Source organism: Tympanuchus pallidicinctus, unplaced genomic scaffold (assembly GCF_026119805.1).
Source record: "Tympanuchus pallidicinctus isolate F22 unplaced genomic scaffold, pur_lepc_1.0 scaffold40, whole genome shotgun sequence".
Lineage (NCBI taxonomy): Eukaryota > Metazoa > Chordata > Aves > Galliformes > Phasianidae > Tympanuchus > Tympanuchus pallidicinctus.
In genome coordinates this window covers 1614755-1751807 of record NW_026294759.1, presented here as the reverse complement: position 1 = coordinate 1751807, position 137053 = coordinate 1614755, and the positions used below count along the sequence as shown (strand labels likewise).

At 48.0% G+C, this 137053-nt stretch overlaps 9 protein-coding genes and 2 non-coding genes across 19 annotated transcripts; 6 read left to right on the top strand and 5 right to left on the bottom strand.

Moving 5' to 3' along the window:
• Positions 1-16648: 16648 nt before the first annotated feature.
• Positions 16649-39247, top strand: CHD4 (chromodomain helicase DNA binding protein 4). Of its 8 annotated transcripts, none has more exons than XM_052701657.1 (40): positions 16649-16726; positions 17575-17717; positions 19656-19783; positions 19971-20162; positions 20536-20654; positions 21117-21358; positions 21441-21568; positions 21688-21823; positions 22222-22403; positions 22533-22772; positions 23639-23842; positions 23932-24137; positions 24414-24545; positions 24799-24895; positions 25277-25468; positions 25564-25764; positions 26614-26751; positions 29323-29444; positions 29560-29733; positions 30059-30200; positions 30877-31008; positions 31103-31220; positions 31429-31553; positions 32806-33043; positions 33203-33375; positions 33523-33703; positions 33803-33889; positions 34060-34145; positions 34226-34359; positions 34612-34756; positions 34948-35113; positions 35478-35587; positions 35751-35883; positions 36128-36205; positions 36329-36466; positions 36562-36670; positions 36988-37120; positions 38091-38286; positions 38394-38569; positions 38651-39247. In XM_052701657.1, the coding sequence occupies exons 2-40, from the start codon at positions 17621-17623 to the stop codon at positions 38729-38731; spliced, it is 5811 nt and encodes a 1936-aa protein (XP_052557617.1). In that variant the 5' UTR covers positions 16649-16726; positions 17575-17620; the 3' UTR covers positions 38732-39247. The 8 variants fall into 8 exon arrangements, with proteins under 8 accessions (XP_052557617.1, XP_052557620.1, XP_052557616.1 ...); XM_052701660.1 differs by having other exon boundaries at positions 34057-34145; positions 35754-35883; positions 38670-39247; XM_052701656.1 differs by having other exon boundaries at positions 34057-34145; positions 35754-35883.
• Positions 35141-35281, top strand: LOC128089943 (small Cajal body-specific RNA 11). Its single transcript, XR_008210731.1, has one exon. It is a non-coding gene; the product is annotated as a small Cajal body-specific RNA 11 (non-coding RNA).
• A 341-nt stretch (positions 39248-39588) lies between the features above and the next one.
• On the top strand, positions 39589-44663 carry NOP2 (NOP2 nucleolar protein). The gene is made up of 16 exons (XM_052701706.1): positions 39589-39737; positions 39817-39862; positions 39941-40005; positions 40192-40460; positions 40746-40786; positions 40956-41113; positions 41808-42007; positions 42103-42192; positions 42273-42360; positions 42471-42611; positions 42772-42911; positions 43170-43259; positions 43556-43678; positions 43752-43849; positions 43946-44076; positions 44187-44663. The coding sequence occupies exons 1-16, from the start codon at positions 39632-39634 to the stop codon at positions 44438-44440; spliced, it is 2040 nt and encodes a 679-aa protein (XP_052557666.1). The 5' UTR covers positions 39589-39631; the 3' UTR covers positions 44441-44663.
• A 6326-nt stretch (positions 44664-50989) lies between these two features.
• IFFO1 (intermediate filament family orphan 1) lies at positions 50990-60229 on the top strand. The gene is given in 10 exon segments (XM_052701667.1): positions 50990-51088; positions 51090-51724; positions 55435-55495; positions 55578-55673; positions 55802-55942; positions 56833-57017; positions 57902-58022; positions 58611-58706; positions 58882-59012; positions 59239-60229. Coding segments are annotated over 10 exon segments (1653 nt in total). The 5' UTR covers positions 50990-51004; the 3' UTR covers positions 59342-60229.
• A 10067-nt stretch (positions 60230-70296) lies between these two features.
• GAPDH (glyceraldehyde-3-phosphate dehydrogenase) lies at positions 70297-74272 on the bottom strand. Its single transcript, XM_052701668.1, has 12 exons — positions 74179-74272; positions 73783-73823; positions 73057-73156; positions 72669-72775; positions 72494-72584; positions 72192-72307; positions 72009-72090; positions 71689-71840; positions 71472-71550; positions 71173-71256; positions 70941-71038; positions 70297-70595 (listed from the first exon to the last, which is right to left on the bottom strand). Exons 2-12 carry the CDS (start codon positions 73803-73805, stop codon positions 70526-70528), a joined length of 1002 nt encoding a protein of 333 aa, XP_052557628.1. The 5' UTR covers positions 73806-73823; positions 74179-74272; the 3' UTR covers positions 70297-70525.
• Positions 74273-75798: 1526 nt separating this feature from the next.
• On the bottom strand, positions 75799-77780 carry LOC128089854 (C-type natriuretic peptide 2-like). The gene is made up of 3 exons (XM_052701664.1): positions 77682-77780; positions 76078-76366; positions 75799-75951 (listed from the first exon to the last, which is right to left on the bottom strand). Exons 1-2 carry the CDS (start codon positions 77778-77780, stop codon positions 76094-76096), a joined length of 372 nt encoding a protein of 123 aa, XP_052557624.1. The 3' UTR covers positions 75799-75951; positions 76078-76093.
• A 5498-nt stretch (positions 77781-83278) lies between these two features.
• NCAPD2 (non-SMC condensin I complex subunit D2) lies at positions 83279-106921 on the bottom strand. 2 transcript variants are annotated; one of them, XM_052701661.1, is made up of 31 exons: positions 106710-106921; positions 106480-106555; positions 106315-106373; positions 105678-105859; positions 105101-105240; positions 104692-104819; positions 104485-104608; positions 104255-104402; positions 103515-103712; positions 102819-102953; positions 102193-102274; positions 101387-101564; positions 101035-101156; positions 99772-99993; positions 97630-97804; positions 96076-96160; positions 95783-95916; positions 94271-94403; positions 92871-92955; positions 92607-92768; positions 92137-92363; positions 91017-91128; positions 90599-90722; positions 90263-90418; positions 89865-90042; positions 88825-88919; positions 86506-86586; positions 84449-84635; positions 84087-84213; positions 83803-83970; positions 83279-83410 (listed from the first exon to the last, which is right to left on the bottom strand). In XM_052701661.1, the coding sequence occupies exons 1-31, from the start codon at positions 106843-106845 to the stop codon at positions 83328-83330; spliced, it is 4242 nt and encodes a 1413-aa protein (XP_052557621.1). In that variant the 5' UTR covers positions 106846-106921; the 3' UTR covers positions 83279-83327. The 2 variants fall into 2 exon arrangements, with proteins under 2 accessions (XP_052557621.1, XP_052557622.1); XM_052701662.1 differs by having other exon boundaries at positions 83803-83967.
• On the bottom strand, positions 105934-106254 carry LOC128089945 (small nucleolar RNA U85). The gene has a single exon (XR_008210732.1). It is a non-coding gene; the product is annotated as a small nucleolar RNA U85 (small nucleolar RNA).
• Positions 106922-107016: 95 nt separating the features above from the next.
• Positions 107017-107689, top strand: MRPL51 (mitochondrial ribosomal protein L51). The gene is made up of 2 exons (XM_052701663.1): positions 107017-107285; positions 107426-107689. Exons 1-2 carry the CDS (start codon positions 107051-107053, stop codon positions 107620-107622), a joined length of 432 nt encoding a protein of 143 aa, XP_052557623.1. The 5' UTR covers positions 107017-107050; the 3' UTR covers positions 107623-107689.
• Positions 107690-110310: 2621 nt separating this feature from the next.
• On the top strand, positions 110311-114923 carry VAMP1 (vesicle associated membrane protein 1). The gene is made up of 5 exons (XM_052701676.1): positions 110311-110407; positions 110944-111073; positions 111836-111994; positions 112249-112300; positions 112701-114923. Coding segments are annotated over exons 1-5 (360 nt in total). The 5' UTR covers positions 110311-110405; the 3' UTR covers positions 112718-114923.
• A 4120-nt stretch (positions 114924-119043) lies between these two features.
• On the bottom strand, positions 119044-126167 carry SCNN1A (sodium channel epithelial 1 subunit alpha). Its single transcript, XM_052701674.1, has 13 exons — positions 126032-126167; positions 125488-125858; positions 124826-125081; positions 123817-124004; positions 122963-123063; positions 122171-122334; positions 121716-121814; positions 121429-121546; positions 121075-121153; positions 120720-120777; positions 120540-120595; positions 119928-120003; positions 119044-119714 (listed from the first exon to the last, which is right to left on the bottom strand). Exons 1-13 carry the CDS (start codon positions 126047-126049, stop codon positions 119388-119390), a joined length of 1911 nt encoding a protein of 636 aa, XP_052557634.1. The 5' UTR covers positions 126050-126167; the 3' UTR covers positions 119044-119387.
• Positions 126168-137053: the final 10886 nt, after the last annotated feature.

Sequence of the window (137053 nt, the reverse complement as noted above, 5' to 3'; positions counted from 1 at the left end):
ATCCCAGAGCTGGTTCTTTGCAGTATATATGAAGATGGGATTTTGTTGTTGTTGTTTTAAAGAGTTTAAGGAATGATTAGGGAAGCTGGTGAGAAATGTTGTTCAGAGTCAAGCCCATGTTCTTACACTACCTTCTGAATTAGCAGTATGATCCGCGTTTCAAGTCTCTGCCTTGTGATTCCTGTGGGAAAAAAGGGTATTGATAAGCATCGTGACTTTGTGTTAAAGCACACTTTAGGAGGCACAGAGACCATTTTGCCAGTCTCCCTTGAAGATCTACCTGCCCTGTTACAACTGATCCTGTAGCAGCAGATGTAGATGTTGACCCTCTCCAAGGGACACTTATGCTACAGACTGACCTGGGAGTAACATAACCTGGGCAAGTTGGCTGCACATCCCTTCTCAGAATATGCATCACCAACTGACTCTGAAATACACCTGCAGGTGAATGACATTTAATGGGATCTGAGAGATGCAGTGAGAACGGTGGAGGAGGGCTAGGGGATACTTTTGGTTTGAAAATAAGTTTGTCACGAGGATGAGCCACATGCCACAGTGCAGCTGGAGAGGATGCACACCTGTGCACCCATATTCCAGCAGACCTAATCTGATTCATTTGTGCTGGAGCAGTATACGTCCCCCTTCCTCTCACCCACCAGCAGGCGATGGTGAAGCTCCCTAGTGAAGGCTGCCAAGAGCACAGGAGACAGGGTGAGGCCTCGTCCACTGCACCTGAGCAAGGCGATCAGGGTGGGTACGGTGACAGCAGCCAGGCTCAGCAGAGGGTACAGATTGCAGACCTTCCCTGGTGACGAGGCAGGTCCAAGGTCATCCCAAGAACTCAGTGAGTCAGCACTGGATCCAGGCCTGGAGCAGTCACCGGGGTCAGCCTCAGGCCAGTGAGTGCAAGGCAAGCCCACAGTGACAAGGCCATTCTTGTGCAGCACCTCCAGGCATCCTTCTGCAGCTGACATCCTCACAGAGCACTGAGCTCCCGAGAGCTGGGCTAACAGAGACTGCTCAGAGCCTGCAAGTTTGCCACATATGAATAAACTATCAGGTGCCAATGCTCTGAAGGAGGCTGCTCACCTGCCGAAGCTAAAGCATGGCCCCAGACACAGAAAGAACACGGGAAAGCATCATCTCTTGTAGCTTCATTCTGAAAATAGCTGAACTATTTTTACCTGGAACATTTTATAAATATGCCACCTCCAGCAGAGGAAATTTTAGCTCAAATATTTTGACAAAATTATGAATAACTGAAAAGCCAGTCTCTTAATGGATCTCATAAAATAATTAAGCAATAAAGAAGGCGGCTGGCCATGCCACATGCAATGGGTAAGTTTCTGAGTTTGAATATCCAAGAACTTTCCATAATTGACATAGGTAGGCAATGCTGTACCTGGCCCCAGTGTAGGCTGCATTTACATTTCAAACCATTTTCAGCACACATTAGTTTTGCTTCATTTTTGAGAATTCCAGTCCAGTTTGATTGCTTTGGATTTGTGAATGGCTATTTTTCATGTTTGCAAGAGAGAATGGGTGCTAGGCAAGTTGTCTGCTTCTGCATTGGTACCTTAGTTGGACTGAAGTTTCTATTCCATCATGAGGTGATAAGGAACAGAACATGCATGCACTGTCCCAGTGAAATAAGTCACTAGTCCTATTTGCTTTATAGCTTCTACTTCATGAGTATAAAACAAATACATATGAAAGACCTTGGGCATGATGGTGCCCAACTCACCTATTTAAAAATAGTTTCTGGCACAATGCTGATGCTACAACATGGAACAACTTGAAAGCATGTGTTTAAAACAGCAGAAACAAGGAAAACACACAATACAGAGGTATTCAAGACAGAAATGTTAAATGGGAACCTAATTTCACCAGATCTCTTTCAAACTGTGCAAATGCCTCCCTATGTCCTACTGCAATAATTGTTGAAGAAGTATTCTTGGCAAGTATGCTACAGGGAAAAGATGCCATTCATTGCTGCCCTGCACTTTGTGTCATTTGCACATGAAACAAATGTCTTCTTATCAAGTAAGACTAGACAAGTGAAAGGTCAGAGTGATGGCAGATGAGAAGAGAATGCTTATTTCATATGAATTACAGAGATTACCTGCAGAAGAGCCTAAGTATGTTTGGATTTCAAGTCTTTTGCCTTCCAGCACAGATATGCCAGTCACTTTAGGAAGTGCTTTCTTGTTTGGACAATTTAGAAACACTTAGCATTAATTGTAATCCTAATCACATTTTATACTTTCTGCAAATCCACTGACAATCTGCATTCTGTAATTCAACTTAAAAAAAAAAAGTTCCAAAAATCCCAGCACAAGCCACATTTACTCTCAAAATTGATCTTGTTATTACTGGTGCTCTTTGCAGCACATCCTGGCTGTGCACCTCCCACCCACCACTTGGTGTCTCCCACAAGCAAAATATCTATGTTGCATTACAAATGCCCTTAGCAACTTGAAAGCTTATGTGCTTTCCTCAACACCTCCTTCTGTGGGAGTTGAAGCAGATGTCTTCCAGATGCCCTCCAGAGGTCTCTCCAACCTAACTCATGTTGTGATCTCCTGTTCTTGTGTTGTAGATGCTAATCAGGAATCACAAGCACAGGGAAGTGTTAGAAACAAGATAGAAACCTACACCCCACCAACGAACCCTATGAAAATCTGGTTGAAGGCTGCACAATACAGGGATAAGTGCTGCTATCTGGTGTTTCTTCAGCATCACTTGCTTGTACAGTTGCTCCTGGTTGCTCACCTTGCAGACACCTGACCGCATTCCAGCTGCAGCCATGGCCCTCAGTTCTGCAGCTGAGAACAGTCACTCAAAGCTCTGTATTTAAATCCCTTATATTCTGCAGTGCTGACAGGGACTCAACAGAGGCCAGGAAACTACTGTGCTGATGCTGCAGAACATCCTGCTGACCGAAACCAACTCAGGCTTTCTTTGCATTTCCCCATGTTTTCTTATCATCCACTGCCTCTGCTCTCACACTGCAAGAGATCTTTGAGCACGGATCACTGTTTGTTTGGCTCACATAGCATTTTGCCCTGTGGGAGAGTGAGTTCTATAGACTTCTCGACAAGGTAAGAATAAAAAGAACAGTATAACCAGAAAACTTGCTATGCTGGAATTGGTATGCTAAAGCTAAACACGTCTTTCCGTGCTTTAACCTATTTAACTCTGCTAGTGACAAGGGGACAGGCAGGTAATTACACCCTCCTGCCCTCAAATGCCGGCTGTCACTTTCCACATCAGCCTCTGAAATATTAGGGAAGAGAAAGCATTCTCCTCCAGGGGGCCAAGGGTGGAGAGGAACTTTCCACCACAAAGTGAGGATGAAAGACTTTTTCTGACACTGGAGGTTTAAAAAAAAAAAAAAAGGAGACAGAGAGAGAGGAGATAAAAATGCAAAGCAAAGAAATAAAGGCATCAGTGAGCTATAAAGATACAAAGCAGTCTGTCACTGCATCAGGGATGGACACAGACGACAGGACTAAGCACCGGGAACAGCGTGACACCAGAACAGCCTGTCCCAGCGTCAGGCCGACAACTGCAGGGTCCCAGCCTCCTCTTTACCCTCTCAGGAGTCTGGCAGTGCCGCGTGGGTAAAACACGCTGAAACCAGCATAGACAAGGCTCTTTGACAAGGGGGCGGGACTTGCAACAGAATTAACGATTGTGATAACAAACTTAATCTTGACCAACAGCATCCAACAGCTCAGGCTGCTCAGGGCCCCATCCAACACGGCTTTGAATACATGCAGGGATGGGGCACCCACAGCTTTTTCGGGCAGCCTGTGCCAGAGCCTCACCGCCCTCCGAGGAAAGGTTTTGTGTCTGGGTGGGGTTTCTCCTTTTCTTCCAAATCCGACTCGCATCCATACGGCCGCCCGACGGCCGCAGGGCCCGGCCCATCTCCGGTGCGCTGCGCGCGTTCTCTCCGTGGCCAACAGCGACCCCTGGCGGCGGCGGCACACGGCGCTCGAGGCTGCGGAGCGAGGCTCGGTTCCCCGGGGCCGGGCCGCAGGCAGCGGCGCTTGTCGTGTGTCGCGGTACGGTGTTGTGTTCGCGTCCTTCTCCTCGTGAGCCCTCCTCGAAGACAAGCCAATAAAAATGGTAATAACGGGGAAGAAGCTGTGAAAGAAAGGAAGGAAAGGTGTGAGCGCCTCTATCCCAGGAGTGGAAGGGGAGAAGAGGAGCTCCTTTTGTTGTTGACACCCCAGTAAAAGAGGAAGAACACAAAAACAACGTCTTTGCAAAGTAATCTCGTCCATCACGTAGACCATGCACGTCTTACATGGAGCTTTACCAATCCCAGCCCCACCAATGCTGGATTCACACCTATAGGGAGTGCTGTTCTCAAGGGAAACGCGCACCTAGAAGATGTCCAAGCACTGTTCTGGGTCAGGAAAGCCACAGTTGGTTTTCTCCCGTGGACTCCTTAGGCAGAGGTGTCATGGTTGTCCTTGGTTACGCAGTGACAGGTTGTTCTCTTCACCATGTTCTACAAGCAGGAAGAACACTGCTTGTAGAAAGGAAAAACAACAAAGAATTTGCTATTTGATTCTTTTCTTTTTTCTCACGCAGTGTCCAAATCTACTGGCTCTTTTATTGCACATATCCAAGCTTCACTCTGCAAATAGAGCTACTGATCTCCCCATGCTTTTCTGTAGTGTTTATTATGACTGCAGCCTTCATACATTTGAACTCAGACAGTCCACGAGAGGCCCATAAGCTGATGTGGTATTATTACTGTTTTATAAGCAGGAAGCTTGGTAGCCAAAATGCATGTTCTGAAATACCTCAGATGCCCCTTGTAAGAGTGATATACAGCACATATATATCTGTACAGCTCCTACAGATTCCAGCAACAAATACTGGACACAAGCCATGCAGAAAACCAAACTCCAAGCCTTCAAGTGGAGAGCTGCTATCAGAAGGGTCAGGAGAGCGATGGCTCTCAGGAATACAGCTCTGCCAACCTGCTGGTGCTGCTGTCACCTGAGGCTCCTTGGCAGTGGCAGGGGCTGCTGGGGTGGTGGCAAGGAGGTCGCAAACATCATGGTGGGAGGGGATGAATTCTTCAAATGTTTCTGTATCAAAGTGTAAAATCTGGATAATGAGCAAGGGGAGTGAGGCGTCCTCATTGATGAGCATCCATTTAATAGAATTAACATGACAAAAAAACACAATTTTTGGACAATTTGCATGATTGCAATCCTCGAGTCTCTGGTTACAGCCTGTGCAGAAGGAACAGAGGTGTATAAAAAAAGTTTCAGAGAAGCATGCTGCAGTGTGTGGGGCAGTGGACACACAGCTGTGTGCAGGGCTGCTGTACAGCTGTTGAGCGCAGGGAGCTGCTGTGGTAGCTGGTTAGGTGAAGTTTGTCAGCTGAAGTTGTAATCCATGCAAAAGCAATATTTTGAATGTAGAAGCAGGAGAGGAAAAAGGCATGATGGGTGCCTCCGTCTCATGCTGCATTTTGTTCCTTCTGAGGTTGGGAAAAAGCTGGGTGAGACACCATGGCTCACAAGGAAGAATTAGATATGAAGCAACAGGAAAATTCTATGGCTACTTCATTTACAATTGGCTTTTATTGACTTCAGCTGTTTCAGAGTAACTGCCAGCAGCAATATATCCTTGATCTGATTAGTAGATCATTGTCACCAGGACACTCTTCAAAAGGAAATGGATGGATTCCTTTGTGTAATCTTGAGTCACTTCTGAAGCTTGGGAGGGCCTCATCATACATACAGTTCTCTGTTTTGCTCTCTTCAAACCCACTCTTGAGCTACTTGCTTCCCTCCATATTGTCCTTGCTCTTGTCATTGTCTATACATGCAGTCTGAAAGCACTGAGAAATTTTTTTTTCCAAAAACCAAAGGCGATTTTTGCCAGGAACATAAATTGGCTTCCCAGGAACACAAACACATGGGGTGAAGCTGATGGTACTCTTCTTTTTCATGTCTCACTCTGTCCTTGGATTGAGTTCTGCAGTTCTCCATAGGGGGTAGCCTTCACCCATTTAAAATTTAAAAAAAAAAAATTAGTTTCCTTCTGGCTTGGATTTAGCATGGAGATGGTTTTAGTGGTCTTGAGAAACAACTTCCTCAGAGCTGACAGCTGGATCTCGCTGAGCTTTGTGCTGCTTTTTCTGCCTGCAGGGCCGAGCAGGGTGGTGGGTGGGGACCTCAGAATTTTTGCTTGTGGCTCAGTGTTGTGCAGGGGACTTGTCCTGGTTAGTGTTGTGAATTGGCAATTTTGTCTGACCCCGGGAAAAAAAAAAAAGCCTGAAAAAGGCAGGCAAAAGCTCTGTGAACTGCTCGAGAAGATGCTTGTGCTTCTCACTAGGGGAGTGTTTTGAGATGGTAACAGAAGTGACCCTAGCAAGAACACAGTGTCTTCATAGTGCTGTTTCCATGCTTTGATGCTAGGCAAAATGTCCAAAATTATGTTTTGCTTTGTTCCCTTGGATTCATGCCACAGCAATGGATGCTTTTGGAATTTGAAATAGGGCCTTTGCTTATGGCTGAACCTGCTTATAGCTGAACCATGGAGCTTACAGCTTCACCATCCAGAAAAGCTCACAAGCACCTATTGCTGCTCCCTGTCCTGAACCAAACCTGCATCAAATCCACCCCATGTTCCTTCCCCAGTTAACACAAAGAGTGGTTCCAAGGCTACCATTTTGAAGAGACAGATGGCCAAGAAGGCTAGCATCTTTCTACACCCTGTTAGAATCACAGAATTATGAAACTAAACAATATCTCACGTTGGAATTAATCCAAAAGAATTCTCAGGTCCAATCCAACTCCACACAACACCACTCAAACGTCAAAGCTTATATCTCTGAGAGTGTTGTTCAAACGGTGTTGCTTCCATGGCTTCTCCATGAAAAGAGAAGAGAAGAGAAAGGGGAAGGGGAGGATAGGGGAGCAGAAGGGGGGAAAAGGGAGTAGGAAGGGGAAGAAGAGGAGAGGAGGGGAGGGGAGGGGAAGGGAGGAGAGAGGAGAGGCTCAGAAAAAGTGGGAGACTACAGAAAATGAGATTTCACTAGGGTCTACATGGAACTACTGCAGGACAAACTGGAAAAATTGCTAGTAAAGTGCATTGCCCTTGCTCTGGCTGGCTGGTGGAGTTTATTTGGCTGTTGAAGGGAGGATTCGTTTAAAGAAGACTTGAAGATTGATTTCAACATCTGACATCGTTCCTATGTGCAGCTTCTGGGGATTTCCTAATGCCATCTTTGATTCTACTTCGTCTGGGTGACTGCATCTGTCAGCCAACATACCAGGTGTTGTAGGGAGAGAGCGTGCCAGGGATTGGCACACCTGGTAGAGCTCAGCCTCCCTCAGCTTTTCCCATTTTGTCCTCCATGGATTGCAGTATTATAGGAGGGTGGGCAAGGGAGAAGAACTAGGGCCTGTATCAGGTTTCAGATGGACCTCCTCCAGTTCTGGCACCCCAGGCACTGCCTCCCTAGCAGTTCTGGTGAACCTCCTACAATCTAGGCAGCAGGTGAGCTGGTACGGAACTGTCACAGGAAGTCATGCCACAGTCAGCTTGCAGGTGTGTAAGGACTGCAGCAATGGGCTCGTCGGAATCTGTAACACACAGCGACACAGATATTTTGTTTGTTCAATTTCTTTATCACAGATTACTACAAATTACTACTATTGAAACAAGCAGGCACAAGTTACAAAAAATTACCAACAGTAAAGCAACTATACTTACAACTTACATTCATGTCTGTATATATCTATATAGTCTTTATACTTACATATGAGCCTGCAGTCAGACAGGTTTTGTTGGTGAGGGTCTGCGCTGTACAGGAGAGCTTGAGTGCAAAAGTCTCTGCAGAGGAAGCTCTGAGTGAGGCTCCATTTTGTGTAGAAAGCAAGTTTTTCTGTGTGTGTGAAGGACGTAAGGGGGCACAGGACAACGCCACCTGGAACAGCTAGCAGATGCTGCCGGTTTCTGTTTTTACCTCGAACAGCCAATAGATGATGCTGTTTTTCATTTTCTCAGGCTAGCTTTTACTTTCCCAGACTGTTTTTCTATTTTTCAAGATAGACTGTTTTTCTATTTCTCATGTATGTTTCCTACTTTATCAGGCTGTTTTTCATCCTTCCAGACTACTTCTCCACGTTTCCAGACAAATTTGTTGTCACCTTTTATTTTTGTTTTGTTTTGTGGATGAGTTTTGTTAGGGCTTTTTTGTTTGGCTGTGGTGGGCTTTTTTTTTTTTTTTTTAACTTATCTAGGGTATGTCAGGATGTGTCAGTACTGGCTGCACTTCAGGAATGCCCACTGTGATTCCCAAGGGTGCTCCTGACTCCTAGACCAGCAGTTTCCATCTTGACAGACATTCACTTCTGTGTGTTTTCCCATTATACCCAAGTCAGTTTTATGGCTGCTCCCATTGAGTGGGCAGAGCATGAAGGAATTAGGAAGGGATGCAGCACAGACCCCAGGAGTACCTTCCCCTTTTTTGCACAGAAGGCGCTCTTTTTGGTCTCTCTTCCCCATCCTCCCCTCTGCATTGCCACTCTACTCCCCCCAAAAAAGGGATCTGTAGGATCTGATAACCAAAGCCTTTAAAACAGATGATTCTTGATCTATTTGGTTCAGTTTCTCTGTGACATCACCAAGGAGCCTAGGAAGGAACTGGATGAGAACACGGACGCAGGAAGGGATGATCTCTTGCCCATGAGATGGATCCTTAAAGATCATCTGGTTCCAGACCTCTTCCTAAGCCCTATGCCATCATGGAGCTCCTTGACCTCATCCCTTCTTCATGCTTCACATCTCAGACTTGCCGTCCCCTCATACTGCCTACTCCAGCTTCCATTAAATTTGGTGAGCTCTGACACCAATGCATCAGATGCCCGCTCACAGAGTGTAATCAGGGTGACAGCCCATGAAGCGGTGTAGCCGGGTGCCTGACACATTGTACCCAGTGACAGCATGGAGCTGCTGAGCTGTGGCTGCTGCCCCACGGAGGCAGCACTCCTGCTTCCCAGGAGCAGAAGAGAGCAGAGAGCAGTCCTGGCAGGACACATAGTCGGGGCCCTGGGTCTGGGCCTCTTCCCTTGCTCAGCCCTGCTGCATTTCTCATGCTGCAGGGTGCTGGGCTCTGCATGGAACAGAAGCACAGCACGTGTGCCTGCACGCATGAACATAGAAGCTGCTGCTGCTGCTGCTGCTGCTGCTGTTGCTGCTGCTGCTGCAGGTCAGCAGTGGGCAGCCAGGGGACAGGAATGCCTGAACAGCAGCAGGCTTTGGCTAAGCAATTGTGTGCTCAGACCACAGATCTAAGCAATTAATCCGGGCGTGGAACAGAGCAAGTTCCTCCCCTGCATTGGGTGTTCACAGTAATTCACTAATAGATGTAACATTGATCATCTGCATCACAGGCAATGGTTCAAAATGTACTGTGCAAACCCAACCTGTGTTCACTCAGTTTGACATAACCCCCTTTGACAAAGACTTTGACAAAGCAAAGGCAGCCCTCCGCTGGCTGCATCCACTGCAACACCACACTGCCCTGCAGACACCTCCTGCCAGTGCAGATCTGCCATGAGTGGCTGTGCAAAACACAGAGCTGGGGGGCACAGCTACCAGACAAAGGGCCTCACAGGGCCTTGCAATGTGGACACTGTGGGACCCAGCGCTGGTGCCGTGCTCGTGGCAGGGCTCGGCCCACCTGGATGAAGCACGGATGAGGCCACTGCAGAATGGGGCAGTGGTAGTGGCCTTCTGGTGAGGAAACCAAAGAATCACAAATTGGTTGGGTTGGAAGGGACCTCAAAACACATACAGTTCCAACCCCCTGCCGTGGGCAGGGCTGCCACCTACCACATCAGGCTGCCCACAGCCCCACACAGCCCAGCCTCGACCATCCCCAGGGACGGGGCCTCCACAGCTTCCTTGTTCCAGTGTCTCACCACACTCTGAGCGAAGAGCTTACCATTAACACCTAACCTAAATCTCCTTTCTTTTCGTCTAAAGACATTCCCCCTTTGTCCTGCCACTGTTAGGCCGTGGAAAGTCAGTCTCCCTCCTGTTTATAAGCCCCTCCAAGTTCTGAAGGCCACAGTGAGGCAGGCTCCTGGAGCCCTCACCTCTCTAGGCTGAACAATCTCAGCTCCCTCGGCCCTCCTGAACAGGCAGCGAGCACAGCCCAAACAGCCACTGAGGAGCTGACGGCATGACCATGAGCCGATAACAAGCGCTCAACACAACAGAAGCACAGCAATGAGCCTGGAAGCCAACCCCAAAGATGGTGATAATCACATTCCGAAAAAAAAACTCGTCCGTGTGAGCAGAGGGTAGCTCAGAAGTTATCTCTGGCAGCAGGCGCACAACGGCACGGCCATGAGCAGGCCGACTGCTGCCAGCACAGCTCCCACAAGCCCACCACAGAGCCAAAATGGTGGCAGGGCAGCGGGATGGGGCTCGGCGGAGGCTCCAACCGGGCCAGGTGCAAGGGAATGGCACTGCTCTGGCACTGTGCTTTGCTGTGGCTGGGTGGGTTTGCGGGGAGGGCCCCGCACTGAGGGCCTGGCAAGCAGGCTCTGTGGTTGCCAGAGGCGGCCGGGGGGGGCTCTGGCCAAAAGCAGCCCGGCAAGGACAGGGCTGGGCCGGCTCGGAAGGCAGCGGCAGGGTGAGGGAACTAGGCCGGGCCGGGCCGAGCCGAGCCGAGCGAGGTCACGCTCCTACCGCGGCTATTATGGGATGGCGAGGCCCGGGGGAAGGGGGGGGGAAGTGGGGGAGGGGAGGGCAGGCAGTGGGTATTATGGGATGGTGAGGCCTTCTGCGGCGGGGGAGGGAAGGGAGAGCAGCGACTATTATGGGATGGCGAGGCCTTCCGCCACCGGAGGGGGGCAGGTGGGTGGCAGGAGTATTATGGGATGGCAAGCCCTTCTGCGGCGGGGGGGGTGGGGTGGTGGGGTAATATTATGGGATAGGGGTGCCCCACGAGGCGGCGGCAGCGGGGGGGGGGGGGGGGTGGAAGTGGGGGTGGGAGGATGCGGCTATTATGGGATGGCAGGGCCCTTTGCAGCCAGAGCGAGTGGAGTATTATGGGGTGGCACAATTCCCAGCGCGTGTGCCCGGGCGGCTATTATGGGATGGCGCTGTACCTACTGCCTCACTGCGAAATATTATGGGATGCGGCGGGCAGGGGGAGGGGAGTGCTATTATGGGATGCCGGCGCAGCACGGGGCGGGGAGGGGGGCCGCAGCTCCGGCCGCCGTGCCCGAGGGTTCGCAGGGGACCCCCGGTTCCCGCCGGCCCCCGTCCCGTCCCACCGCGGGGCCTCTCGCCCCCTCCTCGGCCCCCCAGCAGCTCCCAGCCCGTAGCGCCGGCGGGGTATTATGGGATGGCCGCTCCCCCCGTGCGGGGGTGCGGGCGTGGGGGGGCGGTTGCCATGGAGCATTTCCCGTAGGTGGCTATTATGGGATGGACTCGCCTTTGTGGACTATTATGGGATGTGTCCGTTGCCGCAGGGTGGGGCTGCCCAGGAGGGCTGCGGGGGGCGCGAGGCGCTGCCCGGCGAGGACGGACCCCGGCCGGGAACGTGGGCACCGCATAGGGGCAGCCGTCTGGCAGCCCGCCTGCAGGGGCGCCTTGTGCCTCTTGCAGCTGGGAAGGGTGAGAAGGAGGAGGCAGCCCTGCACGGCGATGGAACGTCGTGCGAAATGAGAGAGGCGCTTAAGCGCCGATCCCAGTATATCTGTCTTGAAGCAAAGAACTCACAGTCCGTGCGTCACAGAGCTAGGAGCCGGCAACTTTGCAAGCGAGCCGTGCTTGCTCGTACTGCAGGGCAGGACCCTCCGTGGGCAGCTTGCCTTGGAGCACGACTCGGCCGTGGTCGTGGCTGTCGCTGCCTGCCACGGGACGGGAGCGGTCCTCTCCTGGCACTCTGTGGCTGTGCAGAGCTCTGGCTGCCTTTGAGCTGAACGTGGTTCGCAGCATCAGTCAGCGGCTCGGTGTCGATGAGAATTACAGGGAAATGTAATGCCTCTCCCTACCATCGGGGTTTGAGTCTCTCACGTCCTTCCCTCGAACCAGCCCGAGCCTACTGGCTCTGCTTGCTGGCAGTGGGGCTCGCACCGAGTCCTGTGGGTGTGCAGCCTCCAGGCTCACCTGCGTCGCTCCCAACTGCACGGAGCTGGGTTTTGACAGCACATGCAAACTTCCATACAGGACACAAAAACGGGTATCTCAGAACTGCAGTCCGGGCAGCTCTGAGCAGCAGGCTGGTGCTGCAGTCCCTCTGAGACCGTCTTTGCATGTTCTGCCAGTGGATCCTACACTTTGCTTCAGGAAGAGCTGAGTGGGGTCTCGATGTAAGGCGTTTTAGGGAAATGGGCACATAAGACTGATATTAATAAGCAGCTTTGGGTCTTCCTTCCAGTTTTCATTATTCACTGCACACACAGTTATAAGTTAAAAGATGAGTAGTGTTGCAAAGTCATATTTTTACAATTGCGAAACATTTATTTTTTCCATCTTACTTAGTGCTTCTGACTTCAGAAAATAAAGAGTGAAAATAAACATGGAAAATTCAAATCTGAATATCAACAGAGTAACTGAAAAGAGAGTTGTGATGGAAAATACTGAGCAACCCTCGCTATAGGTATCAGCACCAAGTATATCCGCAGTGTTTGTTATAGTGAGCAGGCAAGCACGGTGTGCAGAAATAGAGATCAGCACTTTGGATTTACGGGGTGCTGAGCAATATCCCCTCTTCTCTCCCTCTGCCCCCTGCCTCATATCTCGCCATGAGCACTGCTCCATGCAGTATGTGTCCTCCCCTGGCACGGTGCGCTGGCTGCAGGGCCGTGCCACACACCCTGCCCCCTCCTCCTTCTGGCAGCAGTACTCAGGAGCAGTGCAGAGTGACGTCTGAACGGCTGTTCTCCCAGCAGCAGAATACACGCAGAGTCATGCTGGTTTGCAAGCAGTCCTCGGTGAGGTGGCCATTACTGAGACAGGGTCCTCCAGTGACACTGGTGTGTTGTTCTCAAAAAAGAAACACAAGTGGGCTATTCGATCTATCTTGTGTTGATGCATGTTACCAAATTCTCTGTGTGCAAGTGTGTCTCTGCCTCTCATTCCAACAGCATATGCTTTTGCAGGAGCAGCCCCTTGGGTATGGCAGGGGGAGTGGTTGCTGCTTCTCCACAAGAAGAGGAGACAATGTCCTTTACTTCCATTTCTGACACCAAAGCTACTTCTATTGTGTTCAACAAATAAGTTCATGCTTCTTTTTTTAAAACAAACAAACAAACAAATTGATGGGGGGGAAGAGGGGGAACAAAGGGGAAAGCAGCAATGAAAATAGATAATTTCAATTGCATTAGCTTACCATGGAGACTACAGAAATCTGGGAGAAGAGCTCTGCTGTGTTGGAGAAGGCTTGAGGAACTCGGGATAATTCCTTTGCCCAATGTTGAGGACACCAGGTTGTATGAAGAGACAGCCTTTGGGGTAATAACTGAATACTGTGTGAAAAGTTGAGCTGGTTTGTTACCAATTTCAAAGTAAAAGTTGAACCTGAGACTTTGACACCCTCCCCTCTCAGGATGATCAGGGTAAAATTCTCTGATCACCCAAGAAAAACAAAGGTAAGGCTTCTTGAAAGCCCTGAGATGCTCAGGGTTGTGGGCAGAGACTGCAAGGCCTTGGCTCAGAGTTACAGCATCAGCAGTCTGACAGGGAGAACCTGCAGGGCTGCAGAACAGAGAGCTCACTGTCAGTGAGTTCACATTGATGCAGACCTGCATGGAACAGGTAAGGAAGGAAGAGAAATGCACCTGCTGCAATTCAGGAACAGCATCACATTTATGGAAACATCAGATGATACTGGTTTTACAAAGATCCTGATAGATAATGTTGTTGGTTGGTTGTATTTAAGCTGACTAGGAAAGTGAATGTCACAGGTTAGAGCAACTCTCAGAGGACCAGGACAAGTGGATTAATTTCCCAGGACCCACTGAAGCAGTGATGAGATGGCCTGGCAGCATTCAGCGCTTGAAACTATTAACATTTGTGCTTTGTTTACTGTGCGCGAGAGACACTAACAGCAAACAGCCGGCAGCCAACAAACTGACCTCCACAAGTGCACTGTTGCACCACTAGCAAGCTGTTGTCATGGTGCCTTATTTGTGCCCTGCACAGGAGGGCAGGCCTGGGGTGCCCTCTCCACTTGCCTCAGTGAGTGGCTCTGAAGGGCTGCTGGTGCTCATAGCAGTGAGGCACCCTGCAAGGACCATAGTGCAATGTGCTTAAATCTGAGTGTAACCTGGAGGGAGATGTCTGTGCAGTCCAGCAAGACTGTGGGCTAATAAAAGTTGGTCCTGGGGGCTGAGCAAGAGGGTGCCCTTGGGAGCTGGGCTGGGCTGGGCTGGAGTGTCCTGTGGTGCCTTTGCGTTCCTTGGCCTAGTGAAGGGGCATTCAGGAGAGTTCAGTGTACACAGGACCAGCAGCAAGGTGAGTTCCAGTAGTAGGAATCCTACGATAACTGTTTCTCATGAAGTACTACAAGCTCCCTAGGGTGGGGCCAGCTGGGTGCAGCCTGCAGCTAACCTGTGGGGCTGCGTGTTCAGGAGACCGATTTTTTAAATGTTCAATTTAAATGGCCCTCACAGGCACTAGAATCACCTCAGTCGTAATGACTCATCCCCTGCATGGGATTCTTAGAGTGAAAATCAAGATTTTTGCTGACTGAGAACTTTGGACTGTGAAGAGAAACGAACAGATGCGGCGGGGAGCAGCAGAGACTCCAGCACAGGGGTTGGTGGGAAGGTGCATGCCTGACGCTGGGGAGCACACGGTGACAGCAGCTCTCAGAGCCACAGCTGCACTAGCACAGGTTCCATTGTGTGCATGTACAGCTCGCCCAAGTCGCTCCTGTGCAGGGGCACAGCAGCAGTGTGGCTCTTAGCAGCACCACATCCCAGGAGGGGTGGCCCACGGGTGTGGTCTGCTGAGTATGGGAACTAGCATAGCAGCCCACGCAGCTGTGTCTCACGGGATTGCGACTGTCAGTGCACAGAATGGAGAGAGGAGTTCTGGAGGGGTCTGTGTGAGCCTGGTGGGAGAGCTCCCAGCCCGTGCGCCACTGCAACACAGTGTTCTGTTGTACCTACCTGTGCACAGGAGAGCCGGTGTGCACAGCACAGCGTGGCCCTTTCCTGCTGCCTGTCCTCCACGGGGCTGAGAGAACCAGCAACATCACCGCAGTGAAGGGACGAACGCCAGGGCAGCACATGTATAAGGCAGGAGGTCAGAGGGCTCTGTAGGCAGGATTCTATGGCAGGGCTCTATAAGCACACGAAGGAAGACAATGCGGTTGGGCTCCACAATGCCCAGCCCATCTGTGCTAGCAGAACAGGGTTGTGTATGGAGGAAAGGTTGTTGTGGGACGGCTGTGTGCATGGGCAGCGCGGGATGCTGCAGCGGTGCTCTAGGGGAGGAGCCAGCAGTCACTGACAGCCATTGTGCTTATGGGGTGAGGTGGGCAAGGCTGGGTACCTGGGGAGGTAACAGAGGTGCCATGGGGCAAGCAGTGCCACAGCTGACCTTTAATGGCACAGCAACGTGTGTGCAATTAGGATCTGCTTGTGCATATGGGCTGCCGGTGTCCCCGTGAAGCGATGGTGTCAGGTGGAGAGAAGCAGCAGGGTGTAGAGCAGGGATGGCCCCACATTCTTTTAGGACAGAGAGCTTTATGGCTGTGCACCAGTGCTAGCACGTTGCGTGCCTCGCATTACGGCCCAACATACGGTCAAGCAGTGGCAGAGGCCACCGTGAGACCCAGAGATGCTCGCTGCAGCAGCTGGTGGCTGTTTCACCCAGAGGACCGTGCCCTGCGTGAGACAGGCGTCGAGGCTCGGCCACCTGAGACGGGAGGGCGGGCGGACCGGGGTGGGCCGCGGACCTGCGGTGCCCGCGAGAGCAGGGCGGTGCCGCCGGTCTCCGTGTGCACGGACGGTCCCGAGGGCCCGTCCCGCGGCGGGCGGGGCGGCGGCGGAGCCCCGCGGAGGGCGGCCGCGGGTATTATGGGATGGCAGGCTGGCCGGTGGCTCCCGGCGACTATTATGGGATGCTTGCCCGCGCAGGGGGAGGGGATAACTATTATGGGATGTGTGCCCGGGGTGTGACTATTATGGGATGTTGAGGGGATCGGCGGCGTAAACCCCCGGGAGATGCCCGCGGCGGGAGGGGCGCGTGCGGGGGAGGGCCGCGCGGCGGGGGGCGCCCAGGTCCAGGGGGGCGCTCCGCCGGGAGGTCCGGTGCGGGTATTAGGGGATGCCGAAGCGAGGGGTTAGAGGTGGGGACTATTATGGGATGTTCCCGGTGGGGGGGGGGAGGGGAGGACCGGAGGCGGGGGGGACGAGTATTATGGGATGCTGGGCCGGGCGGCGAGTGGGAAGTTCTGAGGGGAGACTGAGTATTATGGGATGTCTCGGCTGGGGGGGGATGTTGCCGGGGATACGGGGGCGGGGTCTGTTGCCAGGTTCACGAGGCATATTATGGGATGGAGGCGGGAGCGGGGCGGAGCTTTTTTTTTTTTTTTTTTTTTTTTGCTTTTTTTTTTTTTTTTTTTTTTCCCCCCCTTTAAGAGGCGGTGCCGGGTCCGGAGCCATTTTCCCTTCAGCAGCGGCGGTGGTGGAGCGGAGCTGCCGTCTGGAGCCGGGTGAGGAGCCGGGAGGGAATGAGGGCGGGCGGGCGCGGCCTCGCTGCCGTCTGTCGCGGTCCGCCCGTCGCCCCACGGGCTCTCGTCGGTCGCGGCTCGCCTCGGGACCGCGCCGTCCCCTGCGCGGCGGCCGCGGGACGCTCCCCGCCCCGCCTCCCGGCGCGGCCCTAGCGAGCGGCCGCCCCGCCGGGCCCGGTCCTCCCGCCCGGCCGTGGGGAGAGCCGGCCCCGTGCCGCCCGCCGGCCGGACTTTCCCGGCCCCGCCCCGCGCCCCCGCCCGCCGGGCACCGTGCCCCCGCCGAGCCGTCGCCCGCCCTGCGGCCCCGCTCCGGGCGAGGTGGCGGCCGTGGTGTCTTTTGTGTGGGTCCTGGGGGCACCGCGGCAGGCGGCCCGCCGAGTTCTTGCGGGAGGGCTCTGCCGCCGTGAGGGAACGCTGGACGCCGCCCTGACGGAGTGCCGGGCGGCTCAAGGTCCCCGTGGGAAGGCCGGCTCCCCTCCCCGCCTTCTCCAAGGCCAAGGTAGAAATAACCTAGGGCGCTCATTCCGGTCTGGCACCGGCTGCGGGAGCCAGGAGGATCTTCCTATAGGACAGCTGTTTTGGCTCCCTGCGAGGAATGAGTTGCTGACTCAGTTTAACGTCTGCTGTCTTAAAGCTTGCTTCATTACAACTCTGATGCGATACCTGCTGCTGGAGTGCCTGTTGTCCGTCGGCTCCCAGTGCGATGAAATCACTATCTAAGCTTTTTCTCGAGAATCCTCTTGGTTGCACTACTGCTTGGGAAACCGGGTTTTGTGTCTGCTGTAACTTTCTCTTGATTCTTTTCAATGAAGTACTGGCTTTGCTGGCAGGAAGGCAGCACTTCTGTGAGCCCGGGCCTCCCCTGGTTCAGAGGATATGGCATCAGGCATCGGATCTCCGTCGCCGTGCTCGGGGGGCAGTGATGATGATGAGATGGAGATTCTGCTGAACAGTGCTATCCCCCAGCATCCAGGTATTGAGGGCCTGCAGGGCACGTGTGTGAGGTAGGGTAATGCTGTCCTTGAATTGGATATGTGAAATAAATGCTCCATGGAGGAATGTCCCTTCGACTAGGAGTTGGCATATGTTTTTGATTTTTACTACTGGAATCCTAGTTCCAGTAGTGGAGCAGACTTTGTTCCAGGATGTCGCAGGTTGTCAGGGGCTCATGCTTTGGGGGAGTGAGCAGTCAGTGGTATGTCCAGTTTTCACCAAAATGTCCGTGAGTTTCACATTCACTGAATGGGGGGGCTGAGGGGGAGCTGTGTATGTGAAAGGGGAGGATGTCTGGCTGCTTCATCTGGGATCTCAGGCTTGCTGCTGTCCAGAGCATACTGCCCTGGGCTCTTGCATGACCCACTTTTTCTTTGCCACACCCAATTATTGAGGCTTCTGGTGGCTCATTTTTTGTACTACCTATTCACCTTTGCTTTTCAGGTAGTCTTTGTACCTTGCCTTGTCCATTTTGCATGCATCCTCATCTACATGAGACTGGGGTTAGAGCTCTGGGTACTCTTCTGTTTTGAATGTTATTGATGTGTGTACAAAGCAAGCCATCAACATCTGGCTTCTCTGCTTCCTTGCAAAAAGGGATCGTATGTATCCTGATGTGCTGGGCTGTAAGGCAAATTTGAGTTTTCCCACCAAGCCATGCCTGTTGTAGTATCAGATGAGAAAACGTTGCAAGTGGAGAGGCAAAATGTTGTTGAAGGCATGGGTTTTTTGTTTGCTTGGCTTTTTTCTAGAGTTTTGACTCCAGCTGCATTTGGTACCTCTTAGGTGGAGGGGAGATGGTCATGAAGCCTTGTGAGGAAAATCTTGTTGGGAAAAATAACTGTTGAAATTGCTGCAGACTTGAGAGCTTTAGGGAAAAGCAATGGAAGGGGTGGGATACTTAGGCTCTGTGAAAGAACTAGCTGGAGAAGATGTGGAATCCTCACAGGAGCTGGTGTTGTAGGACTGTGTGAGCAAAGACTTGCTAATTAGTTGGCACAGTGGCAGGACTGCAAGACCCCAAGTTCCAAGAGCTCTACTTCTTCTGCTTCATCTGCCTGCTGCAGCTCCCTGACCTGTGGCTTCCTCCATCCTGCCCAGCTCCTGTGGTCAGGAGGCCATTTTCCCTTGGAGGGAGAAGGAGTGACTCTGGCTGTGTGCAATGGGCGGGGCAGCAGGAGAGAGCGAATGGCTGGGCTGCTCTCAGAGCTTGCCACAAAGGAAAGGGTTGCCTGGCTCTCCCCGGGGTCGGGAGAGGTAGGGGCACAGATGGAAGTCGTGGTGGTAGGGAGTTGGCTGCTTGTCCCTGCTCTGGGAGCTTGCTTGCTAGCTGATGACAAAGAGGGAAGGGGTGGAGAGAAAGCTATGTCAAGTCTGGATTAGAATTGAGTTGCTAAGTAGCAGTCTACCTATGGAGGACAAGTAGTGACTTGCTGGACTGTGTTTTGAATGTATTTTAATACCTGTAAGCTGTAGGATGTTCTATTCTGATGAAAAGAAGTTAAATACTTTTTTATTCTAGAGGACTGAAACGTTATCTTCAGGTTCTCAAACGTACTTTCTAAATGTAATCACTGTTTTAATTCCTTTAGATATGGTAATCTACTCTGTGCCCTTGTTTTTCAGTTAGGGCACACTTCTGGTGCCTAAGAGCTGCTGTGCTTGGAAAAGGAGTATTGTGGAAGTGGGCCTTGTTGGAGGGAGGAAGGGGTGTGTGGTAGTAATTTGCCATATGATTGACTAGTAAATGTTGTGAACAGTAACAAGGTACAAACAATAATAGGGTAAGCAAGCACTTCTGTGTTTGTAAGTATGTAGCAAGAAGCAGACAGATTCAGTGATGTCTGTGAAAAGTGGGCTGGGCTGGGCTGTAGTGTGCAAATGGACTTTGAGTGGGATGTCACCTCTTCCCCTCCAGAACATGAAGAGGAGCCAGAAGAAGAGCTTCTGTCGGAGGCTGAGACACTCAAAATCAAAAAGAAGAAGAAACCCAAGAAGTTAAAGGAACCCAAAGTGCCCAAACTCAGCAAGCGTCAGAAGAAGGAGGTAAGGGAAAGGATGTCTCAAATCATGCTCTAAAATATTGCTGTGGGGAGAGGAGGCTTGCTTTGTTGTTGACTTTTGACAGCAAACATCTGTATGAATCCTTTAGAGCTTGGGTAGTATGGTATTTAGTGCTTATCCAGGGTATTTTCTCACAGCTGCCTGATCTTCTCTCTCCCTCCTTCCCCAGCTTGGGGACAGTTCTGGTGAGGGCAATGAGTTTGTGGAGGAAGAGGAGGAGGTTCTGCGCTCTGATAGTGAAGGCAGTGACTACACTCCTGGGAAGAAGAAAAAGAAGAAATTAGGACCGAAGAAGGAAAAGAAAAGCAAAGCAAAGCGCAAGGAGGAAGAAGAGGAGGAGGAAGAAGATGATGACTCCAAGGTGAGAAGCGACCCATCTGGCTTACTCCTTATTCCATGTGGACTTGGGGGATTAGTCTCTGACAGCATATGGAGTGGGGAACAGTGTAGTCTCTTTTTTTCTCTGAACAGCCTGACCTGACCATTTCCCTCCCTGCACGCCTTTCCCTTTCCTACCTTAAATACTGAATCCAAAGGATTTTCCTACCTCTGATGTTCTAGTGAGGCTGTGTCCTATGGCAGTGACAAGTGGAGAGCGGCTGGTGGAAATCCCCCAGTCTTGACCCAGTGGGTCATCTGTAGATGGAAGATGTATGTATGATATAGATGTGTGGAAGTACTATTTTCTGGAATGTGTGCTTTTGCTCAAAGAGGCCACAATTGTTTTTTGACAGGAGCCAAAGTCATCTGCTCAGCTCCTGGAGGACTGGGGCATGGAGGATATTGATCATATCTTCACAGAGGAGGATTACCGCACTCTCACCAACTACAAAGCTTTCAGCCAGTTTGTTAGGTGAATTGCAAGTCTTTAGCATTTGGAAGGACTTTTGAAGAAGGAATAAAAAAAAGGAGGGGGACAAGAACTAGGTCTTGGGTTGCTTTTTTTTGTTGTGTTTTTTTTTGTTGTTGTTTTGGATCCTCGAGACGTGTCAGGGACACTAGCTCCCCACCTAGAACAAACACCTGAAGCAACACTGAAATATTTGATTCACATATCTTGTTTTCAGCAGTCAGATGATGCAAGTCCTTGCTCTTGGTCTGCTTTCTTCCCTAATATGCTTAGTTCCATTTTGCTTTCAAAATCACGGAGCATTTGTGTCTGTGCTGTGTGAAGAGTGGAAGTAGAGCTTCACGGCTGTTGAGATTGGAGGCTAGAAAGGAATATATTTTGAGAGAGAAGGACTGATGGGGGTGAGGAAAGAGAAATGACCAAGAAACTGTTTTGGTAACTCTTCTTTTCCTTCACTGTATACAGACCACTTATTGCAGCCAAGAACCCTAAAATAGCTGTGTCGAAGATGATGATGGTACTGGGAGCCAAGTGGAGGGAGTTTAGCACAAATAACCCCTTCAAGGGAAGTTCAGGTGCATCTGTGGCTGCTGCTGCAGCTGCAGCTGTTGCAGTAGTGGAGAGTATGGTGACAAACGTGGATGCTGTGCTGCCGCAGCCCCCTGTAGATGTGCCACTCAGGAAAGCCAAGACAAAGGAAGGCAAAGGTGAGATTAAAAAACCTGCCAGGGTGTTGATGAGTGGTGTTGAGACAGTAGTACTTCTGACCACAGGCTTCTCTGTCCCCAGGCCCCAATGCCCGACGAAAACCAAAGGGCAGTCCTCGTATTCCTGATATCAAGAAACCTAAAACAAAGAAAGTGGCACCTTTGAAAATCAAACTGGGAGGATTTGGTTCCAAGCGCAAAAGGTCATCAGTAAGTGACCCTCTTTTCTTGACATTCTGATGGCATGCTAGGAATGCTGGGATCAGTGCATGATTGCTGTCCATGGCATACATGCCTGGACAGCATAGCTTCCTTCTTACCTACCTCAGAGTGAAGATGATGACCTGGATGTGGAGTCAGACTTTGATGATGCCAGCATCAACAGCTACTCTGTTTCAGATGGATCTACAAGTCGCAGTAGCCGCAGTCGTAAAAAACTCAAAGCTGGAAAAAAGAAAAAGAAAGGTATTGCTCCATTGTCAGCTGGAGACAGAACTGCAGTTAATTGTGTAGAGAAATGAGAGGAACGTCTGTAGCATTTGGATGCTTAACAGCATACTTGAGGGAGGTAAATTAATGGAGAAAGAACCTGGTACTATTCCTGAGAAGGAAAAGCTGCTCAGGAAATCTTTCATCGTCTTGGTAGAGGAACAGATACAATACTGAGTTTTCCTAGCCTAAACTACACCTTTGGTTTCATGAGTGGACCTCCTTGCTCCATTTACTACATGAATGCACTTAGTTTTGAATTCTGGATCTCTGTGACTACAGAGGCTGTTGCTGTTGGGGGGAATACACTTCCTTGCTGTAGAAAACCTTTATCTGTGCCTTGCACTGCTCTAACTCTTCTTCACCCTCTGCAGGTGAGGAGGACTCCACAGTGGCTGTGGATGGCTATGAGACTGATCACCAGGACTACTGTGAGGTGTGCCAGCAGGGAGGAGAAATCATACTGTGTGACACCTGTCCTCGTGCCTACCACATGGTTTGCCTGGACCCAGACATGGAGAAAGCCCCAGAGGGCAAATGGAGCTGCCCACACTGCGTGAGTATTGGAGTATCCCAAACTGTGCAAGTGATTGTGAAGGGGGGAGGTCAAGTGACTTAATGCTGTTCTGTACAAATAAAGTCATGATTGTGTCAGCGTGACTTTTCTGATCTCTTACTCCTGTAGGAAAAAGAGGGCATTCAGTGGGAAGCAAAGGAGGATAACTCTGAAGGTGAAGAGATCCTGGAAGATGTTGTGGGGGATGCTGAAGAGGAAGATGACCACCATATGGAGTTCTGTAGAGTCTGCAAGGATGGAGGAGAGCTGCTGTGCTGTGATGCATGTCCTTCATCCTATCACATTCACTGTCTGAATCCCCCATTGCCAGAGATTCCCAACGGGGAGTGGCTGTGTCCTCGCTGCACTGTGAGTTTCTGCTACTACTGTTCTTCTGTTGTTGAAAGAAAGGATGGATCTAATTCTATTTAATTATCACGTTTTCCTATAAGTGTTAAGTCCTTAGAGAAGACTATTGTTCTGGGTTTTTTTTTTTGTTTTGGTTTTTTTTTTTTTGTTATAATTTACTGAGACCTGGTTGTCTGTGGTTGGATTGTACCGTGCAGCTTGGTTGCTTTTTCTTTCCCCTGGAGGGCAGGGAGGATGGGCTTACGACCATGCTGAAGCTCAATTTTCTTGGGTTATATTTTGTATGTAGAAGCAATGATATGAATGCAAGAAAACTGAGCACTTAAAATATTCTAAACCAATGAGCTAAATGGCTTTTGTGCTGCAGTCTCTGTAATGCCAAGCTCTCTCCTAGTTGATAGTTGAGGGAAATTTCACACTTAGATGATGTCATTAAAATGAAGTATTGTAAATTGTTATGTGCATTCATTAGATGATAAGGACTTCTCAGATAATGAACAAAATGCAGTCTGCTTCAGGACATGTCCCTGTGCTGGACTGGTAGTCTTACAGGAACACATTTTCTGTGTGAACTTTCACTGGAATTTGGTAGACTGAATTTTTGGGACCCTGGAGAGATGACTAAATTTAAGAGACTGAATTCAGCTTGCTGTTTTGCTAGTCCTGGAAAAAAGACAAACTGGAAGAAGGTCTAAAGTTCTAGAAATAAGAGAGTGAACATTTCTAAGCCCAAAGAGAAAATCCCACCTGTGTAGTAAAGCTGCTAACTAAAGAAGAAAACTGTAACTCTTTGTGCAGTCCGTGCTCCTCAACACTTGACGTTAGAATACTTGCAGTCTGATGTGACGAGCTCTCTACCTTTTCAGTGCCCCGCTCTGAAAGGAAAGGTTCAGAAGATCTTGATCTGGAAATGGGGTCAGCCCCCAGTTGGCCCTGCACCACCACGTCCACCTGATGCAGATCCTAATGCTCCTCCCCCTAAGCCTCTGGAGGGTCGACCTGAAAGGCAGTTCTTTGTCAAATGGCAGGGCATGTCCTACTGGCACTGCTCTTGGGTGTCAGAATTGCAGGTGAGTTTAAGGATCTGAACCCTATCATGAGAGTGGTTAGATATTTCTGGGGAGAGATTATTACAGTCTAACTTCTGTCCCAATTCCAGCTGGAGCTGCACTGTCAGGTAATGTTTCGAAACTACCAACGCAAGAATGATATGGATGAGCCACCTTCAGGGGACTTTGGAGGAGAAGAGGAGAAAAGTCGTAAGAGAAAAAACAAGGACCCCAAATATGCTGAAATGGAGGAGCGCTTCTATCGATATGGGATCAAACCAGAGTGGATGATGATCCATAGAATCCTTAATCATAGGTAGGGGAAGAAGCAAAGGTGGTTTTGCTGTATCTTATCAAAATACCTGTCCCAGTGGAAGAGCAAGACGATTTTTTAACGATAGCTATAGACAGGGCTGAGAGGGGTGATGAACTGAAGTGTGTCGTAACTGAGAGGAAAAAGTGAGAGTTCTGTTTATGAAAAATATTGTTTCTGTAGCTTCTTCAAAGTATTCTTTTCTCCTTTCCTATTTGAATGGGATGAGAAATGCTGTCTTCTCACTGTGCTTAACACTTATTGTTTTGTCCCCCTCAGTGTGGATAAGAAGGGGAACGTCCACTATTTGATTAAATGGAGAGATCTACCCTATGACCAGGCATCATGGGAAAGTGAGGATGTGGATATCCAAGATTATGACCTTTACAAGCAAGCCTACTGGAATCACAGGTAGGAGAAATATCAAGGTAACGTTCTTTTCCCTTGAGGAAAGTATTTGAGTGTGTCAGGACCCGTCTGCATGCATGGAGATAGAAAGGAAGCGTCTTGCTGATTCCTTATTCCTTTGGTTGGAGGGCTTTTCCCTCTGTTCTCTTGAGCATATTTGATTTGCTTGTTTACCCACTGCTCTTTGCAATAGCTTTCCCTTGGTCTGTTACAAAAATTGTTGCATTTTTGTATTCATGGGGCTGTCTCCTCATAGGGAGCTGATGAGGGGTGAAGAAGGAAGGCCTGGTAAGAAGCTGAAGAAAGTGAAGATGCGGAAACTGGAAAGGCCTCCTGAAACTCCCACAGTAGATGTAAGTTGCTGTTTACTGCTTAGGCACTACCTGATACTACTGATTATTTTGAGTGGGGCTGGGACTTGTGGGCTGTATAGAGAACTTGAAGTGTGAGGAGCACATGGCTTACAATTTCTTCCTGGCCTGAAAAGTGGATAGGTTATAGAACCTTCAGATTCAGACCCATCTTTTGTACATTGGGAAGAGGCTGGCTTGGCTGGCTCTAGATAGAATATTTTGGACACCTTTTGGCCTGTTAGGGATTTGGCACTAGAATTAATCTGATTTCTGTGGAATGTCAGTCTGCAGTAGGGAATATGAGTGACTGGAGAAGGAGTCTTGATAGTTCCTTCCATAGCTAAGGTAAATGATCTTAACTCTTCCTTCTTTCCAATGTAGCCGACGGTGAAGTATGACCGGCAGCCAGAGTACCTTGATGTAACAGGGGGAACCTTGCATCCTTACCAACTGGAAGGACTGAACTGGCTGCGATTCTCTTGGGCCCAGGGCACAGATACAATCTTAGCTGATGAAATGGGTCTGGGAAAGACTGTGCAGACAGCTGTGTTCCTGTATTCCCTATACAAAGAGGTGAGAGGCAAAATGTTGCTGGAACGCTATCTGGAGAGATTAACGCATCTGCTCACTTAAGCAGCATCTAATGCTCTTACTGATTCTGTTCATAGGGCCACTCAAAGGGGCCCTTCTTGGTGAGTGCCCCCCTCTCCACAATCATCAACTGGGAACGAGAATTTGAGATGTGGGCACCAGATATGTATGTAGTGACCTACGTTGGGGACAAAGACAGTCGAGCAATCATCCGTGAGAATGAGTTCACTTTTGAGGATAATGCCATACGTGGAGGCAAAAAAGCATCCAGAATGAAGGTAATGCAAGCCTGAACTGGAAGAGGAGGTACACTAGAATGGCTTTCAGCAACTGAGATTCGAGTGCTCTGGAGACTGTGGGAGCTGGTAATACTTTTGTTTCCAAGGGGAAATAACTGCAAGTTGATGACTAAGTGGATATTTTGTTAGGCTCTTACTGTAGATTGCTTTTAAGCATTTCTGGCAGTCTGAATTTTTACAGTGCTCCAGAAAAAGGGAATCAACTAAGGCAATACTGACCAGAGGCAAGTTCTTTTGTTTTTCTGCTTAATCTGTCAAGCTGTGCATCGTACTTCTTACAGAATTGCCAGCCTGCATAAATATGACCTGATACAGACCTGATGCAGGTATTTTGTAGTAGAACCTCACTCCTCCTAGTTTTAAAAAAAAAAAAAAAAAAAAAACAAAAACCACCACTAAAATTTTCTCAGTAGGGTTAAATACAACTGCTTGTTTTCCCTTACTTTAACTGCAGGATCTACTGACAGTAACTTGGATAAACTGTTTCCTCTCATTTCCTCTCATTCTCATTTTGATGAGACACTATTCCTGATCTCTTTCCATAACATGCCTCTATTTGCTGCTTAATTCTGTTATGAGAACTGGCAGCTATGCTGTAGTAGCAGGAGGTTGAGGAGGCTTACATGTGTAAAACAAGTAATAAGAGATTGAAAAACTAGAATGTGTTGGGTAGTATTTTGGATATTGTGACAGAAAACTACAGGTATGAAAGTTTTGTTGTGCTGTTTGACTATCTTTTGTTGGAACAACTTGTTGGAGAGACTCTGTATCTCCTTTGTCCTGTGACATTCCCTTATGTCATTACTGTGTTTTCTTCTTCCTTTGCAGAAGGAGGCAGCTGTGAAGTTCCACGTCCTTCTCACGTCTTACGAGTTGATCACAATTGATATGGCCATATTGGGATCTATTGACTGGGCATGTCTCATTGTAGATGAAGCTCATCGACTGAAGAACAATCAGTCTAAGGTACAGGAAAGAATAGGTAATAAGGTCTGTAAGCATTACATATGTTGCAGAAGGTGTTCAGAAGATTAGATAGCTGATCCTGAACAAGTAAGTTTGTCTGCCAGCTCTTACTCGTGTGTTCATTAGCAAATTTAATGCACGGGGGGGGGGGGGGCTTGATGAGGAACAACCCTCATTATTTTAAACAGAAGAGAGAAACCTTTCATTTGGGTATTGATTATCATTGGTAACAGCTTCACTAGTATGTTTCACTAGTAAAATAACTTCCTCTCTAGGTGAATAGGCAATTGATGTATACTAGAAAACAGAAAAACCTGGGTGCTGCCATTCTCAGAAATGGGTTTCTCTGGAAGTAGAGCATACATCTGGATCATCTCTGTTCTGGAAGGGCTAATCATATTGAGTATAAAAAAGCTGCATGGGTTGCAGTTATTCTGCTTCCAGAGGAATCTTGCCTTGTGCATTCATCTAGCTCTAGCAGAGCTAATTAGATGTTATAGAAATGGGAGAGGTGGGCAGGAGTGTTCAACAATGCCTGGGTAAATGCTGAAAGCCATAGAGCTGCAGTCATATGAGGCTGCACCTTTACCAGGCTTGTTTTAATTCAGTAGAATTGACTGTACTTTCTTAATCCAACCCCTCCCTAAGCTCTTGTGTTTTAAATCTGATTGATTGTCTGTCTTCAGCTAGGTTCTAAGGCTTAGTACTCTAAAAGCAACTGCTAATGGGAATCTGGTTTTGTAGTTTCTTGCAGATTGTAAGACCAAGTTGCCTCTGTGTAGGGGATGAGAGGGGAGTGGGGAAGAGAAAACGTAGCTTCAGCTCTTCAGATCTGAGTGCGGTACCTTGTGATATCTCTCTATCAGCTGTGCTTGCAGTCCAGTTTTGAGTTATTTCTATTGTTTTCACTAAGATTGGGTGCTGTTCTGTGCTTAGAATTGGAATTATTGGAAACAGTATTGAACACTTGCTATTCATGTTTATATTCGTGAACTGAAAGAGGATATAAAAGCTCAGTGTTACACTATGACTAAGTAACATTGGTTATCCACCAAGACTGTTAAATTTTCCTTTTTCTAAAGGAGTCTTGTATCCCTTAAGGGCAGCTTTAGGTATTTGTATGCAAGACAGCTCTTGACAGACAGTGTTGGTTACCTGCCAAATAGTGTGTTTTACAGTTACAGTGAGTAATTCCCATATTTTATTCCAAGATGACAATGTTGTTGGCTGTAACTACATAAAGCAATCCTAATGGAAGGCACTAGAAGAAATCCTTCTTGTATGATTAGCAAAATGGTGGTATATTTCTTCTAATATTTGTCATCTAACAGCTGCTCCAAAAGTATCACCTCCTATTTTATTATATTGGCTCACAACATCAAATGTGGATCTTGGTGATATGACAGTAGAGGTTCAATCTTCTACCAGTATTGATAGATTTTGTTGCTGTGTGACCGATGGAAGCAGAGGAGCAGTCTGACAAAATGGCACCTGACATGAAAGTGCGTGTGAAGCAGAGGTGTTGCTGAATTCCTCCACATGGACAAAATGGCACCCGTTGACATCCATTGATGCTTGCTGAATGTTTACGCAGGCCAGACAGTGGATGTGAGCGCAGTGAGGCAGTGGGTAGCATGTTTCAGCAGTGGTGACAATGATGTTGAAGACAAGCCACGTTCTGGATAGCCATAATACAGCTGGTGTAATGCAGGCTTTTGTTCATCACTGGTGAACATGCGTAGCTAATGGTGGTGACTGAGCTGAAAAAATAGCGCTTTGTAGCTGAGAATTTGCTCCGTAAGATAATGTTGTGCTCTTTGTATCTGTTATAGTTTCCATGGAAGTAAATAGGAGGCGTTACTTCTGGAGCAACCTACATACAAGCTATTCTCATTCAGTTTGACATTGTATCATGTTAAGTATAAAACAAGTCCATAAATTACTACTTCATTGTCACTTTGTGCTAGTGAACATGGTATACTTGTGCTTTTCAGTGCCGTACTGTAACTGCTCGCTAGCTCTGTCTAGAATGACTTCATTGTTGTGAAAGCTAGCACAAATTACTTTAAAGATATATTGGCAAACCCTTGACTCTTTCTCCTCTGCTTGTTCAGAATTCTGAAATGCTGCCAGGATTGATATGAATAGGAAGAGTGACTTAGTTATTTCTAGAAGTCTTGAGGCAGAGAAGTAAAAATGTAGAATGCTAATTTAGGAGGAAAAAGTATGTAGTATAGTAATCTGGAAATGATTGGTGGTTTGAAAGCTTGTAACTTAAAAAAGCAAAGGAAACCTTTTAGTACCTGATGACTTATAGGACTTGTCACAGTCATGTTTCAATTATGCAGAACAGTGATCCGAATAAGATCAGTCTAGTGATGCTGATTGGAGTGGCAACTACTAGGAGCACTTCTGCAAACAGCTGATGGGAATTTAAATCTAAACTGCAGCTTGCTTTTTTTTTTTTTTTTTTTTTTTTTTTTTTGAGTATTTTTTTACTAGGACTATGACTGACTTCTAAGCCTCTGTGTTTTTTTCCTTTTCATTCCTTACCTGCTCTCTACTTTACAGTTCTTTCGTGTGCTGAATGGTTATTCCCTCCAGCATAAGCTGCTGCTTACAGGAACTCCCCTGCAGAACAACCTGGAAGAATTGTTTCACCTGCTGAACTTCCTGACACCAGAGAGATTCCAGTAAGTCTAGCAGTGCAAATCCAGGCTAAACTTGCCTTTCTTGTCACTCCTATCTCCCTGTGTTTTTTGTGACGTTTTCTTTAGTGGCTTTTGCTTAGTGTCTGTTTCTCCACAGTAACTTGGAGGGCTTCTTAGAAGAGTTTGCAGATATTGCCAAGGAAGATCAGATCAAGAAGCTACATGACATGCTGGGCCCACATATGCTGAGACGCCTCAAAGCTGATGTTTTCAAGAACATGCCATCTAAGACTGAACTTATTGTCAGAGTGGAGTTGAGTCCTATGCAGAAGTGAGTGTGAGAATGGAGGGATCACCAGCTGTTGAATTACTACTGTTTTGTTCTGCTGCTCTAAAGAGGATGTTGAAATAGACTCATCCTTACTGTAGGGCTTTCTGCACAGTGGATAGAAGGAAGATTTTGTGTTGCTACAGAGGGGAGGAGTAATCCTATGCTCTGATAGAGAGGGCTGAAATGGATAGTAACTGCCATTGGCAGAGCAGTCTAGGTGGCTGGCAGGTAATGCCAGGAACCGTTCAGACATGAGCAAGTGTGTGTTAGTCATTCTCGTGAAAGATGTTTGAGTTGTGGTTTTTATTTTCTTTGTTATTTTCAGGAAATACTATAAATATATTTTGACAAGGAACTTTGAGGCGCTGAATGCACGTGGTGGTGGTAACCAAGTTTCATTACTCAACGTTGTTATGGATCTGAAAAAGTGCTGTAACCACCCCTACCTCTTCCCTGTGGCTGCTATGGTATGTGCTGTTGCTTACTTACTCTTACATAAACAAATTCCCAGCTGGCTGCTACTGGGGAGCCATTGAGCTCCCTGTGAAGTTTTGGAGGGATTCTTTTCTGTTCTTACACTTGTCTGTTTTTCAGTTTTTCTTTGTGTTACTGTTGTGGACTGGAGGTCCTCTCCTTTTTCAGTATCTTTATATTTTTATATTGGGGTTACCTTGTGACCCTTGCAGAATGGAGGAGGCAGAGTAGGGACTGAATTAGAAAGAGGAGATCTAGGAAACAAACTGAGAGAAAATGCATGGGGTGACATTGTTTTGTATGAGCAGTGCTATGCATTGTGTCCAGTTGACTTGAATGAGTCAGCTTGTGATGAACATAAGAAAGAACTCATGTCAAGATACGTTTGTAGAGTCATAGAATGACCTGGGTTGAAAGGGACCACAATGATCATCTAGTTTCAACCCCCTGCTATGTGCAGGGTTGCCAGCCACCAGGTCAGGCTGCCCAGAGCCACATCCAGCCTGGCCTTGAATGCTTCCAGGGATGGGGCATCCACAACATCCTTGGGCAGCCTGTTCCAGTGTGTCACCACCTTCTGTGTGAAAAACTTCCTCCTAATATCTAACCTAAACCTCTTCTGGCTCAATTCTAACAGTTTTCTTTCTCGCCTCTGCTCTTTCTTTTCAGGAAGCTCCAAAAATGCCAAATGGCATGTATGATGGTAGTGCTCTTATTCGAGCATCTGGAAAGTTGTTGCTGCTCCAGAAGATGTTAAAGAATCTCAAGGAAGGAGGTCACAGAGTGCTCATATTCTCTCAGGTATATGGGAAGTTCTGTCTTTGAGGAAGGGAACTTGTTCATCTGGTGTCTCCTTGTCCCTCACTTTTATTTCTGGTGATTTTTTGATATACAGATGACTAAAATGTTAGACCTTCTGGAAGACTTTCTGGAACATGAAGGGTACAAATATGAGAGAATTGATGGAGGAATCACAGGAAACATGCGTCAAGAGGCTATTGATCGATTTAATGGTAAGGATTCTCCTCCTTCAGACATGAAATGAAAATGATTGTCTTGTATGTAGTTAGTGGTTAATATGGGATTGAATGTAGCCTGTCTTCCATTGCTGTCCTGGAGTCTTAAATCAGTAGTGATTCCTCTGAGGTTATGTGGGGTGAGTAAAAATCCTTCAGTGATGTACTCCTGCTTGATTAATTTTGTTATCTTCTTTTATCCAAGCTCCTGGTGCTCAGCAGTTCTGCTTTCTGCTTTCAACTCGAGCTGGGGGTCTTGGTATTAACTTGGCCACAGCAGATACTGTGATTATTTATGACTCAGACTGGAACCCGCACAACGATATCCAGGTAAGTTTGAGTGAGTTTACCTGCTATGGGAGCCCTTGCGAGGAAGAGGGATGTGAATGTGTCAGGAGTAGTGAAGGAATATGGCTTCCTTCTAGAAACATGCAAAATTCATAGAATCACAGAATCATAGAATCACAAGGTTGGAAATGACCTATAAGGTCATCTAGTCCAACTGCCTTCTCGTTACACTGCTACCACAAGCACTAACCCGTATCTCGCAGCTCCTCATCCAGACGCCTCTTGAACACTGCCAGGGACAGCGACTCCACCACCCCCCTGGGCAGCCATCTGAGAGAAAAAGTTCTTCCTCATGTCCAACCTAAACCTCCTCTGGTACAACTTGTAGCCATTTCTCCGGGTCCTGTTTGTTGCCTGGGAGAAGAGGCCAAATCCCTCTTCACCCCTACCTCCCTTCAGGAAGTTGTAGAGTGCAATGAGGTCTCCCCTGAGCCTCCTCTTGTCCAGACTGAACAATCCCAGCTCCCTCAGCCACTCCTCATATTTGTGCTCCAGACCCCTCACCAGTTTCATTGCCCTTCTCTGGACCTGCTCCAGGGCCTCAACATCTTTCCTGCAGTGAGGGGCCCAAAACTGAACACAGTACTCGAGGTGTGGTCTCACCAGTGCCGAGTAGAGCACCTCCCTGCTTCTGCTAGCCACAACATTTCTAATGCAGGCTGGGATGCTGTTGGCCCTCTTGGCCACCTGGGCACACTGTTGGCTCATGTTCAGCCGAGCATCAACCAACACCCCCGGTCTCTTTCTTCTTCACAATCATCCAGCCACTTGTCTCCAAGCCTATAACTGATCTGGCTATTAAAGGCAGATGTAAAGAAGGCGTTGAGGACCTCAACCTTCTCCTTGTCCTTAGTGGCCACATTCCCTGCTGCATCAAATACAGGATGAGAATTATCTTTGGTTCTTTTGCTGTTGATATATTTATAAAAGGATTTTTTATTGTCTTTTACTGCAGTGGCCAATCTGAGTTCAAGTTGGGCTTTTGCCTTCCTAACTTCTCCCTGCATACCTTAGCTACTCCCTTGTAATCTCCCTGAGATTATTAGAAAAAGTAGAGCAATAAGGATGGGTAGAGGTGGGAAGTAAACAAGTGAAGTGTTCTTCCAAGGCACATCTTAACTAATGTTAAGATCAAGTATGAAGGCAACTGGGGAACTTCTGTGGAGGTAGGTGGGGGTGTAGCAGACTAATGCTTATATAGCTCCAGGCTGTTCTGAGCACATCTCTTTTCTAGGCCTTCAGCCGTGCGCATAGGATTGGACAGAACAAGAAAGTAATGATATACCGCTTTGTGACAAGAGCATCAGTGGAGGAGCGCATCACTCAGGTGGCCAAGAAGAAAATGATGCTAACTCATCTGGTAGTGAGGCCAGGCTTGGGCTCCAAGACAGGCTCCATGTCCAAACAGGAACTTGATGACATTCTCAAATTTGGCACTGAAGAGCTCTTCAAGGATGAGGCTACTGAGGGGGGTGAGTGCTTGAAAGTGATAATGGAGATGGGGAGGACTGTATTTAGCAAGAAACTATAGTTACAGTGCTCTTCATAGCTCTACAAAGAGGTCTGGGTGCCATATCCTTCCCTGGTCCCTTAAGATCCATGTGATTAAATGTCTGTGCTTGCTTCTTCAGGGGATAACAAAGAAGGTGAAGATAGCAGTGTTATCCACTATGATGACAAAGCAATTGAGCGTCTGTTGGATCGGAACCAGGATGAAACAGAAGACACAGAACTTCAGGGCATGAATGAATATCTCAGCTCTTTCAAAGTGGCCCAGTATGTGGTTCGTGAAGAGGAGATGGGGGTGAGTATGAGGTGTAGATCAACTAGAGTCTTCTGCTGACAGATGTTCAGTTAAGCGCTGTTGCTTTTAAGGGCAAGTAGGCATCTGCTCAAACACTGGGGTTTGGAACATGCGGTTCCTAATTTATTTTTCACCTCTGTGTGGCAGGAGGAAGAAGAAGTGGAACGGGAGATTATTAAGCAGGAAGAGTCAGTGGATCCTGATTACTGGGAGAAACTGCTTCGCCACCATTATGAGCAGCAGCAGGAGGATCTGGCTAGGAATCTGGGCAAGGGCAAACGTATTCGCAAGCAAGTTAACTACAATGATGGCTCACAGGAGGATAGAGGTACAAACCTGGGGAAACTTGGGGGAAATGGGTGTAAGCATGTGTTAATGGAAGAATAACAGAGTAGTGTCTCAGGCTCACGTGCTGTTTTTCTTTCAGACTGGCAAGACGACCAGTCAGATAATCAGTCAGACTATTCAGTTGCTTCTGAAGAAGGGGATGAGGACTTTGATGAGAGATCTGAAGGTAAGCTCTGGTGAAGCCAGAATTCCTGGTTCACTTTCTGTGTGTGAAAACGTCTGGGACTTGATTTGGATGCTTGGTACGTTTGTGGTGCCCTTCTGCAAGGGAAGTATTCAGACAACAATATACTGTGCATTATCTGTCCTCCTCAGTTGCATTTCTCTCTTCAGCAGCTCGTCGGCCTAGCCGCAAAGGCCTGAGAAATGATAAGGATAAGCCCCTGCCTCCTTTACTTGCCCGAGTGGGAGGGAACATTGAGGTAAGTAGTACTAGGATAGACTTTTGCATTCAAGCTACTTTGGTATGGCTCTTCCTATATCTTTCTTTCTCTTACTCTAGGTCTTGGGTTTCAATGCCCGCCAGAGAAAAGCCTTTCTCAATGCTATCATGCGCTATGGAATGCCACCTCAGGATGCATTCACCACTCAGTGGCTTGTTCGGGATCTCCGTGGCAAGTCAGAGAAAGAGTTCAAGTAAGTAGGTAATTAGGTAGGGCTAGAAAATGGATAACATCTAGCCCCTTTAGAACTACAGAATCATTGAGGTTGGAAAAGACTATTAAGATCGTCTTGTCCAACTGTTGGCCTATCGTCACCGTGCCCATTAACTGTGTTCTGAGGTGCCACATCATCCTTTTCTTGAAAACCTCCAGGGCTGTTCACTTCTTCCTGAGCAGTGTTTTTTTTTCTTTATTTATCTAACTGCTTGTCTCTTAACTGTGCCAGGGCCTATGTCTCACTGTTCATGCGCCATTTATGTGAACCTGGAGCTGATGGCGCAGAGACGTTTGCAGATGGGGTCCCACGGGAAGGTCTTTCTCGACAGCATGTCCTTACTCGAATTGGGGTCATGTCACTCATACGCAAAAAGGTGGGTGCATGGCCAAGCAGTGTAACCTTCTCTTTCTGTACAGCTTCTCTAAGTCACTGGGGTGCTGAACTAGAGAGTACTCTCTCCTTCACGTGTTTCTTTATGTGTGGAGTGAGCTGTAACTTCTGGTTTGAGGATGAGGGTTTATATGACTCCTCTAGTTGACACATCTTTCTCTCCCTCTCATGCAGGTGCAGGAGTTTGAGCATGTGAATGGCCGCTGGAGTATGCCAGAACTGGCAGAGATAGAGGAGAACAAGAAACTTTCTCAGCCAAGCTCACCCTCTCCCAAAACACCAACTCCTTCAACACCAGGGGATACTCAGCCAAATACACCTGCCCCTGCCCCTCCTTCTGGTGAGAGCTTCCCCCTTGCACAGTCCTGTGTCCTGACCTCATTCTGGCTCTTCCCCTCACCGAAGCTGTGGTGGTGGGGTCTGGGGGTGGACACAGATTAACTTACCCTCTCAAGTTAGGAGGGTTGCTGAAGATGTTTGCAAACCCTTAAAGGCAAGAGAGGACATCAGTGAGAATAAACATACTGTGTTTGTGGTTGGTAGGAAATCTGTGGGTTCATCTAGAGCAATATTGTTCCTGCTTGAATGGCATAATCTCTAGGAGCAGAGGAGTTATACGCTTGGTTACAGTGGGGGAAACACATCACTGATGGCTTCTTTCCTTCTTTTATCTGATGTGCCACTCTCGGTTGGGGAATACACAGAAGAGGGAATAAAGGCAGAAGAAGGAGCCAGTAACAAGGAGCAAGGAGAATCTGCTGAACCAGAGAAAGAAATCAGTGCCTCTGCTAATGACGCAGAGGTCCCTATGGAGGTGGGTATTGGGATCCTAGTTTGCCTCATGCAGTCTCTACTTAGAGATATTCTCCTCATGTTCTCACAATCAGTGTAACAGTTTTGTGCATCTTTGCTTTCCAAACTGATCTGTCTTGTTTGCATACGCTGCTGTGTTTCACTACTTGTTGATCTGTCCTCAGCAGTGTGCCCAGCCTGCAGAGGCTGCACCACAGGAAGCAAAATCCCCAGTGAACTCCACAGAAGCAGATGAGAAGAAAGAAGAACCAGAGGTGAAGGAAAGAACAGATGAGCCAATGGAAGTGGAAAGCAAAGGTATCTCTGGGGAGGTTGTTTAATACCTTGAACACAAACAAGTGGACAAAAAACCAAACATCAGTATCTTTCTAAAGCTGCATCATCTTTGCCTGAGTTCTTGAAGCAGACATAAATGTAGATAATTGGTGGGGACTTTTCCAAGACTTTGGGCGGGGAGTCCGGGAACGCTTAGGTTTCACTGACTGAGGAACAAAACCTTGGACTCACCAGCTGTATCTCATACTCCCTTTCTCTCTTGCAGCTGATGTGGAGAAAGTAGAAGACAGAACACCTACTGAGAATACCTCTGAACCTCCTATAATCACCTTGGATGAGAAAGGTGAGTTGTGATAATTCCATTTCTGATCCCATTCCTGACTTCCTCTCCTGCAAGGACTTCTTGTGGGTCCAACTTGCTGTGCTGTCTGCCATGTTCCTTTCTAATGACTTCCTGCGTGTACAGATGAGAAAAAGGATGATGATAAGAGAGATGTGGTGATGCTGCAGAATGGAGAGATGCTGAAAGAGTCAGTAGATGAAAGGCACAAAAAGGCAGTAAAGCAACGGTTCATGTTCAACATAGCTGATGGTGGCTTCACAGGTCTGTGAGATCTTTTATATTTTAACTTATTTATATTCCCCCGTTCTCGTTCATGAGGTAACTTCCAGTTATCTTTGTGTATCTTGCCTTTCCAGAATTACACTCCCTTTGGCAGAATGAAGAGCGGGCTGCAACTGTCACAAAGAAGACGTATGAGATCTGGCATCGGCGTCATGACTACTGGCTGCTTGCTGGAATTATCAAGTATCCTTACCCTGAGAAACCAGTTCTCTCCCCTTGTGCCCTAAATCTTGTTGTGAAGGTGACCATTTTGGGCCCGACTAGAACACTTTCAGTGAGAGTGCTTTTATCATTCAATAGAGTGAAAGAAATGGTGGGAGGAGGGTTTTAGTGTTTGTGTAGTCAAGACCTAGCAGGAAATAGTTTTCATTCCTCTCTCTCAGCTCCTGTTCCTCCCCTCTCTGTATCCCCTTTCCCGACCCTTCTCGAGAACTGTCTGCCTGAACTGTGTATTCCCATGTTCTCACTGCCTTTGTTTGCCTGAGCTCATCCCATCTCAGTCATGGCTATGCCCGTTGGCAAGATATTCAGAATGATCCGCGTTACGCCATCCTCAATGAACCCTTCAAGGGGGAGATGAACAGGGGTAACTTCCTGGAAATAAAGAACAAATTCTTGGCAAGGAGATTCAAGGTAAGGTGCCTTCAGTGTGACAAGTGCCTTTCAGCAAGACGAGCATTTAAGAACAAGATGGTTGCCTTGCTAAGGTTGCTGTTTTGACACTTCCACTGAAAGTGAAGGCTTCTGCAGTTCTTTTATTTTTTTCCCCCCCTCACAAACTGAATGTTTCTCAAAGTTAGGCAGCAATTTCATAATAATATCCTTTCCTTTAGAAGTGGTGTTGGGGTGCTTGACTGTTTTCTCTCCAAATGTTTCTTCAGCAACTGGCATGCAGGAGGCTTCAAGTGTCTGTTTCCATTACAGCTTGTACTTGGTTGCAAACCATTCCTTGTGTCTAGGGGGAACTCAAACATCATGTAGTGGTGAATTGGTGAAACAGTAGCTTTTAAACCATCTGATGCTACTTGGGAGAGACTATGATTTAGCTCTGGAAGCTAAGACCAACCCAAGTTAGGCTATGTAATTCCGAGTCGTGGAACTAAACATTAAATTAATGTACTTTGGCTGATCGGATCTGCTGTAATAGAATTCAAATTGATTTCTTCAGAGATCTCTGACATCTTTAACAGTTTTTCTTAAATTCTTCCTGTAAGTAGCATTGGATACTCCTCAGGTTTAAAAAAAAAAAAAAAAAAAAAGCTTCATCTCATGTGCTTCATGCAAAAAGACCAAACAACAAAGATTTACTTCAGAAGTCCTTTAAGAAGGCAGAGGAATAGGAATCTCTTCACAGTACTTATTTTAGACTGGTCATAAGTTGGTTTTCTTGTATACCGAGCCTGGCCTAATGAAACACTTCGTTTCTTGATATTTAGACCAAGCTAAACAGAAGCTGGTGAAAGCAGTTTCAGGGTCTTACCTTGTGACAGCCGACAACTTGATCAGGAAGAGACTGTGATGGGGAGTGCAGGGGGACGTGCAAGCAGGCTGCTTTTTCAGGCAGCTGCTGGAAGACTTCTCTAATGACCGCTCCCTCTTGCAGCTCCTGGAGCAGGCACTGGTGATTGAGGAGCAGTTGCGGCGAGCTGCCTATCTGAATATGTCAGAAGACCCCTCTCATCCCTCAATGGCTCTGAACACACGTTTTGCAGAGGTGGAGTGCCTGGCTGAGAGTCACCAGCATCTATCCAAGGAGTCAATGGCTGGGAATAAGCCTGCCAATGCTGTGCTGCACAAAGGTGATGCTATGGGCTGAGCAAAAGTGGATGTGTTGAGCATCACTGTCCCCCACGGTCTTTTTTTTTTCTCCTTCTCTCCCCTGAATACTCATCCCTTTCTCTTCTAGTTCTGAAGCAGCTAGAGGAACTTCTGAGTGACATGAAGGCAGATGTGACACGCTTGCCTGCCACTATTGCCCGTATCCCGCCGGTGGCAGTGCGCCTGCAGATGTCAGAACGCAACATCCTCAGCAGGCTCGCCAACCGCAGCAGTGAGCCCCCTCCACCGCCCCCTCCCCAACAAGTATGTGCCCTCCCTGCTTTGCAGGCGGGGGTGTCTCGAGGCTATGTGGGGAAATAGCCCCCGTACCATGGAGTCTAGCAGCTGTTCTCTTGCCCTACAGGTGGCGCAGCAGCAGTGAGTCTCCAGCCCAGTGCTGTCAATCTTTTGGCCAAGCCGAAGTGACCCTCCCCACCCCACCCCTTCACACTCTGCCCCTCTGCCTGACATTCCTGACTGGGTGCTGTTTCCCTCCGTGGAAGCTGCTGTGCAAGTCTCTGGGAGGAGGAGAACCTCCTTCCACTGCGGCCAGCCCGCTGGAGCGAGGAGTGTGCTTAGGAGAGAGGGGGATGGATGGATGATGGACTCTGTACATAGTGACTGAAGGCCACGGTGCCATGTCTGTTACATGGAGAACCTGGCTGCGTTGCTCGCTGCCTCCGCCTGGAATTCCAGATTTTCAGTTTTCTAATTTTATTTTGGGTTTGTTTACCGAGGTGACTGCACAGGCGAGATCAAGCAGAAGCCAGGACAGAGACAAAGCTACCTCCATCAAGATCCTTTTTAATACAGAAACTGACAGGACTTGTCCGCTAATTAAGCAGCTTGGAGAAAAAAAAAAAAAAACAACAAAAAAAAAAAAAGGACAAAAGCAGAGCAAAATCTTGGTAGAACTGAAAAATAAAGTTTCCTTGTATTTTACTTTGTTGTTTCCCTTGAACCTTGCTGTAGTGCTGGGAGGAGGAGCTGGATTTTTCCCCTAGTGTTAAGCACCCAGAGCTCGTCGTTACACTTACGGTGCAATAGTAATTCTTTTCCTGGGCCTTAAGCCCTGCGCTGCCGCCCGCCTTCTGCTTTTGCTGCGTTTCCGCCTCGCAGGACGAGTCGCGGAAGGCGCCCGTCCCGGCGGCCTGCAGCGGCCTGAGGCTCTCCGCCCTGCCCCACGCCGGGCCGCGGCTCTCGCGCCGGCTCGTGACGTTCCTGCCCGCAGCCAATGGCGGGCCGGGGGCGGGCCGGCGGCCGTGCGCGTGCGCGCAAGGGAAGGCCCGCACGTGGGGCCGCGGCGGTCCCGGCGGTCCCGGAGCCATGGGGCGGAAGCTGGACCCGAGCAGGAAAGAGAAGCGCGGCCCCGGGCGCAAGGCCCGCAAGCAGCGGGGAGCCGAGGTGGAACTGGCCCGCTTCCTGCCGCCCGGTAAGTGCGGCCCGAGCCGGCGCGGGGCCTTGGCGGTGCCTCGGAGCGCGCCGCCTGAGTGCCGCTTCTATTTCCGCAGAGGCGGAGAGCGGCCGGAAGAAGCTGTCCAGCCACGCGCGGAGGAGGTGAGGGCTGCCCGGCCCGGTGCGCGGTTCCTGACCGGGGCTGGTCTGAGGTCTCACGGCCGCTTCCCTCCGCTGCAGGGCCGCCAAGAGACGACTGGGGGTGGTGGGGCGGACTGCGCCGGGAGGAGGTCGGCGGCCCGCGGGTGAGTGGCGGGGCATCGCGCCCTGCGGTGCGTCCCGCAGAAGCGTGTTCTCGGCTGCTCCCGTCGGCTCTTCCCTCGGCCGGGGCTCGGGACCGGGCGGGGGCCTTAGGTGCGCACGGAGCTGACGGCGTGGGGCAGCTGCTCTTTGGAACGCTGCCTACCTTCTAACCTTTTGTTCCACTGCAGTTAAAGAGCAGGGGGATTCTCAGAAGGAGGTTAGTCCCATAAAGACAGTGGGACATGCCCCTGAGCGCCAGTCTGGCTTCAAAGATGATAATGCAAAATGGCTGACCCCAGCCAAAGGCAAGAAGAGCCTCTCCAAGAGAACCAGCGTGGAGTTATCCAGCAATGGTGAGGTGGAAGAGGACAGCTGGGAGATGGAGGAGGAGGAAGAGGATGGGAGCAGCGAGGAGCTGATGGATGATTATGGTGCCTCATCTTCTGATGAGGAAGAAGTAAGAGCTCTTCAGCTTTTATTTTGCAAGGAATCCTCGGCTTTTCTGGCTGCAGGGGCTCAGCAGGCTTGGGGGAAAAAGGCAACCTGACTATGGGAGCTGGGGGTGAGGGTGCTGGAGAGCCTTCCTCACCCCATCAGAGCAAATTCAGGTTTGGCAGCTGGACCCAGTACGACACTGAGTCTCTTATCCATTTTAAACAGAGCAGAAAAAATTTATAGGGGGCAGAGGATAAAGGGGGCACCCAATGACATTGCTTCATTAACCTTTTCTTTCTCTGTTTAGTTGCTGCCCATTGAGAAAGCCGCCCTGAAGCAAAAGGCTGAGTAAGTATTTTTCCACATTGTGAGTTAGTGGAGCCTTTCCTGGATGGGTGAGAAGCCTGACTTGCTTTTGTTCTTTTTCATTCTCTTGTACCAACAAGACAGTAATTGTGAAGTATCTGTGCAGCACTGTTTTGTCTGAAACATTCCTTCTTTTCTTTATGCTTATCAGAGATCTCAGTGAAGACGATAGTGAGGAAGATGAGGTGGCCGAGGAGACCAGCAGGCAGAAAACAGGACAGAAGGAAAAAGAAGATGCAGATCTGCAGCTCAACATGGAGATAGATGAAGAATTCAAATTGCCAACTGATGAACAGATTGAGAAAGAGAATATCCTTTTCATCTGTAACATCCATAAGCTATATGTAGGCAGCAGTATTGAGCCTGGATACAACTGAAGAGATTTGCTTTATTTTATTACGAGTATCGTTTTAGCACAAGTGCTGTGTGTCTAATGAGGCATTTTTAGATGAGCTATCGTAACAGTGTACAGCACAGTTAAGAAGTACGTTACAACCTGTACAGCCTCCCCCAGTCTTTCTGGTCTTAAAGCATAGTTTATCGTCCTCTGCCCTAATTTTCCTAGCAGGCCTGTATCCAGCCAGTTTGTAGGGTTTTTGCCTAACAGCGATTCCAGCATACACAGTGATTTTCATGTACTGTCTTCTATGCAATTTAATCTTGTCTCTTTCTCTTCTCTTCCCAATTTGCTTTTGGGGAACTTCTGGTCTCCTTTTTGATATAAATGGTGTTTTCAGCATTGAAAGACCTTTCTCATTGTTATCTTTTTCCTTTTTTTTCATGCTTATCTGAAGTGAGCTTTTCTGCCCAGATCTATCCTTTGAATCCTGCTTCTGCTGAGCTCTGTTGGAAGTGTAAATACTGAGCTCTGCATGTGTGTGTGCTCTATCGTGGCCTTTCTTGTGATGTGGTGATTCAGGACTCGTGCGCGACTGGCTGTGCGTATGAAGGACTAAATGTGCAAGTTCATGCACTGTTCATGTTCCCTTAATGGCCTTTCTACCTGCTGAGCCACCAGACCTGCATGTCATTCACCAACGCATCAAGAGCAACATGGAGGTGCTGCAGGACTTTGGGGTGAAGCGGGAGGAAGGACGCACACGACAGGAGTACCTTGCACTGTTGCGCCGGGATATGGCTGCTTACTACTCCTACAGTGACTTCTTGCTCAAGATGCTCATGGATATCTTCCCACTCCCTGAGGTATGGTTCTGCCTGCTCTGTGTCTTGGCTGACCGATGAGGATTTGGCAACCTCCCTACTTCATTTTTACCTCCTTCCTTTTGCCTCTTATCTAGCTAATCAACTTTCTGGAAGCCAACGAGGTTCCCCGTCCCGTGACCATTCGCACCAACACACTCAAGACGCGACGACGGGACCTAGCGCAGGTGAGCAGAAACCTGTGGCAGTCTCCTGTGCTGCCCTTCACACTTGAATTGTGACTCGGCCCCATCTCCTTGTCTCGTAGGCTCTCATCAACCGTGGTGTGAATCTCGACCCCTTGGGGAAGTGGTCAAAAACTGGACTTGTTATTTATGACTCCTCCGTGCCCATTGGTGAGATCACCCTTCCTGTTTCAAGGTTTAGCTGATCTTCCCTCTGTTCCCGTTATTTCATTTGTTTGTTGTTGTGTTTTTTTTCTCTTTGTTTTGCCATCCCTGCGCAGGTGCCACCCCTGAATACTTGGCTGGACACTACATGCTGCAAGGAGCTTCCAGTCTCCTCCCTGTTATGGCTCTGGCTCCACAGGAGAATGAGCGCATCCTGGATATGTGCTGTGCCCCGGGTGGCAAAACCAGCTACATAGGTACCACCCTGAAGCCATGGTGGGAGGCTCGGGAGGGATGCTCTTAGAACTGATCTGTGTAGAAGGAGGAAATGGAGTGGGACTGAATTCAGGAAAAGGTGTCTGGGTAAAAGCATAGGAAATTTTTAGTCCCTTGCTGATGTGTTTTGCCTTCTGGCAGCTCAACTTATGAAGAATACAGGGATGATCTTGGCCAATGACAGCAATGCTGAGCGGCTGCGTAGTGTGGTGGGGAATTTGCATCGGCTGGGTGTCACCAATGCAGTAGTGAGTAACTGCGATGGACGCCAGTTTCCCAAGGTGTGTTCCCTGTCTGCTCTGGGATGTTCTTACCATCCTTACCTGGTGCTGTCCCTTTAGCAAGATACGTTCTGTGAGGTCATAGGAAGATAAGCAGAGCTACTGGGAATTATGCTTGTTAATTGGTGTGAAAACAGGAAGGTGGATGGGAAAGAATGAGCTATCTCCTGCCTCCCCAGTCATGTTTCCATTTTTAGTCTCGGTCTTGTTCTCAGTCCCCGACCATAAGCATAACTTTAAATTCATCTCTGTCTGTAGGTACTTGGAGGGTTTGACCGTGTGTTGCTTGATGCTCCCTGTAGTGGAACAGGTGTCATTTCTAAGGATCCTGCTATCAAAACCAATAAGGTGAGTGATGAGTATAGATGCCAGATGGGGGATCTGGTGTGAGTTATGAGAGGATGGACGATTCTCGACTTCACGGCAGCTGCATTTTTGGCAAACCTCTGTAGAGGGGAAATGGATTTTTGTGCTCTTGCCCATTTTCTGTGTTATGCTAAAACTAGTTTTTTTTATGTTAGTTCTGCAGAAAAACCCAGTCCCATATCTTGTCCCTTGTTCAGTTATCTCTCCATTTGCAACAGTTTCAGAGGCCTGGGCTGTTCCCTGTGTCTCTGACCCCTTAACCTGTCTTTTACTAACAGGATGAGAAAGACATCCTGCGCTGCGCTCACTTGCAGAAGGAGCTGCTTCTCAGTGCTATAGATTCAGTCAATGCCACCTCAGAGACGGGGGGCTATGTTGTCTACTGCACGTGCTCCATTACAGTAAGTCTGTGCTCTGTCGTGGTTGTCTCTTTAGGAATGGTGAGTTTGGATCCTAATGTTTAACCTCTGGTAGGTGGAAGAGAATGAGTGGGTTGTGGATTATGCCCTGAAGAAACGCAATGTTCGTTTGGTGGCCACAGGACTGGACTTTGGCAAGGAAGGCTTCACCAGGTGTGTGCTAAGCCACAGGTTGCATAGGTGGCTCCGTTCCTTGCTGTGCTGCCAAAGTTTCAGCAGAGGCATTTTTCACCTCACTTCCTCTTCCAGGTTTAAGGACCGTCGTTTCCATCCCTCTCTTAAGTCTACACGGCGTTTCTATCCCCACACCCATAATATGGATGGGTTCTTCATTGCCAAGTTAAAGAAATTCTCTAATTCCATCCCCAAGACGCAGAAAGGTAACCTAGTATGGAAGCTCTGCTGAGCTGCCTGAGCCTGCTCTCACAGGCTGCTTCCCATGCAAAAAACACATGGGTTCCTCCTACAGCACTTTTCTCTTTTGTTTCAGACGAAGAGCTTGCTGCGGAAGCAGCAAATCCGTCCACTGGCCCTGAGACAGTCATGGAGCCACAGGCAAAAAAGAAGAAACTTGAGTCGTCAAAAATTGCCCAAGCACAGAAGAAGCCACAGCCTGCTTTGAAGAATAGACGTTCTCTGCAGGGTCAGAGGAGGCCCTTGAAGTCTGTCCGGCCTTCTCCCCATAAGTCTTATGCTCAAGTCCCTAACAGAAAGAAGCATAAGGTGAAACAGAACGGACAGTGAGAGGAACTGCTTTTCCAGGTGCTGTTTCCCTCCTTAGGGAGCAAAGGCTAGGGCTGCCCTGGCTGTGTTGTATTGTGCTGTATTGTGCTGTTTTTCCTGCTCTTTGCATATAATCGCTGCAGTACTGAGCACCCAGGACAGCCATAGCCCCTTTTACTGCTTTCCTTCCTCTGCATCAAGGACTGACACACCACTCATTAAAAGTTTTATATTTTTGCTCAAACCTTGTCTTTTTCCCTTGAGTACTGAATACAGAATTTTGCCAGTGTCCCCCTACTGCTTTGCAACTGAACCCCCTTCCATTCTCTTCTGATGTCCTGATATTTTCAGTGTTTGTTCTTAGTGCTGTTGTTTGTCACTTTCTGTGAGTGTGTGATTGTCCTCTCTTCTTCCCTGTGCTTGTCACAGCATGGCTCAGGTTGGCATGGACCTCTGGGTTCATCTGGTCCTACTTGTGTGCTCAGGCAGGAACACGTCCAGGTGGGTTTTGAAGATCTCTAAAGAGGGGCTGCATAAACTCTCTGGGCAACCTTTTCTGATGCTCTGTTAATTGGCCTATATTCATCTCCTGTTTCTTGGCCTTCCAGACTGCAGCTGCAATTCCTGCTGCTCCAGGTGCTGTGCAGTCATACTCTTTTTGCTTGCTCAGATGTGGTTACTTTTTCTTGTGACAAAGCAAGCAGTAATGTCTATTTCTGTGGCAGCCCGGAATGTGACCTTGTGTTCTCTTCTTTGGTTCTGCTCCCCAGTGAATAAATATTTTTTCTAGAGACTATAAGTAAGCTTTCTAATAAGATTTGTTCTCAAGTGTCCACTCCACCAGTGTTCTGGTGCTGGGTGTGTGCAGACTTGAGGTCTCACTTTCGTGTCTACACTTGTCTTGCTAGCTCACCTCACAGGGGCTTTGCCTTGGTTTTTCTCCCCTTGCTCTGTGGGAGAACTTGATGTACTATTAGCTTGATGTACTGCAAGTTTTAAGAAGGGATAGGGCAGGAGGGACTGGGGAGTTGCCATCTATGCTAGGAAGTGAATGGATTGTGAAGAGCTGTCTATGAGAGACACAATCAGGTTGAGAGGTTTTGTGTTCAAAATGAGGGACCAGACCAATGAAGGACATGTGGAGTTAGGGTCTACTATAGGCTGCCTGATAAGGGGAACAGGCTGACGAGGCATTCTTGCTTTAGTTACAAAAACCATTGCATTTGCAGGCCTTCATTCTGATAGGGGATTCCCAGCAGATATTTGGGTGGTTGAAAAGCAACATGGCAAGTTGTAGGCAATCCAGGAGACCCCTGGAATCTGTTGAGGATAACGTCAGGAATTGGACAAACCAGCCAGAGACTGTTACTGGACCTGGTACTCACCATTGCAGAGGAAGTCATTTAAAGAAATTAAGATTAGAGGTAGTCTGGGCTGTAGTGCCCATAGCCTGGTTGAGGTTTGTGATCTTGTGGAATATTGGCCTGGCCTTCTACAATGCAGTGATGGCACTGAAGGACAAAAGAAATAAAGTGATTACATCTACCTGGATTTCTGTAATGCCACTGATATGGTCCCACACCACATCCTTATCTCTAAGTTGGAGATATGGATTTGAAGGATGGGAGTATTCAGTGGATAAGGAATTGGTTGGAATGTCACAGCCAGAAGGTTGTAGTCAATAGCTCTACATCCAGGTGGAGGTCAGTGACAAGTGGTGTTCCTCAGGGGTCTGTCTTGGGACTGGTTGTCTTCAAAATCTTTGTCAGTGACATAGACAGTGGGATCAAGTGCACTCAGCAAGTTTGCTGAAGACACCAAGATGAGTGGTGCAGTTGACACAATCAAAGTGCTCAAAAAGTGAGCACTTAAGAACCTAATGAGGTTTAACAAGGCCAAGTGCAAGAGGTTGCACTTGGGTTAAAGCAATCCCAGATATGTGCATAAACTGGGAGAAGAACTCATTGAGAACAGCCCCGTGGAGAAGGACTTGGGGAGTCTAGCAGAGGAAAAGCTTGGTGTAAGCCAACAGTGTGTATGTGCAGCCTAGAAGGCTGATTGCATCCTGGGCTACATCAGAAGAGGGGTGGCTAGAAGGGAGAGGGAGATGATTGTCCCCCTCTGCTTTGCCCTTGTGAGGCCCCATCTGGAATACTGCATCCAGGCCTAGAGCCCCCAGTACGAGAAAAACATCGGGCTGTTGGTGTGGGTCCAGAGGAGGCCACAGAGATTATCAAAGGCCTGCAGCACCCCTCCTATGAAGAAAGACAGATGAGCTTGTTCAGCCTGGGAAATGCTCCAGGGAGACCTCATTGCAGCCTTCCAGTGCTCAAAAGGAGCTTATAAGCAGGATGGAGACTGACTGACACTGTTTGATAAAGCTAGGACAAGGAAAAACAATTTTTAACTAAGAGAAGGAAGACTTATGTTAGATGTTAGGGTGAAATTCCTTACTCAGAGGGTGGTGAGGTACTGGCACAGAGAAATTGTGGATGCCCCCTCTTTGGAGGTGTTCAAGGCCAGGGTAGATGCAGCCCTGGGCAGCCTGATTTGGTGGGTGGCAACCCTGCCCGTGGTAGAGGGTTCAAATTGGGTGATTTTTGAGGCCCATTTCAACCCATTCTATGATTCTATAATTCCATTATTCTAGTGCAACAGTTTTCAAACATCCCATAATAAATTTTCCTCTAAAACCTCACGATCTTAGTTTTCTTATCAGTTAACGAAGTTTCTGGCTGAACATTTTCAAGGATGCACTTGTGTGATACCTGCAATGGTTCAGTCTGTCAGTGTCTTGGGAGTTCTGGTCTTTGTTACAGCCTCTGTTATCTTCTTGTTAGCTTTTAATTTATTACATCTCTGTTTCTTCTAGGTTTGTTTGGGTTTTTTTTCCTTGGACATTTTGTGCTGACTAGTTGTTAGCCAGATACCCTTAGAGCTGGAAATTACTTTTCCCTGTTTCACAGCAAATTATGAGGCCTCTGAATGCACCTGTCTCACTTCAAGCTTACGTGGTGAAGTCTCTGGATTGTCTGACATACAGGACCCTAGGCTTTCCCAAGGCTTTTCAGAAAAATTAATCAATGCTAGGCACTGATATGAAAAGAATTATTAGATTGCAAAGCAGAGAAAATTACCTCCTTGTATAAAATAACACTTCTTCAGTTCTGCATTTCAAATGTCGTCTATCAAGGGAAAAAAAAAAAAAAAAAAAGATAGTTGAACTAAAATATGTTCAGAGGAGAACAAATACATCCAAAGCTATGGGATGGCTTCTGCAAGAGGGGCAGTGGGAGAGCGGGTCTTTTTAAGTATGGAGAAGAGACTATGGGGAAATAAATGATACAATGGTGCATAAAATTGTGAGCAACACTGAGAAAATGAACAGGAAACAGATGTTTGCTGTTTTCCAGCAATAATAACAGATCATAGGGCCTATCTAAGTCACCCAAGGTGTAGAGAACTGTGGAAGCTTATGAAGATTTACAACATCCCAGATACAGGATGGCTTTTGTTTAGTGAGGCTGGGAATTCTACTAGGAAGAAATTCTTTACTCAGAGGGCAAGGAGGCACTGGCACAGGCTGCCCAGCGGAGTTGTGGGTGTCCCACCCCTGGAGGTGTTCAAGGCTTGGTTGGATGGAGCCCTATGCAACCTGCTGTGATGGGTGGCAGACCTGCCTACGGGTTGGAACTAGATTGGCTTTAAAGTCCCTTCCAACCCAAGCCACTCCATGATCCCATGAAGCAGTGCCTGTCCTTCTGGCAGTGTCACTAACCTGTTCTGATGTGTTGCTGTGTGCTGCAGTCCCTACACTAGCATGTAGCATCCTGGCTTGACAGCCCCTCTGTCTTGATACCCAGTGGCAGGGGTAGAAAGGACTTGGTTTGGATCCCAGCATAACAGTGAATCTCCAAGTCATGTCAGGCTCCTCTGAAAGATGAGGATGCTTGTTGTCTTCATCTCTTGAGTAAAACCAGACTCTTAGCAAGTATAATTTCTCCTGTTTTGCTTGCCTGTGAGCTTTTTCTGTAGCTGAGGGAAGATGGAAGAAACTTGCACTTTTCTTAGGTGGTTTGCTCCCATTCTGATCTTTACATAAGCCATAGCAGTTATCACTGCTCAGATGGATAACATGAGGTGGCACTGAAATACCAACACAAAGCCATGGAAGAAGCACTCCGTATTCAGCTAGCTGGGGAATAGAGGCAGGCTGTTTGCCCCTGTGCTCTGTTGTAAGGCTGCCTGAACAGGGCTGTAGCTGGTCACTTGGCTTGCATTTCCTTGTTACACTGGGAATTATGACCATAAAGCTAAGAATTTTGGAAAACATAACTGCTAGATCACGTTTTGGAACCCTCTGTTAGTGTATTTGAATGTCTGAAAACTGCTGGTAACACAACTTGCCAAAGCAAGAGCTGGGACAGAGGAAAGCAAGAATCATAGAATGGCTTGGGTTGGAAGGGACCTCAAGGATCATCAAGTTCCAACCACCCTGTCTCAGAACTGAGAAACTGAACTGAGGGTTGGAAACAGAGCTGGGGTATAAAAACACTGTCATAAATTAAAAGCTGAATGAGAGAAAACTGGTGCAATATGTCTTGGTATCTATTCCACTGTGTTACATGCAAATTTTACTGGGTGGCATTTAACAGCTTGAAGAGAAAAAAAAGAAAAAAAAGGAAAAAAAAAAAAAAGAGTAAGCAGTTCTGTAACACAGCTGACACATGCTGTGAAATTATTTAGGCTAGAAACAAGGCCAGAAGTTGCAAAACAAACCTGGAAAATAGAAGAGATGAGCTGGTGCGTGACCACCAGTGTGACAGGAGCAGCGTCATATTTGTAAGATCTTAAATTAAGCGGAGATGCAGCACTGCTTACTGGCAAAATAAGGAAAACAGACTTCTGGGGAGGAGGCTGAGGCCAACACTGAAGAAGTAATGGAAACAGAAGAGAATCTAACAGCAGTACAGCAATATAGGCTGTCGCTGCTGGCAGTGATGTGTGCTGCAGAGGTGGGGATGGGCAGGCTACATCTAGAGAATGGGACTGAAATACTGCATTGCACATTTCAGAAATATGGGTACAAAATTTAGGTCCTGGAGTACTAGATCTCATTGCGTATAACCACACAGATGCATACGCTTGCAGGGGCTGAATCCAGAAGTATTTCAGTGACTCCCCATTTGCACGCAGATCTGGGCTGCTGGCTTTGCTGGTATGAATGGTGCCCATAGCAGCACCCAACTTTGGGTATGGATAGGAGCAATTAATTCTAGGAGTGGGCTACCTATACATGTCCTGGAAGCAGCAAGACTTGGAGAGTTTATGTTGAATTATTCCAGCAGAGCATGGTGCAAGGAGAGCGTTATGCTAGGGAAGGAGGACTGGGTTGTATGGGGTATTACAGACACTAGTGTTTACCTGTGCCTTGAAATAGCAGCCTTTTGGAAAGCCGTGGAGCCACTCTGAATAACTGAGTGATGGGTTTCATCTATTAAGTGCCTGCGTAGGAGCATGCATTAGCCAGTAAAAGGCTCTGTGAGCTGGGAGAACAGGAGCATCTCAAATGGGTAGTGAAAGTTGAAGCAAGGCAAGGCACATGACTTCAATATGTGACTATCCACCTGGGGAATCCACCTCGATTTGCCTATGATGGATTACAGCAGAGCGCTGATCTCTTTCTATCTTGCTGTCAGCAACTACAGACACAGTCACCCACCAGCACCTGAGCGAGCAACAGAAATTTGCACTGATTTTTTTTGCACGGGATCAGAAAATGCAGTGGTCCTCTCTTGGCCTTAGAATCCATGGGTGTAAAAAAAACATCAGCACATCTGTCGATAAGTGCCTATTCTCACATTGGTTCTAGTTGTAAGAGGAGCCCTGCACATGCGGGCAACTGGAGTTCGGCAGCAGAGACCAGTCCTGTGAGGAGAAGCACTGAAGGAAGCTGATGGCAGTGATGGGACACAAGCAGCAGAGCCACCCTCGGTGCCTCTGGGAGGGACTGCCGGCTAGGCCTGGCTGCGAAGAGTCTGGCTGGGCTAGCGCAGCCGGCCATCCTCGGGGGTGTGAGGACCCCAAGTCACAGCGTGTGTTCCTCCCTCCGCTATTGGCGTAAGGGACCATCATCCAAGCCCTGATCTGGGGCTGGGGGAAGACTGCAGAAAACCCGAGGAGGGCTCAGACTGCGGGCAGAACTAATTCCACTCGGTAAGCAACAAGGAGGTCACAAGACAGCGCGTTTCAGAGCCCGGGCGCCTCCGCACGACCTCCCGTACCCTCGCGGGGCGGCGACTTCTCGCGCGCGGGCTGCTGGCGGGGCAGCGAGAGGCTCCGGCACAGCGCTTTAGGGGAAGCCCCGAGAGCCACTGCCGGGCGCGGAGCCGCCTTCCCCGGGCCGGCTCGAAGGAGGGCACGCGGCAGCATCCGCCCGGCCCGGGGCCGCCCCGCTCCCGCCGCATCCCATCCGCAGCGGAAGCCGCGCCCCCGCCGCCGGGCCCGGCCCCCGCTGCCGCCGAGCCCCGATTGGCGCCGGCGGCCCCGGCTCCCCCCGCGCCCCGCGCCCGGCCCGCCGCAGCCATGAACCCGCTCTTCGGCCCCAACCTCTTCTTACTGCCGCAGGAGCAGCAGGGGCTGCCCGGCGCCGAGCCGCCCGCCCCGCGGCCCGCAGAGCCCTTCGCGGCCGAGCGCGGCCCCCCCCCCGCCGCCGCCGCCGCCGCCGGCCGCCGCCGGCCCCTTCCCCGCGCCGCCTGCCGCCATGGCCCTCCGCAATGACCTGGGTTCCAACATCAGCGTGCTGAAGACGCTGAACCTGCGGTTCCGCTGCTTCCTGGCCAAGGTCCACGAGCTGGAGCGGCGCAACCGGCAGCTGGAGAAGCAGCTGCAGCAGGCGCTGGAGGAGGGCGGCCGGGCCCGCGGCCCCCCGCGCCGCGACCAGGCGGTGCAGACCGGCCTGGTGGGGCCCATCCGCCCGCTGGGGCTGGCGCTGGCCGCCGGCCGCCCCGCCGCGCTCTGCGGGCCCGCCCGCCCGCTGGGCTCCCCGGGCTGCCACCCCGGCGCCCCCGCCCAGCCGCCGCCCTTCGCGGCCAACTCCCGCTTCATGCCCGGCACCATCTGGTCCTTCTCGCAGGCCCGGCGGCTGGGCCCGGGGCCGGAGACCACGCTGGTGCAGGGGCCGGGGGTCTCGTGGATCCACCCAGACGGGGTGGGCGTGCAGATCGATACCATCACCCCCGAGATCCGCGCCCTCTATAACGTGCTGGCCAAGGTGAAGCGGGAGCGCGACGAGTACAAGCGCAGGTGAGCGGGGGACGGGCCGCGGGCTCCGGGTGGGGAAGCGCTGGCAGCGGGACCTCGGGCTTCGCCTCGCAAGCGCGGACCCTGAAAGGCGTGAGCGTGGAGAGTCATTGTGCTCCCAGAGAGCAGCCCTCTGCGTTTGGGTCTCCTCAGGTTCACACGGTCGGTGGTTGGGGTCGGGAGCGTCTGGTCCAGTCCTGCACTAGTCGGGCCATTGCTCACCTTCTGCCTCTTGAGACCTCTTGGGATGCTGACCTTGTGCCTTCTGGCTTCTCAGCCTGGCATGAGGACCACGAGCGCTTTTCCAGGCTGGGGCTCAGAGTGTGAAGAAATAGCAGGATGCTGGGAGCCAGGGTTTTGAAAGGGAAGGCATCTGGAAGCGTTGGGGAAAGAGGAGCAGCTGGCAAGTGGGTGAGAAAGGTGAGGGTGCAGTGGTGAGGAAGCGGAACGGGTCAGGGCACCAGGAGGTCTCTGGGTGTGTGCAGATGTGCTGAGGAGCTGGGGGCATGCAGGGGTCTGGCTCCCCAGGCCCTCTCCTTCTTCCCTCACTTTCGCAACCCAGAAATCGCTGCCAGGGCTCTGCCACAGGTGGCAATGGGTACAGGAGCACCCTGTTCTTCAGGGTTCTGCAACACCTTAGCTGCAGCACGGCACGCTTCTGGAGCAGGGCACAGTGCCGGCGCGCTGATCTTGTGGCTGAGCATCCTCTGTGCCGTGCCTGGAGCACTCTGCTCCAAGCTGGCTGGTGAGGCTATCTGAAGAGAGGCACACAGGATGGGACCAGTCAGCAGCTGGAGCAAGGCCTGGGGCAGTGCGGGTGGGTTGCTGGCTGCTCACCGACTTGGGATGAGAGAGATCACTCTGTGAAGTTGTAGGACACTTGTAAAGTACGTTGTTAAATAACCGAAGGAGCAAAATGTTGCACTTGAAGCATACTATTGCCCTGTGCCTCGGAGCTGTGAGATCTGGTGCTAAAGTTGGGGCTTGGGACCCAATATGACACCTTCCGTTTCTGGCTTGGTAAGGCTTTGTCTGGGCAGATGCTCCTGCTGCACAGCTGGTGCTCTGAAGCACCAAGTGAGGCATATGAGAAGAGAGTTGACATCTCATTTTTTTCCTAATTGCCGCTGCTTTTCTGTGCACCTAAGGGCTTTTCACTGAGCATGGCTTGGGTTCCTTCCGCAAGGCAGGCAACTCTCCTTTCTCAGTGTTTTTAGATCAGATAGCAGGGAGCTAGTGCCGTGTCAGGGCAACCTGAGCAGAGAGTGGGGCCACCTTTTGGGAGGGGAAAAGCAGAGAGCTCTGAAGAAGGATGGGAGACAGTAGTCAGATACCCAACTAGGATGCCACCACCTCTTGGGTTTGTGAGCGTGTTAGCTGGAGTGTCTGACTGCAGTCTGCTGGTGCTGCTGAAGCCTGGGCAGAAGAGAGAGTGGGTTGTGGTGCATCCTGCTGGCTAGGGACAGGCGGTGAGGAAGGCCACGGGCCAATGTTACTGGAGGGGATCTATTTTTGGACAGTGTTACTAGGGGCAGGAGAAAGCAGATCCCACCCCCAGACCCCCTCCTACACCGGGTCCCAAATGGGGGATGGCAGAGGAGGATCCCGTTTCCATGCTGTACCCGCACCATGGGCCAGCACTGACGTCCCCTTTGCTGTGTGAGAGCAGAGGTGGCTCTGGCAAAGGAACTTGTCACGTCCCCAACTTTGGTGGCCTGAGGTTAGCGGGGGGGGGGGGGGGGGGGGGGGAAGGGGGTATAGGGGGGGCTGGCTTTGCCTGCTGCTGAAATGTGCTCTCTGCCCTCTCCCTCTGGGCAGACTGGTGGCATGGGAGGGACAGGCATCGTTGTGGTGACAGGGTGGGGTGGTTGCAAGCTGGCGTCAAACAGCAAAGCTTTGGTCCAGGTGGCATCAGCCTGGCAGACTGCTGGCTTCTCCAGGCTGGGTGCAGTGATGCAGCCGGGTTATAATTAGGAGTGGTGCATTGCAGGATGGAGCAGGGAAACGGAGCCAGGCAGGAGATGAGCCTGAGAGTGTGAGGGTTGTAAGGGATGGATGTGCTTATTTATCTCTTACAGCGTGAATCCTTCTTACTTTTTGGCGTTAAGTCAGCATTTACATGATCTCTGCTGGTCTTTTGTAGCATGAATTCTCCCAAAGCTTTGGCAGATTGGGCAGTACAGAGCCCAGAGGAAGGTGGAGACCAGCAGAGCGAGTAAGCTCCATGCTGAAAGACGCTGACAGTTTTTTTCAGTGGTGGAATGCATCTTCTCCCCAGGGACAGAGGCCTTTTTTGAGAGGTTCCCATATAAGGAAAATCCCACCTTTTAACTTTCTCCTTCCCTCTCTTCGTCTTTTTTTTCCCACAAAGGGATGCAAAACCCTTTTGCTTCCCCCTCTGAAGCTGTGGGATGAAACCCACAACGATAGGACTGCACGCTTTCTCCTTGTCTGAATAAGGAGAAGCGTTGCCAGCTATAAGAGCTTCAAAATGCCTGATTCAGGAGTCTCCAAATCGTGGCATCAACTTCATACCTTAAAATGATGAGAGTGAGGGCTTTTCAGGAGCTCTCTGGTTTCCCAGTCATTGGGATTTATTTTTCACACTTGTAAGCGAGAGAAGTTCTGCATGTCCTTGTACAACCTTAAAAGCTGGAGTCAGTGGTGCTTGCAAGCGTTAAGCAGAAACCAGGGATCCCAGCACAGGCAGGGTCTGGCTCTTGTTGCTTTTCCAGACAAATTTTATTCTATCAGAGACATTCTGCTTTTCCAAGGAGCCTGAAGCAGCACCACAGTGGTCCTGCAGTGTCCTGCACTGTGTGGGACAGCCGTGGGTGCGGGGCACGTAGCAGCCCATTTGCTCTCTGCGATCATCATTTAGCAAACATTTAGCAAACGGCTGTGCAGCTGGTGGCCTCCCAGCCAAACAGGGGCTGGGCCAACACCGCAGCATAACCCAAGGTGATGAGCTCATGGCTGGGAAATATGGTGTGGTCCACTGTGGGGCGATGTGTCTGGACAGACTGCGCAGGCAGACTGGCATGGGCTTGCTGCAGAGCTGCATAGGCTAATGCAGCACCCACCATCCAGTCCAATCTATCTGTGGGCTAATATGCTACAAGCTGGCATATAAAGGCATGATCTGTCACACTTCCTTGCAGGACAAAACAATATTTTTCATTCTGACCTTCACATTGAAGTGTACAGCACGGCCATGTAACGTGATATTAGATAGAGTTCCATGCTTCTGGGCGACCTGAACTGCACAAATACAATGTAGATGGGTGCAGCTCTGCTGTATGCAGAGAAACCCAAAGCCCGTTCCTACGTGTTGTGGCTGAACATAACCCAAGACCAAGGGGCTGTGGGTGGCCAAAGCAGCTGGTGGGCTGCAGGGCATGCAGAGCAGCTGCTGTGCAGGGCTGTGTTGGTGTCCCCAGCTCCCCCTACCACAAAGCAGGGAGACATGGCTGGCCTCAAGCAAGGTTGGCAGAGAGCATTGTGGGACTGCGTTTGTGACCAGGAGGGCTGATGGGTGTTTAGCAGTTGTGGCCAACTAGAAACAAATGGCAATATATTCCCGGACACATTTCTGCCTTCCGCACTGCTGCCATCCTTTCTCTCTCTGGGATTGCTGTGGAGTGAGCAGCTGCTGGTCTGTTCTCTCCAGCAGCCTGTGGCACAAGATCTAAGCAGTGCATTTCTCTCCCTAGGTGGGAAGAGGAGTACACAGTTCGTGTCCAGCTTCAGGACCGAGTCACAGAGCTGCAGGAGGTGAGCACTCTTGCACTCTTCCCCTGCTCCCTGCTGCCCCTTGCTGGGGCTAATGTGTGCCCCTTCCTCTGCCCTGGAGCAGGAAGCCCAGGAGGCTGAAGCATGCCAGGAGGAACTGGCCATGAAGGTGGAACAACTCAAGGCAGAGCTTGTTGTCTTCAAGGGACTGATGAGCAATGTGAGTCCATAGCCCTGGGAGGCAGTTATTTTACCAAGGGAACAAGGGAGCTTTGATGTCATGTGCCTTGCCTAATTCTCCTCCTTTATCCCCTTTCTGTGGCACCATGCTGGCCACTGTGGGTTCAGAACATCACAGAGCTGGACACCAAGATCCAGGAGAAGGCCATGAAGGTGGACATGGACATCTGCCGGCGCATTGATATCACTGCCAAGCTATGTGACGTGGCACAGCAGCGGAACTGCGAGGACATGATCAAGATGTTTCAGGTGAGATGCATCCGTCCCAGTCTCAGCAGCTAGCTCTGGGGAGGAGAGTTCCCAAAGGAGGTAGAAGAGGCAGCAACATAACCCCTCTAGGAGAGGCAATTTATCACCTGCCCTTTGCTCCTTGTGGTCCCTTGCTCTCTGTCTCCTCTTGAATGATGCCCTTTGGAAGCATCAGGTGAAAAGGCAGAGTGGAAAGCTCCAAATGTTGCTTTGGGCATCACGTCCCTTCAACCTCTTGCTGATGTGTAGTATTGGGCCCTGGGATGCCACAGCGGTAGGCCAGCAGCTGCAGGAGGGAGACAAGTGGCTCCAGTGTCTGTCTCTAACTCCATCTCTCTCCTTCCCCTTCCCCTCTCCATCATCTTCTCTGTCACTCTTCTCTGTCTCTGTCTCTTTCCTCTTTCTGAATGTTGCTGCATTTCTGTCTTAATTTGTTTCCTACAGAAGCAACTGGTTAGTTTCGTTCAGTTGAGAAACTGTACAAATTATAAACTTTCTATGAGGCTGGACTGTAAATATTGACATACTTCACTTTTTTTAGACTGTCTCTTTTTTCCTGTCTCTGTGTTTCCCTCTGTCTCTGGTCTGGGGTGGTGGGTGATTTGAGTTCTTCTGCAATAAAATCACATTGTTTTTTTTATCAGATTCATAGAGTCCATCTTTAGTTGCTTAGTTTTAATTTTAGAAAACGCTAAAACCATATTTTATCCATTGCACCATCTTTAACCTGATCATAATAAGCCCGTCTCTCTCTCTCTCGCTTTTCTTTCTTTCTTCCTTCCTCTCTTTCTTTCTCTCATTCCCCGTCCGTCTGTCCCCCGTCATTCCTTCTCCCTCCATCTCCTCTCAACTGCCTACTCCTGACCTCGGACCCGGCCTCGTTTCTGTAGTCTCTGCACTTGTCTCCCGTTAAGGTCCCAGCCTCGATGGGGCGGAAGCGGGAGCGGAAGCAGGTCAGCGATGAAGATACTTCACTGTCAGAGAGCGATGCCTCCAGAAAGCCTGATGAGGAAGAAGAGGACGAGACCACAGCCATGAGTATCAATGAGGAAATGCAGAGGATGCTGAACCAGCTGTGAGTGTGGCCTAGCCTCACTCCAGCTGACCCCTTGCAGCCCCACACCACCTCAAGCAGCATAGCGCTGAGCTCTGCCACACAAGTGGATGTGTGGCCAGCCTGGCTGCAGGCTGTGGCTTTGTGCTGTTAGCTATAAAACAGTGCCATATCTGAGGGCTGTTCTCCTGACCAGGCCTTCTGATGGTGTGGGTCATTCTGGCTTTGTCCACCCTGCCAGGCACCGGTCTTCTCCTTGGTTGCCCTGGCTGTGCAGGCTGGTGGATGGCTGGTGGATGGGGAGTAAGGGATGGGAGAAGTCAGCTGCTTTTCCTTTCTGGGCATTGCTGAGGTGGCAGCTCCTTCAGGGCTGCTCTTTATGCCCTGTGCTCTGTGGCTGTGCTGAGGAGAGACTGACCAGCACCTGAGCCCTCCATGGCCTTGGGGAGGATGCTGCTTTGGTGCTTGAGTGCTGTCTGTAGCCCTGCCCTCTTGTCCTGGGGTATTCCCAACCTGCTTCCCACCCCATAGCCTCCGAAGGACAGCAGGGATGATGTATTTCTCCAGAGGGCTTGTTTCAGTTCCACTGTGCTCTCACTTGCATGGTAATGCCCTCCCAGGTGGCTTGTGCCACTGAGAGCAGTGCTGAGCCATCTTCCCTCTGCCATGTTCCTCTTCTCACCACTGCTCCTGGATTCTGTGAGTCAGTTTGGGGCTGTTGACCATAAAGCTGGCCCCCTCCCCATCAGCTGTTGGTTTGGGGCATGCCTAAGCTCACCTAGGAACAGACATCAGAGGGCTGTAGCGCCCTGCAAGCCAGGGCAGGGTCTTTGGCAGGGCTGTGCCTGTCCTCATGGCAAAAGTTTTTCTGCATTGTGCTGACATGCTTGTCCCCTTGCCCCTAGGAGGGAATATGATTTTGAAGATGACTGTGACAGCCTCACGTGGGAGGAAACGGAAGAGACACTGCTCCTCTGGGAGGATTTCTCTGGATACGCCATTGCAGCTGCAGAGGTCCAGGGGGAGGTAACAGTGGAGCCATGCTTTCTCTGGTTTCAGCCCAGGGCTTGCACTTGATGTTTGGGGTGCTCAGTTCTGCTTGAGCCCTGGGAGGTGTTTGTTCAGTGGCTGAGCTTCAGAGTCCTTTCCTCCCTCCTGAGCCCATTCTCATGTGTTCCCCAGACCCAGCTGGCTCTTCTGGCTACCCTGGGCTCTCATGGCCCTTGCCCACTGCTGGGGCAAGCAACTGCCCAAACTGAGGCCACAAAGTCTGGCCAAAGGCTCTGCTGTCTTCACCTTTGGACCTTGTTGGTCCTCTGGGAACATGTGCTTGAACACTGTCTATGTGCAGGATATTAGTTGTTCTCTCTGAAGTTATTGGGTTTTTCTGGGATTTTTCTGGGCTGTAGTGCTTACTGTCCAGTATGGTACATCTCAGATCTCTCTGCTTCGTGTTTGCAGGGCTGACTCATGTCTGTCATCTGGCCATACTGCTCGTGAGCTTTTTCCTCTTAATTCAGTGCTGCCAGTTCTCTCTCTGATTTGTCTCTCTTTCCTCTGGCTCCACATGTTGGATACCTCTCTACCTCTAAACATGCTGTCTGTTCTCCTCAGCAGCAGGATGACAGCCTGGAGAAGGTGATCAAAGACACAGAGTCGTTGTTCAAGAGCCGTGAGAAGGAGTACCAGGAAACCATCGACCAAATAGAGGTGCAGGAAGGAGGAAGGGTGGGAAATGGGGGAGTGGGTTCCTGCAGGAGGGAGAAACCAACCGTTGTGCAGTTGTTTTGTTAGCAGTGGGATGGCAGCCTCATATCTGGCTGTGCCCCATGCTCCGCATTGCAGTATGCTTTAGGCTCATCTCTACATTGCTTTCCTTTGGCAGCTGGAGCTGGCCACAGCCAAGAATGATATGAACCGACACCTGCACGAGTACATGGAGATGTGCAGCATGAAACGAGGTCTGGATGTGCAGATGGAGACTTGCCGGCGGCTCATCACCCAGTCTGGGGACAGGTGAGCTTGGAGGACCAGGACTCTGTGTGCTGAGCAGGGCCTGGAGCCAGTGTGGTGGTGAGTGGGAGCTGAAGCAGTACTCCCTGTCCTGGTGTGATGTGGGGAGGAGACAGATCACAGACCAGACAGGGCGGGTATTTTAGCTTCTCCTTCCCCCTGCCCACCAGATGTGTTCTGTCCTTCCCCTCAGCAGTGCCGTGACTGCTGCCTTTATTCTTCTCTACAGGAAGTCTCCTGCCTTCACCCCAGCCTCCACCAGCGAGTCAGCCCCCAATGAGGAGAGTGAGGAGTCGGATCGTGACCCCCCTAGCGATGCTTCTATCAGATAATGAGGGGAGGCCCTGTTCCCTCAGCACCCCACTCCTGGCTGAGAGGTGTCTGAGCTGCAGCTGGGAGAGACTGTCAGGGATGTGGAGCAGCTGGTAACCATTTGTTGCCAGGCCCACCCCCACCTCGGGGCATCTGGCAGATCCCCTGCTACCAGGTGTCTTGCAAATGGCTAGGTAAACCTGTCCGGGCTGCTCACCTCCGGCCCCTTCTCTGTTCCTCTCCCCTGCTTTGGTTTAACCATGGTTCAGGCAGGATGGCCCCAAACTTGCCACAGCAGTGTTCTCCAGGGGCTGTCCTAGGTCCTCCAAACACAACCTCCTCCAGACTCTGTCCTGGCATATCCGACCTGCCCCTGGCCCTCCTCACGCCATGCAGAAGCCGAACTCGAGCTGTACCTCCCTGCAAACTGGACCTGACCCTGGTGCCAACTGGACCGAGCCTGGGGCTCTTCCCATCCTTGCTGCTCCCCAGGCACTGGGGTGGCCCTGGAGCTGTGCCAGGCCCCACCACTCTCCCCTCCTTCGGAGCAGGGACCAAGTCCCGCTCACCATGCACTTTGCTTTGCTGCGTGTCAGCAGCACATTTGTTACAGAGACCAGGAATCATTAAACGGGACTGATGCCTTTTCTACAGCTCCTACAGGTGTGGGCTCTCACTGGGCTGCAGCAGGTGTTGGGCTATACTGCTGGAAGCAGGGCTCCATTGCCTACCCCCACACCAGGCCCGCTGCAGCGTGGCCTGCAGGGTGCTCCATCCCTCAGAAGGTGCTGGTGGTGAGATTCCTCTTCTGGCAGTTACAGGCCCTCCAAGGGCTGCATGTAATGCTGGTACTGCGTGGGCCAAGCTCCGGGCTAAAAATAAACGTGAACCCAATTGTTTTATCTGCACTGACGCTACGGCACTTTCCTTCAATGTGTCTGCACCCCTTCACTGCAGGCCAGCATTCTCACTCAAGCTTTCTCCTGCTTTGCATTTTAAAATATCAAAAAAACCCAACTGCAGAAAAAGTTTGGTTAACAGGCTGAGATTAGTTGATGGGGGAATGACTAAGCAGCGCTGTGATATTGGGACAATTTCAGTTCCTAGAGGAAACTAAGCTGAACGTGGTTTGGGCCTAGAGACCTTCCTGTCTAAGAGCTTGGTTTCTGCCAGGTCAGCTTTTTGCCAAGGTGTCTGGAACGTCTCCTTACTCATCCTCAGTTCTGTATCCAACCTAGATATCACCGCAGTATCCCTGAACTGCCATCTCTTGTAGCCTGTGTGGGCTTTGCCCTTACCCATTATTATTGGGATCTTTGGATCCGGTAAGATGGGAGAGGTGTCCTGCAGAGAGACTGTTTTGTAGGGCTGTCTGCAAACCAGCAGACATGGGCTGCTCAGCAAAGAGAGGTGAAGCTCCAGAGAAAAACACTTCTTGAAAATGTCCTGGAGGGAAGGTAAAAGTAGATCAAAAAGTAGATCACAGTATAAGTTTTTTGGATCACTTGTAAGATTAGGTAAGGTAGATAAAAATGGGGGCTGCGTGAGGCAACAATTTATCTAGATTGGTTCGTGTAATTAACTGCTGCTGTGCTTAGCAGAGCACCTGCACATCTGTGTGTTGTGATGCAGTTCGGCATTTAAGCAGGGTGAGGTCCTCTCCATGTGCTTGCAAGACACATTGCAGCACGTGTTGGTGTTTCAGTGTAGGTAAACTGTCTGGTTTGATACATCTTTCCTGCTTCTTTCTATTTCTTTTCCCTTTGAATTTTGCTTTCTAGAAGAACAAAAAACATTTTCATCCGATATTTTTTTATTTTGAGTGATGTTGCCTCACATACAGTAGCTCAGGGATCACTTTCCTTCCTGCCTGAAGGCTCTTTTGGTTTATACAAATCTCCTTTCCGATGTGTTTCCTTGCAGCATTTTCTACCCTTTCTCTTATGTGGAGATCTCTGCCTGTCAGGAGAAATCTGTCTCTCCCCTGCATAATCTATGACCTGCATATCTTGGCTTCTGTTCTGTCCATGCTTCTTAAGAAAACAAAAGGACTGTACAGTATGTATGCTGAAAGATTTCAAGCATGAAGTACAGACACACCAACATCTCTATCTCTAGAAGTAATTGTTCAGATGATCACCTGGTGCTGTCAGACACCTGTGTGCCAGGGCACATGGGGATCCCAGTCTCACACTGTGGATCAGAATTCCTTTTGCTTTGAAGCTGAGATCCCATCTACATGCTTCTGCAAGGTGGTGAATTGTATTGGTAGTAATAGGCTCTGTTCTCCATCAGGAGGATGAAAACCCATGAGATCCTACTGGTGGCATGTGCAATGCTGATTCTTTGCCTCAGCCATTTCTCAGCATGGGAACGACAGCCCAAAGTCTCCAGTGGTAGTTGGACCATCTCCTCTATCTCAGCCTATCCCCCAGTGCTGACCCCATGTATTTGATACTGGATATGAGGAGATGTGTCCTATTTATTAGAATTCTATTTATTTATTAGAACTCTAATTCTATGAACTCTACTCTGTAGGCTCTTCTCTGTTCTTTGAGGAATATTTAGTCTGTTTTTCTTTGGCATGAGCTCTGCTAGGAGCCATGGTGTCTAGGAAGTGTTCAGCACCATGTTGATTCTTGATGCCCCAAACTTATTCGTCTTCCAGGAAACCTTGCAGCAGCACTGGCTCAGGAAACAGTATCAGAAGAAAATGTCTGGAGACCCAGATCTTGGCTGGTTGGTCTTTGTGAATTTCTGCAGTCATCTCCCAAGGGATGATCGCATGTCATATTTACCCTCAGTCTACAACTCGTTCAAAACCTTTGGTTGGCCTTATCTTTCTCAAAGTCTTGGTTTCAGGGGCATCTTGTCAGTGGATGGGGAGGGGACCTTTTCCTATCCTGGAGCTGGCAGGTAAGTTGATGAAATGAATGTTGAAGGAGCAAGTCAGCTTCTCTTTCCAACTGACCTGGGAAGATGTTGCTGCTGAGTCTGGTCCTTACTGCACCACAGTGGACCTTGGAAAGCAAGGAACAAAGTCCTGTTGCAGCATCCATGCATTAGTGTGAATGCTTATTGCCTAAGTGCAGTCCAAGCAGGATGTGTCTTGATGAATGAAGTCCCATGGCACAAGGTATCTGTCAGTCCCTCTGTCAGCATCTATCTCAGGACCCTACAGATGTGACCTCTGTCTGGTCAGCTGTGTGACTGCCTGTTGAAGACCATCCTTTTTGGAGTCTCATCTCTAAACTTCTATTGAAGTTCTCCCCCTTGATGCAAGGGCTGGGACATATTATTTGCCAGCATCCTGCCTCCATTAGGCACCAGAGGACACTGCCAGTCTTTGGGCTGGAGTGAGAGGCAGTTCTCTGCCTTGGCTGCTGTACTGTATGAGATCAGCCTCTTGGCAAAGGCCTTCAGCAGATAATGCCAGGCATTTTGCTGTAAGGCTGAAATGAATGCCCCCTGCTGAAGGTTTCTGATTCTGTGGCATGCAGAGCAGCCTCTCTTCCCCCTTTCCTATTTTGTCTGAAAGGGGAATTCTCATCTCAAAGAATCCTGGCTGCCGAGGTGGGCCTCTGAGAGGTCAGGGAGCATCACCCTCCTCGTGCCTCATTGCATGAATTTGGAATATTCTTACAGGCTCTAGAAAGGGTTCAGTCACCCAGACACTACATAGCCTGGGTAATTTTTCCTGAGTTTTCTCCCTCCTTTTACTTGTTCCTGAGTTCCATCCATTTTAAATCAATCTCAGAACAGAAAGAATCCAATTTTGTCAGTTCGACTGCTATCCCACACCTCCCCCCAGCATCACTCTGAAGGCTCTTTGTTCCTGCCCCATGTGAGCCTTGTGTGAATTTCTTAGATGGACCTGAATGAGATGCTAACAACCATCACTAGGGCAGCTTGTGTGACTTCCTGGTAACCTCTTCAGTATTATATTTATCTTGTTTCTAAGCCAGGAAGATGGGAGTGATGAAAGCTGTACAGAAGCTTACTGTTATTTCTAGATTCAAACCAGGAGACTGTCTTTCCTAAGCTTTATACCTCTGCTACAAAAGCTTGAAGGCCAGTCTCTTTCTATGTTTAGATGATTGTAGGTTATTTTCTAAGGAGAGATCTGTGAGCCAGCTCTGCAGAACAGCAGAGAGTAAATGGCAGGCCACCTTTAAATTCCTGCTGAGTCAGTCCAGGTAGAGCTGGGCTAAAAGCTGAGACTCCTCTACCAGAGCACTAGCTGTGTCAGTAGCCTTGTGATTTCCAGCTGCAGGTTCTAGTCACCCTAAGAGCTGGCACAGGCGCTGCAGACTCGTGCTGAGGTCTTCTACGTGAGGAGCTTCACTCCTGTGTGGAGAGAGGTCAGAATAAATGTAGAAGACAGTGGGGTGCTAGAAACACATCTGTATGATGCATGGATGGGCTCATGAAACCAGCTGGCAAACCTCTACTGGGGGGAATTAAAGCCAGCAAAAATGGTAAGGCAGCAATGAGGGCTGAATGGGCTGGAGGCAGCTTTAAGGAGGTCCAGTCACCAATGAAAACCTGAAGGATGTATGAGACTAGGAGAAATGTTTCAGATGTGAATTTTCTAAACTACTGACACATTTTGTCTCAGGGTGGTAATAAGGAGAAAACACTCTATGCCCTCTGGCAGAGGAGGTATAGATTTCATAGCTTGGAGAGCAGTCAAAAGAGCTGAGAGAATGCTAAGGTAACGCTAGGAGAGGAGTCTGAGCCACTAAAAGTTGCAGTGACCAAATTGAACCAATGTCACAGCAAATGAGAAGGGAGGCAGCAGTTTTGGCTTACGCAAAAGACTGTACATCTGGGCAATGCGCAAAAGGAACTGGAAGCTCTCAGGACAGGAAGAAATGTGATTAACTGGCTTTTCTGAAGTTCACCATTGCATTGTAGAAATCCCAGCTCACCAGTGTAACCCATTGGTAAAGGAGGAATAAGAAAGTGTAAACATGAATTGGGGTTGCAAGCTGTGCTAAAAATCGTGTTACCTCTAGAGCTAATAGCAAAACAGTATGATCTGACATACATATTCGTTAAGGCATTGAAGGGTCTTTTATTTAATCCTGAATCATGGAAGAAAACACAGTGATTTATTTCTGAAGTACCTCTGCTTCATGTGAAAAGGAAAATTATGTTGTCATGGGAGACTTTGGCTGGGATTACTGAGGAATATGCTATGCCATGGGGAGCCTCTCATTAAGTTACAGACAATGGCATGTCCAAGTAAGGCAAGGATTTTAGGTGGCTTTATGATAGATGAAGACTGGGTTAGAATTGGTGGTTGCCAAAAGACAAGGGATTGACAAACAAATCAAGCCATTGCCCAGGACAAACATATTGTGATACAGAAGTGCATGATACTATATAGCCTTTTCTGAGGAATTCCTAAGGGGAGCATTAGGAAAGTTATTTAAATGGGAGACCCTTGGAAAGATGAGAGTTTTTCCAGTTATCCAAAAAGCAGTGATTTAGTAAACGTGAGAAGATAGCTTCCAGTAAGCCATTTCCCTGAGTAACTGGCCATGTGATAGTAGTACATCATAGAAAAAAATACTATTAGAAGCAATTTCTAAAAGACCTTAATAAAAAATAAAATCAGTTTTGTAACAACTGCAGTGGCTGTGTGTGAAGAAGGAGGAATACAGGGATGATTAAATAATTAAGATGTATAAAAAATAGTTATGCAAGTGGCTGATGATCTCAATAATAAATATTCATAGGTGGATCGCTAATGAGATTAACAAGTTGTTCAAGCTACATCTAAAGGAAAATCAATCCTAGCAGTAATATGAGCCATTTACTTGACTGTGATTTAAAAAAAAAAAAAAAAGAAGTACTTGTCAGCTGTGTCTGTTCTGTATTTGGAAAGAGCAGAATGTAGTCACAGGGGAATGATGAAGCACTTTCTGGGCCATTAGCAGGAGGATCCTTGATGGGACTGTCTCAGGGGAACACTCTTCATTTCCAGGCATGGGTGTCCCGGATTACTCTGCTACTGTGAGCAGGCCACAGCATGGGGGGATGCTTGGGGCAATGGAAGGAATGATCCTGGGAAAAAGCACAGCATTCTAGCTACTTTTTTTGCAAATGCTGTTTCACAAAGCACCCTGATCTTGTTGGTGATGGAAAAGTGCTGGCTGCTGAATCCACAGTTTGCCAATGTCAACTAGGTGAACTGGGGAAAAGTCCTTTATAAAAGACAGAGCAGACAGGTGAACAAATGATACAAGTGATGAGCCTGCCAACCCATATATGAAAACCAGGGAGAAATCAGTGGGCAGGAGATGGAAAATCAGGAAAGGGAGAACAGTCTGCACAGACATGGGGGGACGAGGAGCTGACAGCCGTCTTTTAGCATTTTTTTATACGTAGAGGTGATAGTCCAAGAGTCTAATAAAGGGTAAATGCCTGAATCAAAATGCTGAGATGTATTGAAATAGAATTTCATGATTTATTTTTTTTAATTGAGTTAAAGCATTGGCTTTGTTTAAGCTACGCTATAAATCTAAGAGCAAGAAATATTAGTGCGTGACCATATCTGGGGCAACAGGAGCTCTGGAAAGTCAGAGCAATCTTGGTGATTGCTCAGCCACACACTGAAGCCAGTGAGATCTTTACGAATCTTTATTTATGTGTTTATGCATTGGTGTCTTTTGTCCTTGTTTACATCAGATTTTGGAGCAGGGGGAGCAACAAGTCCTAACTCTGATTCCAGGCTGAGGAAAAATGCTTTGAGAGTGAAAAGTTCGATCTGTTTTGTTCCTCAGAGCAAGTGAAGGAAACTTATTGCTCACGAGGATTATGTAGATGGTCATTTAAGCAGGCTGAGAAAGTCATATGGGGACTACAAGGAGATGGGGCAGCTGGAGGCCACATGCATTCAGTGAGACTTTTGGGTGTGCTCAGCGTCCAGCACCAGCACTTAGCCCGATAACTACAATGTGGAGACTGCAAACTGCCTTTGGAGGGTTTGGCCAGTCTTTTCCAAATCCAGTTGCTCTTCAACACACAGCTTACCCTTATTGGCATCACATTGATGAATTCATCCAAAGGTGTACACAGGTCTCAGAGGCATGATTTCTTGCCATGGAAGCAGCACAGATACTCGCCCACTGATTCATCGCCAACCAGTTGCTGACTCTTTGTGCTGGCTTTCAGCTCTCTGACACAGAGAAATCAATGGTTATTGTTGGTTTCTGAACTCCTTGAAGATCCTTTCTGAAATCTACATCACATCTGTGAATTCCTACTCCTTGGTGTCGGGGCTGAGGTGTATGATGAATTACAAGAATTAACTCTTCATCCATTCTCTGCCCAAGACCATCTGAGACTGACACATGGCACTGAGAGACTGCTGCTCCTCATGGCACTGACACGTCCACAAGTCCCAACATTTAATCTGCAGTGGTGTCTCTGCCTCACCTCTGCTGGGAAAAAATCTCCTATCTGGGAATACCCCTATTGCTGACAGAAGCATTTCTTTTACTCTTCTACTGCGGTCTTCTTCATCTGATACCACTCCATCTGAGATGCATTTGAAAAAGATTTTAATAATATTTTTCCTTTGTCATATTGTGTTCTAAAAACCTGCCCTCTTAGTCTCTTTTAAATTTAATTTGCTACTGTTTACGAATTCTTCTATTTTCACTTGACCACAGCTATTGCTTTTTGAAGGGTGTCTATTCGAGTCTTATGCAGTAAAGTATAACGCATTACTTATTGTTTCTTCTAGGAGATGTACATATAATTGAAAATAATTTCCTCAAGAAGATGACACTGCTATAGTAAGATAATACACGGAGGTAAGTTAGCTGTCCTGCAGTAAGAGATTATCTTCAGCTCACAGAGCAAGCAACAAACAATTTGTTTCTGTGGTGTAGATGCAGTAAGACTGCCACAATGTGGGCAGGTTGGTTCTGCCAAAATGTCTGCTTTTGTGAGTGGCCATGTATGCAGTGCTGTTTGCATATTGTGACTTTGGGTTGTGAAGCTGTGCTTTGTGAAAGGCATCTGTTATAATGAGTTTGGAACACTGTCATTGGAGGTGTTTGTCTTGTACAAATGTCCAATACATGCCTCGCAGTCTTTTCTCTCTGAGCCCTGTATCTTCCTTGCACACACCATTTGGAGTGATGTGCTCAGCAAACGGTTTACTTTACAAGTAGACAGTATGTGTGGGTGTCCAACACTTTTTACTGTGCTTGTGTAGTGGCTGTTTTGTTCCGTTTTGGTGTGACGTTCCAGTAGCATTAGTTAGTTTGAATGTCTGCTCAAGATGGTTTTCACTACATAATGTTCTGCTTAAGGCTAAAGAAGCTGACATCTTGAGAAGGTCTGAGAACAACCCCAGCCATTTCTTAGGAGGCAATGCATGTACGGTAAGGTATGCAAATGCCGATGAGATTCTCTCTTGAAATTTGAAACTGCCAAAAAAGCAGTGCTTTTTCTATAAAAGCTTCATTCTGAATTTTCTCTGCCTTCAAAAAGACAGAAAGGTGCAGCTGAGCACCCCTGAATGTAGTTGGCTGCCACTCTGAGGTATGGTCCTTGTGCTGTGCCAGCACAGCCCCAAACAGCAGCCCAAGCTGCGTTGGGCGCTCGTAGAGTAGCATGGGATCTGGCTGACTGCAGCTGCTCTCACAGCTGGTTTGGCCTGGCAGGACAGCACCATTGCTTTCAGCTCTTCTGCAGGGCAGAGCCTCCTTATGCCAGCCGGAGGGCCTGTGCCCCCAGTGATCTTTTCTGCAAGTTTTCCTTCAAAATGTGCAAAGAGCAAATCCAGAACTTCTCTGCTGAGTCGAGAACTGCTACAGGGAGAAGAGTCAGCTGCAACAGCAGCACTCCCCTCTTTATCCCGGTGGCAAGCTTCCAGAATGATAGCATATATTTTTATTATTGTTAGATCAATTTTTAGAACAGGGCTGCAGCTCCTGGGCGGGGTGACGCAGCGGTGGCACAGCTCTGCTGCCCGTCTCCTTGCTGTGGTGCCATCTGCAGGTGCAGCGACTGGCTGCAAACTCGTCGGGACTCAGGGGAAGGTGCTCGGGGCTGATGGGGAGAGGGAGGGCACCGAGTCCCCAGAGGGCTGCGCAGCTTGTTTGGCCAAGCGCCCTCCCGCTGCTTCCACACCTGAGCTACCGCGCTGTTAGTTCTGCGGCTCCCTGCTTGTTCTGCCTCGCTGCCCCGCATCCTTCTTACAGGAACATCCGGCAAGAGTGTGAATGGGTTGGAACAGCGCTTTAATGAAAACAGAATGAACCGTTATACCCAAAACATTCACAGCAATTGTTTCTCAGAACAACGGGTACTCTGCCTCCACTCCCTGCCCCCCAGCTTGTATAAATTTGCCCCCCACTCCCACAGCAATTTGATAGGGCTTTGTTGATGAACAGCGTGAGTTCACTGCATTTTTCAGGCAGCTGTAGACTGCTCAGGAAACATAAGTCTTCCTAGATGAAAAAGGTGATTCTTTTAAATGTTCCTGCTTGCGGGCATCTGGTGTTTCTGCAGCCTCTCAGCACTTCCCTATCATCACACAAGGATCTCGCTGGCATGCACACAACTATGCAGGCAGCAGCACACAGGACAGCCATTCAAAGCACCAAGCAGAGCAATTATAGCCAGGATGGGACCCACACAGGGCGCTTTGTTAGCCTGGCAGGGCTGTAGGCTGCCTGCTGCACAGCAGCATCCCACCTGCTCAGCAGGGCTGCCCCTGGCCAGCCCCAGAGCAGCTGAAAGCTGAAGAGCAGCTGCAGTTGCACTCCAGAATTACCTAAAGCTCCTATCAGGACATTTAGAGGGCAAGCCAGGTATTGAGGCCATCCCAGAGCTAATGAGCTGTTCGTACTGTAAGTCCAGAGACAGGTTATGCAACCTATTTCCTCTGAGGAAAGCAACTCTGAGTCATCTCCCTCTAGCGCAGTGAATGTCTGGCTTTCACACCACACAGCTCTACCGTCAGAGAGAAGCAGCTCCAGAAGACTGTCCCATGTTTCTCACGTCTCGGCCATGGGGGAGCCTTCAGCCTCAGTCCTTGCCCCAGGTCAGACTGTGAAAGTAGCTGCAACCTGCCTCTTGCAGAGAGCAATGCTGCATCTCTGATGCAGCTCTCAGCCTCAGTAGTAATGAAAAAAAAGGAAGAGCCCAACGGTTTCGGTGGCAGTGAACTGCTTATCTACCCCTACCACTCATCAGCCAGGGTAGGCTCCAGGCCTGCAGCATGGCAGTGCTTGCAGCTCCTGGCAGAGGGCTGATCCTTGCAGAGATTTGCTGCTCAGGATCCTGACTACAGCTGCTACTCCTTCTGCAGTCAGGACCATGCTTAATTCTAGCCCCCACAGAACACAAGGCCTGAGGCAGCCATTTCTTCCAGGGTGATTTATTGTCAGCTGCGTAATTGAATAGTTCTCTTTGTAGCATCCCTAATAAGGAAGGGGAAATTAAAAAAATCCTGAGTTTTGTGCCATTTTGCCCAGTTAAAATGCAAAAATCACTCCTCAGCACTTTATTCTGCACACACCCATCAGACAAGAAAATCCAGAGCTGGAAGGTGGATGAAGAACTGCTGCTTTCCATTCCATCACACAGCAGTCTTCCAGTCACAGCCCTCCACACCTTTTGGCTCAAGGGTAGGAGTCCCTCCCTTGCCAGCAGGCATACCAGAGCTCCATGCACAGCAGCTTTGCAATCAGTGGAGCTGGGCACCTTCTGTTTTTATCAATCGTAGGTGCCAGGACAGCTCCATGCTTCTGCACAACCAGAGTTGTCCAAACAGAAGCACCTGATGCCAGGTCTCACAGCTTCAACATGCTGTCAGTAAAGCCACCAAGCATGAAACACTGCAGAGCACTGGCTGGAGTTGCTGGCCCAGCAATTACGGGCTAGCTGGGCCATCTTAAAGCATTTGATTAATTCCTTTTTGCTTCCCAATGACATACGAAGAAAGCACTTCAGATGGTGAACACTTTTATTGATGTAAGGTGGTACACAAACAGATCAGTTTCTATCAGCCTCTCCCACCTCCCCCAGGCTGAGGAAGAAATTGGAGGAGTGGGGGAGACAGAAGGGAACAGAACTGGCCTCTCACTGCAGGATGCAGAACTGAGCGGTGGTGAAGAGCAAGGGGCTCCAACAAAGGGTCCTGCTTCCCTAGGCAGCAGGGGGGCTGTGTGCCTGGCTCACTCCTTGGATGCCATGTGGACCATCAAGTCCACAACACGGTTGCTGTATCCAAACTCATTGTCATACCTGAGAAGGGAAACAGAAGTGCTGTCAGCGCTGACCCATTCCTCGTATCCCTTTTCATGTTACTACTCTTCCAGCCCCAGCCCATACAACTGAATGGAAGGCTTCCCATCCACTCCTTACAAAGTAGGCAGCATCTCATCTGCCCTCCATTACAGGAAAGCAGCAGCAGCCATTTCAGATACATCTCACTAGAGACTGTCACATGCTAGAGCCATCTGAACTCAGCAAGGAACTGTGTTGTCATGCACTGTCAGATGGTGCTGATGAAATGAAACAGCACAGAACTGCTCCAGAACTGCCAGTCTCTACCTCCCAGTTCCCCCCACATCCTGAGGCTGTGCATACCAGGAAACAAGCTTGACGAAATGGTCATTCAGTGCAATGCCAGCACCAGCATCAAAAGTGGAGGAATGGCTGTCACCATTGAAGTCACAGGAGACAACCTGGAACAGAGAGGCACTTTCAAGCACTCTTCCACCCAATAGATGGTAGCAGCCTGAATCACAAATCATCATCCCAGCAAGGCTGCCACCATCAGAAAAGTGAGGCAAGTAACACCTACACAGAAACTACTTACCTGGTCCTCTGTGTATCCTAGGATGCCCTTGAGGGGCCCATCAGCAGCAGCCTTCACTACCCTCTTGATGTCATCATATTTGGCCTGAAAAAAAAGCAGAAGATCGTCAAATCCCATCTCCAAGTGTCAGCTACAGCCTGGACGCAGGGAACCACGTAACTAAGCCATGCATATCAGGTGCTACTTTCAGCAAAAATAATTTTTCTATTAAACAAAGGGATGTAGAAGGGCAAAATTCCAGGTATGAAGAATTTAAGAGGCAAGCCTGAAGAGTTTTAAGCTTTTCCCACAACACTTACTGGTTTCTCCAGACGGCAAGTCAGGTCAACAACAGAGACATTGGGGGTTGGCACACGGAAAGCCATTCCAGTAAGCTTCCTAGAAAAAATAGGTCAGCAAGGAACAGCGTAAGCATCCCTCTACCAGCACTGTTCCACTACAAAAAATGTTTGAGCCAGTCAGGAGCCAGCACTGGCTCCTACCTCCTTCTGACACAGAAAGACAGACAATGCTCACCCATTGAGCTCAGGGATGACTTTCCCCACAGCCTTAGCAGCTCCAGTGGATGCTGGGATGATGTTCTGGGCAGCACCTCTGCCATCCCTCCACAACTTCCCAGAGGGGCCATCCACCGTCTTCTGTGTGGCTGTGATGGCATGGACAGTGGTCTGGGGAAAAAGAGCACCAAAGTAAGACATCAGTCATTTTCTCCAGAGAAAGCATCCACAGCACCCCCATCCTCCCAAGCCAAATGGAAGCACTGCATATGGATGCTTTTCTTCACATGAGGGACCTGGGGGCAGAGCATCTTCCTGAGCATCAAGCTCCAGACCTACCATAAGACCCTCCACAATGCCAAAGTTGTCATGGATGACCTTGGCCAAGGGTGCCAGGCAGTTGGTGGTGCACGAGGCATTGCTGGGGAAGAAAGAAGGCAAATCAGCCACATACAACACACGTATATACGTGCAATAAGACCTGGTGAAAATTCCAGGCCAGGGAGCATTCTTCTCCCTTACCTGACAATTTTCAGGGACTTGTCATATTTCTCATGGTTGACACCCATCACAAACATGGGAGCATCAGCTGAGGGAGCTGAGATGATAACGCGCTTAGCACCACCCTTCAGATGAGCCTGAAAAAAAAAAAATAAAAAAATAAAAATTAAATAACCCAGAATGCCCCAACAGTTGAGAAGCAATGCAAATCCTCAGGCCACCTTATCTTCTTTCCCATCTTGAAGATCTCTGCACATAAAGATGTGCCCCACAAAAATAAGCACCAGCAACCCTTTTCCCATGGGCCACAGTGGCCTACTTACACCAGCCTTCTCCATGGTGGTGAAGACACCAGTGGACTCCACAACATACTCAGCACCTGCATCTGCCCACTTGATGTTGCTGGGGTCACGCCTGAGGAGAGACAAAACCGTGACAGTTACTCTGGTGGGCACTTACTTTCATCCTCTGGAGCAGCAAGAGGAGAAAGCTACTCACTCCTGGAAGATACTGATGGCATGCCCATTAATCACAAGTTTCCCATTCTCAGCCTTAACAGTGCCCTTGAAGTGTCCATGTGTAGAATCATATTTGAACATGTAAACCTAGCAGGGAGAGAGGAAAGATCAGGCATTCTAGATGAAATGCTCCCATCACAATCTCAACTCTCCACCTTCTCAGTGACCTTGTCTAACTGCTGGTCTGTATTTTGCTCTAACCAGTCTCCAAGGTCTGCACCACTATGCCACGTTCCTGCTTCTTAACCTTCCTGCAAGCCTATGCCAGGTTTCCAAGGGGAGCAGAGCTGGGTGAGCCTCTGGCTCCGCAGAACCATTCTAGGCAAGATGCACATGGTGCCCAGAGGGGGCACTGCAAGACAACTCACCATGTAGTTCAGATCGATGAAGGGATCATTGATGGCCACCACTTGGACTTTGCCAGAAAGGATGGCAGCCCTGGTGACCAGGCGGCCAATACGGCCAAATCTGGGGAGAAACAGAGAGGTGGGTGAGGAGAAGCAGTGAGGAACACGCCCAGCTGGACATGGCTGAGCCTATTCACTGCTTTCTCCCAGAGCATCTGTGAATCACTGCCCAGAGGGAGTCCAAGAGCAGCGGCCAAAGGCCGAGGAGCCATGGTTAGTTAAAGATTAAGAGCGACCCCCGGCCAGGGCACCCACACCACAAAGGTCAGGCGCTAAATTTACTAAAGGCTCCGGGGATCTGGTTACTCCTCGGTGGGGTGGGAGAAGGTCACATTCCCGGGGCACCCGCAGACACACGATCCACCAGGCGACCTTTCCTCGGTTACCGGCTGGCCCCAGCCCACCGATGGGGCGCGGAGGAGCCCAGATGGGGCCGGGAGACCCTCCGATGGGGCACGCGGGAGGCGCCGGCGCTTCCGGGGTGACTCACCCCGACTCTGCGGGGAAGTGACTCAGCACCTCCACGCGGGGCCGTTACTCCCGGGTCGGTGCTGAGGGGGGTCTCTGTGCAACACCATCGGGATGCCCCCCCCGCCCTTCAGGCGACCTTGCCCTCCCCCCCCACGGGCACGTACATCTCCACGACCCCGCCCCACCCGGCGCCTCCCGGCTCGGCTCCGCACTCACCCGTTGACTCCGACTTTCACCATCTCGCCTTTATAGTGTTCCTGCGGGGAGAGACCGACGGTGAGACGTGAGGCGCCGCACGCAGACCGCCAGTCCGGTAATGTCCTCCCACCGCGCACTGCGGAGCGCTGGGAACCGCCCCCCAACCCGCCACCCCTTCCCTCATCCCCATCGAGCTCTCTTCCCCGCAGTCCTCCCCTTCTCCCCCACCCCCACCGCCTCCATCTTTTGCCGCCCGCCCCCGCCTTTGTGCCCCGGGCACCACGCGGCCCTGCGCAGAGACCCCCTCCCCCCGGTCCTACAGCCCCAACCCTACGGAGGGGTGCAGGCAGACAGGCGGGAAGGTGAGATGAGGGTGGGGGACTTCTCCCCCATGCCCCCCCCTCCACCCGTTACCTGCTGCACGTCAACGGCCCCAGCGCGCAGTGAGAAGGTGGCGCAGTGCCGCGCCGCCGCCCTTTATAGACACGGAGGCAGCTCCCCGAGCCCCGCCCAGCTGGGCCGGCGTCGAATGGCAGCGCGGAGGCCGGGCCGGGGCTACGTGCGCGCACGGTGCAGGCGAGGCGGCCCCCCCCCCCCTCCTCTACCCCTCCCCCCTCGCAACAAAGGGCGGCCGTTGGGCCGAGGGTGGGCTTGGGGAAGGGGGGTTGATGCCGTACAACGGTGCCTGTGCGGGGTGGGGGCGGCGAGGGGTGCCCCGGGGCCGGGGGGTGCGGAGTTGCGTGCGAGACGAAGCCCCACGTGGGGCCGTGGTGTCCCCGGGTGAGGCTGGGGCGATGCGGCTGCAGCACGCGATGCGGTACGGCGGGTGCAGGCTGCGCCGCTGCGGATACCCATAGAGCGATGCGCGGCCGTGGGAGCAACAGAGCGCCGTGCGAGGCTGCGGCCTGCCCGCTCGCCTTCCTCAGCCCTCACACGTGCTGGCCGCGCACCCCGAGCTGGTGGGGTGCGCTGGGTCCCACATCCATCCCCCGCGCCGTGATACCGGCGGCATAGGGCCGCCCGCCGGCCCCGCTCTGAGGCTCCCCGCCCGGCCCAGCAAGGCCGTGCGGAGCAGCGTGAGGACCATGCTAATGAGAAACCGCAGCATCCCGCTGCTCTTGGGACGTGACGGCGGATATCCTCCCGTCGCCTCGAGCTGCTGTCGTGCCGCTCCCGCCTCGGCACGCCTGCGCCTGACAGCCGGGCCTGGTGTGTGGGGAAGGAGGGGTCCCCGCGTGCTACTGCTGGGCCTCCCGGCTTGGTGCTATCCGCCGCGGGGCAGCGGGGCTCCTGCGACCTAAACCGAGGAGCCGCGGGATGGAGCCGTCCTGGTTTGAAAGCCTCCATCCCGTGGGATGGAACGGGTACCTGGAGCCGGGTGCCCGGCAGGAGGAAGGTGCGGGAGGGGAACGTGGAGGAGTGAGGCGGGCTCCCGTTTCGACTCCGGCTCCAAAGGCGGGACGGAGGATACCGGGAGGGAAGGGGGGGAGGGGGTCCGAGCGAGGGGTCACGCAGCTCCCGTAACCCAACTCTCCTTCTATAGCTGTTATTCCCGGTGCACCGAGGGGCAATGGCTAAGTTTAGCCCCAGCCTGAGGTTACGACCTTTTCTTAAAGGCCAGGGGAGGCGGCAGTGCGGCCCTGTCGGGCGGCCGGGGGTGCGATCCCGGGGCTGGGGGAGCCCCCGCTCGTCGCGGGGTCAGGGCTGGCAGGGCGCGCGGAGGCCCTCTGTTTGCTCGGCAAACACGGCAGCGGCCGAGGGGCAGAGCGTGGCAGAACGAGACAACGCGGCGGCCCCGAGGCCGCGATCGATGCGTCGGCCGCCCATCCTCCCCCGCTCCTCCTCCGCAACGCCGGGCCCCGCACGCGCGTGCGGCCCGGCCCACCCGGAATGGCGGCGGCACCCAAAATGGCCCCGCGCGTGGGGGCCGCGCCGTGCCGCGGACTTTGCCGCCATCTCCCGGCGGGTGCGGTGAGGGTCGCGCGCCCCAGCAGCCCTTCAGCGCTGCGGGCGCCTCTGGCGCGAGCTCCGACACGAAGGTTCACACGGCTCAGTTTAATTCGCGAATCCTCGGCGTGGCGCGGCTCCCCGCCCTGCCCTCGGGGCTCCCGCTGCTGCCTGCTCCATCCCGTCCTGTCCCGAGCTGGGTCTCGTCCCGGGCCGGCTCTCCATACGCCTGGTCTCTGCCTGCGAACAAGCAAGGCCGGTGAGCCGCCCGGGCCGGCCTCCTGCCGCCCTCGCTCCGAGTGCTCCCTGCCATCTGTGCCCTGGTGCCTGCCCGCTTTACTGGGCCCTCGCTGCTGGCCCCCTCACCTCCAGTCTCTCCAGGCTAACAGCCCAACCCGCTGAAGGCCCCAATGCGGTCCATTTTCAGCCCAAAGCAGCCCCGGGGCATGGCCTTCCAGGCCCAGTCTCCAGAGAGAGCTCTCTTGCGACTGGTGAGGGCCTTGCGCCAGAGCAGGGGATGCACAGCTCGGGCCCCGGACAGGAGGAGCGGCAGTGGGGGGGAGAGCAGCTGTGGCTCAGAGCTGGACCCCTCTTTCGTGTCCTCCTCGGCCGGCATGGATTCGGAGTCCGAGGGCAGCAGATGGGAAAGGAGCACCTGAGACATAGGGATAAATGGAGGAGATGGGTGAGGGTGGATTGCCCATGCTCCCGTACCCCAGCCCACTGTCCCACTCTCCCTCTCCTTCCCTCAGACTTGGGCAAGACATAAAATGGTGCCTGTGCAGAAGGCCCCATGTCTGTGACCTTGCATCCAGACCAAGGACACTGAAGGAAGGCTGGGCCTGCAGCTACCCAGCCTTAGCTGATTTTGCTGCCCAAAGAACAGGAAGGAATGCTGTGGGTATTACTGCCTCTGTTCCTTGCCTTGCTGCTATCAGATAGTTCTCTCCATACTTGGAAAATAATGGAGGCATCAGCCCTTGTTCCTGGTGAAGCTGAGTTCTGTGCGCTTCAGAGTGTTTTGCCATGTTTCTTTTTTTCCAGAGGGCAATCTCACAGAGGAACCATTACCATAAAGCAGTCAAGTATCATAATGGGCCTAAGGAAGGCAGGCTCCCCATCTGCTGGGAAGTCTCCATACTTTCTGTGCAGGCAGGCATGCTCTAATTTAATTACACGGCTCCATCACATGGCATCCTCCAGCGGCAGGGAGATGGCTCAGCAGGTACCCTGGGGGCACACTACTGCTGCCCATGGCAGCAGCCTGCAGTGGCTATTCCACGCCTGTGGATGCTTGCTATGGCTGAGGATGCCTTTATACAATTTAGCTCGGTCCTCTCCAGCAGTGAGTTAATAGAAGCAGACACAGGCATCTTCAGAGAGGAGTGAAAGTGTCTCCATGGTGAGTCATAGCAGAGTCAGTCCTGCGTTTCTACTTCGCATCCTAGCTGCTTCCCTGTAGCTTTCTTTTTGGACAGAGTAGCTGATGTGTAGGCAGTGCTGGGGCTTGGGTTAGGGCTTGAGGACAAGGAAGCTGGGTTGATTTAAAAGCCATAAATATTGTTTCTGCAGTTGATGAAGTTAAAAGATTTAACAAAGATTTAACAAAACAAAGAAGCCCTTTGCCCTGCAGAGGACGGGACTGTAACTTTAGGAGGCTATTGCCAGAGGACTCAATAAGATAGGACTGTTCTCCTTGCAGCCAGAAGCCTCTGAAGAGACCCACAGCCAGGAGCACTCACTAAAAGGCTGCTGCCTGACCCCTGCCTTGAAATGTTGGCAACTCCCCAAGGAGCCGGCTTGTAAAGACACAGTCAGCCTAGAGCTGAGGCTGTTGGACTGAAAGGGAGGGAGCAGCCCTTGGGAGCTGGGATGTTGGGTTACCACTCACGCCATGTTCAAACACAACCTCCCCAGATTGCCCCTGCCACTCCCAAAACTTCCTTCAGCTCCATCCCAGTCCCTCCTACCTGGAGTCTTTGTCCTGATGAGGACATCGCTTGTACGCTGGCAGAGAGCAGAACTAGAAGGAGGAAAAGCGAGCAGGGCCACGCAGGGAGCCCCAGCATCTTCTCTTTATTCAGGGGCTTATGGGAGGTGAGACAGAATCTGTAGCCTCTGTGAGCGCCGTCCCCTCTTTGCCTTTATAGTGTTGGTTCTGGCAGGCACCTGCCCCCCAGCTCTGCTGCATGCCCCCCTGGAGCTCCTTAACCTTTCAGCCCTTTTGTCTGTGGTGATATATTTCAGGGTGAGCTCAGTGAGACCCCTTCCTCTAAAGGAAAAAGACACAAAAGTGTTTGCTGAGTGTCTGGGAAGACAAATGTAAGCCAAGCTGCTGCTGGCTGGGGCCTGGAGGTGTCTGTCAGGATCAGTATGAGACTTCAAGACACATCCAGAAACGGTACTGGAGACTGCGGTATGCAGTGACACTGACATTCTCTTGGGCAGAGTGCTGTTAATGTTATTGCTCTAACCATAGTGAGCATGAGCTGCAGCTCAGCTGGCGATAGTCTCAGTGCTGACTGCAGTGAGCTGTCACAAATCTGGTGCTGTGACAGTATAGGCTCTGTTTTTTAACACCTATGTTTTGATGAGCTGCTTGGCCAGGGGACGTGGAGCTCTTGCTGCAGTAGATGTACGGATTTTTGTGTTAACTCTGGGATCTGTGGCAGTGATAGGAGCATGGATCTAAGCACACGTGGGCACACAGCTTGCATACTGGTTGTCCTGAGTCATAGCTCAGTGTGCACCATCTGTGGGGCTGGGCTGAGTTTCCAGAGGAACCAGCACAGAAAAGCACTTGTCGAGGCTGAACTTGCACTTTCTCAAGCTCAGGTGCACAATGGGAGTAGGATGGTGAGGAGCAGACTCCTGCCTCTTAAATCTTCAGGCTGTTAGCTCCCCCCCTTTGTTTACCTCTCCCATTTTACTGTAGTTTCTCACCAGCTGAACAACGCAATGAGGTCACTGTTTGAAACCAGAGCGCAGAAGTCAGCCTGGATGTGAAGACAGAAACTAATCAGGCAAGTTTGCTGAGGGAAAGAAAGGGGAGACTGTACCCCGTTTCAGGAGCAGTTGGGTGTGCAGGGGAGGTGTAATAAAACCTTGAAATTCCCTTTCTTCAGTATCACTGAATGCAGCAATTGAGATGAAAGTTGACAGTGTTCTGCTGTCTACTATTTATCCTATTTACTTGGGCTTTTTTTAATTTTAATTTTAGTTTTAATTTTAATTTTAATTTTTTTAGAAGAGGAAAATGAGTCTTTTGCAGTGATAACAAAAATCACAGTTCAGCTACTTGCCCTGTCTTCCTTTCCGTCCTTCACAGGCATTTTCCACTTGATATACAGACCCGTGGTTCCCTTTCTTCTCAGCCCAACAAAACAGAAAGCATAATGAGCCATTTTACACCAATCCTGTGAAATCTGAGTGTAGAATTTGCATCTGGAGCACTGAGGTTGGAAGCAGGTGAGATTTTGCCCAGGTAAGACAAGGTGTGGGGTCACATCCAGGTATGCACCCCTTGATATCTGTGACCCGTGGATGGTACTACCCAGGCCCCTTGCTAATGGGGAGACATTTCATGGGGAACAAGATTATCATAGTACCATAGAATCAAGGTTGGAAAAGACTTCTAAGATCACACACTCATAGAATCACAGAATGGCCTGTGTTGAAAAGGACCACAATGGTCATCTGGTTTCAACCCCCCTGCTATGTGCAGGGTCACCAACCAGCAGACCAGGCTGCCCAGAGCCACATCCAGCCTGGCCTTGAATGCCTCCAGGGATGGGGCATCCACAGCCTCCTTGGGCAACCTGTTCCAGTGTGTCACCACCTTCTGTGTGAAAAACTTCCTCCTAATATCTAACCTAAACCTCCGTCTGTCTCAGTTTAAAACCATTCCCCCTTGTCCTATCACTTGTTAGCAGCCGCTCCCCTTCCTGTTCATACACTCCCTTCAAGTACTGGAAGGCCACAGTGAGGTCTCCCCTAAGCTTTCTCTTCTCCACGTCCTTCCTGTACTGGGGGCTCCAGGCCTGGACACACTACTGCAGATGGGGCCTCACATCTGCAGATGGGGAGACAATCACCTTCCTGTCCTGCTGGCCATTCCTCTTGTAATGCAGCCCAGAACACAGCTGGCCTCCCGGGCTGCAGTCACACACTGCTGGCTGATGTCCAGCTTCTCATCTTCCAGGACCCCCAAGTCCTTCTCCGCCGGGCTGCTCTCAAGGAGTTCTTCGCCCAGTTTGTATAAATACCTGGGATTGCCTCGACCCAACTACAGCACCCTGCACTTGGCCTTACTGAACCTCATTAAGTTTTCATGGGCCCAATTTTCCCGCCTGCCCAGGACCCTCTGGATGGCTTCCCTTTCTTCCAATGTGTCTACTGCACCATTCAGCAAAGATCATCCAATCCAACTGTCCATCTATCATCAGTATTTCCCACTAAACTATGGCCTTCAGTACAACATCTAAATGTTTCTTGTACACTTACAGAGACGGTAGTGCCCCTCAGGGGTGGCAGCTCGTTGCAGCACCTGACCACTCACTGAGAGAAGAAGCATTTCCTAATGTCCAGTGTGAATCTCCCCTGGTGCAACTTGAGGCCATTCCATCTAGTCCTATTACTAGTTACATGGGAGAAAAGGCCAGCCCCCAACTCACCACAACCTCCCTTCAGGTAGCTGTAGAGAGCCTTCTCTTCTCTGGATGGAACATTCCCAGTTCCCTTAGCCATTCCCCATAAGACTTGTGCTTTACTGACCTTCTCTGGACACACTCCAGGGCCTTGATGTCTTTCTTGCAGTGAGGGGCCCAGAACTGAACACAATAGTTGAGGTACAGCCTCACCAGGGTTGAGTACAGAGGGAATTTCCACATCAACCTTTTAAACCATAGGTGAGTGGTAGAGAATCAGGATGTGCTGCTTATGTGGGCATTCAGAGTACTGGCGTGGTGCACCCGATATACACACATGGCCCCTCCACGTGCCAGACCTTTGCAGTGAGGAGATGTGAAAGTTTCAGAGGGGTGGGAAAAAGGGGAGGGAGAAACTGGGAAGTGCACGTGTATTCATCCCACATTTCAATCTCTGAGGATATCGGTTCTGTACTTCTTATTCACATCTTACCATCTCAAAGCAGCTGAGGCAGTCTGCTAGAGCTTTCATGCTGCTATTAAGACTGCCATGGGCAGACTCATTTCACATTGAATGCAACAGTTCAATCGACCCTTTCCTTAGTCAAAGGTAAGAAAAGAAAAAACAATAAATGACAATGCTTTGTTTCTGATACAAAATGTAGCAGAACACTGGTCTTTAACATGGTAGCCCCCATGATGCGGGAATGCCAGAAATGCTTGCAGCTGCTCTAAACGGTAGCCCAGCTGCATGCACACCGAGCTCTGCAGGGATGGAACTCCCAGCTGACTGGTTCTATACCATGCAAGAAACTTATGAAACTGTAGAAAATTTGGAAAATTTTGCAAGTCCTACAAAACCTGGATAAATTTGCAGGCATGGCCCAACTCTGCAATCCAGATCTTTGCTGAGAGTGCAGTAGAACTGAATAGTTACTCTGTCATGTCCTGGCAACGACTGAGAAGTAAAAAGGCTCTGGCAGGCGATGAGTCCCTGATCGCCCCAGTTTTTGCAGCCTGAAATAGGTTATTGTCCTTTCCTCTCTGGTGCTAACAAGCTGCCTCTGTAAAAACCCTTTTCCTTCTGATGCTGGGACGCTGATTCCAGAGCTTGCAAGACCATTAGAAAAATAGTCTCCTGCTGAATTGCAATCAGTCTTTTACAAGCAAATGGAAAGGAGCCGGACAGAGGGTGGGAGGACTATGAACTGGATGAAGTACTCTGTGGGTACCCCTTGGCAATGCAGAAGGCTTGGGGCTGCTGCAGGCTCCAAGGAATAACCAATGTTCATGTCATTTCAGTTAGGACCATGGGTAGGAACATGGAGCCAGCTATGGAAGGGAGCCCCTTGGGGAACACATTGCACTGACCATCATGCTAGTGTCTCCCTCACTGCAATATAATCAACATATTATCTCGTTCTCATGCTTGCATTTATTGTACAAGCTTGCAGTGCCCTGAGCTTGGGAGCCCATAGATGCTCTTTCTGTGAGTGGGTCGTGGTGGAGCAGTCATGTACACTATGCATAACTGTTGTCATTTACCGTTAATACTGTAGCTGCTTTCCTGTTGCTTGTAGACTTTACTGATTTTAAGTGAAGGTAGGAGAGTAGGAAGTAATGCTGTAGCTTTCTGACCTTCATAGTTCATGCAATTGTTCTGTTCTCACAGGTGTGCTGGATTTGCGTGTGGGAGGGGTATATTGGTATCTGCCTCTATGACACAGCAGCAGCTGCAAGGAGACTTAATTTACACATCTCATCCCCATAAATACAGCTGTCAGCCTGTGATTTCCCCATCTGGTCATTTCTACAAGCTGCTAATGTGTTTACGTCCATCAGCATAAAAACACATTCCCAGGCTACTGCAAAGCTACGCAATTTCTAACGCTTCCTTTATATAGGGATCAAAATAAACTACTGCAGTCTTTTGTCGCTACTTACTGTTATAACCAGACCAGAGAACCAAGCAGCAGGCTCTCCTCGCTGGTGGACAGAAGATAACTACAGTGACTGTGGGAACAGTGAGACACTGAGTGGAAGAACAGGGAAAGATATGCAGGAACCTGCTGAGAACAGGACCCTTCTGGTTCCCATCCAGCAAGTCACTGGCTTGAGAAGTGTTTGTTTTCTAGGCAACCGCCAGGTAAGAGGAAATAAATCTGTGCTATAGCTCTGGGACAAATGCCAATTTGCCTGCGAGACAAGAGGCTAAAGGCTGTTTGTATGATTAACATTCACACTTAAGGCACTTCATGTTCACATGGCTTGTCTAAGTGCTAGGCCTGACCTTAGCACTGGTGTTGCTTAAGTGCAGCGAGATGAGCAGCGTTACCTGCGTAACAAGTGCCAGTTATTTTGTGTAACTTTGACAAAAGTAAATCTGCACTTAAAAAAAGAACTGATTTGTATTTTCTTTCCTATTCAGGTTGCATGGTCTATATCAGCTTCTGCCTTCCACTGATCCTCACCTTTTCTTTGAGATCTGTTCAAGAAAAGGTGCAGGTAACTTCCCCTCAAAGTCCTGCTGATCTCTGCAGAGCAAGAGCCCCCAAAACAATCAAACATAAAAGGGCCTAAACCCAGCAAAATTATTGGGCCTGTGTCAAGAGAAGCTGAATTATGTACTTTTACCCTAGTACAAAATGGGGAAGGAATAAGCATACTCAGTGATTACATTTGGCTATTTTCTTTTTTTCCCAGAAAACAGACTTTTTTGTTTGTTTGTTTAAATCAGGGCAGTGTGTTTTCCATCTGCAAAGTCAGGGCAAACAGGGAAAGTAGCAGCCATGTTAATCACTGTCTTTCATCGTGGAGATACCAGACAGGTTTGGAATCTTTTCAGCCTGTTGCATGACTTTCCATGTTGTCTTCATTTAAAGCACTATGAAATTATGTGGTAATTCAGACGAGAAGATGACTGCTGCAAAAATCAAGCTTTATTTTTAAAGACAGTGGCAGATGGTTCCCTCAGCGCAGCCGTCGGGTTGAAGACCTGGTGATGGGAGTTGTTTTGGTGGGGGTTTCTTCCTCTCTTAATTCTGCCAGTAGCTCTAAAAGAGTAAAATGTGTTAACAACCAGCACTCCACTGTCTTGAACAGAGAAATCTGCATGCAGCTCTTGTTCCCCATCTGCACTCTCTCCCTTCCAGAGCAATTGTAGAATGTCCTGGGTTGGAAGGAACCTTGCTGATTGTACAATTCCAACTCCTTGCCATAGGCAGGGTTGCCATCCACTAGACCAAGTGTAATAAGACCAGAAGAATAAGTTTTTTTCATGCATTTTAGAAGAAAGATAGGAAGAAATTTATGATTTTAACTCATCTGGCAGCCCAAAGTCCCTGACAAAGTTTCTCCACCAAGCTCTCACCCTTGATACACTAAATCTCCGGTCCTTCTCCACCTCTCTGTTTTTACTTTTGAACATACACATCTAATGCCTTACCATTCTCAGAGCTGTTCTCTTCATCACTGGAGAAGGTGATAACAGTTTTTTTGCGTCGATGGGACTTCTGAGCACGTTTGTTGTTTCGGAGTGCTTGTGGCCGGGGTGTGACAAAATCATCATCATCATCCCTGTTGGCTGTGCTCAGGGGCTGGCGGCAGCAGCCTGCTAAGAAAAAAGGAAAGGTAGCAACCTTCTGTCTGTAAGGGCGAAGAAAACTCCCTAGGCGTCTCTGCTGGGCTGCAAGGTTAAGGGAAGACTGCAGTCCCACAAATGGAAGGTACCTGCTGTTGGTTTTCGCTTGGCTGGCTCTGGCAATGGAGTTTTATCACCTTCCTGGCACATCTCTGCTGAATCCAGCCCTTGGTTATGGCAGGCGGAGAGCTTCTGCTCCAGCTCTTCAGCCAAAGCCTGGTATAGTTGTAACACAGCAGCAAAAACAAAGAAAAAAAAAAAAAAAAACCAACAGAGAGAAGCATTACATCCATGGCGTATCCATCTCCTGCTCCAGGATTTAGGATCTCCGTTAAGTCGTTAAGGCAAAATAGTAGCCTGTTGAACATGGAGAACTGCAAAGCTTTCCGATCACTGTGCTTATAAAGCACTTGTTTTCCACATCTGGATGCTTCCCACCAACCATCCTTACTTTAGTCTCAGGTTTGCCGACTGCTCTGCGGAATCGAACCAGCACAGCTTGGAAACAGCTGTAGACAGCCGGGTCTTGGAGCTTGTCTGCAAAGCAGTCAAAGTTGTCCTGCAGCTTGTGAAGGCCCCGCTCTGAGATGGGCAGCAGAGAAAGGCAGTGGGACAGATCCCGGTACTGACGTTCATTTCTGGGAAAGACAAAGATTGCCCATAGTTCATATGAAAAGGACTGTGTAAAGATGAGCACATCCTGCCTCCAACTGAAGCATGTGAGGAAAAGGCATTTCCCACAGGTGTTTCCTCCTTATGGAACATGAGATTTACTGATGTTCTGTTACAGACCTGTTACAGGGTGCCACACCTTACAACCACTGTATCCCACAAAAAAATACTGACTTAGAGTCTGTCAGAAACACAAAGGCTTCACTGTTACAGAACACACTCACTTGTTAGGAAGCGTCAGAAGTTACTGCTGGCTAGGAGCAGAAACACACAGTGATATAAGGGCTCTTTCTGAAGGGACTCATTTCAACTAAAAAGCGTAAAGAAAAAAAACAACTGGCTGCTCTTGAAAATGTCTTTGCTGGTCAGTTACAGGCATAGAGGACATTTGCATTACGATACATAGCAAGCAAATAGCAACTGCTGTGTCAGAGGACAGCTAGATCCAGATTCTAGTGAAAGTTGCAAATAATAAAAAAAATCCAAACTAATGTCTTTAATATAGCTCACTGAGACAGAATGGGAGTAAAAAGAGTAGGTCAAAGTCCCCCTTACGCATGTGTACAGAACAGAGGGCTTACATATATGCTCAAAATGTACTGTCCAAACAGACAGAAAAAAACTGCAGCATCCAGGCGTTAAATGTGGAGACAGTCATTTTTGGCATGTTGCTAATTAGAACTCCAGAAATCCTAAGGATGGTGGCTGCATAATCTTTCCTGATAAGCTCCTGTATTAGCCTTGAATAAGAGTCTTGCTCTAGCATTACCTCTAGTGAGCACTAAACCGATCATCTCTGTGGTACAGTGGTGACATTAGGACAGCATGGCAAAAGCTAGATGTGTTACAGCCAGAAGGATCTTTACAAGTGTGGTCTGAAGACCTCACCACTGCTCCTAGGATAAAATTTTGAGAGAGGGGCCACTTTCTACTCTGGCTCAGGAAACAAAATCCAGATATTTCTCAGGAATATGCAACTGCCCAAGGCAGCTGAGTTGGTCACATGCCCAGGCACTGTGTACAAACAGCCAAGATAAGCAGACACAGCTTTAAACCTCAAGGGCAAAGTCACAACTGTGGAGATGGAACACCACAGGAATGGAGGAATGTTGGGTGCACCAAATCCAGTAGAAGATAAAGATAACAAAGAAAATATTTGGCAGAGGCAGGTTCACTTCTTCTGTTTGTTTTTGTTTTGAGGTAAAATAAAAGTCAGTGAAGCTACAGCTTGAGGGGCAAAAGGAAAGAAACATCAACAAAAAAAAAAAGTTTCCAGGAGGCAAAATGATACTTCAGATGCATGGAATGGGCTCTGGACTGCTACACTCTTTAATCAGCACCACAAACAAGTCACATCTTGCAGACAATAGAATAATGCATATCATGTGGCACATGCACTCAAACAAGAAAACAGTCTACAGCATAGTCAGAACTGAGCAACCTGTCCACACAGAAGAAGAATGGGACAGATAAGGAGATCCCAGCACCTCAGTTTAACACCTTCTTTTATTTATTTATTTATTTATTTAAAACTGAGGTGCCTGTGGAGAAGGACCAGAGAGGTAAATAAAAGCTACCCTGGGTTGTATCTCCTTGCCTACCTGTAAGTAATGCAGATTCAAGTTCTCACAAAACCTTCACCTTCAGAAAGATAAGGGGAGAGGACCCGAAGAGTCACAGAATGTCCTGGGTTGGAAGGGATCTTAGTGATCATCCAGTTCCAACCCTTTCCCATAGGCAGAGTTGCCACCTACTAGATCACAGTGTAATAAGACAAGGACACATTTTTTTCATGCATTTTAGGAGAAAGATAGGAAATTTAGGATTTAGACTCACCTGGCAGTCCGGAATCGCTGACAAAGTTTCTCCACCAAGCTCTCAGTCTGTTTGTCTTTAGTGATATATGAGAAGAGATGTCTGCAAAGGAAAAATGTAGTAAAGCTGAAAGCCCATAGCGGAAATCCCATTTCTACGTTCACCACGGCTTGCTTGCAGACCTCCTGCCCAGTGATCAGCTAGGTGGCTCTCCAAATGTGAAGACTAGAAAGCTCTACACATCTCAGACTCTGTTCAGGAGAAGCTATTAGCATATAATGTGTTTTAAGCAGTAATTGCAGTCCCTGTTGGAGGTCAGCTGCTACAATAATTATAACTGCATGTTTGTTAAGCACCCGCCTAAGATAAAATACAGCTAGCTATACAGCTAAAACAAGGGCTCTCGCAGGTCTGGAATGAGAATTGCTTATGTCTGTGTGGGGTAGGTGGGTTGCTGAAAAGGCTGTGGTACCCATTTCTGCTCAGCTCCTTCCATCCAATTTTAAGAGAAGCAACGCCTCCAGATGATCTCCCCACTTCAGAGCTGTGCTACAGACCAGTATGTCTGAAAAGGCAGACTGTACTGAGTGTGGGATGGCACAGAGACTTTCTTTTCTCAAAAATCATTATTTTGCTGAAGGTACATTGCTATACGTTTTCAACAATAGAAAACTGAATGTTATTTTACAGTAAAGAGGGAACAAAGCTGAAACAGAACTGAAATATCAACTTGATCCCACATTTTTCTCAGCTTTTTGAGGAATAAGACAACACTGACTTTAAGACAGTTAATTAAGTACTCCTATGTTTCGCATGATGCCTTCACAGAAGTATTGAATAACTGAATTCTCTGTATTAAAAAGCTATAGCACATAGTCCTCCCTTTTCTTCTACCAACATTTCTGTTAACTTATTCTCAGTCAAGCTGCTGCTGGCTTTTAGGTAGCTGCTGCAAATACATCCTTGTTTGATCTTTGTCGTACCTACAACCACCACCAAATCAAGCTTCCTTTCTCTTAAGCTATGGATCTGACACTCAACACTCAGCCCCCCTCTGCATTTGTTCCAATTTCAATTCATCTTTCCTTAATTTAAGCAACCCGAATTGTGACAGCATTCCAACCAAGGTCTAACCAGCATTTCAACATTTCCTACACAGAAAGCAGAAATAAAGCATCTGTTAAAATAGCAAGTGGAATGAATCTCTTGCTAACTTCAGCCATACCTTCACAGCAGGGGTTGTTATATTTTGTTCTACTAGTTTTCGGATCAGTTATTGCTGCAATCCTCTTTCTCCATTAGTCCTTTACCAGCAATCCTTCCCTCACTACTTATCAATCAGCAGACATCACTGGTCCTTTCTTTTCTAAACCTCCACAATCTCCGTTTTGGCAAGTATCCTTGGATTATAAGCCACCCTTCCTCCCAGCTCGTGCCTTTGAGTTTAACTAGATCCTCTCCATAATATAAGCACTTCATATAATACTATTACATGGAGAAATAGTTCAGTTTCAACTACTTCCTTCTTTCCTATCTGAAGAATTCAAAGTGGTATACTAGCTGCCACAGTTCTCTTCTGCATTAGCTTTAGAATAATGTGACTTCTGCCTACTTTGTTAAATCAATACATTTTCTCTTGCTATGCACTTCTTTTTCTCTCCCTGTATACTGTGGAAGGCAGAAAAATCAATCTGTGTGTGTCTTGATCACATGAACCCTGTCCATCCTCAATGCAAGTACTAAACTTACTAATTTCTATGTCTGTGAGAACACCTCCAGTTGGACATTTATTAAAAACTGTACTGAGAATTCCAAAAGTACATCCCATTCTTCTCATGTATGCTATCTATTTCACATATAATGGTCTTTGATGATTTGCTCCTATCTCTGACACTAAATTCTTCTATGTGTACTATCAGTAGTTACAAGCTATATTTCCCATTATCTTCCATTGAAAACTGAAGCAAAATGTTCATGTACTTTTGGAGTCATAAATTAATCTTATCCTCACTGGTAGTCTTTTTCTGAGCTTTGCAATTCCTGCCTATTCAAAATTCCATCCCTCTTCCTAAATGCAGTGGAATCTCACTGACAGAAAGACTCCAGTCAAAAACCACTGATATGGAACATTCTCTTCACCCTCAAAGAGGTGGCTGTAGGTTGGTTCCCCTTCGGATGACTTCCCTTTCAGATGCAGACTGTGAAAAAGTCTGATTGAGGAGAACGAGAAAAAAAGCATTATATATGCCATGGTAGTTTGTTCTGTAGATTTGGTAGCTCTTAGCTCAATAGTCCTAGTCAGAACAGACTTCATTAACCCTCATTTCAGATTTTACACACCTCATAATAGTGTGGAAGGATTCTTCATCTACGCCGCAGTCAGGATCTGAGAGACGACTGATGATGTCTGGAAGCAGGTTATAGATGGCATTATCCTGCATGGGACACAAGGTTCTACATGAGATACAAAATTATGAATGACAGCTGGAGCCAAGACAAATAAGCTGTTCACTTAAAGTTACCTTTTTTCCCAGCACAAAGCTATTAACTGAAAGCATCAGCTTCTTGAAACAAGCTGTACACAGCCAGCCAATCCTATCTGGGGCTACTTGACTAAAGCTGAGGAGCTAACAACAACTGCAACCCTCTTTGGCAGCCTTGGATGCAGTTTCTTTACAACCTTGTCACCTCCCAGCACAAAAACATTCTGGAAGGAAGCATACAGAACAGTTCAGCTCAAGGAACTGTCTCTCATCTTGCTGGAAAAGACCCAACCCAAATTCCCTTTCCCAAGGCTTACAGGCAGTTTAGTTACAGACAATGCAGAGATAGAAAACCAGTACAGTAGGGCTTACCTTTTAACAGAACAAGGCAAAGGGTAAAGCTCCAGCATCACTGCCACCTCTTTAGGCAGTAAATCTCAAACTCTGAAGGGCCTTCAGCAGCACAATAGGGGGTAATAGGAGCTATGGCTCCTACCTGCCTGGACAGTAACTTAATTGTTGTTTAAGTATCTCAATGTCACGCAGCCAGGAATAACATTGAAAGGTCTCAGATGATGCACTGCCTGAGCCTGAAGTCAGGGAACTCTTACAAGACTTATTCCCAACCCCATGCTAGGTGTGCACAAGTAAGCAGGTAGACAAAGCACTGGTTTGGAGCCTGCCTTCTGATGTGAATGGACGAGGACAGATTTGACAACATCAAAACTCATTTTGCAAAATTCCCTTTTTCTACTCTTATTTAGACAACACAGAGGAACAGCAGATAGATCCCCCACAACACACTTTCTCCAGGACTCCATATTCTCGTGTCATCAAGCCAACCCTTACTAACCCCTTGCTATTCTTATGAACTAAGAATCCTCAGCATCCACTTGCCTTGTTGGAGAGTTCATTGAAAAAGTTTTGAGCCACTCCCACGATTGCTTCCTCTGGGTCTATAAGCAGAGCTGCCATCTCACTCACTTGGCCTTTCACCTTTACCATGTCTTTGAGGATGAGGTGAGTCATCACCACACCAGCTGTCTGCCTCACACTTTGGCAGGGATCTCGCAACCTGGCAGAAGCAAATAATTAACATGGAAAGCAGCTGAGCATCTCTTAAGTTACCAGTATCCATGACATCCTACTTACTCCACAAGTCAGTTCTGTTGTCTCCCTCCACTGATGCCTTAAAATTTGCTTTCCTCCAATAGGCTCACCTTCCAGAAGCCCGGTGCCACCCTCACATCGAGTTCTTATCACCTGTCCTCTGCTAGCAATAAACATGGCATTACCTGGCATACAGATGTGGTGTCCATGGCTCCACCTGATTGGGGAAACGGATGGCCAGATCTCCTGCTGCAATAATGAGGTTGGATCTCACAACAGGGAGAGGGGACTTCTCCATCATAGTGAAGAGCAGGCGCAAGTGGGAGTCACAGAATTCAGAGCTGGCAGGACAAGGTAGCGAAAAGAAGGCCAAAGTTAGTAACCGAAATCCAGTCTCTGATATTAGTGAGACAATAAGTGCATGCTCTTTATTCCATGCTTTTTCCTCTTCCCCAGAAGGGAGTTGCAACATTTATTGTACTTAAGTGCCAGCGAAGCTGATAAGAGAACGTCAGCGTTACCTGATCATGCAGACTTTGCCAAGAGTCAGGGCTGCAGCAGCTCTAAGTGCCGGATCACTGTAGAGCCCAGGGTTATTGCAGATCTTGAGCACCAGTGGAACAAAGGCAGAAAACAGGTGCTTCTCTAGATAGTGGGGATGAAAGCAGCAGATATACTAGCACTGTTCAAGCAGCATTCCAAGAAAAATCATTGAATTTACAGCAGAACTCCTGTAGACTATACGAGCTGGATAACTCACTTTTGCTACCTTCAGAGAAACAGAATAAAGAAAGAGCCTATAATGAAACTGAAGAAAAATGACAGTGTTTGTTTATGTAGGAAAAAGCCTCCCTTCCTCTAGATGCATTACCCACCTCTCCCATTCTCTCACATGTGGCAGATGGAACCTGTGCTGCTCTTCAGTGGAGCCATACTTACCATCTAGAAGTTCTATCTCGCAAATACTGCGGATGAGCTCAGCCTCAGTGTCATCGGCAGATGCTCCAATGAGGCCCAGCTCCTCCTCCATAGTGGTATCATTTCCTGTGCTCTGTGTAGAAAAAAAATGGTTGTAAAAAGAGACGATGGGAAATGATAATCCTTTCCTTCATAAAGTACTTCTTTCTTAGGTGACAAGTGAGTGCTATGCATATCCCCAGCAGCATGACAAGAGTCTGGAATAATAGACTGACAGAATTCTGTAACTTGCTTTTCTGTAAGAATTACATGAAGCTGTGAAATTTAGTCCAGGATTTGCTAGTGCATGTGCCACAGTACACCAAAGAAAGTCTAAGTCATTGAAGCTACCAAACTGAGACAGAAATAAGATACTAGCATCAGTGCCCAAGTCAAACACAACTTGAGGGACACACAAATCCCAAAAGCAAAGAAAATCAAAGCAGCCTTTGAATTTCTGGTCTTGTGAGCAAGACCTTATCACCTTATCACCAAGGAAAAACAAAAACACAAGGGAAGAAAAGAGACAAAAGTATTGCACAGGGGGATCAGATCTGCACCCAATTGCTACTTCTGGGAAAATCTCGTAACACCTTCCCCCTTGGTGGGAAATGACAGTGACTCCTAAGCAGAGGAGATGAGAAAATGTATAAAGTTCCCTGGACACAGCAGCGTATCCATCTAATAAAGACTGAAAGTCTAGGGAGATGATTTTTTCTTCTATTCTTACCCAAACAAGTCAACTTCAAGGGAAAACACCCTGTAGTAGAATTAGGTGTAGATTAAACTTCTGGAAACTATTTTTACAAAACTCAGTGCACAAATGAGTGCTCATTCTTCACCACTAACAGCAATTGCGAAAAGACTGCAATGTTAATAAAGGAAGTGATGGGTGAGAGGAAACTAACGAAGAAGATAAACCTAGTCAGGCTATTACCCTTTGCTTCTTCCCCCTGCCTGTTCCAAACCCAAGAATGGCTGGAGTTTCACTTAACAGGATCTCCCTGTCAATCCTTGACAAATTCACGTCCACTAGAAGTTTGCTGTGGCAGTAGCTGGGACATTAGCAAAGCTCACAGGAAAACAATCACCAAGTTCTCACCCGGGGCCTCTGCTTTATTGCGCTGCTGTGAGAACGCTCTTTACGCTTCTTGGTCTTCCCCTCCTCCCTGAGGATGCGGCGCCTGCGCAGCTCCGCACTCACAGATACTTCCAAATGCGCTACCTGCCGCAGTGCCACCTGTCCCACAAGGGACACCAGGTGCAGCAGCAGGAACGTAGGGAGACTGCTAGCGCCATCAGAGACTCTGCTGGGAGAAGCCCCTGGCTCTAGTGGAAGAAAGACTATTGTAGTTCAGCGTTGATTTGGAATATACATGTATAACTGCCCAACCTCAGTAGGTGAATAACCCACCTCCATGCTCCACAGACCCCTTCACAGCACTTGCATTCCTCCATGCCACCATCTCTACTAGCCCCAACTCTTCTCCTCCCGCAGTTATCCCAGACCACCCAATCATAGCACCAGAAACCACGGGTACAGATTTGCTTCACCGGCTTTTTTTCCCTCACCCTCTTTCTGCCCATCAGCCTCTTGCAGATTCTCCAGAGCTTTCTGGCTGCACACCTGCAGGATGTGAGCACATATTTTCTCTGGTCCTTCTGCTAGTTGGTAGATGAGCGTTACTGCTGCCTCCATGAAGGGGATCCAGTGACTGCTTGGCTGGGCAAAGCCTGATGAGAAAAAGGAGCCACGTACCACACAGAACAGCTGCAACACAAACTGCCTCACAGTCCAGCTTCACCTCCTCAAACCTGCTGCTGACTTGAGCTCACCATTACTCACAGCCTCGCTCAGGCACACAAACAGCGCTTGCTCCTGTGGCAGTCGAAATGGGACACTGTTCTTCCCCCCTGCTGGCTGCAGAAAGAGATGAGTTACTCTTATCACACAAAAGAACACCTCTGTGCCCTCACTGGCTCTTCATCTTGCTGTGTGCGCAATCAAAACCAAAAGCCTTGTTATGCCCATAGCAGGGACATCCAGCACTGCTCTGTCACTCAACACACAGCGGGGACATTAATGTCACTTTTTAAGACATGGTGGCAGCACTGGGCAGATTTGAAGCTTGTCCAAACCACGATTCCAAGCCAAGCTAGATAGTTCCACTACTTTACCTTAAATTGAAACAACTCTTAAAAATCTTAAAATGACTCTAAATCTGGTGTTATTTGCTCTGTATTGCTCCCACTACATATAAGCTTGGTGTAAGACAACCAAGAATGCCAATGCCTGGGATACACCAGCACATCTGTGAGTTCCTGATCAAGATATACTTGATTAAAACAAGCTACTGCTTGAGATTCGTCAGCTTTCACTAGCTGGAAGTAAAATTTCTCTATTTACGACAGTTTTAGTCTCCGTTATGAACCTCTTGTTTGGAGCAGGAGCAGAAGAGCTTCTACAATTATTCAAACATCAGTCCCTTCTCATTCTGAAGATGGCTGTAACTCAGTGTGCTGTAAAGTACATTCATTCACAGAGGTCCTGCAGTCACGTCCCCCCAAAAAAGGGGCAAAGCCAGACTGACTGTGATGTGTGAAGGAGGGCAGTTTTCGCGTTGCAACTCCTGAATTAAAATACTCTAAATGCTTGTGCTAAAAACAAAGCAACAACAACAACAACAAAAAAGAACAAAAAGTTTTTCCCTAAGTGCATTAAAAACTATAAATTGCTCTTCATCAAAGAAACCATCTGACAGACCACCAGTTATAACATGAACGGATTTGAAAACCTGCCATGTTTTATATTCAGCCATACAGTCAACAACTCCCAAATATCAATTAACAGAGAGGGCAAAGGAATCACAACACCAGAAAATATCAGTCGAGGAAAGTGCTTCATGGTTGAGGAGACATAAATCAGCTTAGAATGGGGAGCATGAGCAAGAGAATTGGAAGGAAAACAGATTTTCTTGTGCACTGAACTCTTTTCTAATTTGAATTCAGCAGTTGCCTAATGAAAATTTTCTTATTGCACGTTCACTGATGTGTGATAAGTGCTGCTGAATGGTCTCAACCTTCCTCATTTTGAGAAAACAAAAAAATCCCATACAAACAAAAACAAAAGCCCTAAACAATAACAAATTCTCTTTTCTCAATGTAAGCTCTGTTCCCTGCTTCTCTTTTACTGGGTAACTATTTCTGTGCCTACAAAGACCAAGTGAGAACTTTACCTTAGAATTACTGGCAAGTTTGGAGATTGCATTGCATACTTCTTCTGCCAAGCGATAGTCTTCATACACCCTCTCAGCCAGCCCTACTGTCACCAAAACATCCAGGTTGCTGCCTATGATCTCCGGCTTCCCTCTATGGAATGGAAGGGACAGGGGTATCACAGGAAGCGCTGATGAAACTTCGCAGTCAATATCCATAACCAAAAGAAACAGACCTTGTGGCTTGCAGAAGGCAGTCATTCAAGAAGGGAAAAAAGATAAATGAATTGACTGGAAAATACAGCTATAGGGGCAGCACACGCTCCACACAAGACAAGACCTTTACTCCAGTGTGTGATGTGGTTATCCAAACTGAGCAAAATTGGAAGTATGACTATTTGTAAAAACTAATGCTTTATTTCTTCCTTGTCAGAAAGGAGTATAACTTAAAAGCTTAAGACAAAAACGTTACAGAGCGAGAAAGAGTCCAGTAGTTCAGGACTGGTAGAGGGCAGCACTTTCTACACTGATGGGGCAGGGTGAAGGAAGCTGTGGTCAGCAAAAAAATCCCCAACCAACCAATCAACCAACCCTCAATCCCACCTCCCTCTCATCCTGCAGATACTAGACCTGGTCTGAGGAAAATACATTAACTGCCTGGAGAGGGTAAGAAGAGTATCTAGCACGTTTAAAAATGGAATCTAATAGGAAACAGAATTGGCATAATTCTCAGCAACAAAAGCAAAATCACTCCTCCCAGCAAATTTCTGGAGAAGGAATTAATCTTGTTATTTTACACACATACCCATGGACTTGACACAGGATGCCGTACAAATCTACAGTTTTGTGGATATCCCATGATTTTAGGAATTTTGAATTTATGCTTACAACTATACTGCAAGCACATGGGATGGAGTGGCAGAAATATCATGGAAGGAATAACTAATACACAAATAGTGGAATTGCCTGTAGGCTCCCGAAACGGCTCTTACTGTAGTGCCAAGATCTTTCAGACCATCATCATCCCGGCCTACTTTTAACTGATGAAGGAATAAAGTAGGAAGAACAAGAAATTAACAGGTAGGCTTAACACCCAAGGGTTACTAGGTTGGGAAATGAAGGAAATTATGTTATAAATTATTTAAGCTAAACAAATTATAGTGTAATTATAACCTCTTTGTCCACAGAGAGGGAAGCAGATTAATTTCCCTCCATGCTAAGGCTCTAGGCATCTCTATTCAGCAGTTTCTCACAGTTTCTTATCAAAACACAAAGTACTGAACCGTAGCATGGTAAAGCCCGACGTGGGTGTTTAGGACACAGGAAAGGTACTGTGATCACACTTATTCAGAGACTGCTGTTCGAACACAACAAAACTGTGTTTAATTCCAAGCTTCGTCACCCCATGGCCTGGTTACTATTTTTCAGGCTACAGAACAAGGGTCAGCTGATCCTGCACCCACAGTTGTTCACTAAGGAATAATTCCCTATGCATCCTTCCACTCACAGGACCACACTGGGCCCTGAGCTTACCGTGCCATCATCCCCAGCAGCATCACAGCTGCACGGCGTTCCAGTGGCGAGCACTGGGTTTTTTCTGTGAACCGCTCCCAAAGCAGCTGGATCACAGCAGGTTTTATTTCATCTCTCTGCACAAACTCTGAGATCTGGAAAAGAAATGCAATAAAACAAGCAGGGAAAGCCAGAAGAGGGTGGACTTCAGATTAGTAAAGACATTACATGCATTGACTGCTGTTTTCATATAACGTATGACAGAGATCTGTAACAACACATATAATCCAAACTCAGACAATACAAATACTCACTATTTCTTCTAAGCATTGTATTGCTCCTAACGATGCATCCACCATGATGAGAGAGAGAGAACACACCAGGTTCTGGGCCCTGGCCCTTTGAAAGTTTAAATAAAATTAAAAAAAAAGAAAAAAAAGAAGAATAAAAAGGAACTGTCACGATTACTTGTCCTCAGCTCTCTAAATAGGCAATTATTAGATAACAGATCTGTTCCTGGAGGACGAGAAAACTTCCCCCTCTACTGGCTAGAGTTCTCAGAGTCACCCAGCTCAAGTTTCAGTGCAGACAGCATGAGCTCAAAAAAGTCGATTGTGGCTACTGATGCTCTGCACAAATGCCTGGCAACAGGCTCACACCAGCCCCTTCCTAGTTCCCTCTCAAGTACAAGTCACAATATAAACACAAGTCTATCCACTAGAGCATGAGAAACATAGGAACAAATAAGGCTAGAGTTCAAACGGCAGGACAGCCATATCCAGACAATACTATCAAGCAGCAGGAAGAAGCAAGGGTGCTGCCTATTGCCTTACAGGTATAAACAAAGGTGCACATGGACAAGAGTTGGAAAAAGAAGCAAGTGACGTGCTACAGAAAAGATGCAGCTCCTCTTTGCTGTGGAGCAAGCAAGCAAGAGCACTTCAGCATCCCATTCTAGATCCTCAGTAAGAGTCAGCAAATAAGGATCCCATCACCATCCTTTTATCCTCCATGTGTAGAGTTTTGTTAAAGAAAAATTTTAGATTATTCTGAATGAAATACCAACTGAACTGCGTGTGAAAGCACTCAAATCATAATTTAAAAATACCTGGTGGACTGTCAGGGATAAAGAAACAGCATATAGTGAAAAAAACAAGGACAGAAGAGACAGCAAGAAAACCAGTAAACATTGAGAAGCGTGTTGTTTAGATGAGGAACAAAACTCCTACAACTCAGATAAGACCACAGCATACACAACTTGGCAGCAAAAACTGAGGTTTGGTATCAGAAAGATAGCTTTAAGTCTAGACTATATTGTAAACCATCCCTCTTATTCTCAATCCTGTGAAAGGACAGACTATAGCCATAAAAATCCCAAAATAAAGGAACAAACATTGGACTAAAACCTTGCCCAAGAAGGGTAGAACATTTCATTTCCAAGACATGGGATCTAGCAGTTGGCTTTTCCTAATGGGCTGAAATACTTGTCAAAAATAAAAAAAATAAAAAAAATCAGTTAATTGATGCCATCAAGAACCCAACTGATCCAATAAATATTCAGTAGCTCACTCTCCTTGACCCCACCACGCTGACCCTCCTCAGACCATTTGAGCAGGTTCCTCTTTGTGCAGTGCTTTATGTGAGAGTGAAATTTATGAGAAAGTTCAGCATGAGTGCCTGATACCAGTTTCATTTAAAATAATTCACAGCATTGCTTTCTGTGAGTTCTCATATGGAGGTCTTCTGCATTAATTTTTCCTGGACATGAATACATACAGGACATATAGGAGATGTTTCTCTGGGGAGTTGGTAGAACAGAAAGGAGAAAAAAAAAATAATACAAGACTTCTGTTTAGGACAACCCATACCTCTCCGAATCCCCGCTGGGGCTCAGATAGAGCTGCCTGTAGGCGTTCAGCACAGCCTCCTTGATACCAGACTCTTTTGACCACACGAGAGGAAGCATCCTGCGGACTCCAAGCAGAGCCTGGGGCACACCAAACTGCGAGACTGTCACAAAGAACTCAATTGCTTCTTGAACAACTGCAGAGGAAAGAACAGCTGCATTAGTGCAGTTCCTTCCTTCTCGTTATTGAAGAGGCCATTAAGACGAATTCATAGGCATACTGCTCTCATACCTAGACCTAGAAGTACCCAAGATCATTGCTACTGTCTGCAAATGGCTTGAGTCAGAATAGGGCCACTATTAAATACAGATGTCCTGGAGGAAATGGGGTAAGTTAGCAATATTAGAGCTAAACGTGATATGATAGACCTCGGAGAAGAGCACAGAGGCCATTACTGAGATAGAAAAAAATATATATATCTATTGTAAGAAACAGCAGCTTTGGAAAAAAAGAGATCGTACAGTCACATATAAAATATGTGTCAAATATAAAGTCAAATATAAAGTCAATAATATAAAGTCAAATATAAAGCAGCTGTCCCAAGGCAATGCTGTAACTAAGCTAGCTGTTGTATTGATGGTGTACTGCGTGTTTGCCAAACATAAGAAATAACGTATTTGATTTTAACTTGGCTACTGCTGAAAATATACTCCTCAGTCTTCTGTTTTTAAGGAGAGAAAAAAAAAAGAAAAAAAGAAAAAAAAAAGCCCATTAATTTAGACCATATTCACAAGAAAGGCATAGGAATGATTAGAGAATCTGTTCAAGAGTTTATTGACAGAGTTTCATCTTTACGTAAGTGCTGCTACCAGACATGAAAGTATTTGTAACTAGACAACTGTATGCTTCTGCTGCCCCAGTCACACCAGCAGGCACACTTGCACAGAAATATAAACTTGCATCTTTAAATCTTAAACCTTTAATTAAAAAAAATAAAACCCGAGTGCACACATCCCTTAGCCTCACTCAACACCACAGCAGAATACTCCCTCCAAATGCAGAGAAGGTCTCACAACACACTTCAGGTGTCTGGATGTCTAACTTGCCTTTCTCACACAACAGAACAGGCCAGAAGCTAGTAAGATTCTGTGCAACCATAAAAGACCTCACAAATCAACCAAAATCAGGCACTAAAATGCCAGGTGAGGGGCACGCATTTAGCCTTAAACCACAAATGACCTACAGAGATGCTGCTTCAAGAGTTCATTCTTGTGTGTAATCACTTAGCAGCATCCAAACCTGCTTTCTTAGTATAGGTAAAACATGAGTAGTTAGTACAGACAAAGCCATCATAGGCAAAGCCCCAGGAAACATCTGCACAATGCAGGTGTACAGACCTGCCTGCACCCCAGAACTACATGAATGGTTAGCAAGTGGGAGGAGGGTGTGAGAGGAAAGACTGGTACCCAGTCTCTACCTCAGGGACACTGATTCATGACAAGCACATTAATATTAAATACTAGTAGCTGAAGTAACCTAAAGGACTGCTCATCACTTCATGCTTTTACAGGGAAGGTATCGACTGAAGAGGACCAGGCAATAGGACCTGTTGAAAAGTAACACTTTCAGCTATGAAATAAAGTTCAAGGAAAGGTGAAGTTAATTAGACACACTGCTCAGCTCCTCTCTTTACCCCATTGTAACACCTGAAGTTGCATCAAGGCACCAAGAAACAGAATGCAGCTTCCTTGGACACTTACTTTGGAAGAACTGCAGTAAAGATTCCCTCCCATAAAAGAGGAGAACCGACATAAATCTAGTCATCTTGGTCCATTTTTCTTTTCCTTTTTTTTTTTCTTTTTTTTTTTTTGCTTGTTTGGTTTTGTTTTTTTTTTTTTTCTCCTAATCTTGATATTTAAAAATTTGGCTCCTACACATGTCTAAAAAAGCTCACTCATGCCCTAATGCAAATCTCTCACACCATCCATGTAGATGGTGCTGCTGTTCCAGTAATCCAGTGCCTGCAACATCTGCTCAGTGAACAGCAGCTCTTCCAACCTTTCCCCTGTAGCTCCACCACTCCAATATCTCCTCTCCAGCAAAAAGGGACAAACCTGGAAACTACAAACAGAGGAAAAAAGGCCCCGTGGCTATTTCACACACCTGAAACAGAGTTTTCATACATCAGCTTGCTGATCAGGCTCAGGGCTTCAGTGATTTTCACTGAGAAGTTGTAGGCATCTTGTAGATACTGCACCAACATCTCCTGTTTGACCAGCTCCATTTGAGGCTGCTCTTGAGGCTGCTCTTCCAGCACAGCTTCTTCAGTTGTAAGACTGCCATTGTCACATGGAGAATCCCCACTATTCTCACCTGGGCAGAAACCTGCACAGCACAAACACTTGTTTGTTAGCAGTATTGAAGGTATAAGACAATCAGGCACAGTTCAGGGCATTTAAATTCTTCTCACTCACCCCTTATTGACACTAAAAATCAGGGGAGACTTTCATTAAAAAAAAACCCAAAACAAACAAAAAAACCCCAACTCAACCAAAAAAACCAGATACACTGGCAGAATAGCAGATTTAGCTACAAAGACAACATCTCAGCTTATCATAGCACAGACTCCAGCACTACAGCACAGCACATCACAGAAGTATCAACTAAGACAGGTGGAAAAAGGCATGGTCCAGTTTACCTAAATACCATAAAAACACTGAAGAGGTTAATCTGATCTTGACACCTCCCCAAAGATGGATGAGGACCTAAAAGAGAATCAGGACAGAGTACAGAGAAGGCAAAAACTGCAACTCTGTAGCAGTTTGTAGAAGTGTGAGGAGCTGACAAAATTGAGAAGATTATTTAGATAGTAGCTTTTTTTTAAAAAAAAACAGAAATTAGCTCAGGAGAATAAGCAAGAAAACCTTATTCTGAAGCAAATACAAAAGATAAAGTATGCACAGTCGTAAAACACAGCAAGAATTGTGAGCCTAGAGGAGCTAGACTTTGCTTGAATCTGATACTTGGTATATCAGCCTTTAAGAGTGAGCATTATGTGCCACCACCTGTTCAGGAAGCAGAACTCCACACAAATCCAGACAGGACAGAAGTGCATGAGTAACACTGGTTTCACTCCCTTCTGCAGTCACCATACAAGTTAAAGCAGTAGAAGTGCACTTATAGTGGGAATTTGTTCTCACCAGAACTGAAATACTGGGATTAGTGTGATCCAGACAAGAGACCAGGCAACTACGTGAGGAAATGATCCACAGATGGTGCAACTCTGGACTGCTGAGTACATGCATACTGAGATGTATACTGAGGCCCACAGTTTGAAAGAAGAGACGCAGCTGTCCAGACAGTTTTGGTCTAACTCTAGCAACAGTTTATATGCAGGGAAGAGACAGACCAATCTGCTGTAGTCACCTGTGTAAAGTCTCTTCAGAATGCTCAGGATTGTCGTCTCCTCATTTTTCTCCTTGGAGCTACTGAAGGGCTCTTGCCCATGGAACCGGTGCAGCGCTTTCTGCGTGAGGCGAACTGCACTCCTGGTCAATGACAGAACCCAAGAGAACACCAGCAACCCATTAGTGCAGAATATAAGGGAAACCATCCAACTTTGCCCAGAATTCCCAGGAAGGCCAGGTGTTCCTGCCAGCACATTGTAGCAGGTGCCCATGTCAGTGCCTTCCCATAGAGTAGTTACCGAAAGTCATGCATTTACTCTGCACCTCAAACCTTCCTTGAATAGAGAACAAGAGACTGAGAGCCTTCTTACTTGTAATTCAGCTTCCTCAGCATTCCAGTGATTTGCTCTGATGTACCCTCTGCTGTTTCTTCAACTTCCAGCACCTCCTCATCTTCTTCTTCCTGCAGTGGTCGAAGGATCTGCATTGCAGCAGCCCTAACTTCTGGTAGCATTGCTTCCCACTCTTCTTCTGGGGTGATTGTTGGAGCTATAAAGAAATGGACGACAGAATGAGGAATGGAGAAGATTCAAATGATAGCTTAAGTGGGGAAAGAAACTCATCTGGAAGTTAGGAATCCTAGGCTTTTTTCCTCAGGCAGTCACTATCCCCATTTCTGATTCCACCTAAACTAGAATATGAGTAGGTAAGAACTCTTGGAATTAAAAAAAAAAAAAAAAAAAAAAAAAAACAACTAAGGAGAAGAATGACAGAGAACCATCATTTGATACTTATTGGACTCTAGACATCAGAAAGTTCAAGGCTAATCAAGTTGAAATTCATATCTAACCAAACTCCTGGCAGAATCTGTCCTTGAATGGCTGGCAATTGAAGCCTGAGAGGATGTTCGTACTTATGCTCAGTTCTTGCCCTGAGAATAACACTGTTGAGTAAGTACAGACATTCATATGGTCCTTTTACTACATTATGGCATGAAGACTTTTGTGAGTTTATTCCGCAGTTATCTGGACTCACTGTCTCACATGAATAAGATGTGAGATAAAAGCCACCGAAACTTGGGAGAAAGTGTAAGATGAGGAAAAATAAGCCTAGAGTGAAATTCCTGTTGGCCAGAGTACAAATTACACCCTGAAAATGGGAAAGAGAAAGAAATTACCTGCTTCTCTGCAACGGTCCCTCATTTCTTGCAGCTTCTGCACCTCTTTCTCGAGCGGCTCAGCCAAGTCACTACAGCTCAGCTGAAAATGCCAAGAAGAAAAGAAGTAGTATGTTCCTTATCCATTTTTCTAGAATTCTCCTTTCTCTATTTCCTTAGTGTTATCAATCACCTCAGAAAACTCTGAGGTAAACTCTGAGGAAACTGAAGTAGCAAACTCTGGCCACCATCCTAGATGCTGTCAAATGCCAGTCTGAGGCTCAGAAACTCAAGAGGAGGTGTGGACGAACATAAAAACTGCAGCTCTGCATAGAATGTTTTAAAGCCTAATTCCCATCCTAAGAAAAGAAATCCCACAGTGAATTCACATCAAACTGCTGTAGGTTTTTCCATTATCAAGACCAGAACCATCCTGGCCCTGCACACCTACCAATTACAGTGAGTGAAGACCCAGAGAACATGAGATCTGAACAACAGAAAATTCAGAAAGCTCCCATTTGCACAGTCAAAACTTGTGTCTCATTGAAAGGCCAACATGGAAAGACCACAGCCCTGCCCATACCATACTGCAGATACTCAGCCTGCAGACACACTTCTAGCATATGCACCATGCTAATGGGAATTACCTTGCAAGAATAGGGATTATTGGATAAAAATGCAGCCAGGAGCTGGATGGCATTTTTAACTACCACCACAGATTTGTCTTTGAGACGCCCGACAGCCAGGGATACGACAGACAGGAACTGAGTCAAAGGCAGAACCTAGTACACAATGAAAGCATAAACAAAGTCATTAGGAAGCCCTAGAAATTCCTGACAATTTGTTTTCCTGCAGACAAATCAATATACACGCATGCTCTTCTACTTGTGGCTTGCATATGAGAAGGCACAGATTACAGATTCCTAGAAAAATCTAGGTCAGCAGAGACCTCCATACATCTTCTAGTCCAAGATCTGTTGAAAGCAAGGACTAACAAAAAGTTACCAAAGAGCCTATTGAGAAGAGTCTTAATATTTCTGAGATGTTTTCCCATAGTAACATCCAGAAAGAGCTTGCACAATGAGCTCTTTCTTCTAATCAGTACTGGTAAGATCTAAAATCATGCAATTTCTGTTCCCTAGTTAACCTTAGGATCTTTGGTTTCTTGGCAAAAAAGAACAACAGATACGTTAATACTCAAAGACTTTTTTAATACTCAAATGCCTTTGTCGGTTTCACTTCAGTCTCTGCAAACAAAGATCAGTGACAGAAATTCCCTTAGAAATTCCCTCAGATGAGGGGAGGAGGAGGCAAAGGCGGAGCCGTTTTCCCAACACATTTACCTTGCCTTGAACAATTCGAGTGAAAAGCTGCAGCACCCGACTACGAACAAATCCATTGACATCACAGATGTGGGCTTGCAGTGTGTTTAGGAAATGGTCCCGAGTACCACGAGCAGCTTCTTCCAGCTGGTCACCATTCAGCACCTGTAGCAGCACTTCTGCCATTGCTGACAAAATGGCATTTCGCATCATGTAATTCTGCAAAAAGATGAGTTGGTGAACCAGGAACAGAGAAAAAAATACAACTTGGTATTCCGAGGGGGAAGGACAGGCCACAGTCTGGGCCTTCTAACTGTCAAGCTCCAGCTTTAACTGAATTTCTCTATTCCAGAGTTTGTATCAACCTTGGCTGAACATGGCCTGCAAGACTAAGCAATCCAGCCCTCCCATCCAGCTAGGTCCGATATGAAAGCAAGGACTACCATCAAAACACAAGGTTTTTAAGGGCACTTTACTAAAAAGTACCATGATGAAAGCCATTGAAGTAACTTGGTACTGAAGAATAAAGGACAGCAGACTGATCCAACAGTCGTCAGATCCCTCTGGCTCTCCAATGCCTGGAAGCAACAGCCAGAAAGTAGGTGTCGTGTGTATTTTCTCTGCATGTTTTAGGGAGTTCCATATGGCAGGTTTTGGCTACTTGATCTCTGTGAAAGATGCTCTGTTCTCAAAAAGAAAAATCAAATCGCAGTAGTTCTACTGCTTGTCTTTTCTGCACAGGTAATATTTTGCAAATCTACCTCGCCATCCAAGTGCCGCAGCAGAACACTCATGTTGGATAGCACCAGTGCAGGAATTTGTTCAGCCAGTTCAGTTATGAAGACAGCATAACCCTTGATTCCTGAAGTATCACGAGCCAGCTCTAGTGGACATTTCTGTCCAATTTCCCTACACAGAAAAATAAAATAAGGAAAAGGGCTTCTCAGGTTTCTAGGGGTAGAAGAATACATATTGGGGCATTTTTCCTCACCTCAGCAGTTCACCTACTATGCTTTTCAGTCCATATTCTTTAGCCCAGAGAGTCACAGCCTGAGCAAACACTGAGGCTACATGTTCAAAGTGCTGCAGCATCTGTGTGATCTTCAGAGTAGCACCTTTGGACAAGAGAAGGGAGAAAAAGAGGTTGAGGAAACTGCCTAGGAACAACGTCCAGAAAAAGAAAAAAGCATGCACTCACTGAACATGTGATCATAGTGAGTCAGAGCTGTAGCAAGCAGATGTGTTGCTGCTTCTCGTGTGGCCCGATACCTCTGAAGACCAATATTTGAGTTCTCCAGTATACGATAACAGCATCCTGTCAGTAAGCTAAAACCGTAGAGAAGAGACAGACAACTTCACTACAGCAGTCTGCACTGACTATTCTAGCAAACTGCACTAAATATGCACTAGGTACATCTTTTTCTTGAACCAGGCAGATTATCCAATAACCATAAGAAATTGTGCAAAAAACATCTGAATTTTACATGAGGAAAAGAAGTGGTTCTTCAACCACTCACTTTTGCTTCAGCTTACTCCACATCCAACAAAGTGTACAATTTAACCCCTTCTTCCCAACATACAGACACTATTTCTAAGGGCTGTCTTACCTAACAAGCTCTTCTTCCACCACCAAACCACTCCAAAGTTGACGGAGATCCAGCTGCAGCAACTGTGTGAGCAGCTGTAAAAGCGGTTCCCTCTCATCTTCCCAGGAGAATCCAGAGACCTTGGTGCGGCTCTTCTTGTTCTGAAAAGAAAGGTATGCAATGCAGTTCATCGATATCCTGAACATAAGACAAAAACACCATCACCATCCCATTTCCCTTGAAACAAAAACAGCTGTTAAACTCAAAAGGATCAAGAGGGATACCATTAGATGTACAAGAAATTTATATGCCCACATCTGACCACTGTTATTTGAGCACAGAATGGAACTCGAGAAAATACTGACAGCCAGGTAGCCACTTAAGGACCAAACTTGGCTTGGTCATTCTAATCTCTGCTGATGTTTAGACACATATCTGTCTGTCTTCCAGAAAGGATTTTACAGAACTCCACATTAGGCACTGCTTTTCCCATCATCATGCTTAAGCAAACCCAGCTATACTCTTTGACACAGAGTTCAGCAAGCTTACAGACTTCCTACATTTCTCATCTCATTTTCTCCCCAGTTCTCTCACCCACCTTTCCAGCAGGATCCACCTCTGCCAAACCACTCTTGAAGGCTTCCATTTCAAAGGCTTCCAACAGGCCACACAGCAAATAGCAGTTCATCTTAAGAGCATTGAGGTGAGCATCTCGGTCTGTATGGCTTAGCCCAGAATCACTCAAGATGGTAGAAAGCTCATTGGAATGATGAGTCACCACTGGAGAAAGATAGAAAAAGATGAACATTCTTGGCCAGGTTCCTCAGCCATCCTCTCCGTTGGAGACTTAGAGCAGTCATCAGATTACCAAAGATGTGTGCTCACATCTCACCAGCTGTAACATGGGCTGCCTCCTACAGCCAAAACCTCAGAGGCACGTTCCCATCCTGTTCCCCAGTCACCAGTCAGTTCCTAGAAGCACTTGCTCAGAACTGACACATCCCAAGGATTTATTTCCCAGGGACACAGGGAAGGGGATTTTCTGTCGGCCTGCCCTTACAGCGAACACGCACAGCTCTGCATTGTCCACCAAGATTACAGACCCGTATACTGGAATGGACTGAAGGAGCAACCCCGCCGGCTGAGTCACATTAGCCTTTATATCATCATCAAACTGCTGCCCGGGAGCAACCTCCCTGTGACTCCAGTTTTGCCCGAAGATAGCAAACACCCACCTTGCATCATCAGCTCCAGGGCATCCTCCTTGGCAGCGGTATCCAGGGCTCGGAAGTGGCTGTGGGGCAAGCACAGCTTATCATGGCAGCAAGAAAACGCCACAGGAAAGAGGCGGCAGCTCCCGGCCCCCCTCCAGCCTCCAGGTCCCTCCGTTCGCTACTTACCGCAGCAGGCTGTAAACGGCGTCGAAATGCTGCAGCACAGCCAACGCACCCCGGCCCCGGAAGGCAGCCCGGAAGGCTACGGGGAGACGAGGAGAACGTGAGCGAGGGGCGGTGCGGGGACAGCTGCGAACCGCCGGCAGGGCCGGGTCTGACGGCACCTGCTTTGCCCGGGCTTAGGCCGGCCGGACCTCGAAAGGCCTAGCCCAATAGGGGAAGGGCTCGGGCCTTACCTGCGATGGCGGGCGGCAGCTCGCGGACAGACAGTACCTCCTGCACGACATAGTGACGCGAGCTGTCGCCCCGCAGCAGATCGTCAGCGGCGAGGGGCAACTGGAACTCGCACGACGCCGCCGCCGCCGCCGCCATAACCCCGCACGGCGCCGCGGCCACAGGCGCTCGAAACCGCGCGCGCGGATCACGCTCGCCCCTCCCGATTTCCTCTCCCGGCCTATCAGCGGCCGGCGGCACCGCGGCCTTTGCGGGGCCTCGACCAATCGTCGGTTCCCTTCCCACAGCGACCGTTAGCGCAGCACAGTGCGCTTCCTTCCGCTTCGTCCGGGTCACCGCCAAGATGGCGGCGCTGGTGCGGTGTCTGGTGCGCCGCGCCGCGGCCCTGCCCCAGGCAGTGCGGAGCGTCAGCGGTGGGGGGCAGCGCTCCGAGCCTTGCCGCCCTCTGCCCATCACCTCCCCGCTGGCCGGGCTGCCCCGCAACTTCCGCGTTAGGGAGCCCCCGAAGCCTCGGAAGGTGGATCGGTGGACGGAGAAACGGGCCTTGTTCGGGGTCTACGACAACGTGGGGATCCTGGGTGAGATGTCCCCCTGCCGGCTGCGGGCCCTGGGCGGGAGGGAAAGGCGCCCGGGAGCAGCTGCGAGTGAGCAGCTCGTCCAGTGAGTGATCAGGGCCTTTCCCAGATTCTGCCTTCAGCCTTGACCCTTTTATTCTCAGGCGATTTCCACGTCCACCCGAAGCACCTCATAGTGGGGCCCAGGTGGCTGCGAGGCTGGCGGGGGAATGAGCTGCAGCGGTGCATTCGCAAGAAGCAGATGGTGGGAGATCGGATGTTCCTGGATGATTACCACAATCTCAAAAAGAGGATCCGGTTCTTGTACAAGCGCTTCAACCGCACTGGGAAGCACCGCTAGGAGAGACTATGGGTGTGGCGTGGGGTTTGCGGTGTCACAGTCAGAATAAAGCCATATTTCTTGCGGCTTTGTTCCTAGTGTTTTCTGCAACCTCTGCTGTGTATTTCTGGCCTCGCCCCAAGGTTCTGCTGCTGCGCCAGGCCTGAGCTCTTTGGAAGTTCAGTCACCTTAGTCATGTCTGATGTACTTCTCACAGTGCCAACCTGCATCTCTTAGCTATTATCTGAGAGTCTTCCAGTTTTTGGCCAGGCTTCTAGCTTCCTTTCAGTCATTTATTAACCCCAGGTTTTCAGTGTCCTACTCAGCAATTTCAGTACATGTCATAAGCCAAATTACCAAGTTAGTGATGAGCGTGTCTCTCAATAATACCTCTCAGTGCTCACTACGTGCCACCTGACCTCTGCATATCTGTGATTGCTATCAAGTCTAAATGAAACAAACATTAACTGAAGTACATCAAAATGTGTTTTTAGAACAGGACGTGTGTATTTCATAATGATAATGACTTGACCTTCCCTTAGTTTCAGCTGGGACAGAATTGTTTTCTTCAGAGTGTCTGGTGTGATGCTGTCTTTGAGTCTTGAAGAAAACAATGTTGATAACACGTAAATGTTTATAGTTGCAGTGTTGTATAGAGCCAAGGCAGTTCCCAGGGAAAGGCCCAAGGAGCTGGAAGGAAACAGAACTAGGATGGCTGAATTAAACTGGCCAAAGGGATACTCCATACCACATGATATCATGCAGAATGACTTTTGAAGGGGGTCAGAGTTCGTCTCACTCTTTTCCATTACTCAGGGTGCTACATTGGCATCGGTTAGGGGGTGGTGAGCAATTGCTTGTGCATCATTTGTTTTATGCATATATAACGAATATATATATCATATATATGTTTATATATATATATGTATATGTACTCATAACTATTTTCCTTTATCCTATTAAGTCGGATACCCACAAGTTCTACCTTTTTTGGTTGGTAGGTTTTTTTTTTTTCTTCAGATTCTCTCCCACATCCTTCTGGGAAGGGGGAAACTGAGCAAATGTCTCTGTGTTGCTTAGCCACCTGCTGGCTTAAAGCACAACAAACCTCAAACTAGTGACACTTAACAGGCAAGTGTCTTTTTGTTAATTTAGGCACTTAACTGGTTCGTGAAACAGTGAGTCAAAGTTGGGATCCTTCAAGTCCAGCATCTTTTTTCTCATAAAGTTTACTGTTATATGCTGCAGAAGAATTAGCACAAAATCTCCAAGATGAGCATGCATCTGCCTAAATAATAGCTTGACTGCTAGGTAGTTGGAGATGTTACCTGCTGACAACATATTCTGTTACAGAGCAGTGTTGCTCTATCTTTAAAAGCACTTGGTTGAAAGCAGCAGGGAATGAAAAGAACTTTGGGTCTGCACCTCAGGAAGGTGAACCCAAATTCTTTATTCAAGCAACTTCAAATTCCACATTCTCAGGAGCAGTGTAGCATACCTGTGAGTTGGTTTTGAAGGAAGCCCGGTTCTTAAAACAGTATGTGCTCTGTTCTAATATGCAGTACTTCACTTGAGAAAGCAGTATGAGGTGGATTGTTACTCCCACAGGAAATAAATGGCAAATTTAGCAAGCCAGAGAAGTTGTGGTCATTATGGCTGACCAACACAGACTGCAGCCGCCTGTCAGATTGGTGAGTTATGCTGTCAGAACAAGGCATGGTTCAAAATCTGAGGGGAGGACAGACCTTGTGTCTGATGCTTCTCACATCCAGCTTGTGAACCACCTTGAACTATGGCCAGAAGACTCAAGTGGAGACCAAGCAAGCACCTGGAAGAGGTGCAACAAATTTGTAGCTGAAAATACATCAGAAACTGAGAAGCATCAGCGCTGTGGGCCTCAAGGGAACATGCACTAAGAGAACCAAACCAGTAGTTCTGCAAGTTTCACCCTCTGTTATTCCCATGGTTTTGCCACACTGAACTGCATTCTTTGACATTTGGGAGTCCGCACCATCTGGGCGTAGCTGCAGCTTTAACTTTCTGTATTCCTTGCAGCCCATGCTCTTGGCCCTGAGACTGTAACGTGCAACATACAAAATCCAAGTTTGTCATGAAAAACTTTAAACAACGTCCTGCTTCACCTTAAAGAAACGTGGTTCAACATAGGTCTGACCTGACTGCTTGCTGCTGCACAAAATGCTGCATGGAAACTTCTAGTCCTAGCATATTTCTGCTTTCCGTTTTGCAACCAAATGGAAGAACGCTCCCTTCTCATCTGGTAGGTTTCCCAAAATCTCTAGAGGAAAAAGCCAAACTCAGAGCCGCTCTCGGGACTACTGCCAGAGCCTAATTTCCCTCAGCTGGCAGCCAAGGCTTGAACGCAGCCGCTTGCGAGACCTCATTCAGGTTTTCCTCCACGGCGGCAGCACGCCAGCTGCACCATACCCGGATTGCTGCAGCACCCGCGCGCAGCGGACTGTCGCGGCGCTGAGCCGCGCTCCGATGGGGCGGTGCCAACCGGGGCCGGGGCTCATTCCCGGGGAGCGCGGGGACAGCGAGAGGCGGGATTTAGGGAAGCGGCTTTCTTCGCAGACGTCTCGCTGCGGCCGAGCCGAGGTGCGACGATTGGCTTCGGAGTAAGAGAGGGCGGTGCTGATTCGCTGGTCTCGGCGAGACCTTCCTGTGCTTACTTCTGACTGGCTGCCGGCCCCGTGGGCGGGGCCTCAGCCGCTATAAGTGAGGCGGCAGGTGGCGTGCGGGCGCTTCAGTCAGCGCGGTGGTTTGTCTGAGTGCCGGCCGGGGGAATGTGAGTGTCCTTGGGGCGGGAAGCGGCGGCCGAATATGGGGCTGCCGTGCGGGTTGGGACGGCGGGTTGGGACGGCGGGCTGGGACGGCGGGCGGGCGGTTGAGCGAGAGCAGGGCCGGCGGCCTGCCCAGCGGCGGCACGGAGAGTGGCGCATTGCAGCAACCGCGGGCCGGGCTGCGCGCACTGCCACCCCTCGGCCTGGGCGCTTCCGCTGCCCGCAGCGCGAGAGGTTGCGCGGGGCCTGTCCCTTCTTTGCAGCCCCCTTCCCTGCTCCCTGCTGGTGGGGCCCGGTTCTGTCATCCCTCTATGCCTGCGGTACGCTGCGGGCCGCCTCCCGGTCACCTCCGTCCCTTCTTGAGAGCTGGCAGGGCGCGATGCCAGCACGGCCCGGCCCGCAGCTGCTCCGGGGGCAGCTAAGGGAGGCTGCGGGCCCGGGGGCTGCTGCCTGCTCTCACTTTCGGCTCCGGGTGGGCATCTGTCCTTTAGCAGCTGAGGGTCTGATGTTATTTTCTTTCTGCCCTTGTGTGTTCCCGTAGGTCTGAACCAGCTCAGCAGCCTGCTCCTGGGGCCCCTGAAGGGGGTGCCCCTGCCGGGGGTCCCCCGGGGCCACCCCCCAATCTGAGCAGTAACCGTCGGCTGCAGCAGACACAGGCTCAGGTGGAGGAGGTCAGTAGCTGTGCTGCTTCCCTTAGGCTGTATGGGCGCTTGTGCTACTCTGCTGCAGTGATGCTCTTGATAAGCTTATGTTGCTGAAGGGGTGGATGCTTTTGGAATGCAGATACTGGAAAGGCACTAATAAACGATGCAAGCACGATGTCTGATCTGTAAACGGGCTGGAGCTGAGATGAAATGGCTTTATATTTAAGAGCTGCGTAACTTTGGTTATGGCATCTAAGGAGCAGACCTGCTAGACTTCTTGTACTTCATATGACAAGTCTGTCATAGAAATAAACCTCTACAGGATCCAGAACAACTCTTAATTCCTGCTAATTGAACAATCAGAGCGCGGGTTCAATGTAAAATGTGAACCTTACCTGACTTCACAGAGTTGGTGGCTGCTGACATGCAGTAACTTCTTTATGCCTCGTTGGGGCAGCAACACGTAGCTCTAAGTTGTCTTTGCAGTTACTTTCCACTGAGCATGTGATCGCTGTTATGGAGGGGGTTGCTATAATCTTGACGGACTAGAGAACTTCCAAAAACAAGTGAGAGCAGTGTACTGCAAATGTAGTTTAATTATACTTGAAATGATGCCTTAGCCCACTTCTAAGTAGGCAATGACCTGTTTTGTTTTTTTTCCTCTCATCTTTATTCTTTGTTTCAGGGTTGTTAGTAGTATCTCAGTGTTACTTTTTGGCTGTGTTACTGTTCTTACACTTGCAACTCTGTTTACCACTACCACTACTGCTACTGTTTTTCCTTCTGCAGGTGGTTGATATTATGCGAGTGAATGTCGACAAGGTACTGGAACGAGACCAGAAACTTTCAGAGCTTGATGATCGGGCAGATGCACTTCAGGCTGGTGCCTCAGTATTTGAAAGTAGTGCAGCAAAACTCAAAAGGAAGTACTGGTGGAAGAACTGTAAGGTGAGTTTCTTAGTGTTGTGGTTTCTTTCATTGGAGGAAATTTAATTAGTTTTCTTCAGGGCTGTCTGAGGATAGCTGGGACATAATAACCATTATAACTATTTCAAATGCTTAGGATTATTTCACTGTGGGAAGTCTTTGAGGCCTCAGCTGTCCTGCCTTCAAGCATCTGCCTTATATTCCCTGGTTGTCATGGAATCTGTGAACTTGCCAATCTGTTCTGAGTATTACTATCTGACAATCTCTCTTTCTAGATGATGATCATGATGGGAGTGATTTGTGCCATTGTGGTGGTGGTGATTGTAAGTAAGTACTGAAAAGCCCAGGATCACAGGTGAAGAAGCCCTAGCTCCAGAGTGCTTTTAAAACCTTTGCTTTTTTTGGTTTATGATCTGGAGGGTCTTGTTTGCATAAGTGGTAACTTCTTTCCTTGGGAAAGGGAAGTGGTAGTGTTGGAACTCCCACATTACTGTGGAAATGCTATGTTCTACAGAGCAAGGAAAGGAAGTGGGGGTGGTCATCAATGTAGAAATTAGACAGCTTTATTATCAGATCAAATAAACCTGTAAATATGAGGGATAGATACCTTGAAATGGGTGGGTTTGCAAGCCCCTTTCCTGGTGGGGGATTTGGAGGTCTCTGGGGGACCTTTGGTGTAACTTGCCCTTCTGTTCTTTCCTTTTTTTCCCTCTTGCTTTGTGTCCAGTCTACTTTTTTACTTGAATGTAACCCCTTCAGTCTGCAACCTGCTATCCCCTGTCACCTTGCCTGTCTCTTCTTGCCTCTGAATCTTCCCTTCCCTTCCACCTAGCTTCTTCATTGATTATTGGTTCTGATTTGTTGTCTTTTTTTAAGATTATGAAGTGCTCTACTGATCATGGGTTAGACTTCCCAACAGCTGCAGCTTAAGAGAGGGTCATCTGAGCTGAGAGGAATAGGAAGCAGAGGAGGAGTGGGTGGCTATTATCCTGCTCTTCTGCAGGGAATTTGTGGCTTATTTTGGGGTGTAAGCTTGTTCAGTTAGTGCCTGTGTGAACTCTAACAAATAAAGAATGCCTTAATGTAGTGCCTTTGGGGATGCAGGACTTCATCATGTGAGATTCTTTTGCTCTGCATAAAGAGTGGCAACATGATGTATGCTTTTAATTGATGAAATAAAGGTTAGTTTATGCTGGTCAGTGACTATGATCCATCTGACTGAGCTAGACAGTCATCTAGACTTCTCTAGTCATGCAGGGATAAGCACTCAAGGAAGTGATTTATTCTGCCTGTTATAATAAATTTACTTGCTCTTTGAATGTGGACATTTCAGTTGTAATAAAAAGGAGTCAATGTGATTATCTCAGTGAAGTGCAACAGATTTCGTGTTGATTGAAAGGAGTTTTGTTGCTGTCTAAAGGGTCTGTGTGGGCATAAAATCTACTGCCAGAAGGAATAAATTACCAACAGCAAGGATTGTGGTGGTGTATGCACATCAAATATTCCTTTCATCTATGCAGACACAAGCCAGGACCTTACAGCTTTCTACTGTCTTGCATCTTTCTGGAAGATGTAGGAGTTAGTAGCAGAAAAGAGAATGAGTTGTGCTTTCCAGTGTTATCATGCTGAATGGCAAAGGAAGTCCACTACGTAGTAGATGAAGGTGAAGGAAACTGGATGTACTCCACATTAGACTGAGTCACACAGGTTTTTAAGAATACCTGTTCTGCTTCTCTGACCACAAAAGCCCTAACTTTTAGCAAGAGTTAGAAAGTATTTGAAGTGATTACTTAGAAATTCAAAGGGAAATGCTCTGGCATGATATTGCAAAGTGACATTAGTTGCCCCAGTTTGGCAGCACAGATCTCTAGATGAAACTGAAATCTTCCTACTTGCTATGGGTTCTCTTGAGCTTAGATTTGGAGTGGTCTCTGCTGTAAATAAACTTAGTGTGGAATGCCATGGTTTTCTGTAAGCAATCTCCCATGCTTTCAGAAAGTGCAGGAGCTGTGAATTGCTCAAATATGTTGTCAAACCAGAGGTTAAAGGAGCTGTCCTGTTCCACAGTTTCCGCAGTTTTTTGAGGAGTGTATTTTTTTTTACAAGCTGAGCTGTAGCCCACAATCTGGGCTGTAAAGAGGACAGCTCTTTAGTTGAGCAAGCTCTACCTCAGGCACAGAGTTCTGTCTAGGCTTAGGAGGATGTAGGGGAAAACATCACTGGCATTCCCAGGTGGAAGTACAAAAGATGGGAGGGGCAGATGCATTTTGTTGCACTGAGTATGCTGGAGAAGCCCCTTTCCTCCTCACAGGTTGTCTGGGGAGGGGCTAGGTTTTGCATGCTCACTTCCATGCCTCAGCATTTCATTTGCGCTGAGTTCATCTCCCTGCAATTCCATCCCTCTCCACCTTGGGTGAGGGCAGAGTTGAAGATCTGCAGTGAAGCAGCCCTCGTCCCCTGAGCACTTCCCTAATTCCCTGTGGAACTGAGATGTGATGGACGGTCAGAAGTGCATCTGCTGAAGAGGAGCCAGGGTCTGCTTTGTGCTACTTACGGCTAACATTCTAGGGGGTGGGCGTACAAGCTTGAGGCCCCCAGACCAGCAATTCTCTTGAACTTCTCAAAACAAAGCCGTTGGTGCCCCATTCCTCCTATTCCTCTGGGGGCTAAGGTCCCCTTAGGCTGTCTCTTCCATTTCTTTCTCTTGGATGTTGTATGTTGCTGTCTCTTCTGCTACCTTTCCCCTCCTTTGTGTCTCTATGCATGGGCAAAAAATTTACCAAGGCCCTCTGAGTAAGAGCAAGGGACTGTGCTGTATGCAGCATTACAGCCAATTACGCACGTGCAATTTATTTCCTTCCTCTATAAACACAACTGTAATCTCTGGCATGTTGTAGTAATCAACTCATGTACTTTAAACAGTCTCAAAGAAACACAGTTCATCACCTTACTGAGTCTGTCTGGTCTGTTAGTGGGTGGGGAAGGGCTGGGATCACAGACTGCTTTTAACACATTTTTGAACACGTTTTTTTTGTTGTCACTTCATTACCATATACATAAGGAAAGTTCTATCCTCAAAGCAAGCAGCAGTCTCCTGTTGCCATGGTGCTGGCTGGTACTGGAACTGTGTGTGTGGCTGACTCAGTGGTAAGTCTGTAACAAGACATGCAGACTAGAGGTTCCTCAAGCCTAGTCTACTTCCAGCCACCATGTCCAACTTTGGTGTAATGCACAGGGAGGTGATTCCCCAAATGGATGTGTTGCTGGTAGCTCTAACTTCTCAGGCTGTGTTGCCTTTGGGTTTCAATGACCTACTTGCAGGTCCTTAAATTTGGACAGTAATTTTTCACTGGGGTTGGGATGGCTTTTGGGCTGTACTCAGAATCTGAATGAAGACTCCCAAAGCAGGATGATACAGCATAGGTTGGAGTATGGCTGGAATTAAGGTAAGTACCCCCTTGTTTTGCTTCACTTGTACACTTGAAACTCATTAAGAAGAAATGGGCAGAACTTGGTTTAAACTTGTGCATTTATCTGCACTTGCTATTACAATTTTGAAGTTGTAAACAATCCTCCCTGCAGCTTGTGGATCAAAACATTTTGATTGCATCTTTGTCCAGGCTCAACTTCATTGCAGACCTATCAGAACAATGTATGTCTGTTGGTGAAATTGAAGCAGTGCTGCTTAAAGAATGAAAGCACTATTGAAGAGTAGGGATTCTGGACTGACCTGTGAGTTAAAGTAGCACATATGTCAGTACAGATCAGGCCTGCACAACCAAGCAATTAGTTCTGTCCCATTTTTGCTGTGGGCAGGAAGGATTTTATTCTCAGAACATGTGAAGTCTCCATTCCATTGATGACATCATCTCAGAGTCTCTAGCCAAAACTGGAGGCTTGTGCTCGCTCTCCAAAACTGGTCAGCTGTCCTTTCTTCAAACTTCCCTTTGTCCAAACACAAAAACTTGTGTTGAAAATTTCCCAGCAATTCTTTCCTGCCCCAGATGTTGCTGTCTTCCTCCTCTTTACCTCTGCCTTTCCTGTCACACATGTTCATAGTTTCCTGGCTTATGTCATCACTCCAGCTATTCTCTTCATTCAAGTCTCTTTGGGTGCTCTGAATGCTCCTGTAACTTTTTTGCACCTGTGTATGGGACTCCTCTTATTTTGTTGTCCCCTGGTATTGTCTTACATCATCTCCACACCCTCACATTCTCAAACCCTGTTTGCTAGATGGTTGAACTGTTCAACCTCTCCTTCTCATATTACTTTCAATTTCCCTGGTCCTACTACACTCTCTTCTTTTCAGGTTCTTTCATTTGACCGGAGCCAACAAAATAATTAGTGTCCTTAAATTTTCTTAGAGTGTATTCCTTTTCTTACATACCATGACATCCAAATGCTTTTAACTGTATCAGCTTGCAAATTTTTGCTACTACCACAGTTCCACAGACATTTGGGCCCTTTATACCGTCTCAGCTGGTTCTTCCACATCCCAAGAGCTCAAATCCTCCTTCGTTATGTTTCAGCAGCATTCTTACTTCATGCTCCAACTTGTTCACAAGATAATTTCCTCTTCCGTACCTTCTCTTCCCCTTTACGCATTTTTCCCTATGTCTGATTTTCCTAGGATGATGTGTTCCCAGTCCAAAAAGATCAATTCCCTTTCTTCAGTGTCCTATGACCAGCAGTTTTCCTTGTGTGTTTTCCATGTCTTCTAAGTAACTGCACTGTAATGTTAATGTAACTAATCACTTTATCCTTTGTACAAATTCATAACTGAAAGTTGAAGGCTTTCCCCTTGTTATTCAACCAATATCTCTGAATGCACGTGTTCTTCCCTTTTCTCTAGTGTTTCATGTGCTCAGTGAAACACTCAATTTTCTGCACTCATTCCAGCACTGCTGAACTCACCTCTCATCAGCCAGACCAAATTCACTGTGCATCTGTTGAGCTGATAATTTATGGCATTGTCTGCTTACAGCAAGCATAGGGATTTTCTTGTGAGGATCGCCTGATCTCTCATACAATGGCAGTTTTTGCACTAATCCTTTGGGCAGGTACAGCTAATCCAGCTGCCGACCTGTATAGCAACTTCATGTTTGTACAGGCCTTTAGTTCTGGATTTATAGCCATTACTTTGAGTTCATCAGCCAAAGCTCATGTTTTAAATTTCACCACTTCTGCAGAAGAGATAATATGGTGCAAGCTTCCTCTAGGGAATTATCACTTTCTTCTATATCTGAAGAGACCTTAAATACCTTTCAAGTATCTATTGCCTCTAATTGATCTTTGTTTAATTACTAAATTATGTGTGATGCAGTGGGTTGCATCAATGTTATGGTTGTCACAAGGTGCTGTATCGTGTGAGGACTCATGCTTTAGTTTTTTGATTTTCTAAGATCAGACTTGGTGTATGAATCATACGTTTCTGGTATAGAGACTGCTTTATGTGTTGCACTTGTTACTTCCAATCTTTCTTTTCTTGATTTGGTGGTGACTTTGTAAAACAACTGGCACTGCCCAGTGTCACACTTCTGCTCATTCATGTACCAGTGACTTCCTGAAGCAAACATCAGTAATACTGAGTTTATGACCAGGAACTGGGCTGTGGGTGCAGCATTCTAACCTCTTTTTGCATTTGGTCATTCAAGACTGCTTTAATTGTCAGTAAAGTTTTTTTTTGTTTGTTTTAGTCAGTAGTTCTAGCTCTTAACTTTGCTTCTTATCAGCATGTTTTCACAGAAAACAAAAGTTCCTATATTGAGTCAACTTTTAGGGTGGGTGTTTTAGTGTTTTTCTTTTAAACACTTGTAGAAGTCTTGTTTGTTTGTTACAATGAAGGCTTCTCAGTACCTGTGCCTCTAAGCTGCAGTGCTCTCTCTGCTGCCATTCTGAAGAACAAGGATGCCAATGACAGCTAAGGCCCTTTCACCTCACCCCTGCCAATTCCTGCTTCTATTCCCAGTAGCAAAACAGTATTTCTTCACTTACACAGAAAGGACCAGCAAAGCACTGAGACAGAGTTTGGAAAAACTAAGGTTTGAGTTTAGTGTTCATGCCTGTGAGGAATAAAAGCAGCTAGGAAGAGTGGAAAGTGCACTTAGGTAATCAAGGCAAGAGTTGTGCAACAGGCACGTTTAACATATCAAATGGGAGAATTAGGTAACAATACATAGTTGTAAAGTTCTGCAGGTTTCCAAGTGTGGGGCATCTACCTCAAATTTTAAAAGTATTCTAAGTTTTTCTTTGTTGATTGACTAATTTCTGAGTTCAAAAGAGGAGGCTGCTTGCAGTATGATTATGTACATGGATCTGTCTAAACTATATATTTGAATTCTGGTATCTGTGTCCAGTGAAGTGGATTTTCCTGTCTGTTAAGGACATCACCCTTGCTCTCTTTGACATCATGTAAAGTGCTGTGTAAACACCATTGTCAACAGATGCAGCAGACTTTTTTAAAGAAAAGAAAGGCAAGCTTTCTGCAAACAATAAGGTGTATGCTGAGATCTCCAAATTGTTCTTTAAACTGAGGAGAGGATCCTCTTCTAGAGGTAACCATCTATTATCTTTTGATCAGGCCAGAGCTTTCCCTGAAAGCATCTTACATCAAAGCCTGCAGCAGTTCTGTTTTATAATCCCTAGCAGAATAAGAGGGCCCACTCTGGGCTGAGTTCAGTTCATCCTGAACCCTCTGGCAAACAAACATCTGAATGTACGTATGTATGGTGTATCACAGGGAAGGAGACTGTTACACAGTGAAGCTCTAACAGTGTGCTATAGGCTGCTGCAATGGGCTGCTTTTTGTCCTGGTCTAAGAACAGCTACATGCTTCAGCAACCTCCCTAGACTATTGTGAATCACATGGACTGAGATTGCCAGCAGCCTCTCCTCTGGGAGAGGAGAGGATGTGCAGGCTCGGTCTAGAGATCAGAGCTGGCTGTTAAGAAGTAGGGAAGAGCAACCAGTTTCCAGCCTCAGAGGAAGTTTAAGGCTCAGCCTACTGAGAGACTTACATCTCTGCTGAGACTCTGTGTTGGTCCCTTGCTATACTACAGAGAAGGCCAATCACACCTGCCAAACCTCTTTAATTATCAACAGATGAGAACTGTAGCGGCATCTTTGTTGCAGAGGAAAAAAATAATGTATGCACATGTAAAGACTATAAGGAAGCTGAGTTGACATCTTCCCTTTGCAAACACTAGGTTGTCTCTCATCCCTGGTGATCCCAAGAGCAATAGTGTTTTACAAGACTGAAGGATTCGCATATAGTAAAAGCAATTAACCACAATACAGTCTTCTGCTATGATCGAGGCAGAGCATCCCAAAAAGAATGAAAGGTAGGTCCCACAGAGAAAGTATACAGCTTCTGGTCCAACTGCCATCTAACTGAATTATGAAATAAATCTCTGCCTCACTCGTGTCCTGTCTCACCATCCTTGCTTGGTCCGCGTGATTCCAGGCTGTTGTAAGATGGCAGCGTGGTCACTACAGCCTCAACAGTGAAGCGGTGTGGGGCACCAAGTCCTGATGCCTCCTCTTGGAAGGCAGTGTTATCGTGGCTATTTGGAGGGGGCGCTGGGGAGGCGTGCCACCTCTTGGAGCGGAACCAGCGGAAGGCCAGGATGAAAGTGATGACAATGAAATCCAGAATCAGCTCTGCAAGCTCCATCACGGATAGGACAGAGGATCCAAACCAGAGACTCCACTGATTCCCAAGTTGGGACAAGAGAGTCACTACCTGCAAGAGAAAGAAATAGGGAGTGATGAGAGCATCACCTGTTGGAGGCTTTTGCTTCTCTGTCTGTTCTCATTGCTAGTGCCATCATGGCACTAGGGAGTTTTTCCCCATCTTTCACAGAAGAGACTTGAGAGTCAGCAGTGCTGCTGGAATGAACACCTGCCATGCAGATGGACGTTGTGGTGTAATGGGTGGGTGTGGTAAAGTACATACTGTGAAGGCTGGTGTCTCCCCATTGGTCTTGTAGTTCCATTCCTCAAAAAAGATATTCACTTTTGCAACCCCATTCCTGTTAATGAAAAATGGGTATGAGCAATGCTAAATCTGTAGTCCTTGCATTTCTTCACTAAGCTTAGCCATCTTCTCTGTCTCCTTCCTCTTCCTGTGCTCCTTACACATATACCACCTAGTATCTTTTGTCCATTTCCAGAATTCCCTCAGTTTTTATGAAAGTCTGAGGGACCAATTGTGCATTTCTGAGACTGCACTGTGAACTCCAGCATTTGTGTCACAAGTTGGTAAGTGCCAACTCCTGCATTGCTCTCCCTTCCCACTCTTTCACTAGCCCTTACTGTGACTCTGAACCATATGGCAGGAGTCTTTGTGTTACTCTTTTCAGATTAGCAGCTAACCCTGTAAGACTCTTCACTTGGATTCCCAGTCTTTGTTGAAGTCACAGTTTCTCTCTGGTAACTCAAGTCCACTGCCCTTGCCTCAAGTCCATGCACCATCACTGCTTTAATCTGAACTCTGCCCAGTCCATTCACCCTTTTTCCACCTGGACTACTTCTGGTTTTGATAAAATATCTGTAAATGGTCTCTCACCTCTTGGATGTTATATTGTATTTGTTCTGTTGTGAAAGCACGTAAAAAACCCAATCCTGAAATGAAAGCGCAATAAATTTTGTGACTGCAGTCACCTCTTGTAGATTTGGAACCAGTTGAGGGGGAGGATTAAACCTGAGTTCAGAGCAGTGCTGTGAAGCCAGGACGATACCCTCTTACCTCTGAGACAGCAGAAGGCCAGCGAGAGTATCCAGCAGAGAGCTGGTATTCTGTCATTCTGTAAGACAAGAGAGTGTGTTAGCTGCTGAAGTGGTCAGAGCCACGAGGCTAGGTCTGAGTCCCCAGGCACACCTGGAAACTCCCTCCCATGCTGAAGGTGTGCCCACTTCCCACTGAGCTTCTGCACAATCTTCAGGAGCCGACACTGATGCTCCTCAGCCATTTTGTCTTCCTGATGGGAGAAATATCATTTAGGTCTGCACTTCAGCTAGTGGCTCCAGCTTTTGCCCTGGTCAGTGAATGCTTTCCAACATCCCTAGGAATAGAGAGTTCCCAGTGTAACTTACAAACTTACTTGCAAGGTTTCCGACATTTCTGGAAGCAGCCCAGCACATCAGCTTTGAATTCAGCAAGGAGTTTATAATAGCAGTAGCCTAAGCAGCAGAGAAAGTAAATCCAGATAAGCTCACAGTATCTATATGAAAAGAAAGTAATGTGCAACAGCAGAGGGAATCCAAAGAGTTCCTTCCACACGTTCAGAGGAACTAACTATCAAAGAGAAGAGTGTCTTTTGGCTGTTTCATATCAGAAAGCCTCATTTAAAACAATGAAGAGTTACTGGGACATGAGGTGGGCCAAACAGGTTCAGATGGGCATGAGATTTACTGTGTAATATTTATCATATAAATCCTCTCCCGTGAGTACTTACCCCAAGCTGTGTGCTTGGTGTAGTCACAATACTCTGCTCCATCAGGTAGGGGATAAAAGTAATAGGCACAGGAGCAGCGCTCTACCATGTTGAGCTGAAAGCAGGAACGAATGCAGACCTGAGAGCACACAATATGGAAATGTTTGAACAGGGGAACCAAAGCTTTTATGCCCTGTATCACATTATCGTACTAACATCGCCCACGGACAAGCACAACTATTGTGGGACTGAAGCATTCCAGGAAAACTGGGAAAGGAGCTGGCATGGAACCAGGGATCACAGGTTACCTGTTCAGTGTAGCGAGATGAGTACAAATTTTGCACTGGCACATCACTGCCATCCTCTGTGCAGTCGCTGTAACTGCCCCCAAGACGCTCAGTCATCTCCTAGAATATCAAAGTCGTTTCACAAAACAACTAGCATTCTGTCGATCCATCTCTACACTTCTGTGCCACCCACTGACCCACTGCTTTCATCACTACCTGCTCCTTATGCTTATCTCTGGATGCCAGCTCCCCCTGCTTACCCCTGTTTCATTGTTCTCTTATGAATTGCAACCAAATGTTTCTCATGCAGTCTGGTAAACTGCTGGTAAACCTCCCCCCGCTTCATTCCAGAGGATTAATCCCCTCTCTTTAACACCTTCAGTCGAGGACAACCCATCTGTATCTCTCCACCAAGTTACACCTTTCACACTGAAGGCCCACATCCACAGCTCTTAACCCTGCCGTGGCTGCCTCACCTTCCTCATGCTGATGGAGGTCTCAATACCTGGACGCACATTGAAACCCCCATCATCCATGAAGGCTGGCTCATTCTGATCGTGGACCATGACCCTGGCTCCAGTTACTGTTGACAACAGAGGGATGAAATCATTCTGTTCGGTGCGCACCACCAGAGAGAGGCCTGAGGACACGTCAGAGAACAAGAGATGTCACAGGTGGCCATCATGTGGGGAAGGACAGAGAGCAGAATAGTTACACCTGGATCAATAAGAAGTAAAGGGAGAGAAATGTTGACACTAAGCTGAGTGGGAATGGGAGTGTGGCTGAAAGGAGACCGGAGAGAAGGCTGGAGGCTCAAGGAGGCTGGGGAAAACTGGATTTCTTAATTGATATTTAGAAAAGGCAGATCTGGGAATGGAGAGAGATTTCACAGAGAGAATTGGAATTGAACAGAAGACTGAAGATGGCCCTAGAAGGGCTTCAGAAAGGTTAAATCAGTTGCTCAAAACTGTAAGTGCCGAAGGAGGAAGTCCAGGCTAAACTGTCAGGAGGACAGCGCTAGAGCTCAACAGAGACTTCAGGAACAGACAGTGAAAGTCCAGAGGGAGCAGCGAACGTAAGGATCAGGCACTGCTGGGAGAGATCAGTAAGACAGCAGTGAAGGACAGCCATGCCCATGACACAGACACCTCCACATGAATCAAAGCAGAGTTGGGATGAGATGCAATCTACCACTGGCTGCCAGTAACTCCTCCAGCCTTCCAGACACCCTGCCTGGAGAAAACAGCTCAGCTGAAAGTGCCTCTCACCATTATTGATCCCAGGCAGAGAGGATGTCCACAGGCTGCTGCTGTTGTCATTGAAGGTGTAGCAGTTCCCATACAAGGGATGGTGAAAGTGGGTGTAATTCCTGTGATGGGAACAGAAATATTCACACAGGTGAGAAGAGCTGTGAGGCCAAGAACTTCCTGAAAGGAACAATTCTCTTTTCCACCTGCACAGGGGCTTAGAGCAGATGGGCAGTGTTTGTTATGTAAACTAACCTGAACAGGAAAAAGCAATTAAAATCTGCTGTAAAAAATGTCCTAGAGCTAGACGGGTTTTTATCCATTTTCTTGTACTGCTAGTATTTGATAGCCAGAATGGTGTTTTTTTTAGCAGCATCAGCAATTACTGTATTATTTTAATATTGACAAAGCTCTTAGCTCTCTGTACTCCTTGCCTTGCTGATGGGTTTAATTTCATTGCCTCTTTAGGGCTTCTAAATCATAATGGCAGGAGAGAAGTGCAATGCTGTTTTCACTGTCTTTCTCTTCTTCTCAGTCTGATATGTATAACTTCAGCATTGCATGTTACCCTCAGCATGCACACCAGCTTTCTATGTTGTACACTTGTGGTTTGTAGCAGTATAATTATTTCATTTCTGTGAAATTCAGGGGAAGGAGAAACCACTCTCTGAGGTCCATAGCTTCAGGTCACAGAAAGTCTGAACCTGGTGACACAACCCTCAGGAAAGACTTGAGATACTGCTTGAGAAAATGGGACCTGAACTACGAACAGCCCCTCCTTGGGAAAGAAGTTCTCTAACATGAATTCCCCTTGAACCCAGGCACAAAACGCAGGTGTCAGTAGAAAGAAACAGTGGGGTGTTTCCACCACTTACGCCTTGTCACACGTTGCTTCATTGAAGCGGCAAGCATAAATAAAATTCTCAAAGTCAGACTCATCCAGGTCTTTCGCATCAGGCACCTGTGCCAGGATATTGATGTAGTGAAAGCTGTACCATTCCCGCACTGCATCCACCCCTGAGGAGTACGTCTGATGGAAACAATCCTCATTGTTTTCACTGCACTGTGAGAATGAAAAAGCAGCTGTATCAGGGAAGTCTTGTCCCAGAGGAGGTGGCTGTGCTCCCTTATCAAGGTATAGAAACAAAGCAGAGTGAGCAAAAATGCTCTGCAGCACTGCTGTGCTCAAGAAAAAGGCAATCAGTAACATGGGGAAAAGTAAGAAAAGTAATCTCTCAATGGAAGCGAAACACCAGGTCAGCAGGCATGGGTGGGTGAGACTGTAAACAGCAAATTGCAGTGTGGTGTGCAGTGTGACCTACTGTATATAAAACCTATGTGATATAAAACCAGAAGCTTTAAATTCTATCATGGGGAGCCCTCCCTTCAGGGTGTGTCCAGAGAAACTTGGTGACCCCGTGAGAACTCCACTTAACTGGCAAATGATTCTCTTCAGTGCCTTTTAAAATGCAAATACCGATACCCTAGGGCAAAGAAGATACTGCCCAGGAGCAAATATGGCCATGATCACATTGCCCTAGCCGTGCAATGCCATCCCCTCAGCAATTACTGAGCAATGCTGTGGCTGTTAGTAAATAGCTCTGAAAGACTGATGTAGCCTTCAGGAAGGACAAGGTTTCCCTGTCTCACCTAGGAACAGACGATCACTGACACCGACAAACGGACAAGCTTTCCACGTGAATAGGGACAGGACCTGGGGAGCAGTAATATGTTGGAAAAAGGCTTCAACTCCACCTTCATCTGTCATCAAGAAAAGCCAGCAACAAAAATCCCTCTATATGAGGAAGGGCACAAGGCTAACAAGGCAGAAGTGGGTAGACAGGGGTCAGAGTGGGTAGCTCAGAACACATCTTGGGATCTCACCAGAACAAAGCCAATTTTCCAGTCGTTCTTGTCCACCGAGGGACTGTTTTCTGGCAAGCTGACCAAGTTATCTCGCTTCTGCCTCCGCAGAGGATGGCGCTGAACATGATGGAGCAGGCTCCTCGAGGTGCGCCTTCGTGAGAACTGCGTTGACCCGTCACTTCGGGCCAAGGACATGTTATAGTCATAAAGGTCCAACAGTGTCTGATGGGTGATTTGGTCCAGTTCATCCAGCTTCTTTCGAATGGCACTGTACCTATACAGTGGGAGAGAGGAGCCTGCAGGTTAGGGCTGGATGCGCATGAACAGTTCTGAGTAAGACATGTGGCAGAGTTTAATGGGGTGATTCAGGATATTCCCTCTGACAGCTGAAAATCAAGCCCCTTTGCTGGAGGCCACTGTTCCTTGTAGGAGATAAGGAAGTGCAACTGCTTCTGCCTTGGAGAAGTTTTCAGAGCAGCCCGCTAACACACCACTGGGTAGAGCAGCTTAAATGAACACAATTTACTACGAATGCCCCGTGGCAGCAAAGGCTCACAAGAAGCTTCCCTTCCACCTGCCCTTCTACAAGTTGAGGACCAAGAAGAGAACACAAATATATGCCTGTATCCTATGCCCATCGAGGTCAAGGCAGCTGAAAGCTCTGGGAGACCATTTCTTACCTGTATGGGTTGAGTGTGCACAGCGTCACTGCAGGGAAAGTCAGCCTGTCGGAGTTGAGGTTGAGGTTGAGGTTGACAGGGTAGCTGAAGTAGTCCCTGTAGATGAGTCCAAACTGCCAGTACAGTAAGCCGAAGGTGAGAAAGAAGAGGACAGACCAGAAGGCCGTCTTCATCTTGTTCTTTTTAGAGCACACCAGGCGGATAGCTCCGTGGATGGTCGTGTTGCTACAGAAGAACTGGAACAGCTCCTGGTAGGAGCCATAGAATTCGATGAGGCCCTCCTCATCTTCCTTCTGCTGCTGCTCTGCTTCCTGCTTGCACTGCCTCATCTTCTCCCCTTCTGGCATCTTCCCTGCCTTCACAGACCCACCCTGAAACACAAATCAAGAGCGAGGTGGGCTTCCCACAGGATCACAGATCCGGAAAGCCGGTGCTCCCACCTCTTCCTCCCTCATCCCACCAGGGCCCGACAGGTGACAGACACTCCCCGCTTCCCACTCGAGCCCGCAGCCCTCCCGCAGCCGCCGACCCCCGCGGGACTGACGCGGGGCGCCGTGCCCATAGCGGGGCCGTCCCGCGCCGTCGGGGCGGGAGGCGGAGGGCCGGGAGCGGGGCCCAGGGCTCGCTCTCCCCGGCGCTGCCGGCTCGCTTGCAGCTCCCTGGCTGGGCTGGGACTGGTTCCTTTCCAGTTGGAGCCAGCACCCCGCCCGGCTCCTGCCCTGCCAGCCTCTCCCCGCCCACCCCTCCTTCCCTTCCCCTTCCCCCCCGGGCCGCTCCCGGCGAAGAAAAGCCTCTTTAAACTCTCAAGTGTCCGCGGCCGGGCGCGGGCGGCCGAGGGCCCGGGGTCTGCTCTAGGGGGTCACCTTGGCGGCGCCGCGCCGTCGGTGATCGCTGCTCGCTGGCGTCCTGGCGGCCCCGGGGACCACGCCGGGCGCTCGAGGACGCGGCGGAGCCCACAGCAAGGAGCCGGCAGCCCTGCCCATGCCAGGTGGGGCACGGGGAACGGCGCGGCCCCCCGCCGCCCCCCCCCGGCGGCGGGGACGCGGCGTCCCGGCGGTGATGTGGGAAGCGAGCAGGCAGGGCTGGCCCGAGAAGGGACGATAGGGACGGGGCCGCTTTCCCCCCTCGTTCTCAGCCCGTCCAGGGGGCCGGCAGGACCGAGCCGTGCCCAAAGGAGCGTCAGTGAGGCGCACCACGGCGCTTTGTCACGGGGACACACTGGGATCCTGCGTCCCAGCAGCGCTTTGTGTGCGGCTTTAACCACTGAATTTCACAAAGCAGAGGCAGGTGAATTTGGAGTGAACTTTTCGTGAGAGCTGGAGCTGGGGTAGGGCAAGCTCATGGGGATGAGGTGATATGCATGAAGGAACACTGCTTTTGCTGGTTCGTTAACGAAGAAATCTCACATCCAGAATGAGCTGGCCCAGAAATTGCTGGCAGCATGTCTCACTAGGCTGTGCCAGAGAAGTGGAGGCCTCTCATCTTTACCCAGCACCTTGCAGGATCCTAAGACCTCAGAAACAAGCACCCAGAGCCACATGTGCCCAGCAGAGCTGTGGACCACATCCCCACTCTTCTCCAAAAGACTTCATCTCAAGCCAGTGCTGTTTGAGGCTTTCACTTCTTTCTTTATGCCTGCGCTCTTTGGGTCAAATCCTTGTTCCAATTCACCTGCTGCAGTTCCTGGATTTACCTGGATTTAGATCCTGACTGGAACGTGCAGCAGTTCAGTTAGTGACGCAGCCACTTCGTGTTGCAACACACCACACTAGAAAATGGCGAGGAGCACCCTTCTCAGGCTGGTGGAGCGTGCCAGGAAGCAGCCCTCTGATAGCTGCTTGCTGCTGACCTGCAAACACCACCCCGAGCTTCTCCTAGCTCCATCCCACATCAAAAGCAGAGTATTTTTCTGCCATTGTAAACTTAGTTATACCAAGCAGATTGTTTTGAATTTTTATTATTATTAGAAAAACAAATTGCAAGGAGTGGAAGGGATGGGGAGAATGAACAAATACGGTTCATAAATGCCAGCTTCAAATCAGTTTCTTAAGAGCGTTAGAAATGCCCTTCCTTTCAGGGAACAGGTGTGAGCTCTTTTCTCTTGTGCTACTTGCATGTTTTATGCACTTGGACGCTCACAAAGAATCCCTAAAGGTGCACATCAACATTGTCATTCAGCCTGGTAGGCTTATCCCTTAACCTCTGTGATGTATACAGATGTATAGCAGTTGCAAAGCATCAGCCTTTACAGTTACCACTGTAAGCTCTGGAGCTATAATCTGGGAGCTTCCTAGGGAGTGTGTTTATAACTTGTTTGACTACATTAGTATAATTTCCTGAAATCACGCTCTGTTATGCTAACGGATTATCCGCCAAAACTGCATCTGTCTTACTGGAATTATGCCTCAAATAAAAACCAGCCAACCAATCAATCAATTGAAAATACAAAAATACCACAAACAAACAAAACCCAAGTTATGTAGTTTCTGAAATTCCCTCTTCATGGTCATTTAAGCTAGTGGCACTCACAAAACAGCTTAAGCCCCATTTGGCAGTGCTCATAGTTGTGCCTTCTATGATTCCCACGGTAATTAAAGGCATTTCAACTTATCTTCAAATGACCACTGCAATTGCACTTAGAAACACAATTCCTTTTTGCTGGGTGAGAGACAAAGCCAACTAGCAGATCTAGATACAATGAATTTTCAGGCTTTTTCCATATGTCATGCTTTTTTTTCTTATAAAGAATTAAAAAACCCAACCTTGTTGGCTCTAGCAGTTTCCAGCTGCTGCCAGCTGTGATCAAAGTGCTTCCCATTGACCTCTCTCATGCTGGTGAGTGGCTCGGGCTGCCAGATGTTATCTGCTGCTGTTGAGATAGCAGCCCCGAGCAGCCTCAGGTGACCTCCAGTCATTTAAGCCACGTGAATGTCTCAGTTTGGCCATGACTTTGAGAAATTCTGACGTTCCTGTGGTCACACAGGTGTGCCACAACGTGAATGACTGTCAGCTCACGGAATCGGATGAGTTAGACCACCCGAATGACTGCTTTCCAACCCAGCACAGTTGTCCTTGGGCATGCATGACTGCAACAGAAGGTTGTGAGGAGGAATCACAGCGCAGTTCATGGGAGTGACTTGTGTGGATATTGTAGGGTTTTAGCTATGCTTCTGTCTTAAGCTTCCCACACTGCAAGTGTCTTCTGAGCACTTTGCCCATCCCCAGTTTTCTGGATATTTCTTCAATGTGGTCATCCACTGAGGCAGGCTGTGCCAGATGGAGCAGGTTTTTGCAGTAATTATTCTGAGCCCTGTTCAGGCTCAACAGTTACAGGGTGAATGGTCCAAGTCTTCCATTAGGAAGGAATTCCTAATTAGGAATTCTCTGGGCATTAGAAAACTTTTTGGAGGTTTTGATTCATAACCTATACATGACCTGTAACCAAGCTTTGAATCCCAGGAGCTTTTCACTGAAAAGATCATTCACCTTTGGATGTCTGACTGCAGGTTCTTCTCTGCTGAGCGAGAAGCACGCTGTTGCTGAGGGCAGTGCTCCTGAATATTGCATCCTTGCCAGCTGAATGCATGATCGCTTTTTATTGCTACTGAGCAACCTCTGAGTAAATGTGAATCATTTTTATGGCATCAAATTTGAAATGTTTCCTTATCAGGTATGTCTCCTATCAGCACAGGTAGGAATGTGATAATGATCTGTAATGCATACAACATTTTAAAATAGTACAAACTTCTTGTTATGCAACATGCTGCTACTGTGGTGGGAGGAAGAGGAAAGCTCTCTCTAGAGCTTGATCTCTATGGATTTGGGTTGCAAGTGTAACAGATTTTTGAACCCCTTGAAAGCCTTTAGGTCATTTTAGTTTTTTTGTACATGAATATAGGCGAGTCCGTTGGACAAAGCTTTTCCTTCTGCCGCAGGGTAGAAGCAGCAATTATTTCTGTCTTATTTCTGCATCATCTCCAGCTGATTATATATTTCTGCATTAAAACTAACAACTCAAAAAGTCAAGGAATAGCAGCACAGATGGTGCTGCAAGTTCAACTGAAGCATCTGGCCAAAGAGATGCTGGTAGCAGGTGAGGATGGGTAGACATGGGGCTATGCTCTGTATTTCTGTTGCTTTTCAGGGAGAAGTTATTTATCCTGGATTTGCAGAATCATTAGAGGGAGAGGTGCTGATTTTGAAACAGGAACATTTTTTAAAAAACACTGAGGATTTGCAGAGCAGCCTAATGGGATACTGAGTGCCTTCTTCTTTGCTACTTAATGCAGCCTGCCGGGTGGCAATAGTGTCTATCCCAAATAATTGCTGACACCAGCACCAGCAGAAGCATGTCCTTATACTCACTCCCACAGCTTTGAGTCCCAAGAAGACTCCTTTCCAACGTATTTATTTTTTTTATCTTGTAGGAACAGAGAGCCATTCTGGTGATGCAAAATGATGTCTTGTGGGAAAAGCAAAGCAGGAAGATTTATCGCCTTCTCTCAGAATGAAAGATGGGAGATGATATGGTAGAAATCATGAAAATAATGTCGTAGGTCTGAGAACATCTTGCGTATGGAAGAAAATGCATTTCTCTTCTTAGGAGGTTGAAGTTAGCATGATTGAACCCCATAAGACATGTGTGGTTCCTCTTTCTTTGCTGTCCACATGCTGCAGTGTGATAGGAAGTCTGGAGAGAGTGCATATATGCTCACATCCTGCCCTAGATGACAAATCTGAGCTGGCTGCTGAAAACCTTTGCTCTCCCATCTGTTGTCTTTGCTGCAGAACAAGGGATGCTGCCTGTTGCAAGCATGGCCTCCGTTTGCATGCTGAAGTAGCCGAATCACCCAGACCCTGTGGTACCTCAGCCATGCTGCTTTGTATAAACTCAAGTCAGCTGCTTACTGCCTTTGCTGCAGTGAAAATCACTGGGCACTGAAGATAGACTTTCCAGCTGTCTCTCTGCTGTGTATTCCCTAAATCTGGGGTCACATGTAGGCTCAGCCAGGTTGACAGCTCAGTATACTGATCTCATCCAATTGCAAGAGAGTTGACTCTGGGAATGGCCATATGAAAATTGCCTCTCACCAGCTTAGCTAAGGCTAATGCCCATCTGAGAGATTAAAACCAGGAAGATCTCTGTTCTGAGGGGCAATCAATGGGTGGGAGATCAGGATAGAGATTCCATGACATTTTTCCCCCCCTGTTCTCCTGTTCAGATGAAATCTTTAATTTCCTCATTCCAGCCCTAACAATATGACTATTATAACAACCACCTGACTCCCCAGGCCTGCATCCCCACCTCTTTTGTGATCTCCTCTGCCTGTTCCTGGAAACTTGAAGCAGACACAGCCACCCCAGACCAGTTTTTCTTGACACCTGCTCCTCAGCCAACAAGAATCACGCAGTTGTGCCTTAGTTACACTCTAAGCACAGCACAGCACATGGCACAGTGCAGCAGATTTGCTTGCTAGACACAGATGCTAGCTGCTGCCCTACTCATGCTGGCATTAAGGCAACCTCATCTATGTTTACCTCCAGTTCTGATGCTGCCACATTTAATGCTCCAGGTGCCCTTCCACCACAGGCACTACAAGGTGCTTCTGCTTCTTGTCTCTGCTCTAAAGATGATCTGCCTCTGGAAAACAAGCAGCTATGCCCCTCATAAAGGGAAGCCACAGAGAATGAAGCTTTTAATTAAAGACACATATCCGCTAATCCATTCCTTTTACCAGTAAGGACAGATCTCACAGCCAAATGGCTTGAGGAAACACATGCCATCACACCTTCCACAAAGGGCAGAATTGAAGACATCACCTCCATTCTCATCTCCTTTACATTAGTTCATATGGATTTGATTCATTCCACTGCTTCAGAGGTTTTCTGCCCTCCTAGGCAATATGAATCTCAGAAGATCTCAGTCTAACAGTGACGTGAAGAGTTTAAAAGACAAAGAATCTGACTTTTTTGAGATGAATCTTGATAAATTAAAAATTAGACAATAAGAAACCCTTTGACATAGCATTGATTTTTATAATGAGCCAATACTAGGCTTTTTCTCTGTTGGGCCTGGAAATAAGAATGTTTGGATTCATAACTTTCCTTCTTCTTTTCCTTTTTTCCTCTTTTTTTCCTCTTTTTTTCCTCTTTTTTTCCTTCCTTCCTTCCTTCCTTCCTTCCTTCCTTCCTTCCTTCCTTCCTTCCTTCCTTCCTTCCTTCCTTCCTTCCTTCCTTCCTTCCTTCCTTCCTTCCTTCCTTCCTTCCTTCCTTCCTTCCTTCCTTCTTTCCTTCCTTCCTTCCTTCCTTCCTTCCTTCCTTCCTTCCTTCCTTCCTTCCTTCCTTCCTTCCTTCCTTCCTTCCTTCCTTCCTTCCTTCCTTCCTTCCTTCCTTCCTTCCTTCCTTCCTTCCTTCCTTCCCATCCAACCATCTCTTCATTTAACTCTGTATTAAAACAGAAATTGTTAGTCAGATGTTTCTCACACATCAAGAACATAACACTCCTGGCCAAAATTTTGGTTCATAAATTGATTTTCCTCAAGTAAAACTCATGGGATCAGGAAAAGATTTTCCTCCTCTTCCCTGTGCCTTTCCCTTTCCCCTTCCCTTTCTGTTCCCCTTCCCCTTGTCACGGAACCTAGGCCAAACCAGGGCCATGACAGCAGCACACCTCTTGATTTGGTGCTATGCACATATATCTGCTGAAGTAATTGATCTTCTATGGTAAGAACTTAATAGGGTATTGATAGTATTTCATGGGAGGATGTGTTGATGAGAATGATATATATATACATAAATGTATAAAACAAGAGGGGTAAAACAGAAATTCATAATGAAATCACTGTTAAATAAACACATGACTTCAGAAGCAGTTGAAAAAGTGAAAAAGGTGTTGAAAGTGGGGAGAGTGAGATGAATGAAAAGGTAACTGATGAAGGAAAAAGAAGATCACTGTGCCTTCCTTCCCCACCTGGATGTGGTTGGAGCAGTTTGCAGGGCGCAGTGACGCTGCAATATAGGCTAGCAAATTATACAGCTCCCAGATGACTCACACCAGACAATTAGGAGCACAGGAGACAAACAGACTGAAGTTAATCCACAAACCCTTGAAACAATGGGGTACTGCTATTCCTCCTTTGCAGCCATGTTCCATTCCTTTTCCTCTTTTTGTCATTGTTGGTCTGCCCTATCTGGGTCACTCAGCTCTCCATCAGTGTTGGCTGGTTCCACCCTGCTTTTCATAGCATCACAGAATCAAAGTATCATAGAATGGTTTGGGTTGGAAGGGACCTTAGAGATCATGTAGTTCCAAATCCCCCGCTGTGGGCAGGGCTGCACCCACTAGCTCAGGCTGTCCAGTACCCCATCCAATTTGGTCTTGAACAACTCTAGGGAGGGGGCAACCTCAGCTTCTCTGTGCAGCCTGTATCAGTGCCTCACCACTCTCAATAAAAAAATCTGTTAGTAAGTTAAATTAAAAATAAAATAAATCTGTCAATAAAAAACAGTCATTGCTCTGAACTACCACTAGTCAGTGTTATTGTCTCATACTGTTCCTGCGCCACTAGTCTTCACTGTCACCCCTAGTCCCTCCTGCCACCTCTTGTAACTCTATATCATCACATCAGCTGAACCTCTTGAGCCAATGTTGCTGTTCAATCTCACTTCTCACTTCCTCCCAGTGCAACATCCCAACACTCGGGGCTGTAATCCTATTTTTGCCACCTAATGGTCTACACTACTGTTAAAATCCTGCTCTCTACCTTTTGTTGTTCTTCAGTCACTTCTCTCCTTCCCATTCTGCTTTGGAGAACATTGCCATTTTGACCTATCACCCAGCACTAACGCCCTGTTAGCAGCCCCTGCTGCAATTGTTTTCTTCTGGCTGCCCAAAGGTAATGCTGTTACTTCCACGGAGAAGTTAAGGTCATGGCAGAAATCTCTGCCTATATGCTTCAGTGTTGACTGGACAGATCATCCCAGCAGAACCCATTCTTGTGCAGGGTGGGGTTCGTCTGTAAATGTGCCTGAAACAGTCACAAAAGTGACTCTGAAAAGTCTGATCAGCATGCTGATGAAGAGAGCAGTGACAGCAACTGCTAAGAGCAATGGCATTTGTCCAAGGGTTTTAAAGCAACTCAAGAGTACAATAGCTGAGCTGCTCCCAGCACTGTGTGACCCATGTTTCATTTAATTGTGGCACCTGGGGAGGGGAAGGCAGTAAATGTGATGCCAGCTTTTAAAGACATTACAGGGGTACTGGGTAAAAATGGACAGCTTCAATTCATGGAGGTGACTAAACCACAGAAAGCACATTCATAGAATTATGTAATTATAAACTCACAGAGTCACAGAATGTTTCAGGTTGCAAAGGACCTTAAAAATTCATTCAGGAAGTCCATTACCTGAAAATGTTTGCAGGCTGGGAGAATATTGCTAAGAAGTGTGATACATTTGCCCCGTTCTTCCTCTTCAGGAACTTGAACTTTCCCTAAGAAAGGAGGGGAGGAGGCTAAAGAAAGAGAAATCAGGAAGAGATAGAATGATGATGGTGATGAATGGGTAAACAGAAGGAGAGGATAAGTACCAAAAAATTAAAAACATAAAAGAGAGCACAGCAGCAGTACCCACTGTTTCCTGAAGGCATCTGAGGGTGCCAGGTGTTAGGTGCTGTACTGTAATCCTTTGCAACAGAACAGACAGCAGGAGGGAATAGAGACTTGCTGTGTAATTGCCAGGACCACCCTTCAATCAGGGATCCTCCTCCTGGAGCTGCACTTGGCCAGGAACAGGTGGTGGTGGAGGTTCTGGGGCTTCTTGAGACTTCAGATGAAAATGTCATTAGTGAAAAGATGAGGGATAATACAGACAGAGCCTAAGAGAGTCTGGATAAACTGGAAGAATGCCTAAGCTTGGCACACCACTTGATATCTTATGTCCCCAGCAAACTGTGTGTCATACTATCATTTACCAGCCTAAGAATAGTGTGTGCTGTGGTCTATCTCCTGGGAACAGAACACGTACTTGGATGAATGTTGCCTGGTAGTGTTGGAGCCACCTTGCAGAGTTTCTGGCTCTTTGGGTGTTGCGGTTCAGGCACTCTCACCCAATTGCTAGTGAGGAGGACAGCAGCAGTGACAGAAGGGTGTGTTTGTGTCAGCACCAGGAACATAAGTGTGGGTGGTGGACCACTCCTTTCTCCTTTTTCAGGGCTTGTAGGGGCAGGCTATGAGAGCAGGAGCTCCTGATGAGCTGCAGACATTGCATCCAGATGCATCCAGATTCCTCTGATATCCACCGCTGGGAAGTGAGATTCACTTCACATGTCCGCAAACGTGTACCTGACTCTGCAAGAATTCATTGTAGGTTGCTGCCTCTGGGCACAGCTTATCCCCCACACAGCCTGGGCTACCATGGGCCTCATCATGGACCACTACCATGAACCTCACCAAGAACTGCTGGCAACTGCTTCTGATCCAAAAGATCAGGCTGAAAACATCCATCCCCATTGCAGGTGGGCTTTCTAAGCTTCTCAGTCAATTTTTCTACTAGAGTGATATTTGGTATTTTTTATATCTGCTACTTGAAGGAGATCTATTGGGAAACCATCTTTGTGTTGGAGGTAACTGCAGTTTTGGCTGTCCTGGGAGGAGGACAATATTTTTGCAGTGGGTAAGAGCTGGACTGGTTTAGCATGACACATCCTGCTGTGGAGAGAAGGAATGGAGCTGGGGATCTACAGTATTTTGTCTGGGACACAAAGTAGGGAATGGTTGTAACAGAGCTGAAGAACTTCAGATTAGGCAAGATCAACTCTTTTTCTCTCTCTCTTTTTTTTTTTCTTTTTTCTTTTCCTAAATGTATGAAATGCTACAAGAGATTTGTAACCTATCAGTGCAGAAAACTGTGGTTACTGAGAAAAGCAAACACACAGCGCTAGTGAATATGTGTCTTCGATCAGCATTTCACATTTTTCCTAGAGAAAAGCTCAAGGCAGTGTTCCTACAGGCCAGTTCTGTGAAGGAGCTGCCAATGTATGGTTGTGAGATGGTCTTCTCTACTAAGAGAGCTACCCAATGCCAAGCTCTTGAAATGGAGCTTCTTGCGTCAAGACATTGCATTCTGATCTTCAAGACAAGTGCCCTGATGCTTTGCCCCATCCCAACCAAGTCACATGGGTCATAGTGATTCTTGCAGCTCACTGACAAAGACAGGAAGACATGGGGAGAGCTGGTGTTGTTTCCAGGGTCACTGTGGAAATCTGTTTCCTGTTGCACACTAGGGTCAAATGAGTAACTGTCCACTGTTGCACGGTGGATTGTATGGGTTATGTGATTGATTGATTTCTGTACATTAGTCTTTGTTATAAGTTTGTGAGAGGTGCAGCTGAGTGGTGGAATTTGAAGCTTCCCAGCCTGAACATGTGGTACCAAGATGGAGATAAGGTTTATGAAGGCCAGTGGGGAGCTGCATAATCGTAACACTTCAGGCACAAAAGAATGATTCTTCCCAGTCAGATCTGTGATGACCTTTGTGATTACAAGTAAGGACAAGCACGGCCTGGGGGAGAGTGGGCTCCTGGTATTTTCAGAGATGTCACTCTCAAATGTTTCAAGAGCGACATCTTTGTGGTTGAAAAAGCAACCCTTGTTCATCTTGTCCTTGCTGTGGTGCCTTAAAACAGGACCACTGAATTCCAGTGGTATGTAAGCAGCTGCTGCATGGCTGGGGAGGGCTGCAAGCTGGTGGTCTGTGTGACAGTTGACCACTCATATACACTGTCTGCCATATTCCAGAAAAGGGCTTTGACTCAGCAAAGCATCTGTTCTGCAGTTTGGCTCTAGAGAAGCAGTGTCCCCAGTTGCTCTGAATGATGTGCTGCCAATTGGAAGCAAGCTCAGAGTTTATTTAAACACTTTACAGATGCCTTCTCATTGATGCACATTTACTTTGAAATGCATACCAGCCGAAATTTAGCTATGTTCATAAGGTGCATCTAAACCAGTGCTGGATCTATTTTGCTATTTTCAATTGAATGAGCAGAGGAATAATTAAGCAAAGGGAACCTCTGTGGAAAAGATCATCTTTAGCTCAGCTCTGTTCACCATTACAGCTCATTCAGGATCACGTTAGGCGTTTTTGCAGTCTTCATGCACAACAGTCACAGCCCCTAAGTATAACCATGTATGCACAGAACTTGATCTTATGCTTTGCACGCTGACAAAATCCCTAACAAATCTCATGTCTTACACCAAATAAAATTCCTAAAGAACTGATTTAATACTTCTATATTTAATATTTATTTGTATGATACAGCATATCCTGTGGCAGGTTGTCTAGGAAGCAACTGCTCAGACGATGACCAAATTCCTGTTCCATTCATGTGGCCATACATGGTGCCATGTGGCACTTAGCCACTGTCCATTTGACCTTGGAAAGCAGTATGGCTGTCTACCAGGGACGTACAACATATAATATTACTTATTCATATCCTTATAATGTAATTAAGCTCATCTTTGATAAACTTTCAGTCTCTTAGTGGCATTTTCTGTAATAAGCATTTTAT

What these genes read in the sequence shown, in the direction of transcription:
- VAMP1 (XM_052701676.1), top strand. An exon ending in CACAGGCTCAGGTGGAGGAG is followed by an intron (nt 111,074 to 111,835) that starts GTCAGTAGCTGT and finishes TTCCTTCTGCAG; the next exon opens with GTGGTTGATATTATGCGAGT. An exon ending in ACTGGTGGAAGAACTGTAAG is followed by an intron (nt 111,995 to 112,248) that starts GTGAGTTTCTTA and finishes CTCTCTTTCTAG; the next exon opens with ATGATGATCATGATGGGAGT.
- NCAPD2 (XM_052701661.1), bottom strand. Translation starts at nt 106,845, where the DNA reads ATGGCGGCGGCGGCGGCGGCGTCGTGCGAGTTCCAGTTGCCCCTCGCC. An exon ending in CCTGGAGCTGATGATGCAAG is followed by an intron (nt 105,860 to 106,314) that starts GTGGGTGTTTGC and finishes ATCTTTCTCCAG; the next exon opens with TGGTGACTCATCATTCCAAT. An exon ending in TACAATGCTTAGAAGAAATA is followed by an intron (nt 95,917 to 96,075) that starts GTGAGTATTTGT and finishes TTTCTTTTCCAG; the next exon opens with ATCTCAGAGTTTGTGCAGAG.
- LOC128089854 (XM_052701664.1), bottom strand. Translation starts at nt 77,780, where the DNA reads ATGCTGGGGCTCCCTGCGTGGCCCTGCTCGCTTTTCCTCCTTCTAGTT. An exon ending in CATCAGGACAAAGACTCCAG is followed by an intron (nt 76,367 to 77,681) that starts GTAGGAGGGACT and finishes CCTATGTCTCAG; the next exon opens with GTGCTCCTTTCCCATCTGCT.
- MRPL51 (XM_052701663.1), top strand. Translation starts at nt 107,051, where the DNA reads ATGGCGGCGCTGGTGCGGTGTCTGGTGCGCCGCGCCGCGGCCCTGCCC. An exon ending in CGACAACGTGGGGATCCTGG is followed by an intron (nt 107,286 to 107,425) that starts GTGAGATGTCCC and finishes TTTTATTCTCAG; the next exon opens with GCGATTTCCACGTCCACCCG.
- NOP2 (XM_052701706.1), top strand. Translation starts at nt 39,632, where the DNA reads ATGGGGCGGAAGCTGGACCCGAGCAGGAAAGAGAAGCGCGGCCCCGGG. An exon ending in ATATCTTCCCACTCCCTGAG is followed by an intron (nt 42,008 to 42,102) that starts GTATGGTTCTGC and finishes CCTCTTATCTAG; the next exon opens with CTAATCAACTTTCTGGAAGC. An exon ending in CATCCCCAAGACGCAGAAAG is followed by an intron (nt 44,077 to 44,186) that starts GTAACCTAGTAT and finishes CTTTTGTTTCAG; the next exon opens with ACGAAGAGCTTGCTGCGGAA.
- GAPDH (XM_052701668.1), bottom strand. Translation starts at nt 73,805, where the DNA reads ATGGTGAAAGTCGGAGTCAACGG. An exon ending in AAGTCCCTGAAAATTGTCAG is followed by an intron (nt 72,091 to 72,191) that starts GTAAGGGAGAAG and finishes TTTCTTCCCCAG; the next exon opens with CAATGCCTCGTGCACCACCA. An exon ending in GCATTGTGGAGGGTCTTATG is followed by an intron (nt 71,841 to 72,008) that starts GTAGGTCTGGAG and finishes CTTTTTCCCCAG; the next exon opens with ACCACTGTCCATGCCATCAC.
- CHD4 (XM_052701653.1), top strand. Translation starts at nt 17,621, where the DNA reads ATGGCATCAGGCATCGGATCTCCGTCGCCGTGCTCGGGGGGCAGTGAT. An exon ending in TCTTCCCTGTGGCTGCTATG is followed by an intron (nt 30,201 to 30,876) that starts GTATGTGCTGTT and finishes CTTTCTTTTCAG; the next exon opens with GAAGCTCCAAAAATGCCAAA. An exon ending in AGCTGATGGTGGCTTCACAG is followed by an intron (nt 36,467 to 36,561) that starts GTCTGTGAGATC and finishes TTGCCTTTCCAG; the next exon opens with AATTACACTCCCTTTGGCAG.
- SCNN1A (XM_052701674.1), bottom strand. An exon ending in CATCTCGCTACACTGAACAG is followed by an intron (nt 121,547 to 121,715) that starts GTAACCTGTGAT and finishes GTGTGCTCTCAG; the next exon opens with GTCTGCATTCGTTCCTGCTT. An exon ending in AAATGTCGGAAACCTTGCAA is followed by an intron (nt 120,778 to 121,074) that starts GTAAGTTTGTAA and finishes CTTGTCTTACAG; the next exon opens with AATGACAGAATACCAGCTCT.